General features: G+C 45.1%; 2 protein-coding genes and 1 non-coding gene across 4 annotated transcripts; 2 read left to right on the top strand and 1 right to left on the bottom strand.

The window, feature by feature from the left end:
- Positions 1-24,594: 24,594 nt before the first annotated feature.
- Positions 24,595-107,822, top strand: zfhx4 (zinc finger homeobox 4). Of its 2 annotated transcripts, none has more exons than XM_061094248.1 (12): positions 24,595-25,034; positions 46,280-48,821; positions 49,238-49,450; positions 49,909-50,203; positions 51,954-52,495; positions 67,831-68,065; positions 88,643-88,741; positions 95,688-95,821; positions 97,024-97,224; positions 97,356-97,476; positions 97,564-102,984; positions 103,458-107,822. In XM_061094248.1, the coding sequence occupies exons 2-12, from the start codon at positions 46,326-46,328 to the stop codon at positions 105,032-105,034; spliced, it is 11,334 nt and encodes a 3,777-aa protein (XP_060950231.1). In that variant the 5' UTR covers positions 24,595-25,034; positions 46,280-46,325; the 3' UTR covers positions 105,035-107,822. The 2 variants fall into 2 exon arrangements, with proteins under 2 accessions (XP_060950231.1, XP_060950232.1); XM_061094249.1 differs by lacking the exon at positions 24,595-25,034 and adding an exon at positions 35,623-35,655.
- A 16,295-nt stretch (positions 107,823-124,117) lies between these two features.
- pex2 (peroxisomal biogenesis factor 2) lies at positions 124,118-131,573 on the bottom strand. The gene is made up of 2 exons (XM_061093898.1): positions 131,534-131,573; positions 124,118-125,720 (listed from the first exon to the last, which is right to left on the bottom strand). Exons 1-2 carry the CDS (start codon positions 131,535-131,537, stop codon positions 124,735-124,737), a joined length of 990 nt encoding a protein of 329 aa, XP_060949881.1. The 5' UTR covers positions 131,538-131,573; the 3' UTR covers positions 124,118-124,734.
- A 705-nt stretch (positions 131,574-132,278) lies between these two features.
- trnal-uag (transfer RNA leucine (anticodon UAG)) lies at positions 132,279-132,360 on the top strand. The gene has a single exon. It is a non-coding gene; the product is annotated as a tRNA-Leu (tRNA).
- The last annotated feature ends 11,819 nt before the right edge of the window (positions 132,361-144,179 follow it).

The following is a 144,179-nucleotide window of genomic DNA, read 5'->3' as shown; positions in this document are numbered from 1 at the left end:
AGAGAGAGAGAGAGAGAGAGAGAGAGAGAGAGAGAGAGAGAGAGAGAGAGAGAGAGAGAGAGAGAGAGAGAGAGAGAGAGAGAGAGAGAGAGAGAGAGAGAGAGAGAGAGAGAGAGAGAGAGAGAGAGAGAGAGAGAGAGAGAGAGAGAGAGAGAGAGAGAGAGAGAGAGAGAGAGAGAGAGAAAGAGCTTCCAGTCTGGGATGGCCAGAGCAGTGAGAGGGCGATCATTTCACTAAACTCAAAGGCTTTTTTTTTTTACTCCCCCTCTCTCCCTCTCTCTCTCTCCGGGACGAATAATTCCACAGTTGCTGAGGCACTGAAAAAGCAATCTGCGGAATACCCCAGGGTCATGTCTGTGGCCGGATGATTTGTGTGAAATGTCATACATTAAATATAAGTTTAACATTCAGCCCGGTGCACTGTAAAACTGCCCTGTCGTTGCCACAGTCCGCCATTTCCCTCCGTGAGGGGAGGGCTCGGGTTCAGGAAAGCGGTCACAAAGGAGTTGGACACACACATACGCACACAGACGCCAGCACTCACACACACTCACACACACACACACACACACACACACACACACACACACACACACACACACACACGCACACCACCCCCTGTGTCTGCCCAATCTTAGTGGGAGTAGGAGGGAGGGGGGGCACGGACGGCAGAGAGTTGAGGCCATTCGATCCACAGCTGCATTTCATTTACGAATGCATAAGGACTAACTTTTTTCAAAAAATACATCTCTATATATATATGTGTATATCATATTCTTTTTTTCTTCTCTTTTTTCAACCTCATCTTATATTTTTCCCAGGGTGCTTTTGGGCCAGACAGGCATTGAGAAAAAAAGTGGTGGAGGAGGAGAGGAGGGGGGGGGAGACAGAAAGACAGACAGACAGACAGACAGACGGACAGAGAGACGGACAGTTTGTCTAGAGGCAGGTGTTGGATCCGCGTCCGGGCTGAGATGAGAAAGTAAGGGAGGAGGTGAGGAAGGAAAAAAGGCTTGTAACTAATTCATAAAGTTTCCGGAAAATAGCAGCCACTGAGAGAAAGAGAGAGAGAGAGAGAGACAGAGAAGCAGGAGAGAGACGGAGGGAAAAAGGTGTCTCCAGGGACTTCAGTGAAGCAGTCATCCCATAGAGAGAGGGAGAGAGAGATTCTGTCCATCCTAGCAGATGAGAAAGAAATGACAGAGAGGGTACAAAGGATGTCATCCGGCAGATGGACAATTGATGAGTTTTCTCCCTTTTCTCTTTGTCTTCCTCTGTTTTCCTTCTTTTTTCCTCCTGCTCGTGGCTTGTTTGTTTGCGCCGAGTCTGTGCCTCTGGAAAGTTTTTGTTTGAATGACTACAATAAGATCATGTGTTTGATGTGCAAAAGTGTGGGGGGGGGGGGCGTTGTGGATATTTCAGAAATTCATTGAAGATGGCCAACTTTGGTGGTGATCAAAGGGCAAACAGGGATGTTTCGAGTACAGAAAGTCTAAAACACGTTATCGGGCGTGATTAAGCCGTGCCAGACTCAGGTGGATATTGTTCATGAATGTAATTATGTACCTCTTTGCCTTTGCAAAAACAGCTCTTATCTGCTCGGCACAGTTCAATTTGGTTTTCGCCTGGTGGTGTTTGACAACATTTGCATCTAAAAAAAAATCCATGCACCCTTTTTCTACAAATTCGTCTTCTTATTGCCATGAAAGAGCTTACCACCAGATTTATCAATTTCACCTTGAAGGTGTTGTACTCGCCGGTGCATTTGTAAGCAAGTCGGGACTCTTTGAAGGCAAACAAGCTATCGTACAATCTGCAGCCCCCCCTTTCCTTTACTCTTCACCTCCCTTTCCACTCCCCACTTCAAAGCAGAGAGGCTGAGATGAAGGTTTGGAAAGAAATGGAAAACAAATTGTTCATTTGTATCTGGGAGGAGACCAGACACTTGAGCAAATTCTCTCCGCCGCAAAGTTCTTAAGGTGGAGTGAGAAAAGAGCCCGAAAGAGGCGAGGCTTGAGCAATTGCTGTTTTTAAAAAATTCTCACCCAGACAATCAAATGTGTAGATGAGAGTGAGGCTGGTCAATGATCCCCTTCAAGACAAATCTACACACTTATTATACGCGTCTGACTGGAACTGAAATTTTAATACCCGCCTCTGCAGGGAAAATGTGAATTGATGGGTTAAGAAATGTCAATATAATGAAGGTTACTTTCAAGTCAAGTTTATTAAATCAACATGTAAACTATAGTGAAATAAAACTGAACCAGTGAATGGCCAACAAAAGTAAACTGGAGAATCGTTTTAAAGCTTAAATCTCATCCCGTGAAAAACTTTCTTCGCGTTGGGTCTGATCACACCACAAGTCACGATATTTATTGAGTGTTCATTGACCCGAGTGCTACACAGTCACAGAATGATATATTATCATCAGATTGTAGTTATGACCAACAAGGTGCACTTGTAAATGCATTAATCACCAAACTGTAAACTCTTCTCTCACATTTCATATCTCCATATATTACATATAAGAAAATGGGCATGTAGCTTTGATCGTGAAGAATAAAATCATGTCGCTTGATTGGAAAAAATAGAGAAGCTTTGATGGACCGTATGGAATCAAGTAGCTTCCGTATATTAAATAACCTGAGAGCAATTGAGATAACATGCAAATATCTCCGCTCTGCTCTCAGAGGTGACTCCGGAACCCACAATTCAAATGATGAAGAAGAAACTGCTGCACACTTTGAGTTACCTCTGCACCAGTTCATCACGTCAGGGTTTGACTGATGAGATGAAGGTTTGCGTGGCCCAACAAAACTGTAACCGCCACTTCATAGTTCTCCAAAACTCCATTCAAGCCCCAGTGCATGGTACCTGGGGAATTATAACCTAGATCCTTGGTGTTGTTTAAACCGGGATGGAATACCTGCGTCAGAGCCATACTTTACACGGAGCTGTATTTAGTATGACGGTATCTGTACATACATTACACCCCAGACCATATAGTGGCTAGGGATGAAGAAGGGCCGCCATACCTTAAGGGTACATCACCGTAATTCATATAGGTGCGAAAATGGGTTGATGGGAGAAGGCCAGACTGGGGCTTCTTGGCCATTATCCATAGGCAGGCAAATCAAGCCAGCAAATCAGGAACAATGGAGCCCTCAGAGAGCAGAGTGGGGATCAAAGCAGCGCTAACTGGCCATTGCAATCCAATTGAAATGTTCACTTTGCATCTCTCCAAAGGTAATGGATGTGTGGAGTGGGAGGTGAAAAGAAAGGACTGCCCGCTCACATTTGACGTAGAATTATGGAAGGAAAAGACGAGAAGAAAGGGGAGAAAATGCGTGTGACAGGCCTGGCCTTCTCAAGTCATCTACTGTAGAAGCTTCATAATGTCCCTTGGTTATTTTGACTTTGAATTTGCAAAGTCCCATTTTTTCCCCCTCTCCCTTTCTTCCCTTCCTTTGAACCTTCCAATGGTAACATTATGATGATATATGAGATGCTGTACTATGGCCCTTGTGGATGTGGAGTAGGATTGAGGCAGGCTATTTCTTAAAGTGTCCTCTCTCTCTCTCTCTCATTCCCCCAGTGTCTCTCACTCCATCTCTACCCCCCCCCTCTCCCCCCTCGTTGTCTCCCCCATCACTTTCTCTCCCTCCGTCTCTCCATCTCTCCATTTGAATGTGTTGATCACCTGGGGAGATGCTGCATTAATGCTGACGCCCAGTAAAAAGCACAATCTCCTCTCTTTATTTATCTGCACTAAAATTCCTCCCGATCTTTCCAGCACATTTCACTCAATCACGCAACTCAAGCCATTCCATTAGCCACACAGGGGCGTTTTACCCCATTGAGCACAACATGCCCCACACTTCTATGAATATAGATTCCCCTAAATTATGTATAATGGGAGTGCTCGGATTTTAGCATTTTTGCTAAGAGGGTTTGAGGGTGTATGAGTTGTTTCGGCTGCTTTTTAAGTGCATCTTAAAATTCACATGTCTGTGCGAGGAATCTGGGATGGTGTTTGCTTCCTTTGGGTTTGTAGATTGTTAATGGATTGTTGTGCACGTGCGTGATCATCTGAAGTTATTAATAGGTCAGGGCAGAGTTCATTATGCAGAGGTATGTCTCCGTGGGGTTCTTCTGCAGCTTAGTCCCTGGACCTTCGGGAAAAAAATCTGCATTTTGAAAACAATTCCTGTCAGGACATTGACACAGGAGATGGTGTGATTGTTTGTTTTTTCGTTAATCAAAATGCAATGTCTATTCTAGACCTGCCTGTTTGGAAGGGGCTGTTTTCTTGCCCTGTGTTAATGCTCTGCAGCTATTTCTGAATTATTCCTCGTCATTAGTGAGTTCTCCTCAAACTGCTCTACTCTCACTTATTTATTGTGTGTAGAGAATTTCATAATGTCTATGGTGCAAAGGTAAGTTTGAAAACATTGTGTTCATCCTACCTGGTTAATCTGCAATGAAGATTTTATAGTAAATGTTTTGCATCACGGGAAATCCACATGTGTTTCTCATGTATAACATTGAATGATTTACTTTTTTCATTTTTCTCGGCTATGTCCTTTTAAGTAACCGACTCAATCTTCAGACCTTAACTTTTCAAAATAAAAGATCTGAAATTCCATTAGATATAAATAATTGCAGCGACAAAACAATCATTGGGCCTTCTCTTTGAAGACAAACAGCTGAATGTTGTTACCGTGACAGTGATCTGCACCCAGGACTCGCGTGAATGTCTGTGTCCGTCCGATAAAATTATCGAAATGATCAAACATGGTCACTGCTGTATATTATCTAAAGAGGTAGAGGAAGACAAAGTCAACTCGGTCCGCAGACTGAGGACACACTGCCCCATCCCCACTGACTTGAAGGTGCTGTTTGCCTGTTTACTCACATTTTATTAAAAAATGTATTGCGTGTCCAAACCAAACCAAATCCAACACTCCACTTCCGTGGGCCATTAATAAACAATACAGACGCCAAGTTTGAATCCGTTGAGAAATATGCGTTTCACAAACAGACAGACAGAAAGACAGACGGACGTTTGTATCCTAAGTAAGCAACAGTAACAGGGTTAGTCCAAGAATTCTGAATTTGATCTCTTGCTGTGCTGAACATTTTCTGCACAGAGTGTGAGCCGGGTGACTAATTGCATGGTGAGAAATTTTAATTCACATTTTGGCAGTTGGTGTCCATGTTGCTCGGCGGGGGGTGGGTGGGGTGGGGACACAGCCGAGCGATATCAACAAACAGGCCAGCAATTCTATAATCAGAACAAAATCAACATCCTCATTACTGACTCCGAGCTGCTGCCGACATCAAACCCGGCTTCAAAACTCTTTCCCCTTGTTTCCGGGGAGTGATTATGTTTAGTGTCAGGCTCGACATTTCAACTTTATTTTTTTTTATAGTACGCTCACCAGAATACTAACAAGCTATCGGGGGGGGATAGAGTTATAGACATTTTATATTTTGGCTGATCTTTTTATGTAGCACTGTAATAATGTCGTAACATCTCAATTAAGTCAGAAACCTTGGGGAGTTTTGTAAGTAAAAACATGCCAGTATGTAGTAATTATTTCATGGTATGTGGACGGGAAACTGTAAACATGTAATATTGTATATTTCAAAACAACTAAACTAAGATGGCGTTTTTTTTTTACTCTGTGCTCGTAAACTTTGCCAAACAATTTTTCACTTTTTTCTTATATGAGTGTATCTGCAACATTTTTATCAGCCTTTTGCAGTTTCTTAGTTGCACCTTCTTCAAAGTAAGTGTTGTTAATATATATCACAAAAAATTAGAACTAGAACAAACGTCCCCTTCAATAAAGTCAAATTAAACACGTTCATATACCAGTTGCCTTAATATGCTTAATTGTTTCCATCAAAAAAAGTCTCACAATGTTAAAGAAACGGAAAGTAGTACACAATTCCTGGCTCTGCCCCTTTGTCTGGATCCGGGGCAAAATCGACTTCCCACACTTCCCATCCCTCCTCCAAGTTTTGTGGAAAACTGCTCAGGTTTTTGTTTGTTCCCCGCAATACTACCTACCAACAAACCTACAAACAAACAAACAAACAAACAAACAAACAAACAGATGGCTGGAGGAGAAATCATAACCTCTTTGGCGGGCCGAACAATAAGTAGCCCATGTTTGTGTTGTCCTCTTCTGTAGGCGGCAGCACTGCTGTTTTTTTTACGTTTGCTTACTTTGCAAACTGTGATTACATAGCAGTGGCAGCTATGTCGTACACTGTGTCTCTTTTGACCCGCAGCTGTCTGTGTTACAACCGAGAAACAGAGTGTTTGAAACTTTAAGGTGTATGTGCCTGCGGTTTTTGCTGCTGCAGGGCATCTGTTACAGCTTCACTATAGTGGTAAAAACCCATCCAAAGTGTATTTGGTGTATTTCATGGCTATTTTACTGTAAACACTGAAGAAGTGTGTAAACTCCTCATCCATCCCTCCACAGTCCCAGGAGCACTGATTAAGCTGAGCACCAATCAGATTTCACGAAACCAACAGATTAGAAGCATCGGAAATGGACATCACCCACTCAGCTGTCATGTCTAATCATGGCAGAACGCTCCATAACATATTCTATAATATCACATGGCCCTGCATTTTATTTGCCTGTGGCGCAGCTTGGCAGCAGAACGTAAAGGCCAATAGGTCGTAGGGTTTTCAGGGCCTTCTGCATGTTTCATGAACATCGCACCCAGGACACCCATTAGGAATTATGCGGCGGAAATTCAAACATATGCGTCTCAAAATGATTTTAGGCCGCTAACAGGAGCAGTGGCAGAACCAAGACAGGAGCCAGAGAGGCTGTCGGAGCCTGATTTAGGTTGAGCTGGGTCCCTGGTGCTCACTGTCCCCGATGTTAGGACGTAATGGACGTTTCGCCCCCCGAGGAAAGACGACTGGCTGGTCGGGTCAACGTGCCCTTCAGCTCATGACACGTCACGGATGTAACGGAAACATGCAAAGAACCTACAGACACCGTGGCAACTGAATCTGTGTACTGCCTGTGTATGTTTGTATTTCTGCACGTGTGCGTGTATTGATCCAACATATTGTCTGAACGGCATTATTGACATAAATGTTTTTTCGAAACATCTAATCGCTTCTATCTCAGCTCTACTTTTATAACGAATTTAGAAACACTTGTTAGTTTCACTTAAGAAATTGTCGGCTGAGGGAAATTTATTGCCGCGATTCAGATGGATTGCTTTCATAAAACCTGATGCTGCATGGAGGGAGCCAAATATAGTAAGTGTTCCAGTAACTGTATGATGCCTCAGCACACACACACAAACACGCACACATGTGCACACCCCTACCCACAGCAACCCACCCGCGCTCGCAAATAAACATACGACACAATACTTTCACATACAAACGGGAACGCACCTACCAGCACTTGTTATCGATTTACAGCTTAGCTCATGCCAGCAGGTAGTCCAAGTCAGTGGTTATTCTGAGGAATTACTTTCAGGAGCCGCACACATGCACACGCACACAGTACATGATTGTTTCCAGTGGCTAAATCTACACAATTTGTGCACAGCCAACTCTTAAGACAGCATCACCACCTCTTCACAGATCAAGCGCTGCGTTTGTCAATATCACGCACGCACACACACACACACTCGCAGCCTTATAACTGAGCCGTGTTTAATGTCACAAGAGGGTCAGGTTGAATACTGTTGGATTGTTAGAACAAAAATCCTTTCATTCCTCCTCGTCCCGTCCCTCCTGTCTCCAAATATTGCTTTTCTTCCTCTGCCCTGTCATCGTCATGCTTTTTGAATTCTCTCTACAGTCGATAACACAGTTTGGAGTGTAAAGGGAAAGGGATTAAAGGCATTGTGTGTCATTGCGTGTAAGCGTGTGAATGACTTGTGCCCGTGTGCACGTGTCGTGTTTTTGTTGTGATCCCAAACGGCCCAGGCCCTGCCTCCCTCCCACCACCCCCGCCGCCCTCCCTTTCTTTGAATCTAATTTGAAAACAAGTAAGAGGAACACAAAGTTCACTCTGTAAAAAACAATGTTTGCTACAATGGAATGTTTCTCATTAAAGTCAATCAGCCAGTAGACAACAAAAGAACCTTTCACTGACGAATATGAAGTGAAAATAAAAAACAGGGCACCGCTTTTTGCTGGCACCGCTCGCCCGGTAATATGTTATGTGTGCAGCCTCCTTCTCCTCTCCCTCTCTCTCTCCCTCTCTCATTTGAAACAGATCGAATTAAGATGTTCAAGGAATTTACTTTTTTTTTGTCTTCTGAAGGGTCATAAGTCTAATGTAATTATAGCACATAGCTGTGGCAAAGGGGAACACATGCCAGGAGATGATATGAACATACAAGCTGTAAACTGTTGCTGTTTTACGACTGAATCAATATCCTTAACTAAGGCTTGTAAAGCAGCCCAGTCCGAGACTTTATTTAGGCTTACCTCTGCCTGACCTCCGTAGGCTCCGCTCCGACTTGCCCTGCATGAGAACAGCAGGAGGCCTTGCATAAGAACTGGCATTACACACTGTATACTGCAGATGAAGTTGCCCCGATGTGCTGAATTTAATTGTTATGTTTATCCTGATTTTCTTTCTTGATTTGTTTAAGAGTTAAAAAATACGTCTGTGTCTAAAATATAAAACAGCAAATAAATCAGGCAGTTAGGATTTATCCGGCTACAAATTGGCATCGCGCAAAAAATGAAATGAAATGGATTCAGAATAAAACAAGTAATCTGATTTGCGAGGCGGTTTTTCATGCTGTGCCCTACGAGTCTATAAAAAGCCTCCTTAAAGTAAATAGACTGAATGTATAACCAGTTTTTAATTTGTGTATTTCACAAAACTGAGTGGACCACGATGGCATACTGGCATTGGATCTGATAGCCTTGTTAGTGAGCTAATCTGTTAGCATGTTTACTGCTAGATGAACACTACTCGCCATGTGTGATGCCATCTATAAAATTATCCTATGGACCAGTGGTTCCCAATTTGAGGAATGGCCGAAGATTTCTGTCCAAACCCGAGAGCCAGACCCAAGCCCTAAGTTTTTCCCTGAAAACAGGCGGGTGCAGTGTAAGAGGTCACGCAGACAGACCAACAAATGTGACCCGACCTGCACCGAAACTGAATGTAATTTCAAAAATGTTGTCTGACGGGTCCGGACAGGCTTTGGATCAGGTAGCCCCACTCAAGTTGGGACCCACCACCGAGGGGAGGGTTGCAAGAAGATTTCCAGAAATCAAATAAAAATGAAAAATAAATCCGCTTTCCGATTTTTCTTTGTCTCCACTTAACCCCTTGAGGTGAGTGCTACAGACTAGCGTAATCTACAGGTCAATTTGCATCACCACAGGAAACAGTGACCGATGCCTTTGATTCAATTCCAAGATGCCGCTCGAGTTCTGGATTTCAGTGGAGAGGGAATATAACCTCAGTTGTCTCAAGCTCCCATGGCTGCTATGTGAAAATACTTTCTCAGCACTGACATACATCTAAATAAAAACAAGATATGACTAAACGTGTAAATAATTTGTCCAAAGTTAAAGCTAGAACTTCGAACAAAGGCAAAAACTTTTCTTTACATTAGTTTAAAATCATGAGTATTAGTCAGTTGTAGTAGTAGCCAATGAAAGAGTGTACTGCTAATTACACAATTTACTCAGTACTACAGTTTGTACACGGATATAACTTCTACCTTATTAATACCTTGTTCCGCATATTCATTACATAACAATAAAAAAAAGATATACTGTCAGGCTGTTGTGTTGTTTTGTGTTGGATATCGGGGGTTGTGACTTCCCAGCATTGTTAATTTGTGGTTGGATCCCTGAAAACTTCAGGGACCTCATGTTGTAGACCACGGTTTAGTTTTTATTTTTTCAAACTGTTACAAACGGAGACATTTCAGTTGGAAGTCATTATCGAAAATGATGTTTGTCTGTTGTGCTGTATCCTCTGTTATTTGATATTTCTCCACACAGACAGTATGAGCTGTTTTTCCTTTGCCGCATGACAGACCCACACACTGAAGAAGTTTTTAGGAGGAAATTTGTGTTATCTAAGTTGTCATTAAAAGATTAAGTTTATATTGAAGGGATTCCTTTGCGTGGTTAAAGTTTTGTTGCATGAATCTTTTGATGAGACGTTGCTTGCTACAAATCCTAAGTTAGTTCATCTCATGATGCTAATATTGTTAATATATTGTTTGAATCAGAAGTATTGTATTAAATGGGGTTTGCATCTCTAGGGCTCTGCTTATGCATGGCTGAAAAAAGGGACGGACCTCCCTGTCAACGTCGCCATGTTTCTTCTCCAAGTTTACTATGGCTTTTTTTCTTCTCTCTCTCTCTTTCCCTTACCCCATCCCTCACTCTGTCACATCCTTCCTTCTGCGGCTCTGGCCTCATCCGTCACCCCTGCAGCTAAACAACACTGACAAAACACGGCAACGCGCCTCTCAGAAATCCCAAAGAAATCCAACTTTTTTTTGTGTTAAATACTCTGATTTAAATTCAAATGGTGGCTTTTGTTCTATAATCATTTTTGCCCTTATCCACCTCCCACTTCCTAGCCCACTTGACTCCAGTGTTACCTGCCCAACTGAGCAATTTTGTGTCTTGAGATCTCGTCCTGATATTTTTCATGCCTGCTGAGGCCAGCTGCACTTCTGTCTCCAGCCAAGACAAAGAAAAACATAGAGCAAAACAACAAAATGGAAAAAAATTACAATAATTATAATAATCAGCACATTGACTAACCAACGAAACGTGTGAGTGTGTTTGCGTGTTTTTGTGTATTTGTGTGTGTGTGTAGGAGGATGGATGTGGCAACGTGAGCACGCTCGCTGTGGTATTTGCTCGATTGGTAATCAGCCAAACACGCTACAAGCCTCCTGCTGTGATTTGCCCCCCGGTGTGTCTTCAGTCTAAACGCCTGTGAGTAAGTCAGTGTTTCTTTTTGCCAATGTGTGCATGTATTTATGTGGTGCACATTCAGTATGTAAGTGTGCTTGTGTTAATGTGTGTGCATGGGACTGTGTCTGTACATCAGTGTGCTGTATGTATTTGTGTGTGTGTGTGTGTGTGTCTGAGGATTTATTTTTGTTTCCTGAGCCTTCCTGCTATTCAGTGGTATAGTCATACTGTGGTTTGCACCTTGTGTGTGTGTGTGTGTGTGTGTGTGTGTGTGTGTGTGTCTTACATGCTCACAGACAGTGTTTTCGCCGGATGGGACTACAACTCCTAGGACATTTAATCTAGGGGGAATTTCACGCTAGTTACTGCTTGTCATCAAATGTTTCTAGCGTAAAATACTGCAGCCATCTTTTATTGGCGGATGTTCGGGACAAATTCACTGTCAGACCTCCGAGTGCCCTGCTGCCCTCCAGACAGACGGAAAGTGTGTGTGTGTGTACAAGTGTGTGTGCGCGCGAAGGAGAGAGAGAGAGAAAGAGAGAGAGAGGAAGACACTAATCATATAGACTAAGTTTCTTGTTTCAGTTTTGATGCTTTATAGTTGAGGCAAATTATCCTGAATCGTGTGTATTTAAGTGTGTGAGAGTTTAAGGGCAATTCCAAACTTTATAAAATCAAAGACTCCGAGACGTGGAAGCTTATTCTCCACAGACACACACACACACACACACAAACACACACACACACACACACACACACACGGATCTGATCCCGAGCTTAGGGAGAGGCCGATCCAGTATATCTACAGTCGTATGTGTTCACTTAGCAAGCCACAGCTGCTAGCACCATTACTATGGTTTCCTGTGTGTGTACGTCTCGCTGTCTATCTGCCCCCTCAACACACACACACACATACACACACACACATCTGAGGGCCCTGTCCAAATGGGTTTTAGCAGGACACATATTTTACACCCGTCTGAGTCGCTCTGATGTTCAGGTGCTCCGCCGTAAATGCATATCACAGCCTGAGAAAGAAAAAAAGAAAAGCCGTATTCCCCTGCACCCCTTCTCAAAAAACAAAAGGAGGAACTCCTGACCTCAACTTTAGACGTTCTGAACAAAGAAAGGTGTAATTGCTTTTTTGCGTGTCTGCATTAAAGGAAGCGCTCAGCGAAAAAACAAAGGACACATTTGTTTAATAGAATAATCATTTCACATTGGAGCCTTAATGTTTCGACAGGCTGCTCAATCAGTTGTTTTTTGAGGACATCGCAAATGGCAGGCTGTCTCTGAAATGCGTTTGCTTGTTTTACCTGACCCACTTTTCCTTTACTGTGTGTGTGTGTGTATGTGTGTGTGTGTGTCGGTGTGTCTGTGTGTCTGTGTGTCTGTGTGCCTGCTCTGTCCCTCTTTGCTCAGAAGGTTGTAAATGTAATCTTAGACACATGTTACTTCAGCTGATGTTTTTCAGATTGATGTCAGTTGCGATTAGCATATCTCCTGCCAAGACACAGGAGTGCTCTTTAGAGTCTGGCCTAACACACATACACACACACACACTCACACACACACACACACACGTACACATACATAAACCGTTGGGTAAACAAAGCTCAGCTGCCATTTTGAATGATTGCACGATGATTATTTGATGCAGTGATTTATTTTGAACCCGGCCTGTAAGTAAACTGAGGTAAGGAAGGGTAAGAAATCTGACTGACAAGCCTCAAAACAAAATTCTACCCCAGGACTAGTCTCCTGACACTCCTTTCCCAGCAGCATATTATTACATCCTGGCCTCCCCCTCCAAAAAAAAACACACAAAATAACAACACAAATTTGAACACTCCCTCGCTTCCAACTTTAATGTCACCCTTGTCTGTTTTTTGAAAAATCCGTCTGCAAAGTGCAGCGGCGTAAATGCAGCTGTGACCAACACGCACTCCACGCCGTTTCATTCACATTCATCCCGGGCTCGGGAGCCAGGGAGGATTCCTCCTCCGATGTTAAAGACAGTGGGGGGGGGGAACATGTGCAAAAACGAATTTCTCACCATCTCTGGGGAGAGCGAGCGATACAGGGATTCAGAACACACCCTTCAGACAATGAATAGGTCTCATTCTCTCTTCTCCTCTCTCTCTCTCTCTCTTTCTCTTTCTCTCCCCTCTGGCCCCTGTCTCTCTCCACACCTCCCTGACCCTGCTTCTCCCTCCACCTGAGAGCATAAGTGTGGCACCAACACGAAGGGGCGGGGGGTAAGGAGACGGTCGGGAAAGTCAGATAAAAGTAGTTAAAAGAAGAAGGCGAGAGAGTACGGCGGGTGGGGTGGGGATGGGGGGGAGTGGGGTGAAGGAATAACAGGAGAGTGGAGACTGACCAAATACTCGGCGACAGGGCGAGGGAGGAAGACGGATGCGGGCGGAGGAGGTGGGGAGAGGGCCGATGAGAATATATATGCGGTGGCCAGTGTTGTGAGACAAGGCAGGTCGCTGTCACTTTCAAAATGACTGTAATAAAAGTGACCGTCGGAAGATGGATCTGGTGATTTTGGCTTGCTAATCAGTCATCTGTGAAGAGGACCACAGCCCAGATGCAGCGGCGGCCATGACACCTCCTGATTGATGCCTGTGCCTGCTCAAAAAAAAAAAAAAAAAAAAAAAAGGCCCATTAACTGTCCTCCTATTAAACTGGGTGAAATGGCAAAAAAAAAAAAAGGTGATCTTCTCTCTTACCCCCTCTGCTCTTCTTCTCTTTCTTTTATTTTTAAAACTTCCTAAGGCCAGACTTTGTGGAAGTATTGAATGAATGACCCTGTAATGTTGCCTTGATTTAGCGAGCCTCACCGACCCCTATCCCATTCTCGCTCAAATCACCCTCTGACATGTTGTTGTTTTTTATTCATTTATTTATTTATTTTTTCTACTGATCTGTGATTATTGTCTACATGTACGCACTGTACCTCTCCCAAAATGTACAAAGTTACCAAATTTTGAAAAAAGGTTGACGGCAGAAGAAAGAAAATTGCCCTTGAGCAGATTTTTGTAAACTACTGTCAAAAAAAATTAAGAATATAAAAAATTTAAATAAAACTTCTTATTGCTACTTTTCAAACCTACAGGTATAGGTCGCCTGCTGGTTGGTATCACCGGCGTGGAAGTGATGTTAATGAGCCAGGCCTACTTGTGTCTGCCTGTTCCCACTTCACCTGGACCAGTGGAGTCTTCACACTCAAACCAGTGGATCAATAGACCGATGGATCCGTAAACACACACAGGGGTCGATGCCTCGGCTGGAACCTGCATCACCACGTCTCGTTAACTATGCAAATGGGGCCCGCACCGTGCCTGATACCAGAAAAGAAAGAAATGTACGACTTCCGAGCACCTCTGTTCGCCTCGTGACATCCGTCAGGGGGAAAAAAATAATAATAATGACCCCGCAGCTGAATCTCATATCTCCTCATCTCTCCTTCTCTCTCTCTTACACACACGCACGCACACACACGCACACACACACACACACACACACACACACACACACACAAAGATTGCCTGCAATAATAATAACCCCACAGACGACAGCTTCAGCCCCCTCCCTCCCATCTCCCCTCACCTCACCACCACCCCCCCCTCCCACATACAATCAAACAAAGCCTCTCTCTTACCTTGCGCATGACCAATCCTTCCATCTCTCCCTCTTTCTTTTTACTCTCTCTCTCTCTCTTTCCTCCACCATCCTATCTGTGCATACTCTGTGCAGAAACCCAACCACACCTAACAGCAACACCTTGCTCTCTCTCCCCCCCCGTCCATCCCACAGCCCTACAGCGCGGCACTCGCACCCCCCAATAAATGCAGCCCAGGTCTGCCGTTTTTCCCATCTATCCCTTTTTCCTTTGCCCTGCATGGTCTTCTCCTTTTCTATCTCCCCCTTCTCTCTCTCTCTCTCTTTCTCTCTCTCTCTCTCTGCCTCTCTGTCTTTCCCTCTCCCCTCGCTCCTGGCTGGTGCTGGTGAAATATCAGGGCAAACGGATTCCAGCTTTTTTTTTCTCTGGCTCAGAGGGGTTGTTCTGTGCGATTTGGCCCTGGGGTGCATTTCAGCGCTTCTGATGTGAGAGAGGGGGCGAGAGAGAGAGAGAGAGGGAGAGGGAAGAGAGACAGACAGAGAGAGAGAGAGAGAGAGAGGGAGAGAGAGAGGGCAATGGAGGGAAAGAGAAAGGATGTTTGTGAGGGGGAGAGAGAGAAAGAGAGAGAGAGGAGACACTGTAGGGTTTATCCTCTCTGTCTTAGGGGCAGTCAGCGGTTCTGACAGGCTTTTGAACCAGCAACTCAAGGTGTGTGTGTGCGCTCCGTAACTCACTGAGGCCTCGAGGTGATCTCCATACATAATCAGGACAATCCACCTCCATGACAGGTGCGCGGCCATCTTGGAATCGCACAGAGCCGGTCGGACTTGAGCTCAGTGTCCGTGTGCTGATTTACACACAGAAGAGACGGAACAACTGCAGACCAGCTGTTTTATTGCTTAAAATAAATTTACGAGACGCCAACTAGAAAAAAACATATTTCCCCCCCCCCACCTCGTATATTTATATAAACAAGATTGCCTGTTTTTATTTGATTTAATTAAAAAATTCCTCTAAGCTCTTATAAGACACCTTTATAAAAAATATACCTGCATTAAAGAATCAAATACTTTTTATCACCTTTGCTGGACAAAAATAATTGCATATTCATCAGGGAATAATTGACAGAATATTTAATTTTTTCCTTTTTTTAATTCAAAAATGTGAAAATGGGTTTGGTAATTTTCATCCCAATCATGGATCTAAAATATATATTTTTTCAAATCACATAATTTTGCAGTAGAATTTATTTCCACTGCTCAGTTACCTTCCCTTTTGTTTGTCCATGCACGTTTGTCATTTGCACAACTTCATGCGCCTGTATGTTTATGTTTCATAATCTCACATCTCACTGTGGGGCCTTCTAAAAGGATTTGTCATTCTCAGCTCAGCCGGGCTGATTGTGAATTAAATGTATTTTTAGGCACCTTTTTTTTTTCCTCCATCCCTTTGTGAACTCGGTTAGAATTGAGGTCAGGACACACAAACACACACACACACACAAACACAACACACACACACCATCTCAGAAAGAGACACATAGCTTTCAGAACAAATCACTGTTGAACTACCCTGTGTGGAATGATTCTGACATTTTGTTTGGGAGAAATAGCATTTAATTGAAGGGAGGGGCGATACGGATGGCAGTTATGCAACCAAGGGAAAATGTCTACATTTCAACCCAAATTGAAAACATAACAGAGTTTTTGTTTGTGTGTGTGTGTGCTTGTATATGTGTGTGTGTGTGTGTGTTTTGAGGGCTTGCTTGCACCATTTCCCTGTTATCCACAGTTTGCTTGCTCGTTTGATTGTGAATTAGTACAAGTTATGTGGTTTATTCCATAAAAACAATATTGACTTGGCGTTACAACACAACGTAATTTCTGTCTTACTCAATTCTGAAATCTGTTCTGTGCGATCAGACTACATTTGCATAGGGAAATATTCATGTTCATATTTATTAAAAGTCAAGCCCTTTCTTCACATATTCACATGGTTAATTTCTTGTTATTTCATATTCTTATATAAAAAATTTTTAACAAAATCTGATGCATGGTTAATGATGAAAAACTGCTAATTAATTAATTAAACGTCTAATGTCTTGAGAATTTAAAGAAATAAATAATTTAAACTCTGAGTTTATTTTTCCTGTAATAATAATAAATCCAAATTTTAAATCGGGTTTGTCTCCGTAAGGACATTTTATTTTGTAAAGACACAGTCAGGTCAGAGGTCAGACTCTTTAAAACACATAAGCCTGGAGATGTGAGAGATGCTGTGTTTTGCTCAATGACACTTCGGCACGGTTGACGCTTGCAGTGGCTGCTTGAACTCCGGTCATCCGGTGTAATGATGGTCACTCGGAAAGGAGGTTGAAGAGCCCTCATAAGGACTCTTCTAATGCAGTGATGAAGCCAACAAGCATCTTTCAGGGTCACCGCACACCTCCAAAAATGACGCCTCTCCCTCTCTCCCTCTCTGCCCTTCTCTTTCTTCATTCCCTCTTTCGCTCCGAGCATTGCCAATTTGTCTGAGCCACGTCCGCTAATCCGTGCGCATTTGCGCATTGGTCATTGCACCTCCGGTTGACTTGGCCGGCTTGATAGATGATGGCGTCCAAGCAGGAGACAGACTGACTGTACAAGCACCCAGCTGACAGCAGTGCTGGGTGGTCACTCTCTGCTTTGTAAAGAGCTGCAGCAACACATAATGTGCAGCTGCAGAGAAAATCATTTCCATATCTCCCTTTTTTGTCAAAATGTAAAACAATTACTTAATAAAACAATGTGCCATTAATTTTTTACCAAGCCAAAGGAGTTGAATTATTCAAAATGATGTTGTAGCCTAATTTAAAGTAGAACATTTAGCACTAGTGTGGATGGAAATGAGGGGAAATTATTAAAATGTCCCAGTTTTTTGCAGAAAGGAAAAGATTCTTATCTGCAGTGAGAATTTAGCAGCAGCATCACAAAGGCCTTCTACCAGAGTAGTGGACAATGGTAATGTTACTATTAAATAACAAGTAACGTATTACTTTTTGAGTAGAAGCCCAACATCGAGTATACCAAATCCTCCTGACACCTCTCCCCCCCCCCCCTTGATGTGGAGATGTCAATCTGTTGCCATAGAACCGGCCGCGCTCGTCGCTGACCGTTATTGGCCGTGTTGGGATGGCCCACTGAGTATCAGAGGGGAAGGGAAGAGGGGAACGAGGGGGGGGGGGCATGGATGGATGGATGATGGGGTGGGAAGGTGGAGGGGTGACGGTCCCCTAGAGAGAGGAGGAGGAGTGGGGGGCTCGTGGAGATCTAAAAGGACCTCTCGGACCACTCAATTGACATGTCGGAGCCGCGGGTTTGTCATGAGGAAAGCACTTAACTAGGCCATGTGACAACATATGGAGAAGCAGTCTGACTTTCATGAGGCCATTAAAGAGCCGGCCTCACATTTTCATTGATTTTAATTTGACTTGTATAACGCTGTCGATTAATAGATAGTTATTATTATCACTGCTATTGATTCCCGGCTATTTTGCATTTTAAATTTCAAAATGAAATCCGTAAAACAAATGCTATTTTCCTTCCTGCAGGTCCCAGTATTTAAACATGCAAATTGTAGGTAAATTTCAAAATTTGGAATGAGTGAAATGATCTGGATTATTGTCATCAATACATCTGCTCTTCTTCACCGGCGAGCACACAGGTGCCAGTGTTGCTCTGAGCAGCTTCACTGGTCTATAAGTGCACGTGTAGCTAAGTGCTAATCAATAGAATTTGGCGTTGAGGCCCAGGCCTGTGTTGGCTGTGTGTGGCGTTTCGGGACTTCTTTTATATCCCAGCGTCCATATAGGGAGACACACAGTGGACGCGTGTCTATTAAAGAGGGATCAACAATGGTGGAGGGGGGGGGGGGGGGGGGAGGAGGGAGAGATCGGGAGGAGCACACAGGGCCAAGTGGGAGGAGGGCAGGAGGGCAGGATGACACTGAAGGGAGACAGCGGTGGTGGTGTTGGCGGTGCAGTGAGCATGGGGAGAAACGACTGTGTGTGTGTGCTGGTGCCCGAGTGTGTGCATGCACTTGTGGTATAGGGTCGCCCCCCCCCCCTGTACTCCTCCTTCTGCTTGTTGTTCTACACGCTTCCCACAACACTTGTTCTTCCTCGGGAGTGAATGTGGCGCCGGGTCTGCGTGGATTGCTCTTTATCAAATAACCCGAGTGGCACCAGGGGGCGGCTGCAAGGGACCCCACCGCCCTGCCCACCCACCCACCCACCCCTCCGTCCATCCCATGTCTCCTAATCCCCCCCACCACCCACACACACACACACACACACACACACACACACACACACACACACACACACACTCCACCCCACCTCTTCTTCCCCATGCATGCGGCCTCGAGAGCCCGAGCAGCTGTGGTCCCATGTAAATTTTTTACATGATTGGCACCTCCTTATTTTACCTCTACTCCTCCACCACCCCACCCCCCTTCCATTCCCCCTTATTTCTTACCCCCCCTTTCCTCCCCAAACACACACACACACACACACCCACCCGCCTCCTCCTCCTCCTCTCCCCCCCCCCCCCCCCCTTCCATATCATGTTGCACATAATGCACGGTTTATGTAATTGTTCCATCTCCACAGCGCGCACCGGCTCTCGTGTCCTTCCCCTTTTGGAATTTGCATACCTGATTACATGGTGTCTTGATTGTTGCAGTGGGGTGGTGGTGGTGGTGGTGGGGGGGGGGGGGTGCTGGTTATGTGATGCTGAAACGTGATATTTGGAGGAGGAGGGAGGGAGGGGGGAGGGCTGGGGGGGGAGAGGGTCGCTGAAGCGGTTCCCCTTGACCCTTGGAAAGGCAACGTAATCCCGCGTGGGCCCGTTTGATTAGGGGGCTCTCTTTCTCTTTTTTTTTTTCTCCTTCTCCCCCCCCCACCCCCCCACCCCCCCTGTCTTAATTGTTGTCATCGGGAGCTGCTGCACTATCACTGTGTGGCATCTGGAAGCACTTTGACATCTGAAGTCAGTAGTGGGGTTCTCCCCGAAAGTAAAGAGGAGGAGGTCGGGGTGGGTCGGGGTTGGGGTTGGGGGGGGGCTCAGGAATCCTCATAGGTCCGTAGAGGCCACGCAGGGGGTCCCCACCACCTCCACCACCACCACCACCTCCACCCCCCCCCCCCCCTCAACAGAGACCAGGGATTCTTCTTTCATTAGCCTTTCATTAGAACACATGTAAGTCTTTCACCTGGTGCCACACTCAGCCTGGATTTATAATACATGTATAAATCATTTATAATAATAACAATAATATAGCTTATACTGGGGGGGTCTAACATGCAAATGAAGGGGGGGGGGGACCCTTATTGGCACAAGGTGTGTATATTTGGGGTCCTTGATATGAACATGTTGGAGCAGCTCTGAGGCAAAGAGCTGCATTGACAGTCTTAGTTTTTTTTTTTTTTTTTATCCCAGGCACTACAAGCACTCCTTTTTTTCTCTCTCTCTCTCTCTCTCCCCCCTCTCTCTTTCTCCCCCCTCTCTCTTTCTCCCCCTCTCTCTCTCTCTCTCTTTCTCTCTTCTCTGACCCCCCCCCCTCTCGCTTTTTCTTTAAAAGGGAGCGGAAGAGTGGGCTGATACCGGTCTCATGTTTCCTATGGATTTTCGTTTATATAATCGATCGAAATGTCCCAATACATCGATTTCGGCTTCAGTGTTTTACAGACAAGCGTTTATGGCTCTCGATTTTACGTTAGGGATGATTCCAGTCGCGGGGGGGTGGGTAAGGGGGGGGGGCATCGACGCGCCAGGGGAAGTCAGCTGTTGATTTTGTAAATAAAAAAGGCGTAAACAAACAAAATACGTACCAGATGTTTCATGTATATACCCAAAAAAAATATATATATACATGTATGAATGTGCAAAAAAGCCTTATTGGGGAGGGAGGAAGGGGGGAGCTTAAGAAAGAGGGAAGGGGAGGGGGGGCAAAAAAAGACAATACTGTGCCGCTTCTCCCCTTAATCAAATAAAGTGGTGTAAAAAACACACACGCACACACACACACAAAAACATTTCCTTCCCCTCTCTGAATTTCTCCTTGAATTATATGCCATCACCAGTGTGTGTGATTGCGGAATATTAAATTAAAGTGGGATAAGTCCGCACCGAGGCGGGCTGCGTCCAATCCGCAACTCATTTCCCCTGTCGGAGCGCCGCATCACTGCGCGCCTCGCTTTGCAATGACAATGTGCCAAATCTGGGCATTTTGAAAAACACTTTCCATATGCTATTATCGGATCGCTACTGAGCAAGAGAAAGACAGGAAAAGAAGAGAAAAACGGAATGCTTTATACCAAAGGTACCGACTCTACATTTTGTTTTATCTCTCTTCCTCCTCTCCTCCTTTGGCTTTGTGCACTTTATGCTGTTCTTTTTGGTTGGGATTTAAAAAGAGATATAAGAGGAGGTGAATTTGAAGTTTTTTTGATAACGATTGCATATTTATGGAGCGTTGCTGGGGCGCTTTAGGGGCTGAGTGTGAAAACGTCGATAGAGTTTATGTGGAGCATCTACATGCAAAGAAAAAAAAATGTTAGTTCTTTATTTGTGCTTCATTTTCTCCTTTGATTGTTTTGAGAGTAGAATGTGTCTGTTTTGTGTTTGTGTCGAAAGGACCTTTTTTTAGACGTTAATTTCGCTGGAATCACCGACATAATTCTGCCTTGATTTTTTTAAATGCATTTAATTGATTTTTACAACTCTGCACTTTAATTTAACACAAGTGACAGCTTGCGAGTTGTGTTACGTTCCGAGGATTTATTTGTCAGAATTTAACTTTGTGTTTCTTCTGCTGCAAATACACGTTTTAAATACTGGGCATATTTGGAAGCAATATTTTAACGTGCATTTATTTCTATTTGGCTTAATAAATCTGCGAAGGATCTTTGTGTTTGTGGAGTTGTCGCTTACAGCTGGTTATTGGATGTTTTAATGGGCCTTTATGGAGCTTGTTTGTGTGTCTGTGTCGGTGTGTGTTCGCCGGAGCACAGTTGGCCAGTGGGTCACTGTGGCAGGTTGCGGGTCAGAGCTGTGTGCTTTCTTTTTTTTGGCGTGTTTCTGTGCGTGTCCTGCTGGGGGCACAGGGGTCAGCCATGCGACCCCAGGAGGGCGGAAGGTGGTCTGTGCGCGTGCACGTCCAGGTGACCGCTTGTAGTAAACACAACCGATCCTAACACAACCGATCCTAACACAACCGACAAGATCACTCCTTTAAAAAATACACACAGCACACAGAGAATCTAACGGAGCCATCAAGTCAGCTTTCCACTTCGACTTCATCGAATATATTGACGCACCAACAATGGTGGCATCCCCGGTGTGTCACGCCATTATGCTAATCTCTCCAGACGATTCCGAGTTATTGATCTAGTGAAGTGACACAAGATCACTAGGAGTGTTCAGCACCTTTCATACTGTCAATAGACGCATTGGAAAATAAAACAAACACGTATAAATGTTCGATAATTGCTCTGTTCTTTTTTAAAGAGTTTTAATTGGCGCCACCCCCTCCCTCCCGGACTGGTGCCACTGTGAAATATATATATTTCCTATTTGCATTAGATCACACAAATAGTCGCACGATCGCGCGCACACGCACAGAGGTACAGACAACACAAGCAGGACAGACACACACACACACACACAGTCAGACACACACAGACACCGGAGTTTACAGATAAAAATCTATAATTAATTGAGAATGCCGCTGATATGGAAATGGGACGAAATGTTAGTTAACGCGGTCCATTGTGGAGCGGCTCTCCGGAGAAAGAGCATCGTCTGCTGGGGAAGGAGGGAGGGTGGAGACCCGGGTGGGGGGGTGGGGGGGGGGATTTACAAAACGCAGGAGGTTACGATAAGACTCAGCCTGTATCACTTCTTTAAATCCGCTTTGCACTTGCAGCGTTTTGCACTGAAATCGAATAAAAATAACAAACGAAAGTTTTGCAGGAAAAAAAATAGTCACCGCCGGCGCGCACAATTTGGACCCGTTAGAATAAAGTGGTAATAAGTAGATCCTTCTCAAAGACAGGGAAACGCTCGAGTAAAAAAAAAAGAGAGAGAGAGAAAAGGCACGACGGGCTGTGTCTATACAAAGTCCTCCGAGAAATAGGTCCCACTTCCACTTCCACGCAGCTTGGAGAAGCCTCGACGCGAGCCACCACAGCAGCGGAGGGAGAGAACTCTCCACGCCGTGTGTGCGCGTCGCCTCCCAGGGCTGGACAGGCTCGGAGAACCCCCCTGGAGGACAGGCAGGCAGCTGCAGCAGGAGAAGCCTTGGATCCGGGTGAAAAGTGACGCCTCTGCTCCTCACCCCCCCGACCCACCCACCCCCCTTTTTTTGGTCAGAGACCTCTCTAAAAACCCCAGAATAAACCGCCGCGGGTCGGGCTCGGATCTCTCTTTGGCTTCTTGAGGATCCAGTGGGCACCGGGGTTCAGTCCAGTCAATGTGGAACCTGCACAGTAGACCTGGTAGTTCACTTGCCAGCAGCAGCCTTATAATCACATCCCAAGCCCCGGCTCATGCAGTTCAATTCACCCCCAGCTTCGATTTTTTTTTTTTCCCCATGAAGGCGAACAAGATCTCTTGATTTTCTCCCCCGATTGAGACTGGGCAAAGTCTTCCTCTATGTCCAAAAGCCACTATTACAAAAAACACACACAACATTGCCTTGAGAGGGTATAGGGCCAACACACCGATGCACTTTCTAAAAGGACACTAAATGTAAAGTGAATGGAGCTTTGAATAGAGTGGGGGGGGATTTTTTTGATGTGACCTTGTATTGGATTTTTCAGTTTGGCTCTGTTGAACCCACGTGGGGCCTCGGCGGTCCCGAAAGGGCACTGATGGCTTTCCAACATGTGGCGGATTATACTCTGATGTGTCGTGGCTCTGATTTTATTATTTTTTTTTTTTTTGGGGGGGGGGGGGGGTGAAAGCTTGGATGTTTACATGGACCATATGGGCCAACAGAGCAGTGTCCTCACCTGCATCCAGACCGAGGATGGGCAATATAGAGACAGCCCGACCCCCGTGCGTAAATTCATCACGTTTGTAAATGCGTAATAACGCTTTTTCTACATAAATATTGTTATTCCTATATAATATATTCTACATAATACGTGCAGGCCTCGCTTTTGTTGTGGCACGTAACGGTTTTGTCGTTTTTTTACGCACATCTTTGATATAAAAAAAAGTTCCTCATCGATCCATTCATGAAGACTTCCACACCTCACAACAGAAAGTCACACAAGTATTTTATTTTATATATTCCAACATTTCTCCCAAATCCACAAACGCCGTTCATTTGGCGCATCTGCGGGAGAAAAGCAAATTCACCTGCAATGTCACGATCGATAAAATCAAATAGATGCATCAGAAACAGTATCTGTAAATATGAGAACATATTTCGTATATATTTGTCAGATCCAGGACAAATGAAAAGTGTGTTAACTCGGTGCCTTCCGAGCTGCAGCTCAGAAATATCCCTGTGCAAAAACGTGTTTATTTTTATTATTTTTGTATTATTATTATTAAAGAGAAATATGACTTCTGAGCACTTGAGAATCATCTTCGCTGCAGCCTGCTCGCTGTGCAGGAAGCGCTCGTCCATTGTTCTACATGTGATTCGGCCTCTGCAGAGAGAAACCGAACAAGCTCTCTCTCCCTCCGCCGCGCGCACGCACCCATGCCTCCGCCAGGCCTGCGTGTGCGCGTCATTTGCAATGTGGAGACTGTTGATCAACTCACTAATTACACTTCTCTCCTCTCTCTCTCTCTCTCTCTCTCTCTCTCTCTCTCTCTCTCTCTCCCCTCTCTCCCTCCCTCTCCGTCTCTCTTTTGCTCCCTCCCTCTCTCTCTCTCTCTCTCTCTCTCTCCTATTCGCCCTCTCTCTCTCTCTGTGTCTCTCTACCCATTCCCAGAGTGCATATCGGGAAATAGACACACAAAGACATGCGCACTCAACTTAATCAGCCATTTTTTTAAACAGGGGCTAAAACGATAATAATTAGCAGAATAAAGACATATCGGATTTTCATTTCCTCTCCTCCGTGTCCCCGACCCCTCGTCCACAAGAGAAACTGCGAGGCAGCCGGTGGACACGTCGCTCCGCCGCCGCCGGAACCAACACACAATAAGGGATCGCTCTGAGACCGCTTGACATTTGTGGTTTTTTTTACCCCCTCTTCCCAATATAAAGTTGGAGGATTATTGTCATTTTACCTGTTTTTCTTCCACGTTTTTTTTTGATTGCCGCCGATCACGCAAGCCGCTTCTGGATGTGACTGTTTTTTGTTTAAAAAACCCCGAGAGCAGAGACGAGGAGCGGAGGTGACGGCTTTGGAGAGAGAGAGAGAGAGAGAGAGGGGGGAAGAAAGTAAGTTTTTTCTCGGTTCCTTTTTTCCTTTAACTTTTATTGAGTGACTTTGGGGGGGCTGTGTGTGTTGAATCCAGGGGGCTCGGGGTATCGATTGTCTGGATCCCGCCCGTGGATCTCCTGACACCGAGGCGGCTCGGAGAACAGGTGCTGGCCGCTTTGAGTCCCAGAATAAAGGCGGATATCGGGATGTTAGAGTCCGGCTCCGGCGCTTGGATGAACCAAGGGGGGCTCTGACAGGCTCGGAGGGTCCGGGTTAGGATCCCACCTCCAGCCGCTTTCCGGGGAACTTTCCCCCGCTGGCACGGAGGTGGAGCCGCGGCCACATCGCACCCGATCTCCCCCGGTCGACCCACCGAGGCGAGGAGGCTTTCCTCCCCCGGGTTGGTGGCTCTGCGGTGCGGATACGGCTCTCCTGCAGGAGCCCGATCCCTCGGACATGTCCGCTTCCGAGCTCCCACTCCCGGGTGCTCGGAGGCTGGACGTCCGCCCCCCCCCGTGGCAGACCCCCACTAAACCATTGATTTCGAAGCGATCTTATTTGCGATCCGAGCCAGCTTTTTTAACCCATGTGGTTTCGTGCACCTTCCAGGCATTCCCGGTCCAAAGTGACACGATCACTCCTCCGACACGATCCCCCTCTCTTCCTCTTCCCTTCCGCCTGGAATGCTTCGCCTTCTCTCTGTTCTAAACCCACTCTTCTTTACCCACATTTTCATTAGACGGTCGCGACACAAACAGAACCAGACCTTGCAGATCCCCGGGTCCACACGTCTCTTTACCTGCTGCGCTCGTTTAGAGAAAAAAGTAGTGGCACTTTTACCGAGGCGTGGGTGGCTGCGTCGCCCGGAAGGGAGAGCTGATCGCCGGGCTACCGATAGCATGGCGAGTCCCTGTAGAGCCAGACAACTCCTGAGTTTACTTCCACCCGGTTTCATCCTCTGCACCGGCATCCCGAACACCGGAGTGCGTCCAAAACAAACGCACACTTTCATCATTTCACTGGGCTTGGACGCGATTTTAAAATCCCTTCCATCCACATAGTCTATAACTTCCATTTCCATCCTCAGTCCCCCATGCATCGGGTTCTAATTCCCTCTTGTATACACTGATCTTAAATCCCAGAGATCTGTGGTGGAGACGTGTTCTCTAAGTGGCCGGTGGCTCTTGTTTTGGGTGATTTGGAGGAACCGGAGCCTGGACACCGGGGGTTTTCCGGTGGCTTTTACGCACGGTTTAGTGGCTGTGTTTTTTTTGTTTTGTTTTTTTTTGGTGTGAGGAAGGTAGACTTGGCTCGGATTGGGACGCGACAGTGACAAGGGGGGGGTGGGGGGGGGGGCATCGATCGCACGGGAGGAAAAAAAAACATCAGGGCCAAGGGGCCAGTCTGTCTCCAGCTCGGGGACAGGCTGTGGAGTGTGTGTGTGTGTGTGTGTGTGTGTGTGTGTGTGTGTGTGTGTGTGTGTGTGTGTGTGTGCCTGGAGGGACACTATCCGCTCCCGATGAACCGTGCGCCAATACAGGATCGAGCTCTTTACAGGACTGTCTCCATTTGTACGCGGCTCTCTGGCTTTTTTTACGTGGATTTCAGATCGTGTTTACCCGATGTGTCCCCCTTTTAAATCTTTGTGGATTATGGAATGCGTACACGTTTTTTAAATATGACACAGAATGCACATTTATTTTTGAAATCCAAAAAAACGAGATTTTCTGTATTATATGACAGATCAATAGCAATAACACCTTCAATAACATGATTAGTTTTATTCGAATAATATTGAGAATACATATATTATGGTTTTTTGTTTTTATTATTGTTGTTTTGTGAGAACACGTAAGATTGCTGTTTTCGAATTTCAAATTTCATAAATTAAATAGAGACACTTGTATTTTTCAGCAAATTAAATGTGAGATTAAATCAGATAATTTTTATAGTTTCACAAGCTGGTGTATTTTTGGACTGCATGGATCTCATCTCGGGTCAGAGGATTTTAATTGCATTTGCATAGAATCCTTCATTTCATTACAAAAATTCAGCTGAGGCCTAATAATAATTATAATAAAAAAATGAAATTATTTAAAAAAAAAAATCAAAAATGTGAAATAATGAGAGGAGATGATCCGGTGTATTTGCAGTCTATTTCATCAGTTAATGATGGTATTGTCTCACTCTGCAAATGAGGGAATATTTTTGAGGTTTACGTTTGCAGAAGCCCAGGCCACTCTTGTTTTTGTTTTTCTACTCGCTTTGTGTCTTTAGCTCTTTCAAAGGCTGTGTGTGCGTGTGTGTGTGTGTGTGTATCTGCATGTTAGTTAAGCAGCTTGCAACATTAATTTCTATCCGTGGCGGTCGAGGGGAGGAATAAAAAAAACATATATAGTGTGAGAGATGGGCGAGATAGCCCTGGGAGGACAATAGCGGTTGGCTTGAAAATGCCTCTTGATTATTAAAAGCTAATGCATTTTCAGCATTGCAGCCTTCATTAAGGGTGCGGATGGAGGGTGGGGGTGATGGTGGTGGGGGGGTTATGAGAGGGATGAGAGGCTACTGGGAGGAGGAGAGGATGGGAGAGGGAGAGAGGGAGAAAGAGAGAGAGAGAGAGAGAGGGAGACAGGGGCTGAGTCTGTCCTATAACTCCTGGGCCCAAGACACATGCAGCCAGAAGATTGGCTCGGGCCTCTCCTAGGGGTCGACAATGTGTCATTTCCACCCGGCTAGATTGCCCTCTGCCTATCTGATATTAATGTGCAAATCAATATTTCAAGGATTAAATTTCCCTTCTTCATTTTTTATGGTTTCTACCTCAATAAGTCTCCCGTCTAATAGAGGAGGCTGGATGATTTAGAAGCCTTTGCTGCAGAAAGAGAGAGGGAGACAGAAAGAAATAGAGAGGAGCTTTGCAACAAGGCTATCGCTGCATTTTAATGTTCTTCCTCGTGGATCCCCCCCCCACCCCCCCCATAGGCCCATGGTAAGGAGGGCTATATCGCTGCCTTACAGTGTAAAGACAGCCAATTTGGCTAAAAAGGCAGAAAGGGAAAATATGAGTCCGGTTGAATACTTAAGACGCTGTGTGTAATCCGAGTAGCAGGTATTAGAGAACAGGAGCCCCCCCCCCTTTCCTCAAAGACACACACACTCATCCCGAGCTACATCCAAACCTGCATTACCAGCCGTCATGCTCCAGCGAACAGTATAGCTTACAGCACGCTGGACTGCTATAACAATATATTTTTTTCCCTTCCTCCTTTTTTCTCCTCCGCTTTTTCTTTCTGCCTTTTTTGCATAGAAGCTCCGTTTGACGTCCACCGAGGAGATTTACTCTCAGGCGCAACAACATCTGGCGTATGTGTGTTATAGAAATGAATCACTCTGACACAATGACCTGTGTATGATTATTGGGGAGCGTATTACCATAGTCATAATGCTGCATCTCATTGAAAGTCAACTAAATGAGCTTGGACCCTTTGACTCCCCATAGACCTTCATTAAGGGACACTGCACACACACACACACACACGTCTGTCTGCCAGTAGGTGTGTGTCTGTGCATGTGTGTTTATTTAATCCTCCTTCCTGTACCATCTGGTGCGTGTGTGTGCGTATGCGTGTGTGTGTGCGTATGCGTGTGTGTGTGCGTATGCGTGTCCAGCAGCAGCACAGTGTGAACCCCCCCACCCTCGCCAGTCAGCCACCAATTTTTTTCATTCCCCATTCAGCCCTTTGCAGCAGAACTGAGTCGACTGTTTTAACGTGCTCTTGATAGGGACAGTGTCAGCGAGTGAAACCGAGAAGATAGAGGGAGAGAGAGAGAGAGAGAGACAGAGGAAGAGGCACAAAAGATCTGTAATTGTAGCACGACCGCTTGGCTTCCTCCCTGATTCACGGCCATTACAATGTGAAAAGCACAACCGCCTGTCCTCCATTATTAAAACGGCAGGCCTACACACACTCTCACATCCATACACGCATACTCACTGGGGGGGGAACCGTGTAGATCTTTTCTTTTTTTTTTTGGGTCTCTTATTTGCGGCTCAAAAATAACTGCTATCATTCCGGTCACAGGATTTAAGGAGATTCAATATTAAAACAAATATCCAGCGTTTTTTTCCCCCTCACACGGATATGCTGGTTAAATTGACAAAGTAAAATCATAAATTCTTCATTTTGACGATTGTGTAGATACAATCCCAGCCACCGTTTGTGTTTGACTCTGACGGACCAAGTTGTCTTTCTCCTTCGCTCTTCTCCTTAAGATTTCTCATAGATGGTGTTTTATGCAACATGTATTATGCAACCGTTCGAAGCATGTCGTTTTTTGATGCAAAGCGCTACCTAACAGCTGGATTTTTAGGAGATCAAGGTTTGATATTCTCTTGGTTATGTCGTGTGTGTGTGTGTGTGTGGTGTCTGCGAGACAGAGCGAGGGGTGACAGCCAGCAGTAGTAGTAGTGTCAGGGTCTTCTGGCTCAGGGAGGCCTGTAGGGGGAGAAGCTAAGAAGTCCACAGCAGCTCGGCATTATGTCTCAAAGAGGGGGGGGGGGCTTCCTGTGTCAGCCCTGGGGCACCACCGCTAACACACACTTTCTCCCCATCACACACACACACACTGTGCGAGAGGCGGAGGAGGGTTAAAGACTTGGAACGAGATCAAGCCCCTCCGTAGCTCCCGGGGTGGGAGCTTGTGAATATGCGAGTTTTAGTGTAATTAGTACTTAATTATATTAACATATGCAAATTGTCAGGCGGAGAGCTTGTACCGCCGGTGGGTATCGGCTGAGATACAAGTGACTCTATTGTACCGCCACGGCAGAAAAGAGAATAATGGGTGTGTGTAAGGCAAGCAGCCAGCCAGCCAGCCAGTCCACCCCCCCGTGCCAGCACATAACCAGCTAGCTCATTTAAGTCTCGGACCGGCCGCTTTGCCAAATTTCATTAGTCGCCATGACGACTTGGCTAATTGTGCTGACTAATGTCCCCTGATCTGTGTGTCAGTCAAGATGGGTATGTGTCCTTGCGCCCCCAAAACAAGAGAGGGGGCAGAGAGCGAGAGAGAGAGAGAGAGAGAGAGAGAGAGAGAGAGAGAGAGAGAGAGAGAGAGAGAGAGAGGCCCGACTTTCCTGAACCAACTCCTCTTTACACACACGTTCTGCTTCATCAAGCATTTGCATATTCAAAAACACCCTGCCGTCTTTCCTCGTCCGTCTCGGCGGGCGTTTGCATGTGCACACCTGCACCGGCAAGGTCATGGGCATGTGGCGGCAACATGTCAGAGGGGAGGGCGAGGGTTCGGCTTTGTGTCGTGTCTCAGTGTGTGTGTGTGTCTGTGTGTTTGTGTGTCACATGTGCACTACACTGCTGCCTGTGAAGCAAGGCTGGGACTGCCAGGCTGGTACGGCCCCTGTGTAGCGACATGGCTGAATTTGTTTTTGATTATTGTACATGACTGGGACTCTGGCAATGAAAAGCCCGGCACCTGAATAACAAGGGGACAAGGAGTTCTGCCTTTGAAAAGCGTCAACCCCCTTTTCAATCCGTCCCAAAATTATGTAATTTCAACACATCTTTAGAGTTACCCCCGACCAAGCGGTAGGACTTCTTTTTGTCCTGGGGTTGGGGGGGGGGGGATCTATTAGATGTTGTGTGCCTCCCGCTAGCCAAAAGGTGGATAGACATTGGGCCTAGTTGGTGCTACTAGTACTTGCATGCTAATCCTGTTTTTTGACAGGAACGTAAACTGATATAATTGCTTTTCAGTGGCAGGAATGGCGGTTTGTACAAGTGTGAAAGCACGGGAAAGGGGATTAGCATTATTTTGCATAATGCTGGGCCGGCGCTGAATGGGGCATTGAACGCTTGACTGGGTGACAGAGATGAAAGAGAGATGAAATGCTTCACCCCTGCTTTTTTTTTTGTTGCCTCCCTCCCTCTCCATCGCTCCCCTCTGTCTCCGGCCGCTGTGGCTGCCGGAGAGGGACTGTGTGTTTTCCGGAGAGCAGCGGCCCCGGAAACGGCATGGCCCCCCCCCCCCCCCCGTGTTGCTCGCTGTTTGTTCTGGTGCCAGCAGATGGAAGGTGTCATGTGAGGCAATATGTATGATAATAGAGTAACCGCGGTAAACTCCGGGCTTCCTAAGCCTCCATGTATATACTAAACTGCATCCCTAAAGCACTGGAGTGTGCAATTATGTAGTGGATGAATGTGGCTCAGGTAGCTTTTACATGGAAGGAAGGGAGCGGCTTTTCGTGGATCAAATCAAACTACACTGTTCTTACATTTTCCTTTATTGAGATGTTTACCCAGGATTTGGTCGGATATCGTCTGGGTAGAGGGGAATGTGGAACTGCGAGGCAGGTGTGTTTTATGTGAATGCCTGGGTGTGTGTGTGTGTGTGCGAGCTGTGGTAGTCATAGGCGGGGGCACGCGGGTGGTGACGCAGCTTAAAATCGCCACTTTGACTTCTCTATGACCCAAATCGACTTTGTGCGTAATTTATGATCAACCGTCATTATTGCTATTGCATCTGGTGTATGGAAATGATCCAGGGTTGAGGGAGGGACGTGAGGTTGGGTGGTGGAGAACATGAACGCCACAAAGGCCGCTGTGGCCTGTTTTTGTTTTCTCTCATTGGACAGGATCCTCTTTCTTTGACCTTTTGCACGCCTTCCCTTCCCTTTCATATGCTAATGCCGGGCCAGGGCCGAGGAGGAAACACGCCGGAGCTGAGTGCAGGAGGACAAAGACTCCTCTCTCTTTCTCTGCCTCCTTTCCACGCCATATCTCCTTCTTTTCTTGCCTCTTCCCCTCTCAAGCAACTTGACAGACTTTGGCGTGAAAGGAAGTGAGTGCTCAGTGGATAGGAAAGGTGGGGATTGGCATTGTTGCCCGTGACCCGCGCCACCTGTGAGGATCAAGTGCGCTGCAGCGATCCCCGGCCATGTTTATGTGGACACATTTTTTGAGTGGCCCTTGTAGTGGGTATTGCGGATCGGTAATCGTTTGAGCCGCGCCGCCGGTAGTGCTGTAGCTCAGGCCAAGTCAGTTGAGGAGTGATTTGTTGCTTTTCCAGTGGCGCTAGTCGAGTTGTCATAGCCGGGTCTATATTTCTCTCCGGTCTGCCTACTCTATCTTCTAACAACCAGTAAAGCGCTGTCTCTGGTGGGGTAAAAGGATCCTAATATAGTTACTACAACTCTCCCCCAGCATTATGCTCCAGCGCTCCACCGTGGAGCATGACGTGGTTCTGAGGCTCTTCTGGCTCTGTTATGGAAAGGGGGCATGTTATCTGTAGGAAATGTAATTTTTGTCCTCATTGAAATCATTCATTATTGAGCTCGGTTATCTAAATGTTTTTGTTGCTGTTGGTCCAGCGCCAGTTAGGATTGCGTTACCCCCTCACTCTCTCTCTCTCTCTCTTTCTCTCTCTCTCTCTCATGTCTATGTCTGTCTCTTTCTCTCTCTCTATCCCTCTCATCTTGCCAGGCCTTCATCGGTCTCTTAAGGGAAAATAGAAAAGAGGGGGATTTTTCTCTTCCCTCTGTGCTCTGTCCCGTTCTCAGGCTCTCGTGCCTATTTTGCATCAGCCGTCTCATACAGGATATTAGCCGCAGAAGAAAAAAAAACAAAACACACGGGTCAGGGTATTTCATTTAGAATAATATGTTTATTCTTTTCAATTTCAAAGTGGGAATAGAGGGGAAGGGCGGGTGGGGAAAGAACAGTCGGGGCCGTGTGTTAGGGGACTCGGTCTGTTTAATCTGAGGTCCTGTTGGCTCTGGGGGGGGGGCTGAAATTCCCAGGTTCAGGTCAGATTAAAAAAAAAACCCGAGGCCCTCTCTCTCTATTTCACTCAGACTGTCTCACGGATTTGCTCGATGTGCGTCTGTGGATGTTGTTTTTTATTTTTCCTTTTGACATACATGGCAGACAGGGGAGTTAATAGTGAACAGCGATAGGGGAATTTGAATGCAACGCTCACCCTCCTCCTCCTCCTCCTCCTCCTCCTCCTCCTCCTCCTCCTCCTCCTCCTCCTCCTCCTCCTCTTCCTCCTCGCTGATATCTCTGCACCTTTGCTTCATTACTGTACATTCCCGCCCCTGCTCATTTCATCCCCGGCGAATCAGTTTCGACTCGACGCTGCGGCTACCTTTCAGACGGTGACATTTGTTTGTCCTCTGTACTCCTCAATTCACTCACTGTGAAGGACACCGGGCAGCTCCATGCAATTGCCTCAAAGTCCTCATCTTACATATTCAACAAAGAATTCAGCAGCCTTCTGTTTCAGAAAAAAGGTTTGTCCCTCTTGTACTTACCAAGTAGCAGGAAAAAAAAAAAAGCGGCCCTTACAAAAGGTTATATGCCACATTTTATCGATTGCTCTCAGAGGTATTTTCATAGCTGTAAAAGCTGGTGAGGCTAAAAACAAAAAGCAGCAAAAAAAACAAACAACTGCACAACTACCTGATGCAAACAGTTAAAAAAGACGAGCTCAGGCCAAAGGAGGGGGTGGGGGGGGGGAGTTAATGAATGACTAAGATTCTCCAGGTTTGAGAAAAGATACACCACAATAGCACAAGACGTCTCATGACAAATGATGCATTCTCTCCCTTGTTGGCCAAAGACAAAGGCGGAGATTGAAAAGGCTGAGAACCAAGTCATAGGACATATGCCCATAAAGAGAGCTTTAGGAAAAAAAATGGAGTCATAAGGGATTGATTCTGTGTATGTGCAGAAATTATCGAATAAAATGTCCCATCACCTTTACCTCTACTCCCCGGCTCCTTCACATTATTCTGTATGTGTGTCGACGTCTGCGAACGCCTCTGTATGCATGCATATCGCATGTGTGCGACATGATTGGCGTGTGGTATTCCTGAAGGCAATAGCATGTGGATATCAAGGCCATTGGCAGGGTTCGTTAGGGAATAAGTGGATAATTAATTATGCATGAGTTGTGGGCATAAACAAACAGTGTAATGAGAGATGAGACGAATTTACCAAAGAATTTAACTCCAGTTGCACGGAGACCTTCTCAATTGTTTTTTATTATTATTATTATTTTTATGAACTATATTCATTTGACCTAATGGACAGCATATTTCTCAAACAGAAATACAAATGTTACTATAGTTCCAGGTGACATACGTGTAGGGTATTACCAAACAAAATACTCCCTATTTTTCCAACGTAGTTCCCAGTCCGATCTAATATAGTCAAAAAGAAAAGTATGTGTTCCCTCAACTCCCCTGAGGAGACTCCAGCCAACACTATCCCTCTCAAACCCTGCCTCTTTTTTTTTTCTGGCCTGGCACCAGTCGTGGAATAATCTTTAATTATTTGCTTTTAAAAGAAGAAAAAAAAAAAAATAAGACTACTTTTTTTTCTTCTTCTCCCGTTACAGTGAAGAAGAAGAGCAGAGCAGGCGCAGGAATGTTCTTGTATATGAAATTGTAGGTATTAACAGGGCTGGTTTTGTCAGTGGTTTTTCGCTGATGTATCAGCTCCCTGCCCCTAGACTAAATAAAGAAGGGGAGTTTTCGCCGTGTTTCATCCCCGCTGAGATGAGCAGATATAGGGAGGCGATGGAGGGAATTGTTAAAAAAGCAAAGTATGGCGGAGGAACGGAGCTCTGCCTTAACGCAGTGCTTAAACAAGTGTCACGACGTGGTGATGGATGGTTCACAGGCCTTTGTGGCTTATTGGAGAGACACTCACCCTCATACCGGGTTATTATTAAAATAGAACACAGTGCGTTTGCTTGCCCTTTCCCGGCTATATATTACACATAATTAAAAGGAAATATACATATGTCTTTTTGAGAGTGACTTGGCTTCACGGTAAGCAGAATCAGTGTGTGCATGTGCATGTGTGTGTGTGAGAGATACTGCTGACTCTGGTCTTCAGCTGCCTTGTCACTGACCCCCCCCCACGGTCCCTCGGTTGCCACATTAAATGCATTGTAACACACACACACACACAGAAAGAAGCTTTAATTTAATTTTTTGGGATGAGTTTTCTATGCTACACATTCGATTTCAGTATGGTATGTGTTGTTTATTTAAAAATTAAAAAGCAGAGACTAAAGTAATGGTTCCATTTCATCCCGGTTCCCTCTCTTCAGGATTTCCGTGACATGTCTTTATTTTCCCCCTTTTTCGATAAAGGAATATTGTGGCGCTAATCTAAAACCACACTAATTACATCTGACAGTTGTTTGTTTGTAGTGAAATCCAATTAAAATGTACACTTTTCAACTCCATTGCTCATTTTTCTTCTCCCTCTCAACCCCCCACCCCCGCCCACCCGCCATTCTCTCTTTTTTTTTTCTTTTTTTTTGGTCTCCCCCGTCCCTCCCACGGTAAACCAGAAAAAGAGCCTATGATGGCATAAATAACAACTGTGCTTTCCTTGTGGTTTCTGTGAGAAGAGGGCAAACTCACAACAGCTGTCAGAAAAGGGGGTTTGTTTGAAAAGCAAATGGCTTTGGTCTAAAGTTCATTTGGAGACCTCTCTAATTAAATAGAGAGCCAAAAGCTTAAGTTAATTAGTAATTCCCTGGGTCCAGAAATTAGACCTGTCACGAGTGTTTCGAGCTCTCGGGAAAAAAAAACAACCCCAAAAGGTATGTGTGCATTTGTGTTTTCGTATGTTTTTCTTTTTTTCTCCACAAAACTCTCATGCACTCCCATTTCTGTAAACAAGTGTTTCTAGAAATATGTGTTTTTATCTTTTTCTTACGCAAGGCCCTGCACATTCCCCCCCGAAACGCTCGAGACATTAATGGCCTGTTTGTGGCGTGTCACAGAAGTGCTCGGGAGATGTTTAAGCGAGAGGCACATAGCTTGTGGCGTCAGTCAGGATACCTGCCCTATGATTATGTTTATGAAGATAATGACAGGGCTGGGGTCGCGCCGAGTACTGTCTTTAGAAAAACAGTTGGGGTTTGAACTTTAAACTTTATTGTTACCCCTGGAAAAGAACGGGAAGGTTTCACTCGCCGTGTCCGAGAATTGCTTCACGGGTAACAAGGTGTCTCTCTCTTTCCTGACTTAACTTACTGTAAAAGCAGATGTTCCCTTCTCTTCTCTTCTCTTCTCATCTCTTCTCTTCTCTTCTCTTCTCTTCTCTTCTCTTCTCTTCTCTTCTCTTCTCTTCTCTTCTCTTCTCTTCTCTTCTCTTCTCTTCTCTTCTCTTCTCTTCTCTTCTCTTCTCTTCTCTTCTCTTCTCGTCTAAGAACAGGTTACGCAAAGCTGACATTGACACAATTGAGAGACACAACGTCCCTACTTGTTCAGACCACGTTACAGCAATAATAAGCATTTGAAGACGCTGCTGTGAAACCAGGCATCGACTCTCCACTTTGAAAAGCACGATCCACTAGCTGCACCACGGGCCTGTTTTGCGGTCAACTGATACTGATAGGCGTCTTTCACCAAATAGGGCAGCATTTGTGACATTTTTCCCCCCTCTCCTAAAAAGGAATGAACTTTTGGCAGCACGGAGCGGGAGTTGCTACATTAGTTTGCAATGCCTCATATTAGGTTCCCCGAATATCAGCGGGACTTAACTGCTCTTGCAAAACTGATTTCAAGCGCTGGAAAAGTGCTTCATTTTAATAATTTCAGGCCGCTGAGCCCGTGACCAGGAAAGTATTTTGGGGCTGTATCGTTGCTGTTTTGTTTTTTTGGAGTCTTAAAATAAGTCCCACGTACAAGTTGTTTCACAAGCAGCAGTGTTATCTTAACATAAAATAAGCAAAGGATCCGAGGCTGGATGTGGTTGATACAGCATAACCAGCCGTTTATATTTGCCAGGTGGATGTGAAACGTCTGCGTCAGAGACTGCTCCCTGTGTCTGTCTGTTGAGTGTGTGCTATCCTTGACTGACGTGGACAGTGTTTGCTTAACCTCTTCTGCGCTGCACTACCACGGCCTTGTCAATTTAAGTGTGTGTGTGTGTGTGAGAGAGAGAGGGGGAGAGAGAGGGTGAAGGAGAGAGTCCAGCAATGGTAGCTTTCATTTTTCACTTCCCGCAGCAGATTTTTTTGCCAAACAAACCTGCTAAGAGGCAGAGTGAGAGATATCGAGGGGTCTGAATCAACACAGGCCAGAGATATTTGTAATGTCATTTTCCTGGACTGGTCTGTGATGGCGGGCATCTGCAAGCTCCATAGAGAAAACATGAATTTTAGAGTTTTGAAATCAGCAAAGAATCCTAGCCCTAACCGAGCCACTGTCTACGACATGCAGGAGCTTTCGCTTATTTACTCTTGAATCACGAGTCCCCAGACCCACCAAATTTCATATTTGTACCTTTTGTACAGTGTGGTATAAAAGGCACGACATTCCCGTTTTAACAGGCTGTGTGAAAGGGGCTTATAGTATTGCGGATATGAGGTTGTGTGTGTGTGTGTGTGCACAGTCCCATGCTTTTTGCCCCATCCAACAGATAAGGTTGTGATTTATGTAACAGCTAAGCCCTTTCATATTGTGTATGTTGTACCTTACAAGAGCATGATGCGCAGGCTAGATTAATATTTATTTAGCGCAGGCAAATCAAGGATTAAGCAGTCATCATTTTAGCACTAATCCACGTCTCTGGTGAGATGCAGAGACAAAGAGAGGCAGATTACTAAACACATAACACCGCAAAACCACAATTAGTTGGTGACTCGCTCGCCCCAACTGGGCAGGAAGAAGGGACCAGCAGGAGATGTGCACAAACACGCAAAGTTGAATTTGACTTAACTTGCTCTCACAACCTATTGTCCTCGCTGTGTGTCGGCCTCTCTCCGACTTCTCACCGCCCGTTCTCACCCTCCCTCCTTCAAAAGATTCCCTCTTTGAAATTAGCGGTGGTTTGTCTGATTCACTCATCTGACGTAAATGTGTCTCATGATCTTTCCACTGTCCGAACACACATGCGCACACACGCACACACACACACACGCACACTCACACACACACACTCACAGACACACACAGGCTGACTGACACACATGCATGAGCAATGAATACTTCTTTCTTAGCTCCAACCACGTGGGAGAGGGACAGTTTGCTTATACTGTATGAGTCTATGTCTGTGAGTGTGTGTGTGTGTGTGTGTGTGTGTGTGTGTGTGTGTGTGTGTGTGTGTGTGTGTGTGTGTGTGTTATGAGAGTTACTTGGGAGTCTGTAAATAAAATTACATTCTTTGCTAATTGAGTTAAACTGCTTTGCTGGAGATGTGGCAAAAAAAAAGATGAAAGCTCCCAGTGTATGTTTTGTGTTTGTGTGCCGCAAGTGTGTGTGTGTGTGTGTGTGTGTGTGTGCCGCAAGTGTGTGTGTGTGTGTGAAGTTGAGTGCGTAGGGTGGTAATCCAGTTAGCTCTTAGCGCTCTAAAGTGGTAACCGAGGATACCGTGTGTGCATCGCCGTAGTAAGGTATAACTTTAAGCATAGGCAGAACCAAATTTGGAAAAACAATGAACAAAGAGATGAAGCTGAATTTAAAAAAAAAGTGTGTGAGCATTTGTGTGTGTGTGTGTGTGTGTGTGTGTGTGAGTGTGTGTGAGACTTTCTTCGTCGGAGTGTGTGTGGTGTGTAGGAGGGCACCCCTCACATGGGGAGCAACAACAAGGAAACAGCAAAGGGGCCAAATAGAGCACTGGAGGAACTGTTGCAGTGTAGCAAGAGAGGGGGGGGGGGGGGGGGGGTATATGAGAAAAGGGTGGTGGTGGTGGGGAAGGGGGGGGGGTCCAAACCAGATGTGAGGGCGATTGAGAGAGAATAAAAAAGAGAGATAAATAAAAAAAATAAAAAAGAATGAACAGACGTGTCATGCTGCGATAGAGAAAGACAGGCAGAAGCTCAGAGAGAGAGAGAGAGAGAATGCCATCCTCAGTTCCCCTTTGCCCTCCTTCCTCTCTCTCTCACCCGGCCACTGAATGCTAATAGCTTTTCTGCTTCACCCCCCCTCCACACACACACACACACACACACACACACACACACACACACACACACACACACACAATCCCTCCCCATGGACACTGCGGCATTGTTTGTGGCAGTGCTTCTATTCTTTCAAACTTAATTACCTTCTTGCCTTTTGTGGCGTCAGGGGCTGGAAGTTTTGCTCCGTGGCGCTTGGAGGTCGTCACACATTCTTTCGGCGGTGCATTCCCTTAATCTCGAGGGGTGGAGGTGGAGGTGGAGGGCGAGGGGGGTGGGGGTGGGGTGGGGTGGGGGGGTAAAGAGACAGGGGAGAAGAGTCTGGAGACTAGAGCTTTTTACCAGGGCGTGCTTGGAAGGTGGTTATAGTACACCGCCGCCACCGCCGCCCGCCCCCCCCTCCTGTGCACGTGTGCCCGGTCATAATAGTCGGGGCATAGGCTGCCCTTTGTTTGTGCGGTTCATTTCCAATCAACCCTAATTAACTAGAGAGTGTTTCCAGATTGCCGGCAAAAGAAAAATCCCCCTTTTTTTTTTTCACTCCCATTGGTCTTTGCTGTTTGGAGTTCGAGGAAGCGGAGGAAGGAAGGAAAAAAAAAGAAAACTGCAGGCATTAGCTATGTAGATTGGCTTTGCCTTTGATGCTGGAAAAAATCTTTAGCAAGGGCAGTAAGTGGTGACTGCGACCCGGCAGTGTCTGACTGTTTATTTTCATGTTTCAGTTTGAGTTTAGTTTGAAATATTGCCTCTTTGGAGGCGTGAGACTTGTGCATATATTTAGACTGGACTGTGTAAGCACAAAGTCCATTTGTAAAAAATCCGTTAGATCCAGTCAAAGTTGTCTTTAATCCATGAAACTTTGTCTCCATGAAGCCGTACACGCAGCGGATAAACACTGGCATTGACTTTGGACCCACATCCAAAGAATCATAATGAAAAGCTGCTTAATGGAAATAGATGTAACTTGCTCTGTATATGCTTAATAGGATATTTTTTAGTGGACTGGAGCTCATGAGAGATTTTTTCCTCCCATCAGCCTGGTTGAAGTTAAGGCTACGGTGAAATCTGATCCTAAATCAGATTTCAGGACTCATCAGTGGAGTGATACGACACCGACGGAGAGGGGGAGAAGACAAACATGACCTGTGTGTCCACAACTCACTCATTTGGTCAACAAGTTTGTTTGTGTTTACTTGACTATCTTTGCTTCCCATTACGCCCTCATCTCCCATATTGCTGCTTATATATTCTATGTTACCGAGATATATATATAATTTTTTCTAACAATGGACTATCAGCTATGGACCTCGGGGCGGTTGGGTGTAATATTACCTGAGCAACCAATGAGACCAATTAACTTGTCATCAACCTGAGGGATAGAACCTGCATACCTGCTCCAGGAGAAGAGAAAAAGGCCACTTCCATCCTCTACATTTCTGCTCATTATCCTCCTCCTCTAAATCCCTCCATTCTTCGGCCTCCTTCCCTGCAAACCAAGATCATTGCTCATGTCGGCGTAATTTTGATTTTGATTCGCTAAAAGGCATTTTTCTGCCGAGACGGTAATTTGTCGAACAAGATTCCTGTGCTAAATGGAGTGGCGCTTGCTTTAGGTGTCTGGGCTGCACCTTGCCATAATGATAAGGTGTCTCTTTGGTAATGAAGGCCTGTGCTCGCCAGGGAGAGGACAGGCGGACAGGAAAGGGTGTGGGGACATGTGGACAGTCTCCTTCATATAAAGTCTAATATTACACCTCCAGGCGAGACAAAACAAGGGCTGCATGAAAACTTACTGAGAGGTTCAGAAGACACAGAAACAGTCGGTCATGCACATATCCTCTCTTTCCTTCTCCTTTTTGCTGTTTTCCTCCCCTGTCCTCCTCTCTTTTAAGACTTTAAACCATTAGGCCCTCTTCTGTAATTCTGTGCATGTGCCTGTGCACGCACGCATCAGCGCTCTTTGCTCCTCTATCGCCCGCTCGCATTGTGAAGAGGGAGATGGTTCCCTCCTCCCTTCGTCCACTTTGTTTTTCTCATCCCTCCGTTTCTGCATGGCAACAAATAAACAGGTCTAATTAGACCGGAGTAGGCCTATTCATGGCACTGACAGTGGGAGATGGATGCAGGGGCTTTCACAGCGTCCTTCGCCTTTGTCTTTGGCTAACGCTCGGTGACATTTTGATAGAAGATTTGGTGTTAGACTGAGGGGCCACATGCGGAGAGAGGGATGACCTTCCAGGATACCTCGAGGGGTGGACATATAGCCCTGTCTTCTGACTTTGTTGTTTGACTTTGCCGGGCTTTACGGGTCACCTTTAAGATTCAGCCTGGATTTAATTTCCCCGCTTATTACATATACGCTCACATGTGTGTGTGTGAGGGAACATTTCAAAAACTCGAGAGGACCACGTCCCGAAGCACAGATCTGCCTAATTCCAGTGTTTACAGATGTTATAAATATTCACAGCGGCATTAACGGCGCTGTCTGCCCTTGCGTTAAAATGTCGGACAGTTAGCGACGGCGAATTGGAACTCAGCAGATTCCCCGTGTAAACAAAGACGACAGTGTGGCGACGTTGCAATTACAGGTTTGGCATTTAACAGGCTGCGACTCTGGGTAATGTGCGATAGTCTTGACAGGAGGACAAAAGCAGGACGAGGACTAACTCACATTCGTGGGAGCTCAGCACCAGCGGCCTGCACTGTGGACACTTTTTTTATGCCTCACGAGCACATTTATTCGGAGTGATCCGGCTTCAAACGTTGACATGGAGCGCCTGACAAATGTAGTTTTTTACCTGTGTGCTGGTTTTCCCGCAACACATTAGTCCAAGTTCTGACTTTTTGTAGGATGCAACAACTTCTACCTGCTTGCTTTACGAGTCAGACAGAGACAGAGAGAGAGAGGGGGAGAGAGAGAGAGCGGAAAAGTGGGAAGACGAGAAAAAAAAAAAGAAGGAAAAAAGCGGAGAAATCCCCTGCTTTTGACTGCCTCTCTGTCTCTGGGGGAGCTATGGAAAAGCAGATGGAGGGATACGGAGAGAGAGAGAGAGAGTTGAGGGAAGAGAAGAGGAGGAGGGGGGGGAGAAAAACAATAGGCCAAGGAGTCTCTCAGCCCCTCTCTCCCATCAGAACTTGCAGTGTCCAAAGCAGGCATTCCTGGGCTATTATTTGCCTCTCACTGAATCTGATCTGCCACTTTAATTACCTTAGTGTGTGTTTGTGTGTGTGTGTGTGTGTGTGTCTGTCTGTCTGTGTGTGAGAGAGAGAGTGAGAGAGAGAGAGCCTGTGTGCATGTGCATGCGTGTGAAAGCAAAGGGGACATGCTTAATTAAAAAACAGAGGTGGGAGCGGCTCTGGCCATTTCTTTTGTTCTTCTGTTATAAGAAGGGGAACTGTTTCTGCGGTGTGGAGAAACCGGGGCTTTATTCTCAGTTTCTCACTCTCCCTTTATGTATCCGTCCATCTATCGCTCTCTCTCTCCGGTGGAAGTATAGCCTGGTTGGTTAGCAGAGCAAAGGAAACCAGTGGGGGGACACAGAGAGCGAGAGGGGTTTCTTAGCGAGCGGTAACATGATCTGCCTTAAAAGAAGCAGTAGTGGGCACCGCTGCTGTGAAAGGTGTGAAGCCCGGGGAACGGAGCAAAATGAAAAGAAGCATGCCGTATAATCTTTCCACCCGTTTACTCTCGAGACGAAAATGTCACGTAATCAGCTTTCACAGAGCTCATTACAAGTTTATTATTTAGATCTGCGCAAATCTAACAATCTCTCTCCCTCTGAGCTCAGGAAGGTAGACGAGGGGAAAAAAATCCACTTGATTGCAAGAGCAGACATCGTATTGTAATACTCCTCCGTACGGCCATGCTAAATTGACACATGCCGAATGGATCAGGATTGCAAATGCGAAGAAGTTTGGAAAACGTTAAGCACAAGTCACAAGTCGTTACCTACTTTGTTTGCCAGAGTTCTGTCGGTGTAGCAGCAGAATCACTGGGTTGAATAAGAACCAGAGGTAACAAATTAATGGACGCGTTATTGCGTTATCGTTGGCAGGCGGTGTGCGTGTAAACAGCTGCTAACCTGTTAGCATTAGGGGTGATATATCAGTGCCAAGTGCTTAACACGTTGGCTTATCCATAAGACATAATTCCATACTTAAAGTGTTCGGAGATGCATAATTCATAAAGTGCGGTGTTTTATGTCCGAGCTACAATTCAAAGGGGTTGCTCCCCAAATGAAATAAGCAGTCGAGTGACACCACTGACAAGTAGTAAATCCTGTCGTATGCATCGCATTAGCTCTAAAAACCCGCTGCTTCCGAACGGTTTTACACTCAATCACGTTTAACGCAAGCCACGGTGAGAGGGACGCCGGTGGTAAAATAAAAACTAAATGTATATGTTCGTCGGCAGGGGCAGGCCCGCCGTGTTGTTTTGGTGCAGAGCGTAATGAATGAATTATGGTCGAAAAAAAGAAACTGAGAGAGTGGTAATTTGAGTGGAGCCCTTTATTTTATCTTCTTTTTTTCTCCCCCCCCTGCACAGCCAAATTAATCTTGTTTTATTCTGCTGCCATATAACAGCAGCGCAGCTAAAGATGAAGATATACGTTTATGGAGAATCTGTGTCTGTTTATGCCGTGCGCTCTTATGGCGTGACGCACATTTGGCCTGCTTCCGCTCCTCGCCTGCTCAGAATGCAGAGCTAATTGCCATTAATGTCTTTGCAAGTGTGACTTAACATGCAGACAGGTGTGCAGCGTGGGCCCCTATAGGTGTCTGCGTGTTTTAAGTGTAGGCCCTATAGGTGTCTTCTTGCTGTAACAGTCAGGTGGTGTTTACTGCATTTGCAGACAGGTATATTAGTATATTAAACACAAAAATGTAACGATTTTCAAGATTTCAAGTTTTGCAACCATTTTACACTCCAAGTAGTAAACACCATTGATTTAAATATTTTTGAAACGTTGAACATTTTACTAATGTTTAAACTAGATCAATGTTTTACCCTTAACTTTCCAAAGTTATGCTCGGAGGACTATTTTGTATTGATACACACAGGCTGCACAGATAAGCAGAAAACTTCATTTTCTGCTCCTTCTGAATTTTTCTTTAATCTCGCAAATAGAGACACAGCAACGGAGAGTGAGACACGGAAAGGAGGGTGGGGGTGGGGAAGCATAATTTCTCTCTTTTAATCTATCACTAGTCCCCATGGAATCATCTCCGGGATATGTCAGATTAGACCTGATTATAGCGCGTGCACACACACACGTGCACCCACAAACATACTCACACACATTTGATTTCCTACCTCACGCTTTTTATTGTCCCTCCCACTGGCTTTGTTTAGCCCTGGATTGATGCGGATTAATCCTCTAATTGCTTTGTAGCTTTGTTGTGATGGCGAGGGAGTGTAGGAAAAGAGAGAGAGAATTAAGCAGCAGGTGGATTGGGTTAAAGGTTAACATGGCTCTTTAAAGCTTTCTTTTAATGCCAGCTCATTTACACGCAAGCATCTGAAAGGCGCTGGTACTGTATCAAGTGGAGAGACCCTGCCGTGCACAACTCGGTTTCATTTGTGGCGTTTCGCTGAGTAAGAAGGCGTTATCCTCCCAGTAGTAATGAAGATTCCATTCTCAATCTTTTAGTCTCTTTATCTCTATATCCCGATGTGGTTGTGTCGCTGATGTTTCGACTTGCTCTCATGATGAGAAATTAAGCCAGAGATTACAAAATGACATGATTTCGGGGTGCCCTGTGTTTGTGGGTTTAGGAGACTCCTGCTCTACGTTCTACACTCAAGTGTGTGTTTGTGTGCGTCTTTCCATTTGTGCCTTGTTGTGAAAAGCCAAGAGATTGGAGTAGTGAGGGGTTGAGAGATGGGCAGCCGCCCAGGATTGATAACATCTCACTGGTATTCCAAACATCATTCCTCATGGAAGCTTGTTCTCTCTCTCTCTCTCTCTCTCTCTCTCTCTCTCTCTCTCTCTCTCTCTCTCGCTCTCTCTCTCTCTCGCTCTCTCTCTCTCTTTCCTGTTATGCTCCTGCTTGAAGAAAAACATATGGATGAAATATTCTTTAATTTCCCGATGTATTCCTGTGTGAGATCCTCCCCTCCGATATTTCCCCAGCGGGCAGCATTCTGCATTTCCACATGTTCAAGCGCAGTCGTGCACTTAGCAGAATGACAATATTCAGTCTCTTACTTCCCTTCGTCCGCACAGTAACAGTCATACCTTCGGGGCATTAATAGGTTAATAGGTGCTGCCTAATTAGCAACTCCTGACTGGCAAGAACATGCCAAGACCGATTTAGCCAGTGATTGAGGACTCCTCAAACTCCACTCTCCTCTTAAAGGCAGACACTAACCTTTCTGCCTATGTGTTTTTTTGATGGACTAATCTGAGTTATTCTTTTCAAAACTGCCCCTTTGAGGGGGCCTGAAATCATAATCTTATATCACAGCGTACCTGGGACACAAAAGATGCAAATCTCCTTTCAGAATAGCTTTCAGTGGTATGATGATCAAAGAGTCTATGACAGACAATTGGGTTGTTCCTATAAACGTACCTCTTGCCAGCTGATTTATACCTTATTTCCCCTTATTCCAAGCCGTGGTCCCTAAGGTTGATAGAATACAAAACCTGGGATTTTTTTTGGATTTGGTTGTTACAAACTATCCCAGTCTGTCACGTGTAAGACGTATATACAAGTGGGAACAGTTTGATTCTCCACTTTTTTTTTAAAGTTCTCCTGGTGCTAGCTTATTGCATTTTGCAGTGGTAAGCAATGTAGAGGTAGACATCTGTCGTGTTTTGTTCCATCTAACCTCCAACTGAGGAGATTTTGGTGTGTACGATCCAGAGTGGATTGGATTAGTATTGAAGGAGGAAGTGTCTTCCAAAACATTTGCCACGATCATTCCCGACAGCATTCAAGACACTGCCAAATTACTGGAGTTGATTTGTGAGGATATTGTGCAGGGGGAACAAAATCATGTGGCCCTGATAAACATTCTCTCAGTGGGATAATAACTCATACTTGAGGAAAACACAAACATATGCTCTTAGGACTGGTTAAAATAACTGATCACTGCTTCCAGTGTTAAAATCAGCACCCTCTACTTTAAGAATCAATCATATCTGAATGAGACAATGAATGTAATTGAAACTGAGATTGAATGATGGGTGAGTGTGAGTTGGAATGAATTACAATAAAGTAATTGGTGTTTTAAATGTAACATACGATATATGATGTAAAACAACATTTACTAAATTTGTCGTCCTTTCTTCTTCTTTTCTTCCCGACTCAGGTCCCTGTTAGGCTGGATGAGATGAGATCCCTATGTAGTGGTCGTCATGGCAACTTGTGACTCTCCCCCTATGGTGTCGTCACGGCAGCAGGAACATGGTGGCCAGAGGTTGGACGCTGCTGCCGAGGACAACTCCCTCATGGCCATGGAGACCAGTGTCGCCAACAGCAACAACGCCAACAACAACAACCAATCATCTCCTGCCGCCGTTAGAGAGCCGGAGAATGGCCTTGGACAGCCTGTTGTGACCCCGCTGTCCACTGCTACCCCCACCACTGTCAGTGCAACCACCGACCCTCTAACTGAACAGAGTTGGAGAGAAAGCTTTACTACCAGTAACAAAGGGAGTGTTGCTGGGACTTTACCAGGAGTAGGAGGAGGAGCAGTTTTGGGTTCGGACTGTTCTGCCCCAGCCACATCTCCCGTGGCGCCGGCAAAGGAGATCCCCTGCAACGAATGTTCTAATTCCTTCTCCAGTTTACAAAAATACATGGAGCACCACTGCCCCAATGCCCGTCTGCCTACCCTTGGAGGTCAGGAGGAGGGTGAGGAAGTTGAAGGGATGGTAGGGGATGAGAGTGAAGATGAAGGAGAGCGTGAGGTGGGTGGTGCAGAAATGGGGGAAATGAACAGTGAGGTGGAAATGGAAGAGGATAGCGATGTGGAGAATCTGTGTGGTGATATCATCTACCAGCCCGATGGCTCTGCCTTCATCCTGGAGGACTCCAAAGAGCAGTGTGGCAACCAGGGGGGACTCTCTGGGTCTCTCCAATTCAGGGGCCTGCTGTCCCCCCAAACCTTCCCCAGTGTCCAGGCCTGCAGTGGCCAGAGTGGCCTGAGCCCAGGGGGGGAGCGGTTGGAGCAGCCCGCTGCACCCATGTCCTTCTACCCCCAGATCATAAACACCTTCCACATCGCCTCATCCCTGGGGCCTAAATCCCTAGTGGCTGACCACCCCTCCTTCCCAAATACCTCAGCTGGAGGGCTGGTGGGCGCTGGTCCCATGTTGCACAGTTTCCGTGTCTATGACCTCCGCCACAAGAATGACAAAGACTATCTTACAGCGGATGGTGCAGCCAAAAACTCCTGTGTGTCCAAAGATGTCCCTAACAATGTGGACTTGTCCAAGTTCGAGGGCTGCGTTGCTGATGGGCGGCGGAAGCCTGTGCTGATGTGTTTCCTGTGCAAGCTGTCTTTTGGCTACAGCCGTTCCTTCGTGACACACGCTGTCCATGACCACCGTATGACCCTGAATGATCAGGAGCAGAAACTGCTGAGCAACAAGCATGTCTCTGCCATCATCCAGGGCATCGGCAAGGACAAAGAACCTCTTATAAGCTTTCTGGAACCAAAAAAATCCCCCAACTCTGTGCTACCCCACTTTCCTACACCTGCCAACTTCCTAGGGCCAGACACGGGGCTCCGTGGATTGTGGAATGCTTTCCACAGTAGTGGGGAGAATGCAGATTCCCTTCAGGCAGGATTTGCCTTCCTGAAGGGCAGTGCCAGCAGCTCCTCCAATGACCAAATCCCCCGAACCCAAACCATGCCAAAGGCTGAGACCAACCCAAACCTCGGGGGAGGGGCTGGTGCCCACAGAACCTCCAGCGGGAGTTCTGCTGCTGCTGCCACTGCTGGTAACCTGGAAGGTCGGAACTCTGATAGTGACTGCAAAGGCCACGTTAGGGACACATGCACTTTGCAACCCAATGGGCCGGACCTGAGCCAGTACTCGCTTATCAAGCGGGAGCCCGGTGTAGTGGGAGGAGAAAGTTCAGAGCAGGATGACGATGCTTACTCCAATGGTGGTGGAGTAGAAATGGAGGCAGATGAGGAGGAGGAGCGGGCCATGAACATGGCCATGACAGGCCAGCGGGCCGACAGCACCAGTAGCAAAGATTTCCCTCTCTTAAACCAAAGTATTTCCCCCCTTTCCAACAGTGTGCTAAAGTATAATAGTGACAGCAAAGGCCCTGCCTCAGCCTCCTCTTCCTCCCTGCCTATGTGTGAGAAGCTAGAGATGGAGAAGAGCCGCCTATCCACTGCCCTGGCAGCTGCCAGAGAGCGGGAGAGCAGCAACGATTCAACCAGTGAAACCCTGGCAGGACGTGATGGGTCATCGCCGTCCTCCCACCCCCTTGACATGATGATGTTGCGCAGAGATGATGAGAGTCCAGGGCCTCTGTATCAACACACAGGAAATCCAAGTACGCCTGGAACTCCTGGGACGCCCGGTACCCCTGGTCCAGGTGAAGGATCACCTGGTAGTGGGGTGGAGTGCCCAAAGTGTGACACAGTCTTGGGATCCTCACGGTCACTGGGAGGGCATATGACGATGATGCATTCACGCAACTCCTGCAAGACGCTGAAGTGTCCCAAGTGTAACTGGCACTACAAGTACCAGCAGACGCTGGACGCTCACATGAAGGAGAAACATCCAGAGTCCGGTGGATCATGTGCGTACTGCCGCACAGGACAGCCTCATCCTCGTTTAGCCCGGGGCGAAAGCTATACCTGTGGATACAAGCCTTTCCGCTGCGAGGTCTGTCCATCAATTTTTTTTATCTTTATGGATTTTTCTTTTCCCTTTACATTTTATGTTCCTTTTAGGTTTGATTTTATAAGCCTCCTTGTGTTTGATCTTACCTAAGGTTTTGTTCTACATGTTAATAGAAAATATTTATTGGAATCTTAGAAATACAATGCCATTTGTTTTTGAAGCCAATTACAGTCACAGGCATCTGGGCAGTAATGGTAATCACTACAACAGGACATCTTTGCTTGATTGGAAATTCAATGTTAAGACAGGAAAGGAGAAATTCAATATGTTTGTCTTCCTCTTTGTGTCAACAGATTTCAGGTCAAAAATCTGAATTGTGATTCTTAGTCATCTATGATATTTGTTCAAAATGCATATCACATTTATCATGCATCACTGTATTAATTCTTACCCTCTAGGTATGCAACTACTCAACCACCACCAAAGGCAACCTTAGCATCCACATGCAGTCGGACAAGCATCTGAACAATGTCCAAACGCTCCAGAATGGTGGCACCGAGACGCCGTACACCCACAGCCATGCCAACCCTGTGCCCAGTGCCAGCCTTGGTGGAGGCTGCGGTGTGCCCTCGCCATCCAAACCCAAGCAGAAGCCCACTTGGCGCTGCGAGGTAATGAAACTAACAGAGAATGTGGCAGCAACATACCAATTTGCTTGTTGCACTGTCGACACAATGAGCCAGTTATACCACTCTGCGTCACTGGCTCTATTATTTTTCTTGGCCACATCATCTGACCCCTGGTCATTATGAAACGGATTTTCTCACACATTCTAGCATTAAGCGCAAGTATTGCAGAAACCCGAAGAAATTTCACGATTATGGATGCATTACTAAAACGCCTACATCAGTGCAATTTTGTGGATAAGGTATTAAGATGTTTTTATCGTAGTCTCTGCCGTTATTTGTAGTTTTATATAAAATTAAATGATGGATTAACTATAGTTTTAATAAATAATGGTAGTTATTCATTGTATTTGAAATTCAAGTTAAATATAATGCTGTGATGTTGATAATAAACTAGTTCAAATGCATTTTAACATTTAATTCACTCCACCTTGTTCCGATAGGTGTGCGACTATGAGACCAACGTGGCGAGGAACCTGCGGATCCATATGACCAGTGAGAAGCACATGCACAACATGATGCTGCTGCAGCAGAACATGAAGCAGATCCAGCACAGCCTCCATCTGGGCCTGGCCCCGGCCGAGGCAGAGCTCTACCAGTACTACCTGGCTCAGAACATGGGCCTGGCAGGAGTGAAGCTGGAGAGCCCGGCCGGCAGCAGTGGCCCAGAAGCCCAGATGATGATGAACCCATTCCAGCTCGACCCGGCCACCGCCGCTGCTCTGGGATCGGGTCTCGGTAAGTGACACTGTGAAACACAAGGATGCATATGTCTGACAAGTTTTACATTCCGAAGGTGTGACAAAGAACTAAATAGGGTCCTTTTTAATTTTTTTTGCCCTCAAGCTTTTTTCTTTTTTTCTTTTCTTGTGCTCATCTTTCACTTAGTCACTTTTATCTCCTTCATCTCATGTATCTGGGTATTGTTTTTTTTATCTTTGTGCCTTTTCCTCATCGCCCTCCATTTTTCTCCCTGCCCTCTCACCTTCTCCTTCTCTGCGCCCATCCTTTTTGCCTCGCCTCCCCCCCCGCTGCACCCTCGCTGTCTCTTTCTCTTTCCCTCTTATCTCCTCTCTCATATTGTCCCTCTGTCATTGTCTCCTTTCTTTGACCCCTCTCACTGATTAAAAAATGATTATGAGACGCCACATGAGAATTATTCTTAATCTTTCAATTGTAATTTTCTTAAGTCAGCTTAATCCCCCCCCCCTCCCCCTCCATACACACCCCACCCTACCTTCACTCACCCTGGAGAGAGTGCACACGCACAAGTACACACATATACGCACACACACTCTCTCACACAGCAGGAAGCGGATTCCCGTAGGAGTGAGGGAGATTTAACAATGACCCTGCAGTGTTACACACCCACTCCCTCCTCTAGTGTGGAGGTCACAGCCCAGCCAGCAGATGTACTCGCAGTGAATTACACTCATAACACACAGCTCCCCATAGTGAGTGCAGCTGTACATAGGTTTAGATGGTGTGGTGAGCAGAATATTTAGACAGTGTATTCAAATACTCACACACACGCACACACACAAAATGCATGCATGGGTTATGTTTACATGCATATATGCAAAGACACTATTTCAGATGTGCACCAAATTTGTTGGACACGATTTGCATCCATGTTCTGGACCCAGAATACAAACATAGAAATTGTTCTTACTCGCTGCGTTCAGAATATAAAATTTAAAAAATGAATACGTAGCTATTAAATCCTCTGTTCTCCAAACACTGAAATATCATCCAGAAAAAAAGACATGACGAGCTCCTGGTAACTTACACACAGAGACAATGAAGGGATCAAACGGAAGAGTTAATTACATTTGTATGAATAGCAGATCTGCTTTTTTTTTCATTATCCGGTGGGTGGGCGGGGAGGAGAAAAGAGAGAAAACGTGTGTAATGCATTGATCAGCTTTCTCAAATCTGCGCGTCAATGGGAGAAAAGCCTGCAGCCCTGAAACCGACGTCCCACCATCGCTGAGAGCAGTAATTAAAGCTACCTGATGAGCGAGTTAGCAAGTTGAAAAGGATGATTGTAATTGATCCCGATTCAATCCTATTAGGGTTTTTTATAGACAAGACTTTGTAAGGAGCGCTAGTCTCCTCTGTGCGGCTTTATTTTATCAAATCCTTTTGTGTGAGGGAGGCCTGCATAGAAGACTCACTTTTCTCTCCACACTTAATTTCATTAAATAAAAAGAGCCTTTTCTCTTTCTCTCCGTCCTTTATCCCTCCACATGCATGTGAGGCTCTCGTTTTCACCAGAGCTTTGTCTTTCTGTCATAGCTCTTTGTTTTTGTGTACCACTCGTCCTGCTGTGCATACCGTCTGCTTTTCTCTCTGACATGTTATCCCTCTGTGCTTCCATGTGTGTAACTCTTCTTCAGGCTCCACCATTTAAACTCCTCTCTGTCTCCCTTTCTCCTTTCACTGTCTAACATGATTTTTTATTTTCTTTCCCTCATTTTCTCCGCAGTGAATAGCGACCTGTCAGCTGAGCTGCGTATTGCCAGTGGTCAACTGATGGCGGATGACCTGTCCCTGGTGTCCTCGGGCGGATTGGGGGGCATGTCCTCGTCAGACCCCTCCCTCTCCTCACTGTCGCCGCCCATCAACGACCCCTCGCTGCGCCTCTACCAGTGCGCCGTGTGCAACTGCTACTCCACGGACAGCCTGGAGGGCCTCAACGCCCACGTCAGCGCCGAGCGCTCCCTGCCCGAGGAGGAGTGGCGCTGCGTGGTGGGCGACGTCTACCAGTGCAAGCTCTGCAGCTACAACACGCAGCTCAAGGCCAACTTTCAGCTGCACTGCAAGACAGACAAGCACATGCAGAAGCACCAGCTGGTGGCCCACATCAAGGAGGGAGGCAAAGCCAACCAGTGGAGATTAAAGTGTGTGGCCATTGGCAACCCGGTGCACCTCAAGTGCAACGCCTGTGACTACTACAGCAACAGCGTGGATAAACTGAGGCTACATGCCACCAACCAGAGGCACGAGGCAGCCATCCGTCTCTACAAGGTAAAGAAAAACACATTCACCGTTCGTGAGTGTCCTGCACAAACAGAACTCCTCTCGATTGTTGTAAAAAAAAATCGGTGATATACAAAACTACATGGGAGGAAGAAAATCTCAAGATATTCTGAGGTTAAATAGTTTTTGCAGGACACTGACATCATATTAATACCACACATTGCAGTTCTTCCAGTTGTATACATCTGATGGGAGCACCACTCATATTTCGTTCGGATCCAGAAAGACGATACGTGTATTTGTTTACAAAGAATTTGCCCCCAACCTCTTAACCACAGCCTCACATGGATTAACAACAAAAAAGTTCCCATGAAAATGGAATGAAAGAGATGGGGGGGGGGGAAAGGTCACCGTACCCAGGATGATTTTCATCAGCTATGGGTAAATTATCTGCCTGTGACCGGCCGGCACTACTGTCACCATTAATTATACAGATGTCACGAACTGTCAGAGAGTTTCAGATGTTTCGCAGTTTTGATTTTCTTCAGCTGCTTGTTATTCAAGCTGTAAATAATTCCGGAATAATTCAAGAATTTGTTTTCAAGATAAGGGTGCGGACGCGTATTAAGATCTGTTGTGTGGGAACAGTTGTACAATGAAAGTGGATCCTACCACATTCTATACATATAACTTTTGATATGTCATGCTGAGGTGAGGCACAGATACACACAGACAATATTCTTTAAAACGGATGTTTCCACACACCCGCACATTCTTTACATTATCATTCATGTACACAGAGATACAGCACTCCTTGTTTTTTAGGCCGCTAGCTCAACATATTTTTTTCCTTGGTCGTGACTGGGACAGGGTTTCCACACCAGTTGCCCGTCGGAGCGGCAAACCAACACACGTGTCTCTCACTTAACTAATTAAACTCTTCACACTCTGAGAAATAAACCGTTTCTTGCGGAGAAATCCCAACACAGCCGATATTTGGCATCTCCCTTTCCTCCCATATATTTAAGGTGATTTAGTTTGTCAGACGTCTCCTTCAGCTTAATAGGATGCTGTTACATTTCCGAGGCCTTGACCTACAGGCCAGGATCAAGTGCATTACATTAATGAGGATTTCTTTACTACTGTATGCAACATTTGGCTGTGGTAGGTGTTTGTGACTGTGTGTGTGTGTGTGTGTGTCTGTATGCCTCAGATGTAGAAACGGAGGAAATAAAAAGATACGCTGAATTTATATTCAATTTAAATTATATATTGATATATTAAATGTGTATTATATTTAAGAGATTCAGCTGTATTTGACAAAAGGCTGACGCAAGACAGGATGAGATGCAACAAAGATTCTGGATGAAATGTGAATCAGCTAAATTGAATTTACAAAAAGAGTCTCAATCTTTACAGTTCCACTAGACTTTATTAAATTATTTGTGGTGCCTGCGTTGCACACTAACATTTGAGGAACTGGATTTATTTGGAAATCTGTGACTGACTCTTACGGTTCCAAGGCTTGCCTGGATTAAGCACGCTGGCATTCTTAGGGTTATTTAAAACAGTCGTAGTTGACTTAAACAGGATGTACATATTGACACGGGATTGGCCGACGGTCTGGCAGAGGCTGAACTTGGCATCGGATGAGTTGGAGATGTCTGTCCTCAGGGATTGTTTGTTAATTGCATTGAAATGTGGTACATCTCTAAATTCTTAACAAAAAAAGTATATACATCCTCGAATTTGGCCGACATTAGCTGAACCCTAAACCATAGGACTAACTCGATTAGTAGGACCTTCTCAGGGGTGTGTGTGTGTGTCATGCTTTTCATAGTTTTGAGACACTTCTGGCAGTCGTTTAAGTTGATTTAATATGACGCAATAGCCAAATAGGTTACCATGGGTGCGCTGCACAATCGGACGTCATGCAAAGGAGGCTATTTATATCAGTCGCGATTTTGTGTGCACATCCGAGAAGCACAATCAACAGTGCAGAAATGAAAGAGAGCGGTTTGTCTGAGCTTGATCCGAATTTAGGCCGTACAAGAAAAGAAGGGAGTGGCCTCCGCAAGCACCAGTTTAGACAAGGCAAGCGAGGGTCATCCCAATGCCCCCTCTGTGCACTCGTACACCCCTGTACGTCATCTACCCACCCACCTACCCCACAGGCCTCAACAAATCTGTTCCACAGATGACGCTTTTAATGCCTCTGGCAGAAATCCCACTATTTTACCCTTGGACATGTGGTAGTAAAGCAAGAGAGAGAGGGGGGGAGAGGAAAAGCGTCGAGCAGCGGAGCAAGAGCAAGAGGAAAAAAAAGTCATTTCTTTATTTGACCAGAAAAACACCTCTCCTTTTATGTATTGGCAGAGGTGAAAAGCACATGGGGATGGAGGTAGCTTGGCGAGGGCGCATAAAAGATCCAAGTGTTGACGACTTTACCATCTGGTTCTTTGGAAACACAGAATATCTTTATGGCATGGGAAACCATTTGAAGATACAAACAAAAAGCATATTCAGGAGGTTTTATGGCTGCTTTGTAGCAGCACTGCAGTACTTCTGAGGGGAATTGAGAGTTTAAAAGAGAGGTTTTTTTTTCTTTTTTCTTTTCCAGACTTTGGAAAATGACATTAGCAGCACATGCACATCAAGTCATATGGTGTCCAGGGCACAACAGGTGGCGCAGGAAGTTGAGACCTTATATGGAATAAGCGGACATCAGCGATTTACTGGTTTCTGGAGAATAACGGCAGGGAATCTGATTGGTCCCTTGTTTGGTTTTAATGAGAATACTTCCACACAGGGTGCTTTTCCAGTTAGTTGCAAGTGAAACGTGTGTATCGAGCCTCGCTTTAGTATTATCACAGCTGTCAAACGTTGTAAATGACAAAATGGAATATGTCTTTAACGTTTGTCTGCGAGCGGCCTGCGAAAGTTAAGTCTGCGTTAAATGGCGTTGAGGAACGGCGTGTCCGAAGCTGGCCGAGCTCGTGTTTAGCTTAGCCTCGAACGTGATGATGTATGGCTTCGTTATGATTTTTAATAACAAACACTGGCCTTAATACACATGGAGACGGGAGTAAATCTGTCAGTGCCATTCTGTCAGTGCTGCAGGGCTAAGTAGGGGGTTGAGTTTGTAGCGAGCATGTGTGTGTGTGTGTGTGTGTGTCCACAGAGCTTTGAGGTTGAGAACTGGGCTGTGCTTGCCCCTGGGTCATTAGGAGTTGAGAATGTTCATGGTCAATGTGGCATGGTCAAGGACCACACACGCACACAAACACACACACACACACGTATGCACAATGTGTCTCACAGGCCGCGGCACCTGTTTCTCAGATGGTCGTCCGAATAAATCTTCAACTGTCTCCAGCCACGTCCACCCCACCCCTGTCTGTCTGTTCCGCTTTCCATCATAATTCAAGCAGAAATGGACGTCCGGGACATTGGACATTTCCATATCTCTGTTTTTCTTTTCCTTTCTTTTATTAGTATTATTTCCCCCCTTCCTTCCCTTTCCCTCCCCTCCCCACGCCTCTTTGAACTCCTAGTCTCATAAAATGCTAAACTTTTTATGATAGCGATGGAGCAGAGATGACATTTAGATGGAGGCTTTTTGTTAGTGGGACACACAAAAGAAAAAGAAAGTGTTTCATTCCCCCTGTGTCTTCCTGATGATGTCTCACACTCTCTCCCTCCGTCTGTCCTATACCCACTGTCTTTGTTTAGTCTCTGACTCTCTCTTTCTCTTATCCTCTCTCTCAGTCTCTCTCTCTCTCTCTCTCTCTCTCTCTCTCTCTTTCTGCCATTTCCCCTGGGGAGCCACAGATAGGCCATCTCATTACCCATGATTCTCGTGGTAGCACCGTGGCAGAGAATCGAGGGGTGGGTGGGGTTCGGTGGTGGTGGTGGGGTTAAAGTGACAGGAGGAGGGAGGGATGGAAGTCAAAGAAGAAAAGAAGGAGAGGAGTAGAGGAGACTGGTTTTCTCGATGCATCAGAGGAAGTCCTCTCTTTTCTTATTTCCATCGCCTCCTTTGTATTTTTCTTTCTATCTTTTTTCTCTCTCCATCAACCCAGAGACGTTGTGTTTTTTTCTTTCAATCTTCTAACCCCCCCCGCCCTCGCTCCCTCACATTTTATTCTCCTCCATCTGCTGCAGACGGAGATGGCTATGCTTATGCATCTGTGATATTAAGTCTGCCGCGGTGCCTTGGCTATTAGCAAGGGTCAACCCTGCCCACTCTCATTTGAAAATCAAATGGCCCTATATATATGCAGCCCAAATTATTGGACTGTCATTTGGACTCGTGTGATGGGAAAATGGACAGGAGATTGACTCCAATGGATTTGCATAAAAAGCCATTGTGCCGGTCGCCCGGAATAGAAAAATAAGAGAGTGGATCTGCTTCCAATGCACGGCGCCATTTACGAGACGCTCCGATTGAAATGCATATGTGCGCGCGGCGGGATAGCATTACATACATTCACCGGCGACATGCACACGCACGTTCTCAAGCCTCGAGGTTACAGTAACTGCACATGTGATCAGGTTAGTGTTTTTCCACTTGAGCCCGTGTCCGCTGGTTTGCGACCCGGGCCTCTTCATCGCAGACACGTCTTCTTCGGAGAGGGACGTTCGCAGACACAAGATGCGACCTGACCGCCAGATACCGATTTTCATGTTCCTGTCATGGAGACGAATGAACGCCGCCAAGAGTTCACCTCGATGTTTTTCGCCAGAGAGGGGTTGTCAGTCGGCCTCTCTTTTCATTTTTCACTTCTACAAGTTGCTCACTCTCTCTCTATCCCTCTCTCTCTTTTACACTCTTTCTCTCTCTCTCTCTCTTTCTCTCCAGGAGGCAAAAAGACGGCAGTTAGTAGATTATTCAAATCGTCTCCTCTTTCACCTGCGTGCAGATTACAATGGAAATCTTTCAGAGGTCCGGGGAAACGGGGGGGCGGAGGGTAGCGACTAATGAAAGCATAAAAGCAACTGTGTGTTTCTGTGTGTGTGTGTGTGTGTTTGTGTCTTGCTGTTGCTTTGTGTGTGTGTGTGTGTGTGACAGAGAATGGACAGACTTCCCCACCCTCCCCTTTCTTCCTAATAATCCTCATAGATATTAATAAGAGTTTCGCCCATTCTTCCTCCAACGCCTTAACCAGATGGTCGGCATAGCATTAGCGTATGTGTGTGTGTGTGTGTGTGAGTGTCCAGCTTTGGTCCAACTCCTGCCTGACACTCATATGTGATGTTTAATTACCCTAGCCAGCCCGCCTCCCACCCTCTCCCCCTCTCCATATACCTCTCGACTGTCCGGTGAATTAGTTAAGGGACTGAAACAGACTGTCGCTCCCTTTTTCTCCCCCCCAAGGTGTGTAAGACATAGACCCACGGACAGTGCTGGTTTTCTCATATTAATAGCCAGATGTGATCCTCTTCATAATCACCTCCCACCCCTTTTCTGGGCTGTGGGTTATTTGGGCCGGGCCTGGGCCAAGCCATTTGTCCGTGTGCAGGGGACTGTGAAGCAGATCGGGGCTGACAGGTATGGGAACGATAGCAGAAAGGAGGGGAGTGAGTAGAGTGGAGGAGGGGGTCAGTGTCTTCCAGACCCCCACAAGGAAGGGGAACATCCCTGGGAAGTGGGAACAAAGGAACAAGCAGGAGTTTGTCTTTTTTTTGGGGTCTTTTTCTCCCCCTCTCGGCTCACGTGAACCCCTCCACTCACACTTGTTATATTTCTATACCTTCCCAAAATACACGCTTCTCTCCTCCTCCTTCCATCCTTGCACCCCCAACCCCCCCCCCTCCTCACACTCCTCCTCCTCCTCCCAGGCCCCTTATTTCCTCTCGCTCCTTGATCATCTCGTCGAGACAAAGATACAAAGAGTTTTCAAACACACCAAAAACAACAAAGTAATAATCAAGAAGGCGCGTGATCTCAGATATGATCTCTGTGGGCGCGTCGCCTCCACTTCTGATGCCTTGATTTGATCAGAGCCACCTCAGACGGATCACATGGGCGGCGGAATCAGATAAATATCATTGTGTAAGTTCATTAGCTTTACTTTTGAAATCACCTGACATCAAAACGCCTAATTCGTACAAAGGCTTTCAAAAAATCTTTCATAGCCCGCGCTTGTGTCAGTTAGGGACAAAGTTATAAGTAGTTTCTCTTCTTTTTTCTTGAAATACTCTCAAATGTTACGTCAGCGCTAGGATGGTATTTAGATAGCAAGATCACGCTTCCCCCCCCCCCCTTCTCATGAATCTATCAGGATATTGATATGGACAAAGTTGAGCTGAAATACTCCTCAACGCCTTTCCAAATCAATAATCAATCGATTGGAGGTAATTGTGCCTTCCTTGGAACAGTCCCAAGTCTCTCTCTCTCTCTCTTTCTCTCTCTGTCTTCCTCACACTCTCTCCGTCATTATCAGCATGTGGCTCAGTATTCGGCATTTCAGCATTCCAGCTGTAATTGATTTTAACCATTAGGTGCTCAGTGAATAGATAAGTAGTGGGAGATATTCGATTATACGGTGAACGCGAGAGAGAGAGAGAGGAGGGAGAGGGATGGAGGGGATGTTGTTGGAGAGCTGGGAGACGGAGGAGCTGACCTGTCCCGCTGTCTCTCCGTCTCCACCACTGGGCGCTTCCAACCTCGCAGCGGCACAATACTGCTGACCTCCTGCGAGTTCAAGCAGCTTAGTTTCCTGTGAGGTAATCCTTAATGCTTTGAAATAGACCTGATAGAAAGCCCACTTACTTGTTCGGGATTAATGTGGGGTTGGGTCGGGAGGGGATCGGGGGAGGGAGGGGGGGTGGGATCCTGGAGTTTTCAGCACATTTAGTTAAATTAACCCGTTTTGGGAAACAACCGCGATCCAACGTTAATCGTGGACTTAGAACTTGCTGCGGGTGAACGATGACGGGACTGTTTTTATTTTTTTAAGCGTGTTCCGGCACCATCGGCAGATAGACGGAAGACTTGCGTCGAACATCCCAGCCGACGCCAAGCATTAACGCCCGCCTCCCCCTATTGTTTATGTTTAGATTTACTTTGCTGGTGGCCGCAAGCAGGATTACTCCTTTCAGCGGTTGCCCATCCCCTACAGAGGAGGCCATTTTGAATCTTAGTGCAAAGATATAAAGTCTGATTTTCCCTCTTTTTTCTTTAACTCCGTGCTTTTTCCTCTTTTTTTGCTTTTTTCTGCCAGGAGTGTAGCTTTCGGACATAGGGGTAGATGGGAGGGAGGGAGGGAGCGAGAGAGGGAGAGGGAGGGGGGTGGGGGGTGGTGGTGGGGGGGAACAAAGGCAAACATTTGAGTAATCTTCAAAGAGTTCATTGGTATGTTGAGTGGACGCTGGTATGCGGAGCAGCGGCTGAGGCTTTTTCAGAGGAAAACAATGTTCTTCCTTTTAGACGGCCTGCGCAAACACTACCAGCCGAGGCAACTCTGCACCGGAGCGGCCACCGCTATCAGCCAAACCACCCCACCCCACCCACCCACCCAGGTCTCATGCAGAAAATGTTGGGGTCCTGCGTGTTGCCGGAACTGAACAACCCCAGGTTGTTTTTTTCGTTTGACACCGGCGACCAAGACCTAACGTGACGTGTCCCAAAACTGTTATCTGAGTGTGTGTGTGTGTGTGCTCTGTGATACACAACCAACTGTTTGAGTTGTGATATGGAGAGGTGAGAGCAGACAGAAAGAGAAACGCACAAAGCAAAAAAACCTTGCGCCCCTCGATCAAGAAAACAGGGAGGGGATTAAGTGTGCCATCTTGTAGGTCAACCGAGAGGCATTTGATTTCCCCTGGCAAAATATGCAAAACGCTGCAGCTGAAGAGGCGCTTTCATTATGCGCTGCCTGGCAGAGGTACCACTCCAACGTACACACAAACACTTACGCACACAACAAGCCACATTGTTCGATCGCTCCCTGAGTATAAGGCCTCCACCTCACCTTTTGTTCCATGGAGTGTGGGCTCTGTAACGCTGGACAGTATAATATCGTGATTAAAGTGAGGAATATATAAATGTATGCGCCACTGAAGACAAACGGCAGCGGGATACAGCTCTTGAAAGAAAGAAGCAGTCTGCCATTTTGTGACAGTTTCAAAATGAACTCCCTTTGTCCAGTAATCACCAGCCATTTTCTCACGAGGATCCACCCCAGGGATAATTTCTCCCATTTCACTGTCATTAGCAGGGCCTGGTATTAGGCTTGTGTTTTGTTCCCTCTACCTTTTGTTTTGCTCTAAGTGAAACCATGCGACAGGGTAGGGGCTAACTGGAAAACAATACTCCCCTTCACAGGCTCAGGAATGTGTAATTAGTGATTTGAACCCGACTATGCTTGTCTAGCTTCTTCCCTATCATTCTCTCCCTCTCTTTCCGTCTCTTGTTCTTTTGTTCTCTCTTGTCAGAGTCTCTTTTCGCCCTCTCCAGCTATCAGTTAGTTCCTCTCGCTCTAAGTTTCTGTCGTTCCTTTTGTCTAACTCCCGCTAATAGACATTTTCTTCATTACGAACAGAGCAAGGAAGAAAAACAAACTTGGCAAAAAAATCGCTTCTCCTTCCAGGCACCAAAATTATTTTTCCCTTTCAGTTTTAGTTCAATATAACAACATCGCTGCAGTGCGAACCTCTTTGATGGCACCAGCCAACAAGCTCCAGACCGCTTTTATATTTCTGTTTTTCTCTCTTTTTCCTGTCGATTATGAAAATGACGAAGGCTACCCAAAAGCATGTTAGCGTTACAAGAGTATCCCCCCCCTTTGCAAAGCACTGGAAAAAAAAAGATGAATCCCACAAGTATGTTCGCATTTCGGTGATCTTGAGCAAAGCATTTTATGATTTGTCTCATGGTGAGTCGATGGAAAAGATAACCTCAGCTGCAAGATGGTTTAAGGAAATAGGGAGGTCTGGTCAGTCTCACCTGGCGGCGATGGAGACAAGCGGGGGCTTTTAGCCCCTAATGGGCTAAGGTCAGGATGGCTAATAGGGAGTAAGTGGCTGAGCCATGCTGTCTAAATCTAATGCTAATGTAAATACTGATCCATTTTCATGGGGGGTGGAGGTGAACTGGCTTTCAAGACAGCTAACACACATACACACATGCACTGATAAGTCAGTAAGATCTGTTCTGGTGTCTCTGTCTTCTTCAATCTGTTATTCCCTGCTGCTGGTCAGTAAATAATATATTTGGCGACAGTTCCCCGAAACGCAAGAAAGGTAGTCCTCCGAGTTCATCGGCTAAAACCATGAGAAATACATCATGTTGTAAATCAGCAGGGTTGTTTTCTTCCTTGTTTCTTTGCACTGGTATGCATAACTCATCACTGTGTGTGTGTGTGTGTGTTTGTGAGGGGAGTGTGTGCCTGGGCACGCTAGAGAGTAAGAGAGCGAGAGACCAAACTGATTTTTTCCAAGAGGGGGGCCACAGGTCAGGAAGCTGCGAACTTCAGGTTGACCTTTGCCCGATACGTCAGACAAACTTACGTCAGTGGTACAAATGTGTGTGTGGGTGTGTTTGCACGTTTGTGTGTCACGTTTGTGTGTCTGTGTGTAGGAGGGAAATGGAAGGCAGGACTATTACTGTAACCGGACTTTATTTAGATGATTTTCCGAGCTCTCACAAAGCCCCATCGCTATTACCTCCTTTTTTTTTTTTTTAGACTGCTGACAGATAAAAAGAGGAATAGAGAAGAAACAGGGAGAAAAAAAGAGGGAAAGAACAAGTTGACGGGAGAAAGAGAGAAAGTAGAGAGAGGCGGCGGAAAAGCTAGTATAAAAGACTCATTGTGATAATTCATTTATTTGGCTTGGCGGCCATTATGCGATGGATGCTTATTATTATTGGGTGACCTGAGCTAAGTTCGCCCACAGGCCTGCACCTCATGGACAGGCCCCAGGGGGCGCTGATCACATGTGACTGCCAGCAGGCAGGGCCCAGAGAAACGGGAGAAGTAATTTATCTCGAGGAAATATTTTTCTTTGCATTTATGAAACTGAGAGCCTTGTACAGAGAGGAAAGACGATCGCGGACGATGGGTTTCGGGGGGAATTTCTTTTTTTTGTGTCTTTAGATCTCACACATCGTGGCCTTGAGAAACTTAGGAGACTTGCACAGGCAGGGTTTGGGTTTTTTTCCCCCAACAGACATTTTGACTTGTCATGGTAGGAAAAGCACAGGTGTTACTGTGGTTCAAGTGTCCCAGTTAGACAATAAGACAGTGTGACAGCGAGCCAGCGTGCAAAATACCAGGGCCCTGGAACTGAAGCAGCTAAATGGAACTCAGCCACCATTCATTTTATAATTTACACCTGTGCTTTTCCTACTGTGACATGTCAAAATGTCTGCCGCGGAAATAAAATAAAAACCCGTCCTACTGTTTGTGCCATGTGCACTCAGCAGTTTTTCTATGTCTATTTGCATATTTGTTTCTGTGCATGTGTAGCACCGACTCCACTCCGTGCACACTATATCTCCGCCGCTCTCTTCATCTGTGGCAGCACATACGATACCTGGGCCCTCAGCATCTCTCCCTTTTTCGACGGTGCACTCTGCCAGCGAAATCCATTGGCAGGGATCTTGCGTTACATCTATGTCTTGAGGGCTGAGCGGCGGTTGGCAGTAACATGTGTTAGGGAGGTGGTAGCACTGATGGAATTCTACACTTGGCAGCCTTCCAGCGATGGTATGTGTTTAAAATACTTTCAAGGAACAAAACACGCTTTTGTTGCTCACCGGGCCAAGTGGGGCTGGTTTTTTGTCTCCGATGGCACCCAGGGGCTCGGGGGGAGAGCAACGGAAGCTGGTGACGCTCCAAAACAAAACAGAAGAAGGTATTCCCGACAACAATGCTCTCTGCTTCCTCTGACAAAAACACTGATGAAAGCAGATAAAGAGTATTTTTTCCATTCTGCGGTGTGTGGGGTGCACATTTGTATGTATGCACATACTCTCAGTGGACACAAACAGGAACATACTGATTCCGTAAGTGTATAAAACGCGTACACACACGCCCCGACACACACATACTGGTTGTTAAAGGCATAGCTGCAGTGGCGGAGGGGTTCTTATTTTCAGTACATGTTCATTAGCTGCCTGGTTTTTTCGCCCTAATGACAGGAAAGAGTCATGTTTGCACTGAATACCCTAATTTGTCATTTGGTTTATGGAGTAAAACACGACCCCGCTGCTTTGCTGCTGCTTTTCAAAATATTTGTGTCCTTTTACCACAGGCACAGTCTCAGTGGCAAGAATGATTGAAATTATAGACAGACACAAAAGCACACTTGTGAGGTAAGATGAAAAAAAAGAGTCAAAATCACCGATGCAAAAACACACACGTACGCAGTAAGAAGAGAAGAAAACATTGAAATTATACCCACACCCACCCCTACACACACACACACACACACACACACACTCCACGCCTGCTTTCACGTTCATGTACATGCGGCGAAAGATAAAAGAAGTTGTGAGAAGATGTCTTTCGCCTCGCCTTATTAAGAATTCAGTTAATGAGGCAGCTTTGTCACCACAGATAGAACAAATGAATGTGAGACAGCAGTGCTGCTTTATCCCCCACCAACCCGGGGAGCGAGCGGAGGGGAGGGTGTGCGCGTTTGTGTTCATGGGTGTGTGAGAAAGGTGTTTTGTAAACATCTCATTCTGCATAATGAATGCAGTCCTCTGTCATCCTCACACACACACACACACACACACACACACACACACACACACACACACACACACACACACACACACACACACACACACACACACACACACACACAGCCCACAAACACAACAACAGCAGCAGCAGGCAACAGCTACACAAGGGAGCTCCTCTACCTGTCAAATTGACTCTCCTCCCCTCTCCTCGGTACAAGTCCCAGTGTGTGTGTGTGTGTGTGTGTGTGTGTGTGTGTGTTTGACAGGTAAACAGGAAGTCGTCACTGTCGTCATTTGCATGCCATGTGTTGGGGTGGGTGTGTGTGTGTGCACCTCCCACACCATCCAGGGACGTCTGGGCCATGTTTAGGTCCACCCAGGGAGCGCTCTTTAGTTGATTTTGATTGGCCCACAGGGAGCGTTAGCTTATTTGGTTGTTTGCCAAACACTAATCCCTAACAATTAACCACCAGGCACTCTGGAGAGGTGCCATATTGACAGGGATGTACCCCCCCCTAACCCTCATTCTGCAAGCAAGCAGACACTCGTATGACACGAACGTATGTGCGGCGGCATATACACGCACACAAATCAGCAGAGGCATAAATTACATGCACATTTCGAGCAGACACACACAGGCGCAAACCCAGGAGCAGGAACAGTGTGTTTGTGTGTTTGAATATGCATTACACAGCCCACGCCTGGCAGGAGTCAAAGTGCTCCTTTAAAAGTTCATAAATCATGGATGTTCTGGCCTGTGATCAGCCGACCGCCTGCGTCTCCGGCCTGCGGAGTGCCAGGGAGCGACAGACAGCCGCGAGTTTAGGTCTTAAACAAACCCTCGGGAATGTGCTGATGGGGGGAGAATTAATATTAGGTCTAAACCTATCTGGCAGCACGTTTCAACCCCAAGTATATCATTCAAGCTGCTCTTAGCCGAAGCCTCATATCATAAAAACAAATAGAATCTTCTGAAGTTGAGACATTAGAGGATGTGTGTTTTAGTCCACCAGTGATTAAGATGATTTTTTAAAGATTTTGATCCAATATAATTACCTTAATGTCCATTAGGATTCACTGGCAACTGTCTGTGATGGTGTTTGGTTACGAAAACATGTTTTTGCCACATTTCCAGTGAGCTTTTCTGAAGGTTGGAGCTGAAGGGGAGAAAGGCCTTGTTTGAATACGAGTTTTTCATTCATTTCTAAGGACTCTTAGAAGTGGCAGGGAGTCCAGACACATTTGAATCGAGGAAAAAAAAAAAAAAAATCCCATTCAGCAGTGACAAATATACTTGTTTTCTACATTGTATGATTGAAAGCCGAACAAATAACTCTGGGGATGTTTATAAGTTTGGTATAGGGGATTTTGTGTATGGTGTACACAGCATATGGCATCTTTATTGAAGGCCAATGTCAAAAAGATTATTGGAAACATTTCAAAACCCTATTGTATGAAAAGTATAAAGGAAAATCTCAACTCACAAAAGTTTACATTTGAATGAAAAGTCGCAAACTCAAGCCGCATTGTGTTTACATGTTTGCTTTCACGAGCACACGTGTGTGTGGTTTCCACGGTAAGGGAAGGAGAGGAAGAAAGAAAGAAAAGCAGCAAAGAGAGAGAGGGAGAGAGAGAGAGAGAGAGAGAGAGAGAGAGAGAGAGAGAAGGAGCAAGGGAGGCCTCTTTTCACAGAGAAACAAAGATAGCTGTAATTAATGGCCCTGAGCCCCGGACTAGGCCAGCTTTCTTCTGACAACTCTGACTTAATTAAAACTTAAGACTTCTGAAAGGGCCTCTGACTGTGAGGGGACGTCCCACCGTCTCGTGAGAAAAAGCTCGTAAGGTTTCCGACAAAAGAAGGAGAGAGGGAGAGAGAGACTGGGGGGGAGAGAAAAGATGTGTTAGCAGGCTGTAGCTATGTTGCTAATCCCTGTTTGTCAAAGGAGGAAGAGGGAGGGGGGGTAAGAACTCACACACCTGCAGCTAACTGTGCAAACCCCCCCCCCCCCCCAGCACACACACTTTTCCGATCCCTCTCTTCCTGCTCCGTATAACATGATGCAACAATGCTCAGGAGAAAATATCCCCCTTGCTAAATTTCATGTGCTTCAGGAATGGAACATCTTCCTATAGGAGCCATGAGAGACAGTGTAGGGCTAGCCCGCACGCACACACTCACACACACACACAAACACACACATGCACGCACACCATTTTGTGTATGAATCCATGCTCGGAACCCTGCACCTGTTTCTCACACGGCCGTATGAATAAATCTCAACAAAGCATAAACTAACCTCGGTGAGCCACCTCTCTGTGTCTCTCTGTCCTTTTTGCCTCTCTCTCTTTTTCCTCCCCGTGTCTTTCTCTCTCTCCCTCCCTCCCTCCCTCCCTCCTCTCCCCTCCTCTCCCTTCACAGAGGATCAGATAATAAAAGCTTGGCCCGGCCTTTTGTTTTTGTGCATTGTTCATTAGCCCGGCAGCAACAACAGAGGCACACTTGATATGCTTGGCTTGACTGGGTGTATGGGAGTAGGGCAAGGTGGGATGAGGGGAAGGGGGGCGGGGGGGCGGTGTGGGTGCGCGTGTGTGTATGCGCACACGCACGGGGCAGGGCGAGAGGTAGGGGGTAGCTTTGCATGGCTGCAGTGCCATTAAAGAGGCAACTGGAAATTAAGGGCTTGCAACTGACAGCACAACCATTGAATGAAAAAATCCCCGCAGCTGCCAACAAAGAGGCGGAGGGGGGGGTGGGAGGTTGGGGGGGGTCGAAGCCGGACAATGTGCACGTTAAAGACAAAAAGAGAAAAAAAAAAGGGCCCCGAGCTCAACCCCCTCGTCTGACTTTTTGTGTGTTTTCTAATCCTCACGTCACCTTAAACGTATCCAGTTAATTTGCGGGTGTGCGGCGTGGAGGGCCCGAGACTAAACGCCGTCGACTCAGAGACGCATCTGTTGCTGCTGTGAGTCGTGTTCCTGCTGTTGGAAATCCACAAGTTTGTCCAAAAGGATCTGTGCTTTGAGTCCGGCTGTTAGGGTTTCAGGAACCTGTCCTTCCTTTTCTAGCAAACACACATCTGATAGAACATGAGGAGCAAGTGTTGCTGGCTGGTTTAAAGATGGAGAATTTAAATTTAGATTTTTTTCGAAAACCAAACTGAAAGACCACAAACAGGATTGTCAGACAAGCCTCACTTGTTATATCGAAGTTGAGGTTTAGACATTAACGGCTTAATCTTAATCTTTAAGATTAAGATTAAGATACATTTATTTTTTCCCAAACACATGTACAGAGGAAATTTAACCTCTGCTTTTAACCCATCTGGTGCAGGACACACAGAGCAGTGGGCAGCCATGTACGGCGCCCGGGGAGCAGATGTTGGGGGAGTAAGGTGCCTTGCTCAGGGGCACTAGACAGGGTAGGGAGAATCCTCCTGGATTTTTGGACAGATCAATCCAGGTTCGTCTTTTTGTTGTTTCTCCGTGGAGTCGAACCAGAGACGAACCAGAGACCTTTTTCAGAGACCTGTCCAAGTTTCTGCCACTAGTCCACCGCCTCTCAAGAGCAGTTCCCATACCGGGAGTCGAACCCGGGCCGCCTGGGTGAAAACCAGGAATCCTAACAGCTAGACCATCTCTACCAGTGACCAGCCGTGTGTAACATCTGCTCTCTCCTCTTGCTCCACAGCACTTGCAGAAGCTGGACGGCGCCTACAGCCCCGAGTTGTGCCTCTACTACTGCGCGCTGTGCGACTACTCCACCAAGGCCCGGCTCAACCTGGTGCAGCACAGCCGCTCGGCGCGCCACCAGCAGAACGAAGGCCTGAGGAAACTTCAGCTGCACCAGCAAGGCCTGGGCGGCGACGACGACGGCCTGAGCCTGCACGAGGTGTTCCATGTCAAGGAGTGCCTCTCCAGCCAAGGTCGGTGTTCCTTTAATCTGATCTGTCTGTTGTGACTTGAGCTATTTTTTGGGGGGGGCTTGTGTTAATGCTCCACATGTCCATTTCTCGTTTTTTTTTTTTTCCCTCTGTCATCTGACTTTATTTTGCTCGTGTTTCTGTTTTTTACAAATGTTTCTGATCTCCGCTAAACGGTGTTGTCAGTTATGTAGCGGGTCCCTTTTTTCTCGATTCGAAGTCAGATCCATCTTTTCCGTCACTCCTCCCATCTCTTCCCCCCTGTTTTTCTTGCACCACTCCGTCATCACTCTGTCAAACCTCCCTATCTCTCCCTCCCTCCCTCCCTCCCTCCCTCCCTTCCTCCCTCCTTTGGCCTTCACATCCAGATCACGTCTTTCGATACAGGCCCGTCCATTCCTCCTAATCTCTCCAAAATGAGCATACTGTTCCTATTAGGCTGCCGCGTTTATATCTGCAACACACACACACACACTAACTCTAACACAAACACACACACACACTGTCCCGTGCACAGGAACATCCCAGGCAGGCAGTCAGTCAGCTTAGGAAATTTCACCTTGGGAGGATCTCATAGTCAAAAGGCCTGTACACACATGTTACTCTCTCTCTCCCTCTCTCGCACACACACACACACACATGCACTTACACACACGTATGCTATACGGCTACACAGTCTCTCCCTGGAGTGAGCTTTCATTTCCTTTCTCATGACCAAAGCAATTTGGCTTTCATTTAAGAGTCTCCGTCCTGCCAGCAGCTAATAAGTGTAACAGAACTGTAAAACATTCAGAGAGACAAAAAAAAGGAAAAAAGATTAATCGTTTTTCTTTGAGTGGGGGGGTGCACGGTTGGTGGAGGGGGTTGCAGGGCGTTATGGGAGGGGGGCTGCGCTGTAATTTAAACCAGAAGACGGGAGAGAGAGAGAGAGAGAGAGAGAGAGAGAGAGAGAGAGAGAGAGAGAGAGAGAGAGAGAGAGAGAGAGAGAGTCAGGGTCCATTATTTAGTCATCCCTATGTTAATGCTGCCGGGAGAAAATTAGTGCTTAACTTGTTTTTGCTTTGCTTGACCTGGAGGAGCGGGTGGTGGGGGTGGGGAGCGGTGGGAGGGTAACACATTTTGATTAGCATTCCGGCATAGCATTAGTCCATGCATCCATCAGTGTGTGTGTGTGTGTGTGTGTGTGTGTGTGTGTGTGTGTGTGTGTGTGTGTTTCTGCATGAATCCCTGCTCCCCAAAGTGTCCTGTTTATACTGTACATGTACTCCCAGAGCAGATGGGGGCCCGGCGCTCAGAAGCACATGTGAATCCAAACACACACACACACACACACACACACACACACACGAGCAGGAGACACACTCCCAATCCTGAAATGGAGACTGTTGCCGGTGTGCATTTGGTTTTAATTACACATGGATCAAAGTTTCGGTGTGAATTGGGGTGCAGCAGAAGCAGAAGAAAAGCATGCTTAGATAAATCATTACCCACACACCCCTCACCCCCACACACACACAAACACACACACACTTTCCTCTCCTTCTCCTGCTCTCTTTCTGTGTCATCCCCTCTTCTTTTTGTTCCACTTATTCCATCTCCAACTCTATGCTGCTCAGGGTCCGAAACACAAACTCAGCTCCCGCCCTCTTTTATATTTCGTTCTTCTCTCTCAAACCAGTGAGAGCAACCAGGTTTTTTAAAACTGTCAAAAGCAATACTCGACCCACCGCACCTATTTCAAATGTTCCACTCTTTAAAAGACACACCACGTTTGTTGCTCGGCCTCGTTTTTTTTAAACCTCAGCTTTGATGCCACGAGGGTGAGTTTCCATGAGGAAGCGAGCGCTCGGCTAAAGTGGACGCTGGCGACGTCCGAAATGTGAATCCACTTTTTTCTTTTTGGATGCCCTCCTTTTGCCCACGCTGTATAAAAGCAGTATTCTTTCACAAGGTACGTGGTAAAAGCGTTCAAAGCCGTGTCCTTTTGCGGACTGTACGCGTTTGGCAGGTGGAGACGGAGAAACTCTGAAAGTTCACGTCGTAAATAGGGGTTGCGGTCCTGTTCTGTGGTCTGCACTCAGGAAGAAAGTGTTTTCTGTGTTTGAGAACGCACAACAACGCGCTATCATCGCGTGCTAGGTTGCGTTATTCGGAAGAAAGGCTATATTAAAGCTGCTTTGGCCCCTATGTAGTGATAGATGATGTGAATGTTTTCACCGATGGAAAAAGGCTCCATAGTAGGCAACATTTGCAAGGCGGCGTTGGGTTTAAGGAGCCTCTGTTTGTGTGTGTGTGCGTGTGCTGTTAGTTTTCTGGGGCTGCAACTCCTGACTCGAGCACTTTCTGTTCATTAGAGACCGGTATGAAAAAGATTAATTTAAGTGCTGACCGGTATCTTTCTCTTAAAGCCTGGGACCTGGCGCCGGGCCAGATAATTATAGGCCCATTTGGGAATAAGAGTTCTAATGCTCTGGACTTTATGTACATGTGAATGGCTTTCATTAAACAATTCTGATGCTGATTTTTATGGCCTAATTAAGGATGTGGTGTTGCATAGACACACCGCGAGGGTATAGGTGTTTTTGAACCAAGACAGGGGCGCACAAACAACACTTCCTCGGGACTGCGTTGTGTGCGTGTTGGTGTGTGTATGTGCAACGGTGCCTGTTTACTATTGTAGAGTCTGTTATTCCTCCTAAAACCTGCATGGGCTTAGGCGCCTCATCCTTATAAATAGGTATAAAATGCCATTGTGATGTTTGAGTGTGTGTGTGTGTTTGTGTAGTCTTCAACTCTCAGCGACAGAACAGCAGAAACTTGTTACCATGATCTTTCTGCGGTGTCTCTAGCAGACAAACAGCCCTCTGTGCCCACACGGCTGAGATGAACCCTCTCCCTCTGTGTACAATTAGAAGTGTTGAAGAAAATTGAGTTTTTTTTTTTTTTTTCTTTTTCTCGAGTTTGCATCAGAAGAGCGCGCATAAATGAATTGCCTCTCAACATGGAGGACTTGGAGGCCATTTTGCTTTGAGGGTCATCCAAAAGTTGTTAGAGAAATTAGATTTTTCTTTTCTTTTTTTTTCCGTGTGCCCTTCTCTGCTCCGTAATGAAGTTACACCCTGACTAGAGCTGCTTAGTACAATTCAAGCAGCAAATAGAGAAAAAAACAAGTTTGTGCGTCATGGGTATTCCATCATCGATTGTATAATTTGAACAATTTGTTTGGCAGGATTTTTTTGGAGACATTAACAGTCTGAAGTTTAGTTGTTGGAGTGATTTCTCCCTCTCTCTCTCTCTCTCTCTCTCTCTCTCTCTCTCTCTCTCTCTCTCTGTTGCCGCTTGTGTCTCAAGCGTTTGACCGTTTGTTTAGCGCTGCGAGGTGTGTGTGTGTTTGTGCCCGAGTGCATTTTTTCCCTGTGACCATTAGCCCCTGTGCTCCATCATGTGTAAAGCTCCTCATAAGCCAGACCAGGCAGAAACACTAGGGCCTTTTCTGCATACTTTACTTTCTGTCATTTTTTTTATTTTTTCTCTCTCTCTCTTTCATTCCCTCCGTCCCTCACAAAAAGGAAAAAGGGAGATGGGATCTTATGGAGGTAATTATTTCTGAGAGCCCAGCCTGTCATCCATCCCTCCAGCCCCCTCCACCACCACCACCACCCACACATCTCCATCCCTCTGAACACCCCCACCACTACCACCGAACATGCATTAAAGAGGGAGGGAGAAGACCCTCTTTGTCTGAGTCCCCCTTTTAAACAAAAGACCTCTTCTGACTTAGAGAGACCAATAACACTTTTATCATGTGCATATGTGTGTGTGTGTGTGTGTGTGTGTGTGTGTGTGTGTGTGTGCGTCCAGAGCCTTTTGTTTTCTCTGAGTGATAAGGCTCTGGGACATTTTTTCCCCTGGTCCTGGTCGAATTAGTGTAGCAGTGCTAACCATTTACATAGCAGCTTTAGGCTAAAAACTGAGACTAATGGGCACTTATCATCCCTATATGTGCTTGTGTATGGGTGTGTGCGTGTCCGACAGGAAGTAATGGAAGACATGGACAGAAAGCAAGTGTGCCATCTTGTTTCCAAGTCCGCTGACATTCCTTGTTTCCAAATTTACCCAACCCCAAAAACCCTTTCTGAGTCAAAGCGGCTGAGACAAGCGTTCGGTTCCCGATGTGGGATCGGGCTTCGCTTTTCATCCAAAAAGAGCATTTTGATGTGATGACACCAAGGCCTCTTTTATGAGGCATTAGGTTCTCCCTCCTCCCTCACTTCCACTCCTTCATCTCTCTCTTTTTTCTCTTCATCATTTTTTTATCCTCTGGGTGGTGGCGATGGTTTTCTGCCATTCCAGCGGTTCTCCTCTCCTCCTCCTCCTCAATTTTTTTTTTTCTCGGCGAAGGTCCCTCCTCAGACAGAAGTCTATTTCCAGGGTTTGTCTCAGTAATTTGTGGCCATTACATAAACATTTCACGGATGGCCGGAGGAGTGAGGGAAAGGATGCGTGTTGCACACAGACGTAGATAACAGAGTTAGCACAGTGGCGGTCATTTTCATTCGTGAGTCAGGAAGCAGTAGGTGAGAGCAGCTGACTGGCTCATCAAAAGACAGCATTGTCCGTCTTTAGATAAGAGTTCTGTGCTTCCATGTATCCACCAGGAAGCTTGAATAGGTAGCCTACAGTTAACAAATTATTTCTTACCTTACTTTCCCATGTTCCTATGAACCAGGAAGTCACTGAAATCATTGCTTGCATTATAAAAACTTGGGAATGTCATTTTATGTGCCGAGCATGAGTGAGAGGCAGTTCCTGGGGAAAATAAACTATTCTTACGAGAGTGATGTGATCTTTACTCGAGAGGAGTTTTCCTGAAGTATGTCATTCTTTTTATTGCTGTGCAATTAGTTGGAGACAATACGCTGCATTTTAAATCATTTGTCAAATCAAAATAAGACACATACATATATGTGTATTATTATATTTTCGGCAAGTAGCAATTTACCCCCAAATTTCCCAAAACCATATTCTCTATGGCTGAGCGTAAAAGATGTGGTCATTTTTTGAATAATTCCATCCAAGCAAATTATAATTACTTTGCGGTCTGTGTGTGCACATAGAAAAAAAAGAGGGCAGCAGGCTGACTTGTGCCTCTGAGAAAAAGAAAAAAAAAAGAGCCTTGTTCACCATAAACTATTTTTGAAATGGTGTGTCGGGGCGGTACATGGGCTCAGGCCGATTGTTTTTCTTTGAGTTGAGCAGCTCTTCGGTGGAGGGGTATTACCCGGGCTAAATTGTTCCCTCATGTTTTCCGCCAAGGTTCTGTGCCCACCGCACTGACAGTTATAATTTACAGAAATTGCGCTGATTATCTGAATTAGCATACCTGACCAATGCCACGTTAGTCTTATTTACAATACAAAGCCTCGGGGGCTCTGAGGACGCATAGTAAATATGACTCCGGCCCTTTGAAGAGGGGAGCTGGCGTCTCAGGGCCAGGACGTCTCTCACAATCGGTGATATCACAAAGCGCTCCAGGGCCCACCGCCATATGGAAAGTCCTGCAGAGGGAAGTGGTGAATGTGAATATATATTGAAATATATTGAAAACACAGCATTATCGCATGTTTTACCTTCCCCTCTTTCTATGTCCATACTTCTTTTTTCACCTCTCAGCTCTTGTCCCCCTATCTTGTTTCTTTCCTTTTTTTGTATTTCTCTCCTGCCTTCCCCCCTCCTCCTTCCCCCCCTGCCTCCTTTATTTTTCCTCCTCTCCCCTCACCTCCATTCTTTTCTCCCCTCGATACCCTCATACACCCAGTGTCCATTGACTCTTAACCACAGATGGACAAAACAATGGGTCATGTCACATAGCATTAAGACAAACAATCCGCTGATGGGAGGAGGGTGGTGGGGAGCCGGAGCCGCGGTAACCAGGCAATGTGCTCGCCGGGCCCAAGCAGCCGCTAATCTCGGGACTGCGATGATACAATTCACAGATGGACATTTAAGGCAGCCTGTATGCACACGCACACACACACACACTCTCACACACACACACACACACACACACACACACACACACACACACACACACACACAAACACACAAAGAGGAGGTTAAAAAAAAAGCCTAAACATTACGCCAGGAGATATTCAGGTAGACTTGTTCCCTCCATTTCCTCCACTTCTTCCTCTCTCTCCTCTCCTCTCCGTTTCCTTTACTTCATCTATCAATAGGAGGTTTTGCAATTGATAGCAGCTATTGATTACCTATAGCCAAGGCTAATCGTCACTGCCCGGAGGAAGCTTTGCAGCTCCAGCAGCTGTCAGTGGCTTGTTCTCCCTGTGTGTGTGTGTGTGTGTGTTTGTGTGAGACCCTCCAACAGTTCTGCGACGACAAATTGCCCAAAAAAAAAAACAAGACAGCAAGTGTACAGAAAATTTAATTAATGCGGTTTTCTGGCTTCTCCTTCCAGAATGAGGGAAACGTACGTTTTGTCAGCACAGAGAAAGACATGCGAAGTTTTCACCTCCCCACCTTTAGTGAACAAGACCCATCTCCCTCTCTCTCTCCCTCTCTCTCTCTCTCTCTCTCTCTCTCTCTCTCTCTCTCTCTCTCTCTCTCCCTTTTTTCTTCATCTCCCTAATAGGAAATTTGAGCACACTGTGCGAGATTAAAGCAGAGAATCAGTGCCTTGTGAGCAATCATTTCCAGACAAATCTCTTTCATCCCCCCCCCCGCCCTCCGCTCCTCTCCTCACCCCCGAAACCCCCCTACACACCCCCTCCACCCCCCTCGTTCTGCTCTCGTTCGTTCTCTCTCTCTCTCTCTCTCTCTCTCTCGCTCTCTCCCACCTCCTAATGCGAACAGGGGGTCCCGTGTCATGACATCCCCCCCCTTTTATTTTTTTGCTTTTATCATGTCCTAATAACGTTCTGAAAATAGAGAGAGAGAGAGAGAGAGAAAGAAAGAGGAATGTGACAGAGAGAGGAAAGAGGATGTTGGGAGGGTAGGGACGGGAGGGGGGGTGCCACAAGAAATGGATAGACTGATAAAAATCCATTGAATGAGCTCGGGTCTCGATTTGTGCTTTGATGTGGATGTCTTTGTGCAAATTATACAAATATGCCTGCTGCTCTAGTCATCACGGAGCACTTCACAAAGATGCCATCTGCCTTTGACATTTCTTTGGGAGGAAAAAAAAAAATGGTTGACAAGTTCATTCAGGTGCTTAAAGACATACATTTTGTGAAATTTTGGTCGGATATATATAAAACGTGCAGCCTGCACCGAGCCAGTAAGTACGAGAGAAAACAAAGAGAATTTCTGCTGTTTCTGCTCGGTCGGATCCACAAGCTGCTTTACCCATGATGTGTAGGGCTAATGGGCAAGGATACACACACACACACACACACACACACACACACACACACACACACACACACACACACACACACACACACACACACACACACACACACACACACACACACATACACCTTGGCCAGGGCTTTGTTTCAAAAGCAGGTTAATGGAGAGTGAGGAAGAGGAGCGTTGCAATTTTCTGCTCTTTAGGCGGCAGAGAATTCTCTCCAGTGTAAGAGAGACCAGACTCTCGGCGTAATAGCCATTTTACACCCTCATCACCCCTTTGCACACAAACACACACTCACACTCTCACACACACACACGCACACATGCGCGCAAAACATGAACTCACACTCGCCAGGAACATGTGGGAGTGTAATAGGCATTCTATGGTGTGTATTGCCGGTCCCAGGAGTGCCAGTAAGTGTTAGACATGCATGGAGACGGCAATGAGACAATCAGCATGCTGAAATTGAAACCTTGTCTGGAGTCGCACAGGAGAGAGGGAGTAGGTTGGTGGTGGTGGTGGTGGTGGTGGTGGTGGTGGTGGTGGGGGTGTTTAGGAGAGGAGAGGAGCAAGGAGGAGATTAAATAAAAAATAAAAGAGCAGAGGAGCGGCACAGATGGCAGGAGAGAGGAGAGGATGAGGAAGTGGAATACGGAGAGATGGAAGGAGCGGAAATAGGAACTGATGTTTGTTTAATTGCCTCATAAGTGATGACACAGATAATTATGTCTCAAAAAGAGATGTCCCTCTCAGGCAGGGCCGATGAGCAGCTGTATCTGTCCGTGTGTGTCCGTGTGTGTGTGTGTTTGTGTGTATGTGTCGCCCCGTCTCTCCCTCCATCCTCCCCATCAACTGTCCCCTCCAGCCACATCAAGTGCAGGACACCATTAAAGCAGTGCGGTTTGTGTCATATCAAATCATTCAGCTTAATTAACAGAAACACACGCAGAAAACACACACACACACACTCACAAACACACACACACACACGCTCGTCATTCGGAATCATTTTAATTACTCTGTAACGTCCTTATTTTTAATATCTCCGCTTCACATACCTGGGGATATGAAGACGAGGGCGCGTTCACCTATATATCCCCGCGCCGTGCGATTTTCTTTGCAGGCGTGTGTGTCCATGTGTGTGTAAGCGATGCTCCCTTGACTTCATATCTAATTGTCTTTTTTAATGACAATGCTCCGTTGTGTGCCGGCTGTATGTAATGAGTCAGGGTGTGTCAAAGTGCAGGCCTGAGCTGTCTGCTTGAGTTAAGCTCCCTCCGTCTACTGTAGGAGCCTCCAGCGGGCGCGCACACACACACACACACTCGCGCACACGCACATGTTGCACACACACTCGGAGAGACAGTATCAATGTGGGAGTTCCTGTATCTGACACGAGATTAAGAGGGCCAAGTGGAGGAGCACCGAACGACTGCCCTGTTGCATTTGCAAGAAGGGAGAAAGGACCATCCTGTCACACACACACCCGTGTACGCACACACACACACACACACACACACACACACACACACACACACACACACACACATGCAGGCATCCTGTGCTGTAAGTGAGCAGTAGCCTCCCTTGCATTATTCACAGTGGCCGAGTGATCGAAGCCTGGTTCAATAGCACTAAAGCGGCGCATGCTGGAGAGATTTGTCTTACAAAACCTTGACACACACACACACACACACAGAGGCGCACATATGCTCTCACACACATTGATTTTTGGTGGTGGGAATCTCCCAGGCTTTGGAGGAAAGGCAGCGACGTGAGAGGGGTTTCCCCCCCGTCAGAGCAACCCCCAGACAGATGTACACATGCACGCCAGCTCTCTGGTTCTTAACCTTTTCTTTCTCGCTCTCTCTCTCTATCTCAGACACACACGTACACACACGTACACACACACAGGAGTACCCAGTGCAGAGGCAAATATTGTAAGTACATCTTTAATTCTCTCAAAATGAGATTCCATGATGATGATGAGGTCAGGAGATAGCGCGAATAAGAAAATGAAAGAAAAAATTCTGAGACGGGAGATGAAGGATCTGCCTCTTAGATCTGATGGGGTTTCATTTACAGTAAGATGAGCTGATGGTAAAATTAAAAGCAAGAGCGAAAAAAAAGTCTGACTGATATTTCCTTTTTTGCTGACTGACCTTTTTTTGCATTTTACCATGAGGGCGCTTTTTGCAAGCAAAGCAGTAAAAAATCACACGTTGCCTAATATATCATATCTTTCCACTGTAGCGTGTGTGTCTGTGTGTGTGTGTGTGTGTGTTTTTCACACGGGCATGTTCAATTTGAAGCCTTCACTTGATTTGAATGGCGATTTTTCGAACACATCCGTCACTTCATCGAGTTTTTCCTATTTTCTTCGGAGCGGCACAAGCAGCCTAACACATACCACCCCCTCTGGCATTTTTGACATATTAACGTGTATCGACAAGCCGGCACTCGGCTGCCTGTAAACACTGACGCAAACATTCACACACCTCTGTCCCCCGAAGACATGTGATCAACCAGACCCAATCCCTTGTAATCATCTGGAACCCGCACACACATGAAGCCCCCTTTCAATCCCGGGTAATGGTTTGGGGCAGGGGGCTGAAGCGGGGGGCTTCTTTCCCTTAGCCCCAGTGTCTTAAGCTGCCATTGATTAAATGTTAACTGATATACTCAGCCCTGGCAATCTTGTTAGAGCCGGAGCAGGCAGGCAGCTAGACAGACAGTTTAGGACCCGCGTCCACCTGATCAATAGCACAGATAAAGATTTCATCCATCAATGAGCTCCCAAAACAAAAGGTATCTGATACCTGATTGGGCCCGTGGGGACACACGAACACACAAACACACACACACACCCACGTGTACACATATGTATTTGAACAGGAACACAAATTACCACTTGGGGCTGAGGTTCATGAAGAGACGACAAACACACAAACAACACCTATCACAAGTAAATGCAGTGGGATATAAAAAATAAGTGATACTAGCTTAAATAAACACACACACATATATATGAATTTGAACATGAACACACACAAACAACCATATGGGCTGAGGCAGAGGTGGAGATGACAAACACACAAATAACAAGTAAATGGAATGGGATATAAGAATGTTAGCTTTAATAAAATCTCACACACACACACAAACACTTTTAAGTCCAGAATGATATCTCTGCCAACCATCAATCAGTTCCACACCTAATGGTGGAATTACAACACACACACACACACATTCTGTATTCAGTGTCAAGATTGCAGTTAAGGCACCGCCCCCCCTTTTTACACATCCTGTGTTAGTTCACTTACATATGGGTATGTGTGCATGCAAGTGTAAGTGCGTCTTTCCTCACTGGCATGTGTGCACTAAGAATCCTCGGAGCCAACGTCACCGCAAAAACCGGCCTGGATCAATGTCCTGGTGACCACCACTGTTAAAGTGTATCAATAATGTCTCCGTCCCGGGGTTTTGTCACAGGGCCGTTTGAAAAGTCCGAGCCTCGCCGCAATTAAGACCTAATTATAAATCAATACCAGAAGTCATTTGAATATAGATTTTTCCTCCTTTCCTCAAATTGTTAACATATTCCCTCCACCATGTCTATCCTTTTCTCCTTTTCTGTTACAACTTTAAGTCGAATCAATACTTCCCTTTACAGTCGTCGGAGAAGTGCTTTGGCATAATTGGGGCTAAAAAAAACCACAAAGGAATATCTTGATGGAGATCGATGCTCGGAGGGTAAAAAATGTCACAGCCCCTTAAATTCAGATCGCTTCTCAGATACACTCGACGCCGCGCCGCTCTTAAAACAGTCGTCACGTTTTGTTTTTTTTCGGGTTTTGGGCGACATTTGCCATCACAATCCCCCCCGAAAAAGCATTTCCGTCCTTCATTTTCCTTGATAGGACACCGTATCATTGCGCTCTCCCCTCTCCTAAAAAAACATCAATGCGACCTGGTAACATGCATCTCATTCGATTAAGCGATATCTTCGCTGGTTTGTTTTTCCCGCTCAGCCGTTTTTAGGGCCTGTGAGATTTCCAAGTGGCGTGTCAGGGGCCGGGAGTCTAATGCATGGAAACATGGAGCTTTCTGTTTTCTGACGGCTAGCAGAGATAAGGTAGAGATATGGCTCTTGCAGTGGCTCAAATCTAAAACAGATCCTGCTGGGAGGGTTGGGAGGGGGAGAGTTAAGAAAGTGAGGGGAAGGAGACGGAGGAGGAGGAGGAGGAGGAGGCGGGAGGGGTGGAGGTAGCAAGAAAAGGGGAATATTGTCAATCCTCTAAGTGTCTGGCGGTGTCTCTCTTTCTTTCCCTCTTTCTCTCACTTGTTCTCTCCCCCACTCTCCCCCCAGTAATCTGATTTATTCGAAGCATATGTGTGCTGCTCTGTCTTTGTCTGCTTCTATTAGGGCCAGTGGGGGCCCATATGACATTGTTTAGCCAGTAATGAAATGGACATTTTTTGCATGTTTTTGAGAAAGTCAGAGGAAAGCCAACACTCCTTATTTGTAACCGTCTGCGAATACCGTCTCCGGTGCATTCATGTGTGCGCCTGTTGCACAAGAGCACACGCGCCTGTGTGTTGCAGGTTCCATGTGGCGTCTCATTTTCTCGATGATTCTGAGCAACCTAATGAATATTTGGGTCTTGAAGATATTTCTTAGCCTTTCCCTTGACCCTATTCTAAGAGTTCCCCCACCTCAGCACACAATGAGGCCCTGGTGATGCGCAGATTTTTTTGTTTTCTCCTCTATAAGAAAAAGACCCGTCACATGGTCTCATTGTCAGTATATGAAATTGTTCTGTGCTAATGGCAGCGATGTGGTGCTGCGGGCTAAACTGTAACCCCCATCAATAAGGAATGCAGACATAGAAGAGCATTGAATTGAATGAATGGAAACCTGGAGTAATTTCTTCTGCGCCATATTTCTTTATGTGTAATTTCACACAAACAAGCTATTATCCGAGCGAAGAGGAACACACTGAGTGTAGCTTGCATGACAACATATGAAAATAAAAAACTCTCACTGGTGAAGTTACTGTTTTGCTAAATTCCTCACTTTTATGAGTAAATGAATCGCAACGTGACTTTCTTATGACTGTCCTTTCCATCTTCTCCTCTCGCTTTGATTCCCGTCCAGGATTACTGTCTTGTTTTTTGGTGGCGCTGAAAGCAGATGGTTTTTATGCGGCTGAAAACGGGACAGTAGCCCAATGGGATAAAGATCTGTTTAAGCAGTATCCATTTGGCCACAGCCCATCACAGGCCTATTTTAAGCATAAAGACGCGCACGTATGCACGCACGCACGCACACACACATCCAGCTTTTATCTTAAACCATGGCAGCCATTTTATTAGATTCCCCGTTTTCAGGCCTTGTACTAGTTCCCGAAAAATAGATAAACCTTGAATACATGACAAGGACCGGCCTGGTCAATTGGAAACTATATCTACCCTGCTGGTATCTTTGTTTACCAGTGTAGTGATGGATGGACAGATAGGGGGGATAAATGGAGGCAAAGAGGAGCAGATAGGTGCGGTATATGGATGGATATCTGCGCGAAAAAAAGATATAAAAATAGATTGACAGATGGATAGATAGATAGACAGATGAATGCATCGGGGAGATCTTGTTGGGCTGATATGGTCGAGCAGGTATGCCGAGAAACAGCTGCTTTCTTCATTAGGTTCATCTATCGATCTCAGACCCTCGCTGTGCAAGTGTGTGTGTGTGTGTGTGTGTGTGTGTGTGTGTGTGTGTGTGTGTGTGTGTGTGTGTGTGTGTTTTTGAGCGAGAGAGAGAGAGAGGGCAAAGACAACAGCCTCTGTAGGTAAGTGCTGGTAATAGAACAGAATGAATTCTTATCACAGAGATGGGAAGGCCATTAACCCTCAGCTCCTAGTTCTTCCTCCGTCTCTGTCTTGTCCGACTCTCTCTCTCTCTCTCTCTCTCTCTCTCTCTCTCTCTCTCTCTCTCTCTCTCTCTCTCTCTCTCTCTCTTTCTCTCTTTCTCCTCCTTCATCCTGGACCTGACAGGGTCACGTTGGCGAGCGTGTGCGATATTTCCACTATGTGTGCGACAATGAGTGTGTGTGTGTGTGTGTGTTGTGTGTTTAAACTGCCGCTGTGTGCGCTGCCCCACAGGCCAGATGTTTATAATCAGGGGCTGGATAAATATTGGACAGAGGAATCATAAAAAAGGACCGGGAAAAAGTGAATAAAGAGAAAGAGACGGGGGGAGATGAAACAGAGGAGAGGAATCTTCGTTTCAAATTATTCCTAAATCCCTCAGTAAGCTAGCCGTGCCGCCTCCTCACTTCACCTACTCGGCCTAAGGTGTTTCAAACAGCGGAAAAGCAATATGGCTGTTGTGTAAGATGCAGGTGTGTGTGTGTGTGTGTGTGTGTGTGTGTGTGTGTGTGTGTGTGTGTGTGTGTGTGTGTGTGTGTGTGTGTGTGTGTGTGTGTGTGTGTGTGTGTGTGTGTGTGTGTGTGTGTGTGTGTGTGTGTGTGTGTGTGTGTGTTGTGGAGGTGTACAGTAGGTGTGTGAGCCCATTGTATGAGGCCAGGTGCAGCAATTTCTTTCTCCCACTACTGAACCTTTTGAAGCCATACTTTTGTCCTGTGAAAAACCTTTTGTATTTGCTATTAAAGAATCATTAGCATCACCCCCCCCCCCCCCAGTGCTCACAGCGCCCGAAAACGAAACCCCTCTTAACACGAAACAACAGTTTCTGTCTACGCAGCAAGCAAGACACACAAGCCTTTAATCTTGGCTATGTTTATTCATATGATTCTTCTTTTTCTTTTTCCTTTTTTTTTTTTTTTTCTTTTCAAAAGAGGTGTTTTGTCAGTCGCCTGCGAGACAGCGGAGCGGGCAATTTGAGCGAAGAAGAAAAACACAATGAAGTGTCTCAGGAAGTTGTAATTGACAACAACAAAGCAAATTTGGAGCTGCTGATACAAGCGTTTTTCCGCAAAAGTCGTTTTTTTTTTTTTTTTTTTGCAGCTTATTCTGTCAGTTCAAGTTATTGACATTCACACCAGGAGCGTATTAAACGTGACAATCCCATTGTCTGGGTTTCAGAGTCAACCTGAAAACAATAGATCCTTTTTTATGTCTTTTTTTCGCCGGTGTAATAAGTTCTTGTGTTTTAGGCAATAAATGGGGGGGGGGGGGGGGGGGTGGACTGGAGCGTGTGCATGGAAACATGTGTGTTTGCTTGGACTGGTGTGTGTGTGTATTTACATGTTAGCATGTGAGCCGTGGACCTCTGTGCATGAAATCCATCGAGCGCTGTGTGGGAGTATATGTGTGTTACGCGCAGAGGGTTTCATGTGTAGGTGTGTGTGAGTGTGTGTGTGTGTGTGTGTGTGAGCATGTACGGGTGTGTGTGTGTGTGTCAGTTATTCCCAGGCCCTGTGCAGGAGCTGTAGCCCCTCTCCGCTGGGTTGATGTTTAGTATTTTAGACATGCTACATTAACAACATCTGGTTAAGATCTAAATGCTTGTTAAACGCGCTGAAATTCGGGGGGGAAAAGGTACGGGGCGAGCAAGGGGAGAGAGCGGGGGGGATAAAGAGAGAGAGAGAGAGCAGGGTAAATAAAGATTTGAGGGTGAGAGAACGGGAGGGAGGAGAGATCAGTAAGTCTGTAAGGTTATTACTCTGGCAGTATTACCACTGGCCCTTGACTGTGTGTGTGTGTGTGTCTGTGTGTGCATGTGTGTGTCTGTGTGTGTGCATGTGTGTGTCTGTGTGTGCATGTGTGTGTCTCTGTGTGTGTGCACATGGCTGCGACTGTGTGGGACGGTGTAATGTTTCAAAGCTTTCCCCCTTTAAAACCTAGAGGCCAAACTGGAGCCACGCGCGGGGCGCAGGAATGTGACATCACAGGGCCCCCCCCCCCATCGCTCGTACGCACACAAGCACACACATGCAACACACGGTCTCACAGGGGACATGACCAGAGTTGTACCGAGGAATCATCGTCAACATCACGGCTAAGTGCCGGAGACACGGCCGTCATGGCTATTACGCGAAAAAAACATTAAGGCTGCATTGCTATAAAGACCTGCGCCGTATATCTGGTCTTTATTATTGTTTTTAAATACACACAACACAACAGTGCTGCTAATAATTCAGCGTATAGACTCGTAACAGCCATAAAGTGACTTTCTCATTCTATAGTTGTCTATGGAGCATTTCGCGTATATTCCTTGTGTTGTTTTTCTTTGGCGGCAATTATGGCTGCAGTTGATGTTCCCGCTTTCCTAGCGCCCCATGATTTAAGATAAACAATAATGTAAGAAAAGGGATTTTTTTTTTTTACCCCTTTAATGAGCACCATCCTCGTCCTAAGGAAGCAAATTAGAGGCAGCGCGTCCCCCCCAGCTAAGGAATTCAGCCATTTTGGAGACCCCCGTGTCCAGTTTCCCCGGCGTGGCATCGCTCCACGGTTGTGTGCCGTGCTACTGAGTCCTCCACCGGGCACATAATGACCCGGCGTGGTGGATATGGGCCCTTAGGGGGGAGACGGGCGAGAGAGAGAGAGTGATCTCAGAGCAGGTCATTATACAGCTAGAGGGCACACACACACACACACACACACACAAACACACTGCGCTGACACTTTCAATACATCCTCCATTGCCTCCGTCTCCCATATGTCTGTTCGTCCATTTATCCGTCCCAAACATCTCTTTTCTGCGTGTCTCTCTCTCTCTCTATCCTCCTGCACGTATCTGTCCTGAACTTTTCATTTGATTTTCTGATGTGGATGATAAGTAACGTAGAGTAGCTGGAATATTTCGTGCTGAAATCATTCAGATCATCCTATTTCCTCTCAGATCAGGTATTAATCAGAATTGTGTTGTTTGCCGGATTTACAAGAAAGGTTCCTCACCCTGGGACGAAAAGCGGTCACATTGGCCACTAGTTGAATCTTGAACCCGGACTGATTTGCTTGTGTCCCTGATCAGGAGACACTTAATTATTCTTCCTCTCTAACAGTTAAATATAGGCTGGTGTTGGTTGCAGGGTAATCAGACCCATGGGCTGTGGTTAGCTCCAGCTCACCGGGCAGCTTTAATGTTCCGACCGACCCACATCAAAGAGAGTCCCACCAGGCTGCCAAAATCACACACCCTGCTCAGCCTGACCCACTCCCTGTGTGTGTGTGTGTGTGTGTGTGTGTGCGTGTGTGTGTCTGTGCGTGTGTGTGTGTCTGTGCGTGTGTATGGATATGCACAGAGGCAGTGGAAGGTGACTGCGAAAGTTTTGCTCTCTGCGTCCTCTGGTAGCGATTAAGTTGATGGTTAAGAGTCCCTGCCGCAGAACCCTCTCTCTCTCTCTTTCTCTCTCTCTTCTTTCTTCTCTCTCTCTCTCTCTCTCGCTCTCTCCCCCATCTCTCTCACTCTCTTCTTTCTTCTCTCCCTCTCTCTCGCACATGAACACACGCTTGCACATGACAACTCACATGCAAACACATGCAGTCACTGTCTCACTCACTTGATCAATGGCACACAACCACACACACACATACACGCACACAAACATGTGCGCAACACCCGGTTGCACGCGCACCGGCGTACACACTCGTGTGGTGTGTAACTGTCAGGGTCAGTCAGAGGGCAGACGCTGTGCTGATGTATTGAGAGAGCTCGTCTGGGAATGTCCTCAGTGTGGAAACACATTCCCTGTATGCACACACACACACCCACACGCACGTACACACACACACACACACACCACAGATCTAACCGACTAGAAGGGGAAAGGAGTGAGAAAAAAAAACACTGATGAGGCCCAGATGATCACCCCCTCCTCTTCCTCTCCCCCCTCGATTTTTCTCTTTCTTCACCCACTCTCTAGCCTCATTCCTTCCTCTCTTTACTTCTCTCTGTTCATTGTCTCTCTTTTCTCTTGTGTCCTATCTGGCCACAGGTAGAGTGCCCCCTAGAGGTTACATTTAGACGGTGGTTTAGTCCTTTTTTATGATCGAGCACCGGATGCAGCTCTGACCACGTTCACACACGACCCTCAGCCGCCGTTCCCTCACTGTCCTCCTTAAGGAAAGAGGGTTTCACGTGCACTTTATCCACTGCAGATGTCGAATCCTTTCATGCACATATCATGTCAAGTCACACAAATTAATTTTTCAGAGTCTAATAAAGATGAGTTGATGTTTTGCGTGAAATAAGCTTGATTATTGTCAGGATTTGCAGTGGCTGCATGTATGATAATGTTAATAATCATTAATTTGTCATATAGTCTACATTTTTAAATTCAGGGTACATAGTTTGAAATTAAATGTGTGCATATTGTTATAATATTAATATTGTATAGCAATAGTGATAATATGGTGAATAAGTAATAGATACATTTAACCTGTAGCCTGTTATCTGAAAACAGGTTTTTTTAAATAGAAGTCATGGAATATGATTTTACATTCAAGAAACAATCTCTTTGTTGAGATTTTCAAATTGAGACATTGTCCTGACCTTGCAATGTGTGAGATCTTTGAGAGCTTGTCCACCCCCCCCCCCCCCCCCCCCCCCCCTATGTTTTGACCCTTCTCCCTTCCTGTCTTTTCTCACTCTTCCGCAAAACACACGCTGTTCAATTCGGACAATTTGTGGGTTTTTTTCCTTTGGCACCAGACAAAAGTCATGTGTGGAGAAAAGAGACAAACCAGCGATGAAGGACTTTCTCAGACCCATTTACATCCATGCACACACACACACACACACACACACACACACACACACACACACACACTATCCTACCGCTTCCCTTCAATATATATGGAGGTGGGGTGAATTAAAATACAAAGATAGACGCCGGCGCAGCAGCAGCAGCAGTGAAAACTGCAATTTCTGCAGTCCGGGCTCTCGTGGCTGACAGGAGATATTTCATCCCCGTTGTCACCGACGTATTAATAAAACATCAGGAGCAGAGTGCAGCCCCAGTCTCTCCCTCTTTTACACACAAACACACACACACACACACACACATATACTCATCGACACACACACACACACGTACAAGAAAGATGGATACTTACACCTTGACATTGACTGTGTATACATATGTGAAAAATATGTGCGGCACTAACGCGTGGGCAAAAATAAAAAAAAACGTGTGCATGAATGCAAACACACACAACCGCAATTTTTCAATCACATGCCAGGTTCTGCCATGAAAATTTCATGCTGGATATAATGTCCACTTAATGTGTTGGCGCTTAAAGTAACGGCGCCAGGGCTTAGTCTGTGTGTCTGTCTGTGTCTTTGTGTGTTTTTAGTGTGTGTGTGTGTGTGTGTGTGTGTGTGTGTGTGTGTGTGTGTGTGTGTGTGTGTGTGTGTGTGTGTGTGCACCTCTCTGTACGGGAAGGGGTTAATCATATCATGTTTCCGTCGGGGGTTTTTACAGACCGCTTGTGCTCGTCATACAATGGCCAAAGTGATTGTATGCAAATGCGAGCTGACCTCAATGCACCCTTTGCCTGATTTCTATGAATATGACTGTGAGTGTGTGCGTGTGTGTGCGCGGGTGTGTGTGCACGCGCATTGTAAAATAAGGTTATTAAGGCAGTGCAGGATTGATGAGCGCAGCTCTTTTGCACACACACACACACTCACTCAAACACACATGCACACAGACACACACTCCCCTTTCATTCTCCTGCAGAGTGAGGGGTTTGTGGTGAGAGAGACCACCCCCCCTTCCTCCCCTCCCCCGTTTAGAAGACATGAAATTTTTAACGGTTTTGGTCTCTGCGTGTGTGTGAGTGTGTGTGTGTGTGTGTGTGAGTGTGTGTGTGTGTGTGTGTGTGTGAGAGTGAATATGACTCTGTGTGTGTGGGACTAGACACCTATGTGCAAGTTTTTCTGTTTGATTTTACATGTGTGTGTGCTAGCCACGAGATGGAGGAGGGGAGTATATGTGTGTATATATATATTTGTGCCTGTGTGAGGGTGTGTGTGGGTGTGTGTGTGTGCCTGGTTATCTGGCCTCTCTCAGACTGCTCAAAATTCATTACAAAGTGACATCAGCCCAGCCGGAGACAAATGATGGCTGGATGAAAGGGATCGCTGGGGCTCGGCTTGGATTAGTGTTAGCTTGTGCTGGCGACACATATACACACATACACACACTCGTGCCTACACACACACACACTCACTTGCGCTCACACACACTCACACATGCACGCATACGCACACTTTAATCCACTGGCAGAACACTGCAGATACACAGAATTATCAAACAAGGGGCTGAACTCTCCGAGATGGGCAAGCTAATCTGCTAATAGTACAGAGCTGCACGTGTGTGTTAGGTTTGTGTGTGTGTGTGTGTGCATGCATGTACATTTTTTACAGAGAAATACACAAACACGAAGATAGACACACTTATTATATTTTACATTTATTATCTATTTACTTTATAGAATACAAATGATGTGGCTATCCATGATCATGTTTGTAGAAGGAGGTTTTCATATAGTTTGGATGGAAATAAAACATTTGCATCCAAACATAATACAAAGAATTCATATAAAAAACAAACCCATTTTATAATTTGTGTCTAGTAAGTTGTCATACAAACATTTGTCCAACATGAAATAATTATTCGACTGATTTAAATAAAGAATTCCTGACTTAGTATAAGAGAATACATAGAAAAGTAAAACATGACCATGCCTTGTCTTTAAATAGAAGTTTCTGAAAAGTCCCCCCTGAAGAAACACCCAAAAATGACTAAAATACTTCCCCTAGTCGGACATATTATTTCCTCGCACAACTCGCCTGCTTCCACGCCACGGATGTATTCTGTTTCTCCCTCCAGAAGTGGCACGGCAGAGCTATTTTCAACACAACATTTGTCGAAGTTACTGGGAGCATTATCCTCCGGTGCGAGACACTGTCCAGCGGAGCACACTTGACATTTGTGCTGGAGAAAAAAAAAAGGGGGTTTATGAGGATTAACTGAACATGTACAAACAGGAATATTTTCAAACTGGCTTTAATGTGATACAGCGATATCAGACAAAACATCTGCTCCATTTCTCAACTTCAGCATCATGGGAGGTTTGTGTTTTTCAGCCGCCCCGGCCCCGGCCAGCAAAGTGATGTATTTTAGAGAGCATTGTGGGTAATGTAGTTGTTTTTTTTCTGTGTGTATTTTCAGAAGAGACTGCTGAGGATGGTGAGAGACCTCCTCGCTCGTCCTCCAGGCATGGACTCAACCTCACTGAGAGAGAGATGACTGACAGCAGGAGAGCTGACCGTGAGTCCACATGCACAAAAACACACACAACCACACACACACACACACACACAACCATATGTATAAAAACACATATGACCATTAGTGTCCCTTCTTTTCCGAGTTAGGATTCATCTCCCGCTCCCTCTCTCCCTCCGAAAAGGTTCTAGCATGTGTGTGTAACATGTGAACGCTGCTGACTAGCCTCCATGTGACCCGCTTTAATCGTTTCCATCTGACAGAAAGAGAAAAAGAGAATGAGAGAGACAGGGGGAAGAGACAGTGGGAAAGAAGGAAAAGAGGAGGGGGAAAAAAAAAAAGCGGAGAGAAAGAGAGAGGGATAAGTTGAGTGTTGTGGATATTACCAGGCTATGTCCAGGCCCCAGATTATTTTTTAATCAAATCAGTTTGCGTGCTTGTAATTTATAAGCGCCTTGCATTAATCTTTTCTCGTTCTTGTGCCCTCTCCGATGACATATTAATTTTTCATAAGCACGGGATTAGATGGGGGGGGGGGGCCTGTGTATATGTTTTTCTAATATTGCACCACATCCCAGCAACCCTTAAATTAGTTTTTTTTCTCTCTCTCTCTCTCTCTCTCTCTCTCTCTCTCTCTCTCTCTCTCTCTCTCCCTCTCTCTCCTGTTCCCTCCCTTCATTTTTCTTTCTCTCCTATTTTTTCTCCGGCTCTGTCTATCCCTTAATTGTTGTCCAATCTGTGACCCTATCACCAGGCATTACCTCGGATAGAGAAGGAGCACGAGGGAGAAAAGAGGAGGAGGAGGGTGGGGAGGGAAAAAAATGTTTATTTGTTTGTAAGAATGGCGATGGAGAGGGGGGGGGGGCAACAATCAGTACAAGACGGCTCGGTGTTTTTGTTATTTGGGGCGAGGTAGCGAGCACATAATGCCTCCGCTGCCAGGCTGTGGTCGGGATAGCCCCGGCTTTGTTAGATTTGATTTACCCAAATAAGAATTCATATGATCCTTTTATGTATGAGATGGAAATCCACGGCTGGGGATGAATATTGCATGGGGTCTCTCTCTCTCTCTCTCTCTCTCCCTCTCCACTTTTTTCTGTCATTGCACGGTCCTCTCTCCCTCTCTCTTTCACCTCTCTCTCTCTCTCATTCGTCCTCCTCTCCTAATATCTCCCCACCTCTTTCTCGTTTGCGCCCCTGCCACCGCACTCGTTCTCCCCCCAACTCACACACACACACACACACACACACACACACACACGCACACACACACAAACACACACACACACACCTACCTTCCAACTCCCAGCCCCTCTATCCATCTCAAGCTCCCACCCCACCTCCTCTTTCCCTAGCATGCCATACCTAGCTCCATAATGTGAGGCTCAATGAGGCAGAAGGAGAGCTGAGTGAGGCTGGGGCCTATTAGTTTGGCTAGTCATCTATCTTTCAGCTCTATCTCTCTGACAGGCCTGTCTGACGGACTGGCGGGGGGAACCACCATCCATGCATTTACTGCCGCATATTACCGCCAGCGTCATTTAACACCACCGCACACACGCAGAGAAAAAAAAAGCCAAGTGTCCATGTCCCTCCTACTCTAAAGTGTGCTTACGTATGTATGTGTTCCCGAGTGCAGTTCATCAGATGTCAGAAACCTATTTGTTAAAGCAGCATTGTATGCATTTTTATTTTAGTGAATAATTTGTCCGGGTGGAATCGCCTTGTTTCGGCGAGGGAATCCAGATATGATAATATGGCTGGTGGGGTTTTTTTTTTGCCTTTGGATTAAAGGGAGTTTTCAGAAAGTCTAATGGCAGAAGGTTGGGATGTGTCAGTGGTGTGTTGTTATGCTCGGGTTATCATCAGAGACAGGGCTCTTGTTTTTCTCTTTTTTCCAGCTTAGTGTAGTAAGATTTAGCATCTCCTTCCTCAGCCCCAAATCTCTGGCAGGCTCGAAATGTTCCGATGTGTGTGAACTTATGTGTGTGTCCGTGTGTGTGTGTGGAGATCTCCAGGGAAGGGATTACAGTGTGACCAAGTGAGCAGTGTGTTTGCGCACTTCATCTCCAAGACCAAGATCCTTTAAACAAAGAGGGGCAGATAGATAGAGAAGGGAATAGAGAGGGAGAGAGAGAGAGACAGAGAGAGATGGGGGGAAGGGCAAGGAACGACCGGCCCAAAGAGCCTTTTCCCCCTTGCTTCATTTACAATGTCTTTTTTAATCCCATGTCACTTTAGATTAATTATAATCCATGTTACATTCTCCATGCAAATGTCCCCTATGTGGATTACTTCCAGATAGCTTTGTGCTATCTGTGTACTGTAGATGGCGCATGTTGCCATCATGGCTCAGGGGCCCACTTCTTTGTCCGGCTAAACAAAGACCCTGGCATGGAAATGATCTTGTGCGGCAGCCCCACTGATCTCTACCTGCCGACAAGTTTTGTGTATTCATGTTTGACTTGTTCAGGTCGGGCTGTACCAAAATGGAATCTCACACAAACAAGATGAGATGTTAAATATTCCATATTAGCTTGTTCACATTCGTAATATCTTCAGTCTCTCTTTTTTTTTTTGTATTTGCATGCATCTTGCAAATTTGCCCAATTTGAGATGAGGGCTTTGCTCTTTTTCTGTCTCTCAATGATGAGATTAAAATATATTAAATATATTAGCATGTTTAATTACGAGCCTGCAGCAATTCCTTTGTGCAAGTGTGTTTGTGTGTGTGTGTGTGTTTTCTGTGTAATGACAGCTTGTTGAATGTCTCCGACGATTTGTCAAATGTGACAAGGCCACGCTCATATTTATCTCTCGTGAGCGTACAAGCCGGAGATGGAACAGAAAGGAAGGGTAGTCATTAAAAATCACAAACTACAAGGCAGCTGTTGTTTAACCATCTCTCGCGTCCTCTCTCCCTCTCCATCCCTCTGTCTCTCCCTCTCTCTCTCTCCCTGGGCCTTTGTCAAATCGGACACACTTCACTCCGTCACAGAGGGTGACTGTGTTTGTTGTCACACTCACAGCTGAATGACGCACCCCTCTTGAAGGTGTAGGGTATAAATACAGCAGAGAGCTATATGGTGAACTTCCCTCTCCTCAGCGGAAACACGAACTGTTTCGTAACCATGGTTACTCCCAAAGGAAACATGCTCCCAACATCTAATTTTCATCTAATAATTCTGTTTTCGGCAAAAGTCCCTGTTATTGTCACCTGTTTGACAATATTAAATCTCTGTCTTAGTTTGAGCGGTTTCTGATTGTGCGGCTAGTCGAACAGAATTTGTACGTAGTGCATTGTGCGTCACACGTGGTCAGCACGTCAGCATCGATGCAGACTCACTGTTTTTTTAAATTTTTATAACCCACTTCCATTCCCCACTAATTGGTTTGGGATGGCACTTAATGTGGTGGACCCTTCCCATGAACGCACAGACAGAGTGGAAGTGGGTGTAGAGAGGGTGCAGGGGGGGGTTTGAGAGAGAGAGGGCCTCTATCTCTCCGTCTCTACCTCTCTCGGCCTCTCTCTCTCTCCTCCTCCCCTCCGGCTGGATCTGGACCTGCTGAGTGCATCAGTGGGAGATTGGGGTTCAGAGTGTGTTGCTGTAATGTTATCAGGTGACCGGGGGTCAGCCTAATGCGTAACCCCGGAGCACCAGGCCAGTAAATCACGCCGGCCGGCCCACCCTGGCCTGTTTTGGCCGGCTCTCCTACCCAGATTTACTGCTCCGTAACCTTAGCCAGTCTGCCAGGGCTCAGGACAGCTAAATTGAATACTAAATCCAAGCTGCCGCCACCCAGCCTGCTCCTTCTTAATTGACAGCCCCCTCCACCACCAGCCTCAACCACCACTCTCCTCTCTATGTTTCTGGGGTTTTTTTATTTTCATGAAATGAAATGTCAGGAAAGGAATCTGCTCGTTCCGCGGCTTGTAAACGACAGGAAGAGGCGAAAAAGAAGATTGCAATAGGTGCACGGCCGGTTATTTTTGAAAAAGGCCCGTAGCCAGACGCGGGCCGTGATGATGTCGTGGGTTTCACCTGAAGTCATAGTTTGAGAGATATAAGGATTCAATTACGTGCTTGTTTGTGTGAAAATCTCATTTGCTTGGTTTCAGTTTGCACAAAATGTCTTACCCTTTCCAGCACAAAAGGGCAGATTCTAAAATAGATCCACGGGAAAAGCATTAGCTGCGATGGCATTGTTGGTCGTCCTGCGTTTTGAGGAACAATTTGAGACAGAAATATCCGGAGGTGTTTAGAGCTCTGGGCTTCTGCCTCTGTCTCGAACATGTTTTTTCTTATTTTTTTTTCCTGTTCTTCTCTCTTTTTCGTCCACACCTCTCCCCCAGTTGCGACTCTCCATCCGAGAGCGCCCGCATGCGTGTACACAAGTGCGTGTGTGCGCCGCTCCCTAAACATCATTGACAGTCGCAAATAAAGATGGGTGGCGAGTGTGCCGCTCTCTTCCCCCTCGCCATGCAAAAGGGGGGGGGGGGGGGTTGAGTGTCATAAATCACCTTTTGATTTATCTAATCAAGCAAGGTCCTGCCGCGTGCAGACATTTGTCATTGGCGGAGTGGGGCTGGTGGTGTCAGGTTTATTCTGCCCCTCCGCTTCACTGGGCTGCAGCTGGTGGAGCCCAACGTCGGGATGAAGGGATTGGGGAGGGGGGGGACAGAGAGGAGGAGAGAGAAGAAGAAAAAAAGGACACAGTCGTTAAGTGTAGGGTGCAGACTTTGAGACAAAGGAAAACGAGAGGATAGTCCACTGATCCTGTCTTTTTCTCCGTCCCATTGTTTCTCTCTAATTATTTCAGCTGTTGGGATATGAATCCATCTGCAGGCGGAGGGATATTTAGATTTTCTCTCGTAAATTTACAGATTGGGTTTGAATTGTATTGGCCATTGTAATTATTTGTGTTGTGTGCGATTGTATCTTTTTGAACACATTTACATTCCTCAAAATAACTATTATCCACTCACAGGACTTCCCATTTAAAGTTCCCCAGTGTCCACACAGAGAGCGTTCAGGGTTAAACAAATGTTTTTCACTCTAAAGTGATGATGAAAACACGACTTTGCACTGGAAGAACAGATCTTCGGTTTGCACACATACACACACAGGCTACACAAATGCATTTACATTCAAAATGACAGTAATCAATGGTGATGTGCGGGCTCTCCACCCCCCCCCCGCCACATTGTAAATGTATTTGCAGTCTCTTGTCCGACAATCGTCCCATCTCTTCTTTTTTTTAGGCCAGGATGTAATTTAGTTGCAAATTGACTGCAGGACGGAGGAAAAAAATTGAAAGTTGAAATTAGAAATGGTTACAATAAATACGGGAGGCGGGCGCAGGCTTTTGGAAAAGGTCAGGTGATATGATAGGTGCTCGCAGCCCGGGCCATTCGAACCAATGGGTTGTCAGCGGCCTGTCATGAAGTACACAATATACACGCACATGTGCACACCCACACCCACACAGGCCCTGCAGGGGCCGTGGCAGGCAGTGGAAGACGAGATTACCTCGCCTTTCTGAGCTGCAGAGCAATTCTCGGATGTTCTTGGAAATTCACATTGTGACCATGTGTTTTTTTTTTTCTTTTCTGCCCCCCCCCCAACCCCCCCTCTCTCGCTCGCTCGCTCGCTCTCTTTCTTCCTTTCTTCCCTTCCTCGCTCTCTCTCTTGTCACTTTCCTTGACAGGCCAATATTTCAGGCTCCAGATATAGGGGATTACAAATAAAATAAGTGGAACGCCTACTTAATGCAACAGAATTAAAATGCATGAACGGGCCAGAGGAATTGATATGCGCCCAATACAAACACGAGCCACGAAATAATATGAAATACAAAATGTTTTTTTCTTCAACCCCCCCCCCTCTCCATGTATCAGTGCTTTGATTTCCCTCTTTTTTCTATTTGTGCATCTAGCGTGAAGCGTTGACTCGCAAGAGTGAGGCTCACATATTGCCTTGAGTGACCAGACAAGGGGGGGGGGCAGGAAAGGGGGGTTGATGGCTTAGGGAGAGAGGGAGGGAGACTTGCTGTTGTTGTGTCTTTGTGTTTGTGTGGGTAAATTGCAGTGGCAGGAGTAAAGCAGAGCCTGCATGGCTTGTATCTCCGGATGAGGCTAATGAAAGATTTATCAGCGGCTGCAGCATTTATACAACCAGAGGCTGATCTCTCTCCACATTGAGTCCCGCTGTTAACGTCACACACGCTTACACGTGCGCACACAAACAGACACACACACACACACACAAGCGCCGTTGCTACTGTACCACCAGCCGTGACCGAGTCCCCGAAAAATTTAGCATCTTGTACAGACAGAAGAGTTGTTGAGGCAGCTGGGGAAATGTATATGAACTAATGAAGTGTATAATATTACCATAACATTTAATGTATGTCGTGCTGTGATAATGAGCTCGCCGGAGTTTTCTCCATTTCACTTTTCCTCGGGGCAGAAACACATCAGTGTACATGAATGTGAATAACACAGTCCACGCTTGTCTCCGTGCTTGTGTTGTCTTGTTGTCAGATCATTTTTTAAATCATCGCCCATGTCCCACTGAATATTAACTTTGTACTCGTGCGATTTACTCTATTATGTGTGCATCAGTCGTCTATTGACCATTTTGTGATCTAACATGGCCCCAAAATGTTTAAATGCATTCATTAGATTTGCCAGTTTTATTTACTTGGTCTATTTTAAATGCTCCTACTCTACTGCATGTGTGATCTGAGGGATACTTTACATCAATGTTCTAAATACAATCAATAGTAATGATTCCAAAAAGCTCAATAAAAACACCTCCATTGTACTTTTCCAGCTTTAAAACTGTTATAAAAAAGATTTGCTGTAAATATATCGAAGAATACATTAAACAAATGCACACACATGTAATAATAACTGTTTAATTCATGAAAGACATACATTTTTAACGCTGTACAATCTCTGTGTGTCTCTCCCTTGACCTGCCAGGAGTGATCGCCATGTCCAAAGAGGTTACCGGACCGAATGCTCCGGTTAAACATTCCCTCCCGCCGGATCGACAAATTGAAAGCCCACCAAAGAGGCCAAAGTCTGCTGAGGGGAAGACCTCTGCCAACGAGCAGGTAAAAGTTTGTGAGAAACCGCCGAGCAAGAATCTCAAAGAGGTCACCGGTCTCGTTCCTAGAAATTCAAGACGGGTGTGTTCTCGCAGATCCTGAGAGCGTTTGCGGTGCACTGTGGGTTTTAGTGCTTAGTGCGCGTATATTTCAAGTGGACATCTGGCAATTCATATTCCAAATACATGTTGCAGTCTGATGTTGGATGCACATAAGGCTAATGGCTAATGAGGCAAGTTCTTCATCAGCGCTAATTAAATCTAACCTTCACCGTGACTGTGGGATGAGCTAATGGGAAGATACTTATGAACTCTAAGAAGCAAAAATGCTAAGCTAAGCATTAAGCAAGTGCTGAAGCCAGCTTTCTGTGCAAGGGTTAAACGCAGCCCAACATTCCCTCCCTGACAGAGCTTTTTAGCATCAAGCACAGAGGGCCAGTCTTTGTGTGCTTAAGTGGAATACCTGCACTTGCCTTAAGCCTCCCTCCCTTTGCTTCTTTCCCCCCCTTTTGCATCTCTTTAAATTATATGTGTTTTTAAATTAGATTATGAAGTATTAGCTTGTCTGGTTCCGGGCCCGGCGAGGAGGGAGGACTTAGTCATTTCAGAAATGGATTCTATTAAGACAGGTGGTGGGGAGGCAGCTACGTTCAGAGTACTCCCTGTAATGAGGGCAAGGCGTAGCTGGGGAGAGTACACACCTTTGTCATCTGTAATCTCCTGATTAGAAATTCTGGGCAATCGTGTTTTCTGTTAATAAAATTGTATGAGTTGAGACTTAAGTGAATTACATGAAACATGGCTGATCTACATTTTCAGTTTGAAAGTGGGCACGGGGGGGAGGGGAGGGAATGTGGTGGGTTGAGGTGAGTGGGAAGTGAACAATAGAAAAGCTCTGTATACATCCCCTTTGAATTTTGCAAATAATTGTTGATTGTCACCCCTGATAGTGCAGGGGAGAGGATTTGTGCATGTCTTCATAAAACCCTTGTTAGTTTTAAGTAATAAAGTAATACAATTATGAAGTGATGTCTCGCAATTCCTCTAAGGAGGTAGACAGGGGACAGCAGGCTTTGCTAATAACTGTGCAGAATAAGATAGAGAACTACTAATGGAAAATCACTCCTGCTCTTAAATACATTTTTTAGATTGCAAAAGTTGTCATTTTCTTGAAAATCATTTAATAATATCTCCACTCTCTTCTTTTAGGTTCAGCAGTGTCCGTATTGCAACTACAGCAGTAAAGACGCCAACCGCATGCAGCTCCATGTGATGTCCCAGCATTCCATGCAGCCGGTGATCCGCTGCCCTCTGTGCCAGGATGTCCTGAGCAACAAGATTCACCTGCAGCTGCATCTCACACACCTTCACAGTGTGGCTCCTGACTGCGTGGAAAAACTTATTATGACGGTATGTGGTAATAGTGATTATTATTAAGATGTTTTTTACGTGTGTGCGTTTGTGCAATATGCGTTTTGTATCCTGGTGGGGACTTCAGCTAAATTGATATAATAATAAATAAATTGTTTTGGTCTTGATAGGTCTGTGGACCTGACACAGCAGCACCAAATAATGTTCTGCATCCCCAAACTGGACAAGACAAAGCTCTATCTCTGATGGATTCCTCTACCTCCCTGCCTGATGGGTGTGGAAAATCTCAAGGTGAGCAGAGTATGATACTTTGTCATGAATCAGGAAAAAAGGAAACAATCCAGAGCTGTGTACTTCAAATTGTATTTCTACTTTTAGGAAACATCTCAAAGGAAGAGCTGACCAGTCAAGAAAAGAATGAATTGGACCCTCAGGGTGAGGAAGTCAAGCCCCCAAAGGAGGCCTCAGAGGCCCCAGACTGGAAGAGAGCCAGTGGGTTAGGACATGATAGCAAATCCCCTGATTCCCTTCAAGACCATCTCAGTGAGCTCCAAAGACTCCAGCAGCAACAACAGCAGCTCTCGGTATCTGATCGGCATGTCTACAAGTATCGTTGCAACCACTGCAGCCTGGCCTTCAAGACAATGCAGAAGCTTCAGATACATTCCCAGTACCATGCCATCAGAGCAGCCACTATGTGCAGCCTTTGCCAGCGCAGCTTCAGGACATTCCTGGCCCTCAGGAAGCATTTGGAGAATGGACATCCTGAACTTAGTGAAGCTGAAGTGCAGCAACTAATAGGAAATCTCCCCACGAATGGAGATATCACTGAGAGTGAAGCCAGGGCCTTGGAGGAAGCTCAGGCCTTTGAACATGACTTGGACAAAGATGATGACATTGACCAGGAAGAGAAGCCTAGTCCTACAGGAAGTGACAGTAGCTCTCTGCTTGATGACATGGGGGCAGAACCTAAACGAACCTTACCATTTAGAAAAGGGCCCAACTTTACGATGGAGAAATTTTTGGACCCTTCTCGTCCTTACAAGTGCACAGTATGTAAGGAGTCCTTTACCCAAAAGAACATCTTACTCGTCCACTATAATTCAGTTTCCCATCTGCATAAGTTGAAGAAAGTCCTTCAAGAAGCATCAAGCCCAGTCCCACCGGAGACTAGCAACAGCACTGATAACAAACCATTTAAATGCAATATTTGTAATGTTGCCTATAGCCAAAGTTCAACACTTGAAATTCACATGAGGTCAGTACTCCACCAGACCAAAGTAAGAACAGCCAAAACTGAAACTAGCAGCAGCAGCAGCAGCAGCATCTCTGGTACTAGTGGTCCAGTCCCTGCAAAGAGTCCAGCACCAAGCACACAAGGAAATGGCAGCAACTCAGATGCTGCTAGAAGTGGTACGCCCTCTGCTAACAAAGAAAACACTGCGGATCCCAAAGAAGCTAACAGCAGCAACAGTAATAAACAAATAACTACTGACCATATTTCAGCACAGGCAAGTCACCAGTCAGCGCAGGCCTCAGCCCAACTGCAACTGCAGCTTCAGCATGAGCTCCAGCAACAAGCTGCTTTCTTCCAGCCTCAGTTCCTTAACCCAGCTTTTTTCCCCCATTTCCCAATGACCCCAGAAGCACTTCTACAATTCCAACAACCACAGTTTCTTTTCCCCTTCTACATCCCAGGAGCAGAATTCAACATGAGCCCAGAACTTGCGCTGCACTCAGCAGCAGCTTTTGGAATGCCTGGCCTTACTGGATCATTCCTAGAGGACCTGAAGCAGCAGATGCAACAGCAGCACCAGCTGCAGCAGGCTCAGGCACAGCAGCAGGCTCAGCAGCAGCACCAGCAGCAGCAGCAGCAGCAGCAAGCCTCTCAGAAACAGTCTGAAATGCATCGACAGAAAAACCATCAACTGCAGAACCACAAAACCAAAATGGAGTCCAGCAGTGTTTCGATTTCAGAAATTCAAATGTCAAGAGAGGCAGAGGACCACTTAGAAAAACAAGAAAACAGAGCCAAACTGGAAAATGGAGGCGATTCATTAGGTGATGTTGGAAAAGACAACAAGGATTCTAAAAGGTCAAAGTTCTCAGAGCCAATGATTCCCCCTCCACGTATTGTGTCCGGAGCAAGGGGCAACGCAGCCAAAGCACTTCTAGAGAACTTTGGATTTGAGTTAGTCATCCAGTACAATGAAAACAGACAAAGAAACCAAAAGAAAAACAAAGAAGGAGGTGAAAATGCAGAACTGAACAATGATAAGCTTGAGTGCGGAATGTGTGGAAAGCTCTTCTCCAATATGCTTATTCTCAAAAGTCACCAGGAACATGTGCACAGTCAATTCTTCCCATATGTGGAGCTTGAAAAGTTTGCCCAGCAGTACAGAGAGGCTTATGACAAACTCTATCCAATAAACCCTGCTTCCCCTGAGACTCCACCACCGCCGCCTCCACCACCTCCTCCTCCTCCGGCCCCTCCTGCTACAGCGCCAGTAACAGCTCCACAGCCTCCATCTACATCAATGACCAAGCCCCAAACCCCAGTTCCTTCACCGGCTCCTGTTTCCAACCAGACCCAGCACCAACCCTCTCACCAGGCACCACCATCCCAGCCACCACCCCCTCCTCCAGCACCCTCTGCCCCAGCTGCCCCACCCCAAGTACAGCTTCCCATTTCCATGGATATGCCCCTTTTCTCACCTCTAATGATGCAGTCTGTCCAGCACCAAGGCCTGTCCCATCAGCTGGCCCTCCAAATGCCATCAATGGACTCTCTTTCCTCTGACCTTACACAGCTTTGCCAGCAACAATTGGGTCTTGATCCAAACTTTCTCCGTCAGTCTCAGTTTAAGAGGCCTCGCACTCGTATTACTGATGACCAGCTTAAGATCTTGCGTGCCAACTTTGACATCAACAATTCTCCTAATGAAGAGCAAATCCAGGAGATGTCAGATAAATCTTGCTTGCCCCAAAAAGTCATAAAGCACTGGTTCCGTAACACCCTTTTTAAAGAAAGACAGAGGAGTAAAGACTCTCCCTACAATTTTAGTATTCCTCCCATTACAACATTGGAAGATATTCGAATGGAGCCCCCGCTCAGTGCCCACGAATATTACAGAACGGAGTCATCCCTCAACAAGAGGTCCTCTAGGACCAGATTCACTGATTACCAGTTGAGGGTACTTCAGGATTTCTTTGACACTAATGCCTATCCAAAGGATGATGAGATTGAGCAGCTCTCCACCGTGCTCAACCTACCATCCAGAGTCATCGTGGTGTGGTTCCAGAATGCCCGCCAGAAAGCTCGCAAGACATATGAGAACCAAGCAGATTCTAAAGATAGTGAGAAAAAAGAGCTGACCAATGAGCGATACATCAGAACCAGTAACATGCAGTACCAGTGCAAAAAGTGCAACATAGTGTTCCCACGCATCTTTGATCTTATCACTCACCAGAAGAAACTGTGTTATAAAGATGAAGATGAAGAAGGCTATGAGGACCAGTCTTTTGAGGAATACTCAGATTCTATTGAGCAAGGTCCAGTTCGGATTACCCAAGGACCTTTAGAGCCACCTAAACAGTCCCAAACAGGAACTGCCACCAGTTCTGGCTCAAGCTCCCCTGTGATGGCCTCTCCTCGTGCCAGTTTGGGGAAAATGTCCCCAAAGCCAGAGATTGCCCCTGAACCTGAACTTAAACAAACTGAGACTGCCCAGTCACCAGTGATCAAGTCACTACCAGAGCCCAGACCATCTAAGGCTTCCACTCCTCAGCCACCTCCTCAGAAAGCTCCCCAGCCACAAATATCAAGACCCCATTCCCAGCCCCACGCAGCAGCAGTGCCCTCAAGTCCACTGTCTCTGGCCCTTTCCTCACTCACAAACAGTCTACCCCACCAAATGCTTCAGTACCAGTGTGACCAGTGCAAGATTGCATTCCCCACTGTTGAGCTATGGCAAGAGCACCAGCACATGCATTTCTTGGCTGCCCAAAACCAATTCCTTCATTCTCAGTTCCTTGAAAGACCCATTGATATGCCCTATATGATTTTTGATCCCAACAACCCCCTAATGGCTAGTCAGCTGTTATCTGGAAGCCTTTCCCAAATCCCATCTCAGGGTAGCTCTGGGTTGGCCTCTGCAGCAGGCTCTGGATCACTGAAAAGGAAACTGGATGACAAAGACGAAAGTGGTAATGACAAAGATGGAGGAAATAGTAGTGAAGAGCAACACAGAGATAAACGTTTGAGAACCACCATTACACCAGAACAACTGGAGGTTCTCTATGACAAATACCTACTTGACTCTAACCCAACAAGGAAGATGTTGGACCATATTGCACGAGAGGTTGGCTTGAAAAAGAGGGTTGTGCAAGTTTGGTTCCAAAATACACGTGCAAGAGAGAGAAAGGGGCAGTTTAGAGCTATAGGGCCCTCCCAGTCCCACAAGAAGTGTCCCTTCTGCAGAGCACTGTTTAAGGCTAAATCTGCTCTAGATAGTCACATACGATCCAGACACTGGCACGAGGCTAAGCAGGCAGGCTTTAGCTTGCCACCAAGCCCAATGATGAATCAAGACAATGAAAGAGGAGAAAGCCCAAATAAATATAGTTTCTTCGACTTCTCACAGCTGCCTACCAAGACTGAGCCAAATGAGTATGAGCTGCCTGCTGCATCCTCAACTCCACTCAAACCATCTGAAGCCCAGGTAAAAAACTTCTTAAGCCCTTCATCCTTAAAAGCTGAAAACTGTGATGAAACTGAAGGGCCTAATTTCAATTCAGCAGAAGCTTCAACTTATGATCTCATGAAGATGGACTTTGACGAGACATCATCAATTAATACAGCCATAAGTGATGCTACAACCGGAGACGAGGGTAATAACAATGAGATTGAGAGCCTCACTGCCAATGGAGGAGACAAGCTGAGTGACAACAAGAGTGGCTTGGGGTCAAATTCAGATGCTGGCAATGAAAGGTTCCAATTCAGTATGGTTAGCCCTTCCCTGAGCTATTCTGAAAGAGACTGCGACTCTTATTATAGCTACAGGGATTATGAAATGGATGAAAGCAATGACAGGAGTGAGTCATCAAGCCTAGCTGATCCCAGTTCCCCCAGTCCGTTTGGGACAGGTAACCCTTTCAGCAAGTCTGGCAAAGGCAGCAATTCTGGGGACAGGCCTGGCCACAAACGCTTCAGAACTCAGATGAGTAACCTGCAACTTAAAGTCCTTAAGGCCTGCTTCAGTGACTACCGAACTCCCACAATGCAAGAGTGTGAGATGCTAGGCAATGAGATTGGACTCCCCAAGCGTGTTGTCCAGGTGTGGTTCCAGAATGCCCGTGCTAAAGAAAAGAAGTTCAAGATTAACATTGGAAAGCCATTCATGATAAGTCAAGGCTCACCGGACGGACCCAGGCCTGAGTGTACCTTGTGTTGTATAAAGTACACTGCCCGGACGTCGGTCCGAGACCACATTTTCTCCAGACAGCACATCGCCAAAGTGCAAGAAACCCTGGTAAACCAGGTGGATAGAGAAAAGGACTACCTAGCACCAACCACTGTTCGTCAGCTGATGGCCCAGCAAGAGATGGACCGCATGAAGAAAGTTGGTGATGGACTTGGCCTGCCTGGCCAGCACCAACTGACTTCATTGGACAACAATAATGCACTTCATGGCCTCAGTCTACCCTCAGGCTACCCAGGGTTATCTGGCCTACCACCCGTGCTACTTCCTGGGGTCAATGGGCCGTCATCACTTCCTGTTTTCCCACCGAACACACCCGGTGAGTTAGTATGACGAACAGAAAAAACAAATGTAATAGACTACAAGCTTTATCATGCACTATTTTATTCTACTGTACTACTGTTTATTCTGTATCACAGTGGTGTTTGTCAAAAAGTCTTATTTTTTAAACTATTTTAAAATGAAAAAGGGTGGGACTTAGTGCAGGTATATTGTCAGCATCAGAGTTGACCTGCTAATTGATAATTCAGAGATTTTTTTTTTTACAACAAATGTATCTATATCATAACTTTTGTTCATGTTTGTTTTTCCCCTTATTGTAGGTTTGGTATATTTATATTGTAATATATTGGCAGATTGAAATTATCATAAAGCGCATGGGAACAGTTTTGATCCATAACAAAATCTTAATGAGCCAGTGACAAATTTAACAACTTTATCTTAAACAATTTCCATTGGGATTGATTATTCAAATATTGAACATTTCCATATTTATATACCACTGTATTTCAGCTTTAGCGTCTCCCGGTGCTGGCATGCTTGGGTTCCCTACACCAGCCACCCCCTCTCCTGCCATGTCTCTCAGCACTACCCCAACCAAGACTCTTCTGCAGACTCCTCCTCCTCCTCCTCCACCTCCTCCTCCTGTTCCCTCCACACCTTTGGCAGCAGCAAATCATACAGAGCAGCAAGGCAAAGACACAGAGAGAGACCGCAGCAAGAAGTCAGGAGACAAGTCACTGCAGATGAAGGTGAAGGAACAAGAGAACGAGAGCGGCTCACGCCCTGAGACCCCCAGCATGGCTAAGAAAAGGGAGAAACCACGTTCTGCTGCAGGGAAACCAGGAAATGAGACTGCATTGGACGCGACACAGCTTCAGGCACTTCAAAATGCTCTTGCGGCAAGTGATCCCACCTCTTTCTTGGGGGGGCAGTTCCTGCCCTATTTTCTCCCTGGATTTCCCAACTGCTTCTCTCCCCAGCTTTCTAGAGGGGTCCAAACAGGGGGCTACTTCCCACCAATGTGTGGAATGGAAAGCCTGTTTCCATATGGCCCGGCAGCCGTCCCACAAGCTGCCATGGCATCTGGTCTCTCCCAGACCGCTCTCCTGCAGCAGTACCAGCAGTACCAGCAGTCCCTTCAGGATTCACTGCAGAAGCAACAACAGCAGCAGCAGAAACAACTAGAGCAACAGCAGAGACAGCAGAAGAAGCAGCAGCAGCAGCAGCAACACAAACCACCCCCTGTGAAGACACCCCAGAGCATACAGAGCACCACCACTAACTCTTTCAAACCAAAAGATGCGATAAATGCTAAGGATGAAACCAACAAAGGCTCTTCAAAAGAAAGCACAAAAGAAGATCCCAAAACAGATACCAAAAGTACCATGGATTTTTCAGACGCTTTTATTGTACCGTCCGTCAAGCATGAGTTTATATGCAGGAAGTGCCAGATGATTTTTGCTGATGAAGATTCAGTGGTGCGTCATCAGAAGTCCTTCTGTTACTTCGGACATGCTTTTACTGACCCGCAAGAGACAGTGCTTCGAAAGGCAGTGAGCAACTACACTTGTGTTGCCTGCAATGTGGTTGTTAACGGGAATGAAGCACTTGGCCAACATCTTCAGTCGAGCTTGCACAAAGAGAAAACAATCAAACAAGCAATGAGAAATGCCAAAGAGCATACTAGATTATTACCTCACTCTGTCTGCTCCCCTACTCCTAACACCACATCTACCTCGCAGTCTGCAGCTTCTTCTAATAACACCTTTCCTCATCTCTCTCGCTTGTCCATGAAGTCCTGGCCAAATGTCCTGTTCCAGGCCACCACAGCCCGGAAAGCTGCTTCCTCCTCCCCGTCTGCCTCTCCTCCTCCCCCCCTCTCCTCACCTTCAACGGTTACCTCAACTTCCTGCAGCACCTCAGGGGTTCCAACCTCACTACCCATCGAGAGTTGTTCAGATGAGTCTGACAATGAGCTAAGCCAGAAGCTGGATGATTTAGAGAACGCGTTGGAAGTCAAGGCTAAGCCGGCCTCTGGCCTAGACGCGAGCTTCAGTAGTATCAGAATGGATATGTTCAGTGTGTAGGAGTGACAAAAGGATCCCTTGCTTAAAGAAAAAAATAAGACTTTTTAAACTGCAGTTCCAAAGTCTCTCTTAACCCAAAAAATTACAGTACCAAATGATTGACTCAGGATTGTTTTTCCCATATTGATATGCTGGCAAGATATTGATTGATTTTTGTTATGGACAGAACTGTTGCAGATGCTTGACTGAGCTTATATTGTATACAAAAACAAGGAGTAGGAAAAAATCCCACAGGCTCCCTTGGGGAGCTTGTTTCAAGCCAAAAACTCTCACGATAGCAAATTGCACCTCAGCTGGATTGTTTTCCAAATGCTAGCATGTACTGTATGGGATGACGATCCAGAACCCTCAAAGAGAATCTCTCTTAGTTTAGATAGGTGTAATTCAGTAGCTTTAAATTCTCAGGTCAGAACATAACATTTCTCATTTGTTAAAGCAGCAACAAGCCTGGGTACACTTGGCTTATAACCAAAACATGTCAAGCTTTATCGGACGCATTTCCTTGATGTGTATAGAGTACCAAGAGACAATATTACTGTTACAATGGACGATGTGCATATCCTTTTAGTTTTGCCCTACAAAGACAGTATGGTTTTGCCACTGAGGGAATATAGAATGGTGAAGTAAATGTGTATGATGCCCCTGTGTTTGCCAGTTTGTATTTCAACAAGCTGTATCTATTTCCCACCCCATTTTTTCCTTTTTTTCTTGTAGTATATACTAATCTGTGCCAACTCTTACCTTCTCACTTTACCTCTGCTCACACCCTTTTCTGAAGAGGTAATAACTCTAGTTTTGATAGACTCTCTCGGATTATGTGAATATAACATTTTTCATTTGTGAATTGCTGTACTGTTACGGTACCTGCTTGTGTCTGGACTATAGTGCACTTACTTTGTTTTTGTTTGACTTTTTATTATTTGAGTAGGCAATTTGTTAATTTAATAGATTTTTTTTCCATCTGTATGTATGTATGTTTGTATTTTAATTATTATTTGTGTCTATTGCAGCAGCATATTGGTCCATATTTGTTACAGGATTGATGCCTAACAATCTAGAGACCTATTTAATAATTGGTGCATCCATGAAAGCAGTACTGTATACTTGAAACTGTTAAGGTACAAGTTGGTCACAATGTTAAAAAAAGGTATGAACATTTACGTTTGAAAATATGCTGCTTTAAAAGGGGGACAACAGCATTTGTGTTGTATATTAAAAAACCTTTTCCTGTACTTGTAGGACTTAAAACAGTGTTACACGTATACACAGACATTTATCGCATAGGTTGACGTCCTCCCATCGATTCTCTGGGCACTTCTGATCTACAGTTAAAGTCAACATTTTCATTTTTCCACATTTAGTGATTTCAACATTGCAAAGTATTACCTTACAAAGTTTGCTGCTACTGTGTAATGTTATTTTGCTTGCCATACATTCTCTCAACTTTCTACCAGACAAGATACTGAATCCATTAATTGCTTTGCTTTGCTACCTTTTATTATTTTATGTTATTTTGTTATTTTGCTGTGGAACTAAGAATGTGAAAGCTGTCAAAGGGTGTTCAATTTTTTACGAATCACTTTCTAGTTTGGTAATTGAAACCAATGTGATTCATTCCAAAGTAACAGAAGGCTATTTGTATGAAAGAAAAAGGCTTGTGAACAAAGAAAGCTAAGCTGTTGTACATATTCGTAGTTGGCTGTGCATGGTACAAATTTATTAATATGAAGAAATGCAAAAATGTATTGCTTTTGGTATTTCCTATTCTGAGATGAGCAAGTAGCATGTAATGCAACTGTTTGACAGGTTAAATCAAATCATGCTTAGTTATTGTTTCAAACAATGAAATCAAGTAACATTTCCTTTTATGTTCTATTATTGTAAAGGTGTTTTTTTCAAAGTTTTAAAGCAAAATGTCAGACTTTAATTTTCTGCGTGAGCTTTTCAAATGTCATTTTTTGGATTTTTAGTATTTTAACATTTACTTTAATCCTGAAGACACTTTTCGATTGTGTTTCATAAGAGACATCCTGGCCTCCCAAGGTGCAATTCTGCCATTGTACAAACATGAGCGACTGTCCGGATTCCAAAGGCTTTCACAACTCTGGCTTTTTGCCTTTCCCCACTCTGTGGCTCAGCATTAAAAGACTGAAACTGTCAGCTAGCATCATGTGCTAAGATGTTAGCCTCAGACAGGACGCTTTCCACACCAAGGACTGGTAAAAGCTAACAAACCAACAAAAAGGATGGTCCAACAATATAACTGTACATAGATATTGCAACTGCACAGCAGCCAAAAAGAAAAAAAAAAAGAACTTTTTAAAAACAAAAACGGATGGATTGTGTCATGTTTATGGGGACAGCCTTCAAAAGGTTGAAATTGGAATTGTTCTTCTGGATGTCAAAGGGATTTTCATGGCGCAATCATATCCTACACAATATGTACTCTTCAACATCTGGGTTACATAGGAAATGCACCCTGAGGTTTTAATAAGAAGAAGCCCCTATGGCTAAAACTTTAAATAAACTAAACCAAAAATGTTATTGATGTTTTATATATAGAGAGTAGTCGCATTAGTTTTTGTTACTGTACTGTTTGAGGTCTCAACTGTACCGTATCACGGTAATAACATGGTTTTGAAACCGTTTTTTTATTTTGTCACAGACCTGTTGTCATAGTTGAAATGACGTTTATTGTAGATGGTATTTGAACAACTTCTGGAAATAGTTCATCAAGTATGTTTGTTGCTCATTGTTGTGATACATTAAAAACTGTATCTGCAAACCAGCCTGGTCCCATCAAATATTCTTTATTTCATTTTCAGTTGGTTCCACACACATCATTCATGACATTTTTTGCAACACAAAAAAATAACAATTGCATATGGCTGCCGATCACGTCTGGCAATGCTTAAAATGTCCATTTCCATAAATGCTCTCTTTATCTCATTATGTTTATTGCAGTTTAGTTACAGTGTATTCTTTGGTTAGCCATTTAAAATTCAAACAGCTCACATTTATATTATGATTTTAATATAGGTTTGTGAAGCGGTACACTTACAATGAAGTTGTTATTCATGATCACTTTTCAAAGCAGCTCAAGATAAGTGCAACATTTTAGATCGAAGCTGACAATTTATCAAACATTTCAAAAAACCTTAGTACATTTTGGATAAAGGCAAATGTTATGTATCGTGTCAACATCCCTTCAACAATTGTCATGTCAGTCACAGACTAAAATTCTAAATCACAAAATGGGTATTTTCCCATCATTATGCTTTTTGTGATAATCTGACTCTAAGCAGATGCAGGGATTAGGTTTTGAAGTGTCTGCTAATCTGGATCTGATCAGGTGCCACTCTGCAGCGCTGCCATCATCGGGGAAACATTCACAATAACAAATCAAACACATAGATAAACAAGTGTATGATAACGTGGGAGGGCTAAGAACATCTGCTGTTTCCTACAACTCCACTAGTGGAACATCTTGTCACTGTGCGGCCGGGCGCTGATGATGTTGAAAAGGTTGAATATCACTAACTGAAGCAAAGCATCGAGAAGCCAAAGCATTTTTTTGCATAAATTCCCCAGTCGATAAATAGATAAATAGGAAATTGTGTTTTGTGGTGCCGATTATAAACCGCCTTTATTCTTGAGAAGCAGAATGGACGCCAAGTCGAGACGGCAGGGTTTCTTTTAAAAGCTGAGGTCGACAGATGCTGTCACATTAAAAATTGCACCTCAGGAAGACCTCAACACAATACATCACGCCCTGCCAGCGCCACGCGTCCGCCGCCGGTGTCAGGGTCACGGAGAAAGCCGACATTCGCAAGTCGTTAAATCCACCTAATGAAATTTCACAAGGACATCAAAAAAAGGAAGGGGAAGATGAGGATCTTTTCACTCGGGCACAGTTGGCTGTGGCCTTTATTGTTTCGCTCAAACACTGAAACGGCCGCAACATGTAAAAGCTTCAAAAACAGCTTTTTTTCTGCCCCCCCCCACCTCCTTCTGACTTCACCCCTCGCCCTTGACTAATGCGCTGCTGAATGGTCCTTTCCCGTTGCTCACCCTTAAAGTGCAGCCGCTTGCCGATATAGCCCCCCCCCCCCCATACTATGGAATTGAATTGTGTTTGACCTTTGTGGAGTAAAATGGCTGAAGGCCTTTCATTTTTCCGGCCTTCTCTGTGCCTGGAGGGAAGGACCTCTTCACACTGCGTTTTCACTGTGGTCTCTCCGTTATTCAACGGGTGAATGAACTGTGCACAGCGAATACGCTCACAGAATCCGTTTATTGCATATTGTTTACAAGTTCTGACTCTTTATTGGTCCAAGAAAATATAAAATCGTTCAAAAAAGGGCTATTTAAATGTAACTGGATTTTAGGGGCCACCCAATTCCACCGCCTAACTGCACTGTCCTAGAATAAAAATGCCCTCTGAAAAGAAGAGTAGTTCAGACACAGCTTTGCTAAAGAGGCCACAGCAGTGAGCGGTCTTGCCCTGAATACACGATAAAAGGTTTACTGTAAATTCTAAATGGCGTTTTCTGCAACCCATACATCACTCATGACCATTAGGTTCCACCCTCACTGCACAGTGTACCCTTCGAGCCACGGCTCTCCAGATGATACAGTGCAGAGGCTGCAGAGGAGGCAGATCTGGCTTTGAATAGCCTGCAGCCAATGGATTTTCTCTGGATAATACAATGTTTGGGACAGAGAGGCAGGGATTAGTCCAGACATACATCCACCACCCCCCACATGCCCAATCTAATTAGACTGGAATCAGTTTAAGATGAAAGCAAGCCCCAGCATCACCGCACTAAATACTGGAATTAGTATTCCCCGCATGGGAATTTAATGACGGAGACCGAAAATCCAATCACATTCACTCCCAGTTTAGACCCTCATGCATCGGGGGCCCGGACAATGACGAAACGAAAGAACAACAACAATGATTTGTCTGTCAATAGATATTGACAAGCTTCACATTTGAGGCCTCTCGCGTATCGGCGTTACCATGTTGTCATCGTTTAACGAGGATAAACAGCTTATAATCAGATATTTAGACAGTCTGTCTCTGATGGAAACCTCTGTCACACTCTGACTCTTCCAGAAGCTGCGATGCAAATGACTGCAAACAGGAGAGAGCTTGTTTTCTTCTCTTTATTTACTGCTTATTGACATCACAGTCATGTATGGCTTCATCTATGCGACTCGAATCAACAGTGCAACAATAGACACGCTGCTTTGTTGTTTATTTTGGCCTGACAAAAAAACACAAAAGTTTTGAGGAAAAAGAGGGACTTGTTCTTGCTCGTTTGTTCTCTTTCACTTAGAGTGCTGCATGTGCACATAAAATCCTGGAAACGGGTGGGATTGGTAAAGTTAGTTGTTAATCAGCTCCTCACATCAAAGCCATGATTGCTGCCTAGGAATTGAAACTGTCAAATTATTGTTATCAGGCAGACAGCATCAGATCCTTTTTAGTTTCTATTATCCTGCCGACTTTGAGCCTCACATTCGCTGATAAAACGGAACACATTTTTTTTGCGGCGCACATTTAAATGAAACATCCTCTTGTCTCTTGACTCTATCGTGCCCTTATTATTATTTCCCCCAACCTAAGTATATGCAGGCGAGGGGAACTCTATTTTAAAACTGCTAAATTGCACGCCATATTTCAGCGTCGGGTTGGTGATTAACAGCGAGGACCGGAAATAACTCCAGCACCTGGTCTCCATCCAGCACGCAATATCTCCTCCACCTGCGATTCATCCACCAAACCGTTGCACCGGAGAAATCAGGAAACCATCGTCCCCGGTGAACAAATACTCAACGTGAAATCCTATTATTTATTACTGGCTAGATTCGGGAGTACGCACCAAAAAAATAAAAAAAAACGCTTGTTTTGCCGCTAACAGGTGTAATGCAGCTTTAAGACTTCATCCAACAAACTGATTTCTGCAAAACTCTGAAACTTTCCATCCTCAGGAGGAAAATTCACTCTGCTTTTTCACTAAATGCGGAGATAAATGTTGTTTGTTGAGCGGGCGGCGCTGGATCTGTGCGGAGCGGGACACAGCCATGTACGACAAAGGGCACAATTCTTGTAGCGATGCTTCATTTAAGATGGGAAATACATATTAACAGCATTTTCTCTGGATTAACCCAGGTGCCAACAAAGGCCGCACACAAACTAACATACGAGAAAAGGCAATATAACCTTTTTTCATTGTATATCTTTCCTTTGGCCGTCTTGCTTTTTTACCGCCGCAATACATTTCATTTCCGAGGCACAAAGGGAACGAAGGAGAGTGAGGAAAATGGAGGGGGCAGGAGTACACCTGCTTTATTACTGCATTGTGGATGAAGGATACAATCACTGCTGGCATTTCCACAAGACAGAGCCATTTAGCACGTATTTTGAAGTGAAAGAGAAGGAGGCGGAGGTGTGAGGGCGAGAGGGAGAGAGGGAGGGAGGGAGGCCTGAGAGGAAAAAGAAACAGAGACAGACAGACGGGCCAGCGGGCTGACGGAGCCCGAGTGGGGAAGAAAGCAAGTGGGTGACATAGACAGTGAAATGAGCAAAGTGATAGAAGTGAAGTGCGAGTGAGAGCGGCGGAGGAAAGAAAGGGAGGGGCAAACCTGAGAGGAATCAAACATGGGCTCCGTGCAGCAGAGGTGCGTCGGCAAACGAGCGTGTTACGGCAGCCCGCTGGGACTTCCCCGGCAGATCGTTTGTGCCGTTTCCCAATCTGTTCTGAGGAGCAGCGGCAGCCCCACATGGGGACGTGTGAAGGCGTCAAGACGGGATTGCTTAAGACAGATGAAACAAGGTGTTTTTTGATGCCATCTCGGGCGGACAAAAGCCTGATTTCCTGTTTTGCCTGTGACACAAAGGAGGCTGTGTGTAGTTTGCCGAACAGTTCAAGGCTTTTATTGTTGTCGGAGGCTGTAAATAACTAAACACACGAGAGGTGAAGTTGCGTCGGGGCTGGATCCACATGCCGAACACGGGAGAAACATGTGGCACATTTTCTCTCTCGTTTCTTTTGGGGTGGGGGGGTATTTTTAATGCTTTTCCACCTGTAACAAACAAAACCGAGGTACAGTTCTCTCATCAGCTCCTTGTATATTTTCCTCTGGGCGTGAAAACAACCCTATAAAGTGAAGATTTTGGCTCCACACCCACTTAACTCTGGCAGGCCCGGCTCTCTTCACATCCACTCGGACCCCCGGAACAATAGCAGCAGAGATCGACGTGTCAGACTTTGTAATATTGCTTTACATTTTAAAGGGCGCAGAGCAGCCAGGCTCGGGATTTTTACAAGGCAAGTTGAGTCATCGGGGAAATAAGGGAGCAATGGAGGGGGGAATGAAGGAATTTTAGGGGGCGATGGGATACGTCTCACTCTTTTGTTCGCGTACACACACGTGCGCACGCTCAGAAATCATACCATGTGCCGCAGAAGAGCAGGCGGTGAGGAAATGGAAGCTAAATATAAAGTGACACCGTGCGTTCCCCAGGTCATTCGCAGGGGCACCGCACCAAATCACACAGCTCCACGCCATGTTTATCACACGTGAGCACCCCCCTCCTCCCCCCCACACACAAGTCTCACAAAGAAAAATTATAAAAGCAGCCCAAATAAGGATGCCTTGTAATTTATAGAATCACTGACGGAGGGACGAGGAGACGCACTGACATCAAATTGGCTCAGAGGCCGGGGCATTCTTATGGGTCTCTTTGTGCATCGACTCAGCATCCTGGCAGGGACATTAGTAACAAAAAGCTTTTTTAATGTTGAAATGAAAAATTTTAATGAGGCCCTGTGTTGCCTCTCCTCTCCGAGTCTTTAAGAGCCCTCTAAATCATTAAAACTTGCTCTTTCTTTGATTTCAAGGTCATTTGAAGAAATAAGGCAGCCTTAAGTGGCCCTCAGACCAAAAGTGGCCTATATGCCAAAGACCGCAAATGAATGTAGCCTAATGCTTTTTAATTTGCATTCATCTTTAAAAACACAGAAGAGCCATCTCAAAGTTATAATAGGCTGAGATGGCAGTTGGGGGCCCTCTAGTCATTAGTGGCAATGCAGCTCCTCTGAAATGAAGGCCTCTCTCATCTTGTTTTAACTTAAGCCCATTACAACACGGATACATTAGCCGGCTGTCCATCGCCTGTTTGTCGGCATGCACCATTTCCCGTCTGCGGTTCGCCCGCATGTGTTTCGCCCGCATGTGTTTCGCCAGTGTGGATCCACCTCCTTCTCCTCGCCCCCCCCCCCCCCCCGTGTGAGGAGAACACATGCGGCGTCGACGTGAGAATAGAAAAAAGAAAAGAAAAAAGAAAGAAGGGGGACCTTCGGAGGAGACGACATGCATTGTTTGTTTAATCACGTGTTATGAGATGACTCCCTGTAATTATGTTGTCATCTGCCCCGGCTTCAACACAGCAGAACTGGGCCGCCGCCGCCGCCGCATGCCGCCTCGCTCCCTCGCTCATAATTCCACACTTCAAGCTTTAACGGTCAAAAGCGAGAAGTTCTCTCTCTCTTTTTTTTCTTCTTTCAGTCTTTCATCTTTATTTATTTTTGTAATTACACACACCGCCGTGTAGAGACTGAGACCCCTTGTCTTTTTTTTGGAGCACTCACATAAAGCCCATTTGACAGGCGCTGTGTGTCAACTCCCAGTGCCTCTGAGAGCCGGGCAACAGATGAACAGTTTTTACATATATTGAACTGATGAGACAGCAAATAGCAGCGTGTCCGATTAAACACAGCAACATGGCTCCTCTTTTATTTTCTCTCATTCCTGCCATCCTTCTCTTTCAATTGTGCTCCACGTCTCCTTCTCCTCTCTGTTCTATTTCCTTGCCATTCTTTTCCCTCTTTCTTTATCGCTCTCTGTTCTGTGTGCGTCTGTGTGTGTGTGTGTGTGTATGTGTGTGTGTGTGTGTGTGTATGTGTGTGTGTGTGTCTCTCTCTGTTTCCCCCTTTTTGCTCTCTCTGCAAGGATAGGTGGTGTGTGTCTGTGAAAAACCGAACATCTCCAGTGAAATTGGTTTTCTGTGGAGAAACTGATGGATCACTTTGTGTTCCTGACGGGAGTAGGGATTGTTTATGCCATGTGGACAAATACACTTATCCGCACACACACACACACAGACACACACTATCATATACACACTCACGCACACATGTATGCAGGGGTGAGAGGTAATCTAGATTGGGTGTAATCTAGATTGTCGCATTCCCGACAATAAATTATGGATTTAGAGGCAACAGCTGCAGCAGCCTTCCTCTTACCCTACATTTCCAAAGCATGCACATACACACGCACAGACACATTAGCAAAATACAAATAATAAAAATGTTAAGACAAATAACTTCATATGCTCAGCAAATCAGGTAGATCCATATGCACACACACACAAGTTGGTGCTATAGACGAGCAGCTACCCTGCATCTATGATTTCTTCCCACATGTGTTAAAACGCTTGTATTATTCATTAAATGGATGTTAATATTAATCTTTAGTGCAATACACATTAAACATTTTAGTTTCTTGTTATGTGATTGTGTTGTGAAAAAGCACCGGTTTATTCATTGGATTGAAAAGTCAAATGCAGGATTTAAACCCATTTTCTTCCTGAGCTGCGTTATTATCGCCACTTCTTTCACTTCAGCAACCTCCATAATGACAAGTGAGAAATTATTCCATTACCAGCTGGCTCTCCTCCTCCTCTCCTTTCACAAACATGCACATTTCACCATCTCATTCTGACATCGAAGGTGGCGTGAACACAAAAGGGTTAAATTTCCCATCATGCACATATATAGGTGCACACGGGCTGTAGGACATTTAGGAGCATGTGGAGCAAAATTTAAAATCAAAACAAAACCTCATTTTGACCATTATGTCCCGACGCTCTCCCCTGACCCTTTCACTGCTTTTTCAATTCCCATAATGTTTCATGTGCTGCTGCTCTCAAAAGAGAGCAAAGAGACATGATGCCCTTCAGCACAGACACACACATCAAACGCACAAAATCATTGATTTTTTTTTTTTTTACAAATGCTTTATAAGCGCCTTTAATAATGATAAACACAGGGAGTGATACAAATCGTGCAAACAAATAGACAAAAAAAAGCTTCAATAGAGAAGTAATACAGTTTCGGTATTTAGACTTTATTCATTTTTTGTAATTGCTCAAAAACATACAAAGAGTTGTTTAATATTCCTATAACCTAAAAGTTGTGTCTTGTCTTGAATGAGACCAATCACACATCTCTAACCGTCCTGTGCAGGCGTCATAAAAGACATCCTTGATTCCACCGAACGTAACACAACCGAACAAAGAGGCGAATAAAAACCAGAACAATTAGGACTGCTAAACATTTAACTTCTTCTGCAGTCAGCTTTTGTTAAAGTGTGTGTTCGGGGAAAAAATGTCTTTATTCATTCAGAATCAAATTCATTCCCTTTGTGTGTTTTCTCTTTCCTTTCCTTTTTTTTTTTTTTGTTCCCACTTTTTATCAGCACTCATGCAATAAGACGAGCAGAGATGGAGCAAATGTATTCCACCCATATGTATGAATGAATGAATGAATACGATTACCAAGTCTTGGATCCTCTCAAGGACAAAGTCCTGTGTGTGTGTGTGTGTGTGTGTATTTGTGTGTGTTTGTGTTTATCGCTGTTGTAGTTCATTTGAAAACCAGTGTTCACCTACGTCCATGTCTCAGGTTAGGATGAAAGCAAGCAGCTAAGAATTTGAATTTTGTGAGCATATTCTTATTTTCGTTTGTGTGTGTCTGTGTGTGTGTGTGTGTGTTTGTGTGTGTGCCATTAAAGGTTCATGTAGTGTCTGCCTCACTCTAGGACACAATTCTACTTGTTGAACCCAACAATCATAACATTAAAAAAGGTAACCGGCCTCAGTAATGACCTAATTTATACTTTCAATTATTTTCATGGCTTCACGATACATCAGGCATTAAAACCAGTTTCCACTTTGCAACTTGTGGCTAATCGGCGTACTTCCTCCGCACACACACACACACACACGAATCCCCGTCTTTCCTCGCTCCCCTCCCTCACCTCCTGAGTGGCTGTCACATTCAAATGCAGCCGTTTGCAGGTGACGTACCCAGGAAATGCGGTCCTGTGATTGTGTTGCTCCGTCTTCCTGTGGTGAGGTATAGCCCGCGACTCACCAGAATTACCAACTGAGGGGAGGAGAGAGAGAGTGAGAGAGAGAGTGAGAGGGGTAAAGGGAGGAGAGGTACCATTAAAATGCAAAATCACCACTGCGGTGCGGTGTGCGGCGCCTCGCTCTTTCTCCGAGGCAGCCATCTTATGATGGAACGAGTATGTGTTTGATGGTGTGTGAATGTGTGTCCGTTTCAGCCTTTGTGTGTGTGTGCGGGTGTGGGGGGCTGCGTGCGCGTATATATGTCTGTGTGTTTGATAGAGTGTGGAGTCTAGCTGCAGCGAGGAATGGCGAGATGGCGAAGGGTTGGCAGGCAGGTTTGTGTGTGTCTGCGTGTTTGAGTGTGTGTGTGTGTGTGTGAGTGTGTGTGAGGTAGGGGTGATAAATCAGAGCTAGGTAAAGGCTTTTTAATGCAGCGGACTCCTTTCCCAGCCTCCATCTTCTGTCAGGGCTCAGTAAAAGATGAGAGCCCCCTGGGGAACAGTACTAGCCCGCAGCATAGCAGGGCTACGCCGCAGGTCACACACACACACACACACACACAAACACACACATACGCACGGTGGCCTGACGCATAGTCACTGACTAGGCCTTGTGAATGAGTGAATACATGAATAACTGAATCTATTGAATGCATGAATATATAAATAAAACTTTCCACAGGAGCTATGTTTATTGATGAACACCCCCCCCCCCCCCAAATAAATGTGTTTTTCAAATGATTTCCAAATGATTTAGTAAATGATTTATGGCCGCTGATATTGCATTTATATCACAGAAAAATATTTTTCCGTACAAAAACAGAATGGATATTCGGTTCATTTCTGCCCCTGCTCCCGAGGTCAAACAGCCTTTGTCAATGATGTGCCGCGAGTCTTGAAGCGGCCCCAAGTTTCAAGGGGCTGGATATGAAAAATATGTGGAATTTGCCAACATCTGACAATACTTAGTCGGCAATATATCTCCTGTCTGATAGAAAAATGTGTTCTGAATTGCAGATACGGTTTCTTCTCTGGCATACCTTTTTAATTTGACTTTGAAAGAAAACACACCGGGGCTCCTGCCCGATAGACAATCACAGCTATGACGGCTGGATGTTGTGTAAGCCCTCTGCGAGATGGGGCAGAGAGGACTCCAGCAGCTTGGCGCGGGAGACGAGCACAAACACTTGAGAACATAATACTTGACAACGAGCCCAGAGTGTCAGCGGAGGGGCCCGACGCAGAAAAACTCTGGCGTGTGTTTTGAAGAGGGTGAAAGCAGAGACTGTAAAAAATGCCAGAGAGCTGAGTCGAAATTAGAATTTCAGAACATATGAGGCCCCAATTTATGTCAATTTTTTTCCCCCCTGTGAAAATTTGTCTTTATTAAACCATGTAGCGAGGAGGGCATGCGCCGCGGCCAAACCACAAGTCTAGAAAAACTGAATGGTAAAAAAAATGGTCTTATTTCTAGGATTTAGTTGATATAGGGGGGGAAAAAGTCATCATATAATAATGTCAGACAGAAAAAGGCACGGGCTGTATTTTCTATATTATGCCACACTACACTTGACCCTGCTCTAACAGGGTCAGTCATAGTATGCATATATATTAATTTGGTGGGTGTGCAGGAATATGAATGCATAATGTAGTTGACATGGTCCCCAGCTGGAACAATCCTCTTAACCCTGGCGTAATGCTCTCCATGTTAAGCTAAAGAACCACCCAATTGGAGAAATAAAATAGAAAATAGGACAAATTGGAGAACGTACGACGCCAGAGAAAACAAACTCCACCATGCAGAGTGTACAACATCATTCTTATATAGCCTTTATAGACGGGAGGACTTTTGTGTTATTGAGTTTCCGAAACCATGATGTACGACTGAACAACATCATACTCCGAGTTTTCTTTCTCCGTTTTTATCAGCTCGGAGGAATCGTATAGCTCTAGTCACAACCGCGCGTTTGTGGGTTGTGAAGCTTCCGTTTGCACTCGACTCCGTGTTGACACGAGCGGGCTAATGTGTGTACGTGCGCGTGTGTTTACTATTCTTTCTTTCTTGGTGCGCGCGTGTCACCATGCATCTGTTTGGACCGAGCAGGTTAATGCCGGTTGACACTGATCTGCTCCAGGAGTCGAGACTCGCAGCGAGAACCTTCACACGCGGGTATCCATGGCAACCACAAAAATTATGTTTCTTCCTTTTCCCCGGCAAGCTGGAGATTCCAAGATGCTGAAATGCACAAATACATTGTCATTACCCAGCAGCCTCATACTTAACAGGGTTAGGCTTTTTTCCCCCTGCCTGCTGTTCTCATTGTTCGCTGTGTTGCCTACACATGTAATTTAGAAATTCCTCTTGTTACATTTTCCAGACAGAAACTCCATATTATACTTACGTACAGGCAGGGTAGATGCTTCCTTCTGTTGCCCACACGAGGCTGATTTATTGAAAATTCCATCCAGGGTTATTATTATTACATCTCTGTTCTACATTCGTACACATTATTTTTTGTTCGAAACGTGTTTTCTGAGATTTGTAAAATTAGATTAAGTCAATAAAATGGAGTAATTGTCATGCGGGAAGGACGCTATCGAGTATTTGTGACACTTTACATGTGCTCCTGCTTGTATTTAGTCGCCCGTGTGGACTGAGGGCCGTGCAGTAGCAGTGATTGACATATGATGGGGAATAAAGCTCTGTTCTTCTCCACCCGTCCGCCGCTGACAACTTCTGGTTGATTGCACAATGATCAGAACCATATTTATGGAAATGAGTCTGTGGCTTTCAGATGCCAAAATATACAAGTAAATATCAATGCACGGTATTGTTTGTACAAAAAGGCGTAATAAAAATGTAATTAGGGAAACAAAATAGAGACACAAAGATATTTTTACAGACTTCAAACAACTTGCTCTTTATAAAGCTGAATACAAACCACTTTTTAACATTTTGATAGTCATATAACAATTTTAGTAACCTTGAGTACATTCACATTCACTGGTGCAACTTTTGGACAAGTTATCAGAGTAACCTCAAATGTTTTGCACTTTACAAATGAAATATATTTTCCTAACAACCCTGTGCTTGACCGCATTGTACCGTTGGTGCACGAGTGCCCAAGACAACACATGCCTCTGTTTTCATCTTTTTGAGAGGAAGTTGGAATAAGCACATTGTGTCCCGCACGACATTCCTGAACAAGCAGAGGTTCAATCACATTTGCAGAAGTTATCAAAACTTTCAAAGAGCTCAGCTGGCGCCATAAGCCACAGGAAATTCACTGGGACATCTGGAGGGATGTGTGCAGATTATTGCTCATTTAGTCTGTTCTAGACATCAGTAGGGCGGCGGACTGAGCTGGCCGAATGCACGCACAGACTGGAAGATGTGCACACACACACAAACAAGGCTTTAGTCAATCTTACCCCAGGCTCACCGCGTCGCACCTGCCTGTAATCCTCCCATGATGCCCTCGCTGCTCCTGTCCCGGGCCTCGTCCAATCGAAGGACAGGTCAGGTAAAGTTTGCTTCCGTCTGTTTAGCCCCGCGTTAGAGTGAGGAGATGCGAAATATTAAATATGCTGACAGAACACGCTCGGCTTGGTGTTTTTATTTGATGCCGTCTTTAATAACTTGCCACGTTTTATAACACTGCAATTTAATGTTCAGACCTTTGGGGCGTTCTTGAAAAAATGTGTTTCCTGAGGCTTCAGGGAAAAAAACATGATGGGATTTTCAGATCAGACAGTTTTATAATGTATGCAATAGAAAAATAGGTAGGTAGAATATTTAAAAAGTGGATTAAAAACAGTTCGTGTTAAAAATAATTTTAAAGGTGGAAAATATGGACCAATATAGAGATAAGATTTATAACATTGCCTGCATCAAAACATAATCGTGTATTTTTCTTGATCTTTGCATTTATGTGGATCAAAAAATATTCTGGGTCTGGCAAACAAACAAAAAAAGACCAAATTTCCACCTATTCCCAAACCAGTGACGTTCCATCTCTCTCAAGTTGTGAAATTCAACCAGACAAAACCTCAGCACCATGATAAAAAGCCAGGAAATCAACTTCCTTATTTTGGGTGTGATTGATTGTCCCCCTGACCCGTTAGACTGAAGAGGTGGTTAAGAAGAGGAGGCAGACGAATATAATTGGGCCCGGTGGTATCCAAAGCCCGGCAGGTGTTGAAAGAACTCTCCCAGCACCGGTACCTGCGGAGACTGCAGCCATGAACTCCAGCACACCTAGGGTTTTCCCTACCTTGGAGGAATTTTTTGGGTGTTTCGTGTTTGGCAGGTCTTTTATTGAATAGATGAAATATGAGAGATGCTTGTAACTCCTATTGACGTATTGGGCGTGCCACAAGAAAAACACACACAGGTGTCAAGAATCCTCGGAGGTGTCAACAAATAACCGGCGCATTTTTTTATTTTTTGTTGTGTTTACTTTGTGTTTTCTTGGCATGGATATAATGTCATTCGCTGCCTGAAAAGTGAAAGCTGGTGGAAATATCTCCCATTTCAAAAGGGACGCATTTCCCCCTCCTCTTGAAAAGTAGCTAAAAGCTTTTGCGCCATTAGCACAAGGATCGGAGATGGAATTCTGCTGCGGCGAGAGAGCCCAGGTGTTTGTGCTCTTTAATTTCATTAGAGATGCATCGGGCTTCCTGCGTCCTTCCAGCCATTTCAAATGAAGAGGTAAAAGCCAGGCAGGAGCTTAAATGAACATTCTTTCCCCGAGAAAAATATGCACGCACGAATCAAAGCTATTGTACTATCCTTATTAGTATCTGCAAGCCAAGGGCTCTGTTCCAATTAAAGAATACCACAGATGGACCATTCAACAAGCATGCACACAAACGAACCTACAATAGGTACAGTAAAGTACCCAGGATTACACGGCCCAGAAAAGAGCTTTTTACTTTAAAAACTATTTAATCAGGAAAATCAACGCCTCACATCAAAGACATGGAGATGAGGGACAGGCGGATAAAGAGGCTCATCAAAGAAGGAGATCTAGTTAGGGATTCAACGCCCTAATTCCCTTTCTCTTAAAACCTTCGTCGGAGGGGGCACGGGGCCAATTTGCTCCCTAAATGGCTGCGTGTGAACGTGCAGATTGCTTTGCATAGCCGCTGGGAATCCGGGCTTCTTCCTCTTTTTCTTCTCCACACGGAACCTGTGAATTAGAAAAGATCCAAAGACAGATAGGCTTAGCGGAGCCTCAGCTACCTTCCTTAAGTCTGCAGCGCCCTTCCAACTTCCAACTAATTCAATCCACGGGCCTCACTCAATTAATAGACTTTAATGCACCGTTTCTTCTTTATCTGCTCCCTTTCCTGGGGATTGGGGGACCTGGGGTTGTGCAGTAATATCTGCAAAAGGGTTTGGATTGGGAGTTTGTCTGAATGTTAAGACGATGTCCCAGTGGCGTGGAGGTCGATCATGTATGCATTCTTACAGCCTGTGTTCATCAGTAGTTCATAAGAGTCACACCCAGAAACAATGTGTTATTAACTACCCAGACTAATTTGAATGATTACAAAAAATACTAAGAAATCCTTTATTAAATAATGTTAAAATAAAATCAGTTTCCTGTTTAATGCTGGAGGCGCTCAAACCAGTTGACCCTTTTCGTACGGTGTGGTGTTTTGGTCTTTGCCAGGGATCGAGTGGCAAAATGAACTGTACCAACCAGACAAACCTAAGGGGAGGGACATTGTCAGTTCCCCACCATTCAAAAGAAATATGTGTAAAGGGTTATGTGGATCCTCAGCTCTTTATCAGTGTGGCCCTTTCCAAAGCCAATTCACCTTCTACTCCATCTCATAATTCTTACTGGATTTGAATATGGAGAAAAATTAGAAAACCCTTTTTATCAAGGGAAGTTGCCTTCGCAGGACAAAGTGTTACTGTCGGCTGCAGTAACTTGGGGTCGAGCCATGGGAACCACTGGCGCTAATAAACTAGTTTCTATAATATCGGGCCATGATGTCTCACTAAAAGAAATAAAACATTATATTTACTTAATCTAGATATATCAACTGGTCCCACAAACCTCGGTTGAGTTAATGGTAAAATCCTAGAGACGTAATAATTACTCTATAACTCGCTCTACTTTAGTTTTTCTCCTTTTTCCTCTCTCATGTCTCAGGTGGACACGATGAGCGAATACACCAAGGGGGATTTAAGGGAGGCTGCAGAGAAGGGGCTTTCTCTCTCCGTCATGTAGCACAATTTCTGTTCTGATTTTGTTGTTTCCTTTAGAGGTAGGGATCTGGTATAGTCCAGTTTTGTTTTTAGTTAGTTTCTCACTCATAGGGGGGAAGTTTCTGGATCTGACTGCCCACTGCATGGTTGGATCCAGATCTTGATGTTTCAAACTTTTTGGCCGGGCCTCTACCGTCCCAGAATTTAATTTAATGGCATTTTGAGCCAAGGGAAATTTTGAGATTGAGGCCGTAACATACTTCCTGCTATTATGAATATTTTTCCACATTAAATGGCACTTAATACAACTTTGCTGGATTTAACAAACACAGTTTAATTTACTACTTATGTTGAAATAATTCAACACAGTTATGTTGAATTTATTGGTTCTTTTTTTTCTAACAAGCAAAATCTATTTATTATCAAATCTCTAAATTTCTCCTTAACCTGTGGGACTCATCTATTCATTAATGTAATGTAGAGCATAACATATTGACATCCAGTCTTACCCGTCTCAGCCTCTATATGCATTGTATTGGCATCATTAGTCAAAATGTCCTTGATGTGAGAGAGGAGCTCAGAGTATCCATGTGATGAGCTTTATGTTTTTTACATAATGTAGCACCTCCCCCCCTCCCAAGGTGTACATTTTATCTATTATTTTATTTTTAAATCAAAGAAAATGTGTATGTATCTGCAACATACAATTAATCAATCTTGGACTTGCATTACCACCAAGGCCATACGGTGTTTTCTAGCACAAGTTGTTGGAGAAATAAAGATCCCAACGGTCAGCCGCACCGGCCCAACTACCCAGCATGCTCTTCAGGGCATTCGTGCAACCTAATGAGGACAAATATTTCATGCTTTATCCCCTCCGCTCAACAGAAACATTAACCTCATCCGAGTGTGGATGTGTGTATACGTCTCTCTGAGCCAGTAGATCTGAGACCAGCCCCTCCGCGATAGGCTTTCTATCACGCCTGCAGTTCCGATTGATCGTCTCAGCAATCAGCAATTAAGCCCTAGTGATGAGAGCAGGGGAGAGGGGGTGAGGAGAGGAGGAGAGGTGGGAGGTAAGCCTCCACCCCCCCCGAAACACCACCCACCCCTCACTCTTCTCTTGTCAGCCCAGGAAAGGCTTCACTCAGCTGGGGTGCGTTTGGCCTGGGGCTGGGCTCACTGGTGGAGGTTAACTCCAGCATAAATAAGCATCTTTGGACTCATTACAGGGATTAGAGAGTAATTCGCCTGCGAGGAAGGAGACGACTGCCAGGGTTTTGGTACAGTTTACTACAGTCTTATAGGGGCGAGGGCCCTGGAGATTACAGAGGGAGAGAGATGGAAAGGCAGCAAAAGAGAGAAAGGCCAAGGGAAACGAGAGGCTGGCTGTCAAGTCTGTGCATGTGTGTATGTGTGTGTGAGTCAATCCAAGCCCCCGGCTGCCCCCTTGATCTTGAGCATGTTGGGGTGCTGTGAAAACGGATAATGGGAGTTAGAACGACCGGGCCTGTCGAGAGAGAAGTGTGCTGATTGTTATAACTTTCCCTCATCTTTCTCCCCTTCACTTAACTAAATAAACACCCAAGAGGTGGCACTCTATCAATTTTAATGATGTTGAAATACAATTTAGGCACAAAATACACAGCAAATGCTAATTTGGCAATGATGAGAGGCATCAGAAATTCCTCCCATTATTTATTCAGCTGACTTTCTGCATTTTTCATCAGAACAAATATTCCCATTTCAACAAACACACACACACACACATACACACACTCACACAGAGCCAATTTGGAGCATAAATCAACACGTTCGCTCATCAAATATATGCTCTGTGTGGTTCTCTGTAGTCTGTCCAGTGCAGCAAAGACAAATAGTTCTGTCCAAAGTCCGGCTGGAGAAACAGAAGGGCCAGAGGATTGTCAATATATGCACGCATGCATTAAACATAGCAGGTCGATGTGTGTTCAGGAAGGCACAGACATCATAAAGACTGAAGTCCAGTCATAAACTCATCCACCACGACCTTGTGAATCTGAGGGCTGCTCATAGATCAGGCGCCGCAAAATCTTTTTCTACATGTTATAAATATACTTCTGTCCAGTGATAAATGAACCAAAATATTGTTAACACTTAGATGTTACGATTATTCTGCAATAGGCAATTGAGAATGTTCCCTGAATTAAGTTTGGACAGCTATGGAATTATAAAACACAATTTTTTATTTCAGTTTCACGTCGGTGCAATTTCAAAAAATAAACTCTTCTCCGTATCATGGCCTGCCAATCACCTCCTCCTCTATTTGGACCGGCTCCGGTTGCCCGGCATCTGCACCACATTTGGGACAGGTGAGGCAAGCGTCTGCAACGCTGTGGCTTTTGATGCAGTAGTAGCAGAAGACATGCCGGCAACCCACAGTGTGAGGCATCGTGGGCCACTCTCCGCACAGGCCACACTCCTTCCACACCCCTTGCTCTTCTTCCCCTCCCTCCCCAGTGGCCCTTTCTCCCCCGAAAACAAGTGAAGACACCTTTGCTTTCAGTTTCCCCGTATTGATCAGCGGCAGCAGGAAGATGAGGAACTCAGCGAAACCGTGCCACATCAGCTCCCGGTTCATGTACTGGTAGTCTATGTCCCGGTGCACATTGGCCTTGCTGAAAACCGCCTGAGCTCCCGTGATCCGTTCAGCCAGGACAGGATGGCGACCTTTCCTCAGGAACACAAGGAAGTTGAGGAGACCTGCGAGCTGGGCAATGCTAGAAACAAGTGTCAGGCAAGTACGGAGACCCTGTAGGAGGAAACCACTGTCTCCTCCAGGCCCTCCTGGAGTCAAACCCAAACCCAGCAGCAGGCTATGGGAGCGGTCCTGGAGCCAGCGGGGGCCGGCGGTGAGCAGGGCCAGACCCAACTTCTGCCTGCTGGACAGAGGACTGTACCGGGGAGAGGAGGACAGAGTGCTGTGGTAGCGCAGGCTGAGTAAAGACTGGCCCACGGTGGTGCTGCTGGAGTAGAGTGTGAACCTCCACACGAGCAGATGGAGCAGAGCCCTCAGCTCAGGCTCCAGAGGCGTGAGCAGGCCGGGGCGGCAGTTCTGGAAGCACTGGGAGAACTGGGTCCATACCAGCTGCTCGAGGGCAGAGTCGAGCTCGAGGGCATCCAGCTGAGTGATGCGCAGCACCGGGGTCTGCGGCTCGCCATCAGTTTCTGGAGCAGAGCTTCCAGCTGTCCTCTCCTGGTTGTCCCCGTTTTCCAAACCTGCTGGAAAAATACAGGACAAAGAGGCTTTTTTTCAGGTGACTGTAATTTTGCAGTTTATATATCGAGAACAGAGACAGAGCATTTTTCTCGAAAACTGCCAATTTTAAAATACAAAAATGTCGGATGACCTTATTAAATAACTTAAAATATAAGTAAAGCCATACCCGATCTGTTGAAGTTATGAACAAAATAAACACGGGGGCAGAACTATTAAGAGGATTGTTGGGAGGAATGAGGCCCCTCGGGGTGAGGCCCATCCTGTTAGGAGGGTTCTTTTTTCTTTATACATAGGAACGGAAATCACTTTTCACATGTAAAACCCGTCCTTAATGCAACCTTTGAGCGGCGCAATGCAGAGGAGCAGGGGGTCTTAGACTGCTCTCTCTGGTGTATAAACACACACACACACACACATACAGACATACACACACACACACACACACAGAGGAGGCGAAGCCCAGGGGCTCTTGGTGCCTGCTCCCTCTGGAGATAGGGGTGTGTGTACAAATCACATCACTAGGGATTAGGCTAACGGCACAGTCTCTGGTACACCGTAAACATCTGCCAAATGTGGAACAATTTCCTTCCCCCCAGAGTCGCCTCCATATGGGATCTCGCCATTGTGACGGCGGGACCACTGCGCCCCGGCTGCTCACAGTTCCCCCCTGGTTTTATCTGGCCTTTTCCTCAAATGAAACGCTTTAAGGAGTGGAAGACTAACTAACACAAGGGGAGAGACAGAGCAATAGGGCCACAGAGAGGCCCCCTTTCTGACAGTGGCTTGTGTGTCTCGCTGAACAGGATTTGTCACGAGGCTTTAAAGGAGATTTCAGCTGGGTAAATATGGCAGTTTTGACTGAAAGCGAAGGAGATGATGGTCACTTTAGACATATCTCGAGGAGGTAGGGGAGAAAAAATAACATTATAATATATATGGTGGCAACGCTCGGGTTTTTTGCGGTGCGCGGAACCATCTGTGCATTCATGATGTTTCAATAGAGCACCGTCCAAATAAGTTAGAATTAGCAAATGAATGAAAAAAAAGGGTGAATTCACTCTGAAGTAAGCAGGTGTGACAAATTCATTGAGCTGCATTTGAAATGCTGCCATGTTTAGTGACTAGAACCTCGCCTGTGAAGGAGGTAGAGTTTGAATTTTTTTTTCTTTTTCAAATAAGACGGAGGTAGACTGCATGTGTACGCTCACCGACAAACAGGCTCCATTTGTTTAGCGTAATCTAAAAGTTTTTTCCTTGATGGGAGAATATGTGCAGATTATGTGCCTTTGTGTGTGTATGTGTGTGTGTGTGACTCTAAGTATGTCAAGTGTAGCCTTGATCTATGCAGAGCTCTAATGCGGAGCTAAGTTAATCTATCAGTCCATAGTTATACACACACAAATACACACATACACACACACACACACCGATGCGCACACACACACACGCAGGTGATGGAAATCCCCGTCACAGCAGCAGCCCTCTCGGGAAAGTGAACCCGACCGGGTCCAATATTCTTTTCAAAGCCTTTTATCGAGCAGTTTACAAGTTATGAATGAATATGTTTTATTTGGGCAAACACGGTATTGACAGCCACCTATCAATAGTAATGTGACTATTGTCAAGGGTCTGTCAATATTAATGTAATTATGATGTAGAGGGATCAGAGGGATGCCGGAGTCGGGGGCCAAGTAACATCTCCTGCCCACTGCCATATCAATAGCTGGGATTGCTATTGACAGCTTCCCTTCAGACTTGCAGCACTTGGCAAATATATAACAAGCAGACACTTCAGTCAATGCCGGGCTGCCTATAAAAATTAAGCATTTGAATTTACAGGGCTTTTACCGTGGACAGCTGGAAATCCATGTTTCTTATGTAATAGTCAAAAGTCACAGTCAATGCCGGTGTTTACAGAGTACCGACACGGCGTGTGTTAGAGGGCAGACAGCACGGCATTCGCACACAAAAAGTATACAGAGATACAAGAAGACCGGCTCGTTCTCTGATGTATTCACACACACACATGCACAGACACACACACACACCTGATGTGATATATCAACTTCATAACTCTCCCGGGGGTCAGCCAGCCGACCGACCCGGAGACAGAATGCCCTCTCTTGGCGAGTCGGCAGCTGACAACGAACAGAGGCAGGAGGCAAGTAAGAAGAGTTCACTGGAAATCAACAGAAAAATCACCTAAAAAGTCTGAGGTGTCGCCTTTTCTGACGGAGCTGCGGAGACTGCGTTACAAAAACATCTTCCGTGGAATATTAAAGGGTATTATGACTCAGGTCAGATGAGTGTTTTCTCTCTCTCCCTCTCTCCCCTTGTTACTTTAGCCTGTGCATCTTGTACAGACAAAGATAGCACACTGACTCAAGGCTGACTGCCGTAGCTTACAGAGTACAACAACAACAACAACCGCAACAGCAGCAACAATACCCAATCTAACAGGGAACACAGTGTAACATTGCTTCAAGGCAAATGGGGGCCATGACCAGTGTGAGGAGGGAGAGATGAGGCAACCAAAGTGTACAGAGCATCAGACTGAAGCCTTGCAGCGGCGCCTGGTCCTCTGAAAACTAGACAACGGGCTGTAATGACAGCTACCCAACAGGAAGATGGATCGACGGAGAGACAGAAAACGAAGACTGACGCTTCAGACAACGTGTCGTGAACAACCCCAGCTGGGAGCTCTGAGCTACTGTCTACTGACACAGTGAAGAAAAGGAACTGGGGGCAAAGAGAGCTGAGGAGAGGGGGTGAAAAAAAAGAGGGAGGTGGAAAAAACAGATAAGTGCAAACCTCTCCCTAGGAGCTGACCTTCAGACTGACGGTCACAATAAAGGAGGAGGGAACCTTCCTGAAGCAGACACGTCTCAGCCATACTGAGGTGAGGGCACCCAGGGAAAAGCCTGTAGACAGAGGAAGACTGCACTTTTTTTTCTTGACCTTGGCTTTTGGTGTCTAGGGATGGGATGAGGCTGTTTAGGGCAGGGGACTAAAGACTGGGGGATGCAGGAGAGGTGGAGTGTCTCTGGGGGATTGCGTTTAGCTTGCTCTGCCGCAGACAAATGCTCTGAAGCCGCTCACACAGCTATCATTCCTCTCCAGTTGGAAACCGTGTGGCCAAATGTCTCGATTTAGCTCCTGGTGCGGTGTAGTGCACAAATTCCTGAGCACTTAGCTATGGTTGTTAGCATAATATATTTTCAGAAATAATGCATAAACGTTCACTTGGCTTTCTATGATGCTCGTAGCGAGAAATAGGCAATGCATTGGCAAAGCATGCTGAATTACAACTTTACATTTTCTTCCCTTGCTCATGTAAATTAATTTGTGTAAAAGCCGTGGTGGATAGAGCTTATTTCTCTGAGCAGTCCAGTCTCATTTTTTTCCCTCTCTCTCCCGCCCCCTCACTTTATTGCCCTTCTTTCGCCTGGAACGAGCGCAAGCCTATTAGCCAAGGCCTGCTAATGTCCTCACTATGAGAACGGATGAGAATGTCAGATTTAGAACTTTTAAGACAGTGATGTCATACAGCAGACCACAGGCATTACAGGGACGCTAAGATTACCCAGGCGGTAACCAGACTAATTGTTATGAGTCTGTTTCATGAAAAATGAATGTGTGCAAATGCACAGAGGGGTCTTCAGGCAGTGGGTGCGTGTATGTGTGTGTGTGTGTGTGTGTGTGTCACACACTAATGCGTTATCAAGGCTCTCCTCTCTCTCTAATCACCAAAGACTCCTCCAAGCCATGGGGTAAGGGCCAAGTTAATGCCTGAACACACAAAAAAATACACATCCGTTAGAGCAGCACATCTGACACAGGAAGAAAATGTGCTCTGCTTAATCTGGTTTTCTCAGAAGGTAAATTATTTAAGAGAATTAATTGATTTCACGAGTATGAAGGTTGACTATGCTAAGGCTGTATGAGTAATAAGTACGGGGGTTTGCAAAAAAACAACTTAAAAAGTCATGAAACATTTAGAGGGCAGAGAGGCACAATGAATGTAGAGGAAACAGCGGAACTAATAAATGAGAGAACCGAAGTTGTGTCTTTCTTAGGAGTCAATGAGGAAGCGCTGGAGCCTCACCTCATGCAAATAAAATGTGTTATCCTGAGGAATATTTGATCAGCACATCTCTTTGCTTTTCTTTATGCATGAATAACGTGGTTGTTAATAAAAGAGGGAACATTTTGTCTGTTTTTTTTATCTGTGCAGCTATTAAAATGTATTCAGAAGTGACAAAACTTCAGAACCGGCAGCTGCTTATTATGGTCTACTGTAAAGTTTATGAGAATGTGGAGGCCACTGCAGGATGGAGGATTTTAAGAATTTGCTCTGATGGTCAAATCCAAAAATGCTAATTGTGTGACTTCCTCTTGTATGTGTATCTCTGATGTGTATCTCTGAATGGATTTGGTTAACTGGACTGTTGCTGTGCAGCCCCAATGACATGACGTGTTTTGTTTGATTTACATTTGGAAGTTCAATGCGTAGATTTCCTGTAACAAGGAAATGAGTAACCCTCTGTTAATGTTCTGCTACAGTGCAAACATGGAAAAAAAGATACTGTTATACTAGAGAGAACTGAATTATCACAATTAATTTGCAGTGTGGGTGTTCATACCTTGTCTATATATGTCTACCAGTTCCTATCATTGTGTTACTTTATTAACCTGGCAAGTACTACTAAAATTAAAAGGAAACCAAGAGAGAAAATAATTTGACACATTGGATAATTAATTATACAAAACATACATTTCTATGTTTCTTAATATTTTAAATTGAATACCTTTGACGCCATCAGTCAAAAAACATAAAACCATTACTTAAAGCCCTGTGGTGGAATTGTTTCCAAGTTTACAGATAACCCTGCTGCCTTTATCACTCGCCTTCATTTGGAAACTGTATAAAATGACCTTGTGACCCCTGAGTAAGATCACAGCCCAGTGTAACTTCACTGACTCCCCTTAAAAAAACAACTCATTACACTAAGTGTTTAGCTTCAGAGGCACACAACTATACTTCAATTTGGTGCAATCAGACGCTCCATGTTCTTTTCATAATGCATTGTCTCTTAGTTTATTCCCCCCCCACCCCCAGCTCGTGCCAATCAGTCTTTAACAACACCAAAACCCAAATCTGCTCCATTTTGATAATAAGGCAAGAGCATTATGCGATAATCACAGCGGGGGGGGATTAGGTTTTTGGTGGAGTACGTGAGGGCAGCGCAGTCGATGCCACTGGAAGAGAGCGATATAACCGGGAGGCTGATAAGAGGAGAGCGGTGATGATTGGGATGAAAGAAAGGAGGTGAGTCGTCACTTGGAAATCAATGAGATCAACTTCGCCTGGAATCTCAGTGCAGGTGTTTCTTCTGATCCGTGGCGCTGATTATTTACGGGAATAATGGAAGTTTGTGCAAGGGAGGAGAACACACTTTAAGAGGGGAAACACACACAGTCACAGCTTTGCCATCAAAGTAGCAGCTGGTAAATATATATAAATATATATACCTAAGACTCACAGCAGTGGGTCGTTTAAGCCACACACACACCCACAGACACACACACGCAAACACAAAATAATCCAGTTGATTGTAGATACACACGTGTAGAAAAACGGGAGTAAACATGGAAGTAGAAAGTAAACACACGACCGAGGAGGCAAACACGAGTCTTTAAATCGTCTAAACGAAGCAGACGTGTCGCTTCTCGGCTTCCTGTGTGCATACGGAAGTATTAAATGAATTAATACAGACTTGGCTGCTTCTTAATAACACAGCTCGTATATATTTACCCATTTCTCTCCAGAAGAAGGCAGAGACACACCAGCTCTCCTCGGGTGCAACGAAAACAAAACAGCACTTCCGGGTTGTCAAACTGAAACCCCGCCTGGCGTGGAAGAGTGACCAATGGTGCGCCGGAACGTCACGGTTACGAGTCCCGTAGAGCGGATCGACCAATGGGATCGCGTCGTGCGAACGCAGCGGCAAAGTGCAGTAATGAACCACCGGGCAGAAAGCACGTTGACAGTCCGTTGTGGAAACGGCTCCTGGAGACCGAGCAGCAGGTGGAGTCACGGCAACTCACACAAAACAACACACAACAACACAGTTCACGTCACGCACCCACTCACAATGGCAGAAAGCCACCCAGAGCCCAGTAATGAAGCACAGCGCTGAGGTTCAAACCACAGAGCAGTGGGACACAGCGTTAGCCTGTTAGCCTGTTAGCGGTGACGGGCCAGCTGCTGGGACACTAATGTCGGGGACTTGAGGCCGAGCATGAGCCAAGAGCCAGAGTCAGGGGTAGCCCGGTGGGGACAGCGGGGTGATGGTTCGAACCTCCCCCGGGGAGAGGCACCAGCCCCCGGGAGTCCTGGGACCGGGACGAGCGACGTGAAGCGGCTCCTGGGCGAGGTCAGGGGGCTCCACGAGCAGAGGCTCCGGTGGCTGCAGCTGGACACCGGGGTCTCACCGGAGGACAGGCTGCAGGTGAGACCACACATAGTAATAGAAATGGATAATGAGCAGGGATTTGAAGGTAGCGTGGCCGAGCGGTCTAAGGCGCTGGATTTAGGCTCCAGTCTCTCTGGAGGCGTGGGTTCGAATCCCACCGCTGCCATTATGGACATTTACATACAAGATCCAGGTCGTTCTCGTAATGAACTCACTTTGGACCGTGTAGCATCTTGGCACACTTGTTTATACCATCACAGTTTAGCATCATAGTAGTTTTGAACTTATATAGCAGTTTTTCTCTTTAAAGCAGAAGGCATGCTTCCACGATGTAGCCTACACGTAGACTAGTGTCCTAGCAGTGTATTTCAGGCAGACTCACCGCCATTTTTTAATTGAGAAACCAACAGCCTTTTCTTCGTGGCAGTTTAAAAAAAAAATTAAATAATTGTTCTTCAACATCTCTCAGCGCCAACTCCACGGACGTATCAAACTGGACCCCCTACATCCTGTAACAGACGAGCGGGATCATGTTACAGATCCTTGATCAAAAATAAAATCCTAATTGTTCTTGGTGGGTTTTCAGGATTGGACGGACCCATTGTTTTATTTTTTCAAGGAGGAAGAAGACTTCAAAATCATCTTAAATGCCCAACTCCATTTAATCTCTTTCTTTGAATTTTTGGATCAAATAAAATAATAAAATCCATCGGATTCAGGGTTTGTTTGCGTGATGATTTTTAATGGACGATGAATTTAAAAATGCATCAGAAAAATAAGGACTTGGTATTCAAAGACCCTAACACTGAAATCGAACCACAGTTCATTTAACAGGGGAAACTCTGCAGCCTTCAGAGGATCCTGGCTTGTGTTCATGGTTCCAGTCAATAGCATAAATTACAGTTGTTAAAAAAAGAAAAATTGAGGACCCCATTCAGACCCAAAGTCTCTTCAGGATGTTGTCTTCTACCGACATCAGTTGCCATTAAGTTATCATCCATCCAATACAAATCAAAGAGCATCCTGCTCACCGTGACTCGGACATCAGGAGATGACCTCTGTCGTGTCAGACAAATGACAGGAGGAAGCACAGGGGTGCTTTCATAAAGCCGCAGAACTTGTAACAGGTGGCCAATTGCATTACGTGTCCATCTGAGCGGCAGAGATCGGGAACACAAATCCACCCTCATATTTAAAAAAGAGAGGTTTCTAATCATCAGGATTGTCATGTGACATCATTTAGGCGCTGAATGAAGCCTGTGTGAGCCGAGCTTTGCATCAAAGCAAGTGTAACAAGGTTTCGGAGATGGGTTTCGGTTAGCCGGCCCCAGTTGAGGGCCCGCCTAACAAGGTTACGTGTTTCGAACCCAGGAGCTCCCAGGTCCGAAAAGGTTGATGTGCACAGTTAATCAGAAAGCTTGTCCATTGAAAAAGAAGTGGCCATACATCCATGAGCCCACTGCAGGTTTTATGACGTTAATCCATCCATGCTGTTACTCTTATGAGCTATGGCAGTTGCCGAAAATATTCATTTTAGAATTTTATGGCTCCATTTTAATCTTCATACCTCAAGATATATTCTATTCAACCCTAGAATGTGATCTCAGACACTGTCACATCTACCATCTTTGTAAAATTACTCTCCCTGAAGCTATACAACAGTGTGAAATTATGCGTCAGGGGATTGTATAAACTGCTTGTTGACTTTTTCAGTTAGAGGGGACAGCTACTTGTGAACAAAGATGCTCCTCCAAGGCAAAATAAGCTTAAGTTGCTCTCTCCTTTAACCGAGCTGAAATAATTGTACGTGTTGGCAACTGTTACGGAACAAGTGCACAAGCAGGTTTATGGCTTGGGTTTGGTTTAGGAAAATAAAACAATGTTTTTAGTTTGACAACCGTCTCAATACAATGCCCTAGTGTAGATATTTAACCATGTGTATGTAGAATGAGTTCACTGACCACAGCAGACATTAAAGCTGGGGTAAATGTTATGTAAAAGTATGGTTAGATCAAATCTTTACACCACCACAGTAACAGCAATTTGGATCAAGAAGTGTGTGTTCTTTTCCCTAAGTCAGAGAATCACAACCTTTCCAGTGGGACTATTGACTCCCCATCCATTGAATCTCCCTTTTAAATGAGAGTATTCATCTCAGTGGGAATACCCTAAAGACACAAGGGTTAGATACAACTAAATAAAACATACATTTTCATATTCTGTTTTCCTGATTGTCTCGGGAGCTCTAATGTTTCCCCTGTGAGGCCCTGCTCTTTCGCTTGTGTGTCTGTCAAAGGGATACATGACATCACTTGGAATTATGATGAAGCTTTGGAAAAATTATGTATTAATTTCAAAAACACAGATTTGACAGGTGAGAGTATAATATTATGATATACTGTCTCTGCAACTCAGCCTCATGTAACAATGTTGATACTGAAATAAATTCCCACTATAGGGATTTATTGCATAATATAATTTAGTTATTGCACAGTGAAAAATTTTATAGAAAAATGTAGTGGGTGGTTCATGGGTTCATTGTTTGATTTCAACGCTGTAGACCCAGATCTCTGTCCCCACCCACACTTGATTATTTACTCCTTAACTAACTAGTTCAGTTGCCCAAGCATAACTATAAATTGGTGTATTGTGATCTATTTGCAATCAGTGGATATTATAGAAAAAATTAAGAAAACCTTGTCACTGAGCATTTTACAGACATGTTTCCTATTAATACTGTTGATGAAATGTACAATTAGTTTCCACTCAAAGCCTGTTAAACTAGAATGTTAAAGAAAGTGGAAAAAAAAGTCGACATCAAACAAATGGACAGTGTTGAAATCATAATCTTCTTCTCTAGCAAACCTAATCGGTCTCTTGTTTGACAGCTATTTGTGATGCACAGATTACGTGTAAAGGATAGATTCTGTTTGTCCTTGATTTGTTAGTCTTGTAGAAAAGACCACCTTCTTGGTTCTGCTGTCAGCTTGTGAAAATGCAGTAAATAAACCACATTTTGATCCTGCTGTGCTGTTGTCCCTTCAGAAGAAAGAGGACCTCCTGCAGACCTACGTGAATGACCTCACAGAACAGAACCAGGTGCTGGTTCAGACCATCGAGGAACTACAGATGGAAGCTGACCACAACCTTTCTGAATCGGTGATGAAGCTGTGCACCTCTCATGCTATACTTGATGTAAAAATTGTTTAATATTTGTTATATTCTTTCAACTTAACTTAGCAAATCTAAATCCAGCATTTTTTCCCTTTGATATTTTTGTATTTTATACAAATTTTGATAAATCTTGTGGTATTTATTTCCTTAACAGATTTTTGTGTCATCAAGAAACAGACTAATGTCGAAATGTTTCAGTACATGAAGAGGTGTAGAATATATTTAGAGGGATATTATACAAAATCTACGACACAAAAAAATATTATTGTACATGCCTGTAACATTAACTTGAAAATCATTTTTGTGTGGTTTCAAAAACACAAGTTTGGAGATATTGTGATATGCACAGTCGATTTTGGGGCACGCCCATGGCTTTCGTTGCGTGTGCTAGAACATAAATATTTTAGTACATTAATTAAATATAAGCTCTAGAAAAAGTAAAAGACAGATCAGGGTAATTTGTCCATGTGATTTTTTTTTTTATGTTAGCAACATGGATGCAAAACCAACCTTTTTTCCTCCAGCATATCTACAAATAAATGTAGCTACATATCACCTTCTTGTTTAACCAGGGACATTTATTTGTTCTTATCCAATAAGTAAAGAAGCAAATGTCAATAGAATGAAATGTGTACTCATAAACACTGCAGACAACCATCACCTAACACGAGCACAACAGTAGAAACCGAGAGAGAACCGAGAGAGAGAGAAAAAAATAAAGAATAACAGCTCTTTGCTTTCCCCCCCATTGTGCAGAACCATCGTCTCCAGGATGCTTTGTTTGTGTGCACTACTCGAGGCCAAGGTCCCTTTGACTTTACAGAATCCAATCATCTGAGATCACACTGAATATGGTTAACAGTGAATTCAAGGAAAAATGTATTGTCAAGACAGAATAATATAATTTGATAGAATTATGGCTAAAGTTAGGACAAGCACGGCGTCACGCTAGAAGTTTCTGTCTAAAAGAATAAATGCAGAAAAGTTTGTTTTAATTGAGACCTGCTGTTTAAGATAGAGTGAACTCTTAAGGAAAAGCTGCGTGTAAAATGAAAAAAGGAGTTGAGCAGAGAAGGGCCTCTTTAATTATATTCTAAGCTTGTAGCCCCAACCGATTTCTGGCGGAAGCTACAAATTAGCATTCATTCCGAATGGACTGGAGGTGGAAAGCCGTGTGCAAAAAAACATGCTCCAATCATAGACGCTCCAACAAAGTGTTTTTTCCTTTTTCCAAGTTTGCATCAGCGCAAAGCAGGACTGTAAAGACATCATCACCACTTGATGTAGTGACCTTAAGGTATTGTTCCATTTCAGTTATGGCCAATATTCACTCTTTTGACTAGGTTTTGCACACAGAAAAGTAATTATGGTCTATTATATACCAAAGTACTTGTCTGCTATTATGGAGAAGGTCAGGGGGCCAGCTTTGTGTCCTCTCTTTACTCGTCACAAAGGTCACTGCAAAGCATGTCCATTTTTTACTTTCATAAATCTAGAACTTAATTGTATTGGTATTGGCATTGCTTCAGCAACATAAAAAACCAGCATTGCCACAGCTTCTCTTCCATAAGGCTTTCTCAGATGTTTTTACTGAATAGGCCGTACAATATTAATGTTTCTTGCAAACTGTAGCACAATACATCTTTAGTGAATGGTGAAAATGGCCGACCTTTATTAGCTTTCAGATGTGTTAAAAGCAATGTAATTGTGGAATCTGTGCCAATTTATTTAGCTCTTTTGTAGATTTAAAATTTACACATAAAGGAGAAATGGGTGAAGGAAAGTTTGTAGTTGTTTGTGACAACAACAGTTTCTTTTGACAGCTGAAAACACACAACGAGAGGGAACATAATAGTTTGCAGCCCTGCCGTTGAACTGTCTTCCGAGCTTTTGAATCTCCATTTTCACCCTCCTTGAATGACTTTGTGTGTTTTCGGAGCCCACGATTGGTAAACAAATACAAACAAATGGACTGCCTCACTCAACAGTCTATTAGGGCAGTTGGGGACAACATTGGGTTTCTGCTCCGATGTCCATAATGTGAAATCCAATCAAATGAAGAGCATTTAGAGCTACTTATGGCCCGTTCCAGCATGTAAACGATGCAGTGAGCTCTGTAATGGGAGCTTGGCTCACGTCTGATTGAATCGTAGTGTATGGCCTTGTTGATGCACAATGGGGATGAACTGTAATGGACACTGAGCAGAGTTAGTTTCGTGGTCGTAATGTCATGAAATCCAAGGCTTGTTTTCTCTGTTCTAGACTGCTGCAATTAGCCTGTTGTTTATTTGTCATCCATGGGCAGACGTCATGTCATCAAACGGTACTCCGGGAATAAGACGGAACATCTGTCTTAACCTGTAGTTAACTTTAAGTGGGCTGTAGGACAATTCCTTTAGCATGTGGAAGTTTAGCCAACTGTTTTCTTTACTGTTAACACATTTGACGCAAGGATCTTGGTCAATCTCACTGAATTGTTGCTCCAACAAGGTTAATGCCTTATTCAAAACTTCATACTACATGACCAAGGTCTTTATATTCAATTTTAAGTAGGGTCTTGGCTAGTAGTTATTATGGATTATGTATGTAGATGAATGGTGGTTATGGTTATTCCAGTGGGAGCTGGGCTCTAACACAGCATTGCTAATCCGAATTAAGATGTAGACTCCCAGTCCCTGTGGTCCTCTTGCCAGTATCACTCTTTATTTGCTATGGTTTGCTTGAGTTCCAGCCAGGGTGAAAAAAACATACGGAAAATGCTGAACTTTCTTTGTGTCATTCAGTTACAATAAAAAGCATTATTATTACTGCTGCAGAGTTTTTGGAAAACCAATCGGGAAACTTTCCATTTAGTCATTTCTTTCAATCTTCTCGGTGATACTCTCATTGGACAGTCATTTTGGCACCTTAAGGATTAGTAATCATAAAATGCAATAAAACCGGTTCTTTATTGATCCCTGTAGAAAAGTTTTTTTCTTTTCCTACTAGCTTTATTCCAAGCAGGTCAGAGGCACAGGGGCAGCTACAGAGCAACTTCTGGAGCTGGCAGGGATTCAGTTTCTTGCTTAAAGACACTTTTATTGGCCAGATGGTTGCCAATTTTAGGTTTCAATGACAATTGCAGGATGGATAAAGCACTCACGCTTAATTTGAGACGTGCAATTAGGAAAACATAAATGGCCATGGTCAAACCATTATCAGGTTTTATCACCATGTTTTTGTCCCGCTTACAATAGCCTGCAGGAAGATTGATTGGTCAAGACTTGTGCAGATAAGAGTCAGTCCAGGGTCTGTCTAAAGCCATTTGCAGACGTGAACTCTGGTAAATGTCTAGGGAATCGGGTTAAGATTTTGTTTGCCTTTCACATTTGAAGAACACAACATTAGTTTGTGTCCTGAACATTCAGGTGAGGGACGGCGCCTTCTTTTCTTTTAAAGTTGAAATCTTCGTCCCTTCATGTAAGGCACCTCTTTTTCATCCAAGATATTTGTCTTTTTGTTTTTTCAGTTTTGCCTCCATTGGTTTTGGACATTTTGTTAGGGAACTGGCAGGAAAAGTTCTTAAAAAAAAATGTCTACAGCCACTAACTCAGATGTTTGCCTTCTGATGTCAACTCAAGAATTTGCTACTAATAATTTAGGCCTCCTTGTGTAAATTCCTGACATGGTAGGAAAACATGTCTGCTCTTTTCTAGCTAAGCCCAGCCTTAAGTCTTTTAGTATTAAGCAGGTTGAGTGGAGGGTCAAATGTTTCCTCATTTTCAGTCCTGTGGCTCTAATCATTTATTATCTCTCAATGTTTTTCTTTGTAGGACCTGAATCAACAGAGGACCGACCTAGAGCTAAGTGATCATCTCAGAAATCTGAGGTCAGGCATGAACTCCATTACACAGCTCCTGCAGCAAACCGGACACCTGCGCAACCTTGACGTGAGTCTTATTCCATATATTCTGCTGTCTTTTTTGTCTTCTGTTGATCTGCCTTTAATGGGCAATTTGGTGCACTTTATTTTTACATTATGTGCATGCTGTGCAAATCCGTGTGTGTGTGTTTGTCTGCGCTGTGCACATTTAATACCCAGGGTTTGGCCCCTGGCCTGCAGTGCAGTATGGGGTGCTGTGAAGGCCTGAGGGGGATCAGGGTAGATCAGAACAGATCAGTAGGGATCATTTGGGATCAATGACCCTCTCTTTGATCCACTCAACCTGCCATCTCATTCCCACACAATTTTCCAATTATTTCCATACCAGACAAAGTCAAAACACCCGCACATTAGTAAACACATTTTTTAGTCATTTGGTTTCCTTGTTTATAAAAGTTAGGGTTATCAAATAAGACCTAATTTATCTTGTCTTCATTCATATCTGAGATGGGAAGGAAAACAGGTTTTAACAAGTGTCAACTGTGTCTGCTAACCGAATGCTGGGAATGTCTCCAGCTGTGATAAGAGTCTCCATTCTTTGTGTGATTCACAAAGTGACTGTTTATGACATTCCCCATAAACCACAGAACAGGGGCTATTAAAATCTTAAGGCTCTGGAACCAAATGAGAAAATTGGTCTCATGTCTTAATTCATGCTAATGAGAACGTAATTTTTCCTGTCATGCGGAGACCCTCTGTAGCAGCTCTCTCAAGACCTATTTTGCCTCCACGACTGTCAGCAAAACAGTACATAAAAGAAGTATATAAGTGATGTTGTAACTGTTGGATGAAAACAGAGGCTTTTTTTTTTCAGAATCACCACAACTTTTTGAATTCAAACAGATGGAAAGACTCACAGCCACGCTTCAGAGAGCATTAAGAGCAGCTTCAATTTGATTTCACGAGGAAGCAGTGACACAATATCCAGATAATGTTATTAGTTTTAATAGTATTATTCACACAATTTATTTCTATCACTGATTAAAAACAGAATTAGACAGACTGGTACATATACTACTCATGTTTTGCACAAATAAAAAAACAAAACGGTTGCTGCGGTGGCACGGCATTCAATAATCATTCATTAATCATAATTGAGAGAAAAGTTTGAAATAATCGTGATATTGATTTGAAGTCATATCGCCCTACCCAGAGCTAGTTAAAATGTCAGCAATACAACTGTAGAATCCCACAAGTAAACAACGTTGTGTGCCTTATGCCAGACTTCATTTTTGAAGGATGGCACTCAACAATCTGTTTTGTACTCCTAGATTTATTAATTAATTTTTCAGTCCTGTCAAACTACATAATAAAAAAAGTTGTATGGTATTCAATCTCTGTATTAATTTGTTTTTCAAAGGGTTTTACCTGAGCCAGACCAAAAATAAGGATAGCAATCATCACTTCTATTCTATTCTATTCAGCTGTTCCAAAACCTTCTACAAGTTGTTATATATTAAAATACACAGGTATCTGATTAACACGCTGTGTTGACCAATACGCAAAGTCCAGGTATTGTAATTATTAATCGGGAAGGGAAGGAACTCCACTCCAAACCTGGCTGGACCCTCTGTAGTGACTGCTCTGCTCGAGTCAACGAGAAAATGTGTGAACTCAATTCTGGGCTGCATTAATAACCATCCCTGAACTTTGTGACCTTTATCACCCCCTCTCTCTTTCCCTCCCTCCCCCCCTCGCACACACACACACACACACGTATACATTTGCTTGTGTAGCAGCTGCTCGCAGGGAGAGCGGGAGTGTGAGAATGAGAGAGCAGGGAGGTCAGAGGGTTGCGATGGTTGACTATGCTAATGCTGTTGTTAATGACTTTGCTGTGAGTGATAATTGATCGTCTTCATTACCATATTAACTCCACTGCCCCCACCCTCTCAGACCCCCACCAGCCCGCAGTCTCTCCCTATGCGGTAATGGATGCCCCCATTTGATCCTTGGAATAATGAACTAATTAGCTTAATTAAAATCAATAGAGGTGCCAATACCAGGTTAGACATCTCAGGGACACCGTCTCTATCTGCAGGGAAAAGAATTCTCAGAAGGGAAAGGGTGAAAGAGGATGGATGGTAGGGGGTTGGAGGGGAGATACGTAAACAACAAGAAGGTTGGGAAAAGAGGTGAAGAGTAAGGAAGGACAAGAAAGTGAGACACAGAAGAATGGGAAACTCTTTAATTAAAACATAATAAGAGAATGAGATCAACAGAAAGAAGATGAGATGGGCCTGCCCAAAGAGGGAGAAAGTTGGGACGAGAGGAGGTGTAAGTTTGAAGATCGTAAAATGTGAGCGATAAGATTTAAAAATGAGTGGACAAGGGTAAAGACAAGAAGACGTGAGACAGAGAGAGAGAAAGAGGGAGAGAGAGAGAGGGGGAGAGTTTCCGAGGAAAGGAGGGAGTCAGGGAGAGGGGAAACTAAACGAGAGAGAGAGAGGGCCAAAGAGGTTCCTAATGCTGATTTATGAGTGCTTGACCGTCGTTAGCTGGAATAAATGGCTTGTAGGAGTGGCTGCAGCATTACTCCCCGTGCAGGATACTAAGTGCATTGTAAGGTCAGCCATAAGGCCAAACTTACATATGTAGTGCTCTGCCCTTGTAAACCTTTGTTAATATATCAGCCACAGGATGGAACTGTAACCAGTCCATCTGAAACACTGGGACAACTGTGGCTCTCTAACCTCTATGGTAATTATGTCGTTTCAGCTTCATTCTAAGGAACAAACTTGTGGCAGACAGAAGTTTTACAGAAAAACATTCAACTGTGTTTGGTATGAAAATTAATCGCGATTCATCGATAAGGCAACTAGTAGAAAATTGTACTCCTATTTTATTAACTGATTGAAGTAAGTCATTAAATAAAAATGTGCTGGTTCCAGGTTAGTGTGTGATGATTTAAAATTGTCCCAGTGCACAGCAAAGACAGATAATCAATATTCACAGATATACAGTTCATGCTAATGCTTTAAGCATTTTTTGCAATATCTCGTGGGATGAGCCTGCTGTGTAGCAACATACGAGCTCTGTAGAGCATCATTTGCTGAGTGTTAAAATTCTTCTTCAATAAAAAAGTTTACTGTGCAACTGTTTTGCATAACATATAAACCTAGGAACATATGCCACTGTGGCTCTATAGCCTCACAATCATTCTGCAGTGACTTTGTGTCGCAGTAAATGTTTTGCTTCAGAAGATGCTGACAGTATGAAAACATTTTAACATGATCACTTAAGCCTGTTCAATCAAGTCTTGCTGTTGTAAATGCAACACTTGCTCTATTGACTGCACAGACAGGACAAACTTTATTTGGGAAGATTAATATTAAGAAAGCTCCATCCATATCCATTGATCCTTTTGGGTGTCGTGGCGGGAGTTGGAGTCAAACGCAGCTGATGTAAAGCAAGAGGTGGGATACATCTAGAGACATACACCATCACGCTCACATTCACACCCATAGTTACTTTTGGAGTCTCCAATCAATCTAACCCCAATCTGCATGTCTTTGGACTGTGGGAGGAAGCTGGAGTACCTGCAGAAAACTCTACATGGGGGAGAACATGATACCTCCACACAGAAAGATCTCAGAGTATTCAACACTAGATATGGAATGAAACATTGTGTGAGTATTCAGTTTATTTATATTTAAGTCACCCCATGCACTTGAAGTGATATACCACAGAAAATAGCCTTGAATGTGAGGTGGTAGAGTTTATGTTGTTCCTGTAGAACTATTATCATGGTTGTATCACTGTATTACACTTACATCAAGCTGGACAGAATTAAAGTTCATTTTTAGTACACACTCACTCTGAACATACAATCCTCGACACAGGAGAACTAGACACTGGCATGCCCCTTCCAATCACCGTCACCATGAATTGCATTATCCTATTTTCTTCCTCTCGATCCCTTGCTTTCTGTTGTGATCTGGTGACTCACGCACACACGTTCCTGCTTTTGTTTCTTCTCCTCTGTTGCTTTCAGTTGACCTAGCTCCAGACAAAAGGAGTAGAGGGAAAAATGGAATGATTGCGTAAATGGATGGCTATTTTCAGATAGAAAAGAATCAAGAAAAAGGGAAAAGTGAGTTGTGGGGGTGGGGGGGCTGAGAAAAAAAAGAGCAGGGAAGAGGATACGTGGGTGAGGGGCAAGTGAATGAGACAGGAGGAGACAAGACAATGTGATGAGGCTGGAAACAAAGAAAAAGGGAACGAGAGGCGAGAGGAAAGAGAGTACGGGGACAGAGAAGGGAAGAGTCAAGCGATTCTGTTAATGACTGTTGCTGTAATAAGTTTACTTTGTTTATTGCTGTCTTACAGTAGAGTTGCTTCTACTATTTCTACTTTTTATATCACTAGTCCCTCCATGACATGAATTACATCTGCCTTTTGTCCTCCTTGTATATCTGCAACTATTTATTTTCTGTACATCATACATCAAAATGTCTGGTAATTGGACATTTTCTGGAGATTGCCTTTCCCATGTGAGATACGCAGCAGGAGATTGTTGTCGTCAGACGCGTTCAAAAGAACAGGGACATGTTTAGAACATTCATGTGAGGAGTGGCGTCTGGGTAGAGTGTGCAGCAGGAGGCCGTGACGTATAAATTCCACTGTGGATCGACACAGCCTTCGACCTTTATCGCCAAAAGCTGCTGTATCTCGTTGTCTTTCCAAGTTTACATGTTTGCCGGTGTCGTCTTCATGTAAGACACCTCTTTAGTCACATTGGATCACAATGAGTTTTCGGGACATTTTCTTCATTCACATTTTTTTATTAGGGCAGGAAAATGTACGCAAAATGTCTAAAGCAACTGACTAGAACATTTGCGTTCTTACCTTCAGCCTCACTGGAGATTGTCAGGAAGATATGAAAGCAG

Source organism: Limanda limanda, chromosome 20 (genome assembly GCF_963576545.1).
Source record: "Limanda limanda chromosome 20, fLimLim1.1, whole genome shotgun sequence".
NCBI classification, from domain to species: Eukaryota; Metazoa; Chordata; class Actinopteri; order Pleuronectiformes; family Pleuronectidae; genus Limanda; species Limanda limanda.
The sequence above is the reverse complement of the archived record's forward strand: the minus strand, read 5'-3'. Positions and strand labels throughout refer to the sequence as shown.

Bases quoted from the DNA above. Each gene is read 5' to 3' on its own strand.
- zfhx4 (XM_061094248.1), top strand. From the start codon at position 46,326: ATGGCAACTTGTGACTCTCCCCCTATGGTGTCGTCACGGCAGCAGGAA. The intron at 50,204-51,953 runs GTAAGTGACACT...TTTTCTCCGCAG, and splicing joins TGCTCTGGGATCGGGTCTCG to TGAATAGCGACCTGTCAGCT. The intron at 102,985-103,457 runs GTGAGTTAGTAT...ACTGTATTTCAG, and splicing joins TTTCCCACCGAACACACCCG to CTTTAGCGTCTCCCGGTGCT.